This window comes from Alosa pseudoharengus, unplaced genomic scaffold (assembly GCF_046254945.1).
Source record: "Alosa pseudoharengus isolate Yale_2024_CS ecotype anadromous, Long Island Sound unplaced genomic scaffold, YU_APseudo_1.1 YU_APseudo_1.1_scf_2, whole genome shotgun sequence".
Taxonomy (NCBI): Eukaryota; Metazoa; Chordata; class Actinopteri; order Clupeiformes; family Clupeidae; genus Alosa; species Alosa pseudoharengus.
Window position 1 is genome coordinate 51010309 of NW_027468663.1, and position 143018 is coordinate 51153326.

Consider the following 143018-nt stretch of genomic DNA (forward strand, 5'->3'; position numbering starts at 1 on the left):
GGGATCTGGTTAGGAAACTTGCCCAGATTTGATATGTTTCCAAGAGAGCAATCTTACTTGCCCAGATTTGATATGTTTCCAAGAGAGCAAACACCTTGAGGCTACTGTGGGTGGTAAGCAGGTAAACAACTGACTGTGAAAAGGGGTGTGGCCTGCACCTATAAATGAAAAAGCATGTGTGGAATTTCATTTATACTTCCAGCCACACATATAGCGAGTCACACGTTGACTACTCTGCCATGCTCTGCTCAGTCGCCCAGTGGATTCTGTTATCTCTTGGAACCTTCGCTCTCTGTTTCGGCCTTGTTAGGTGCAGTGCTCACAGGCAGCATGGAGAGGCACACAGGACCCTCCAGCTAGACGCCCTGAAGGCCAGCATCCTGGGCTACCTGGGAATGGACCGGCCACCGGCGCTGAGAGCCAGAGAGTCAAGGCAGGAGCTGGACAGGATGTTTGAGCAGTACAGGCAGATGCAGCAGCTGTTCAGGGGGAACTCCACTCAAGAGGAGACACTCACGCAGCACACACACAGAGTCTCAACAACCATCCTCCCTGTCTCTGGTAAGCTTATATGCCTGTACGTTTCAATAGTATTGCCTCAGTTCTTATTGTGGCATACTAAAATGACTGCTGAAAAACTCATCTGAAATGTTATGAGGCAATTTGAGAACATATTACTCAGACTGGCTTGGCCACATTTTACTCAAGCATTACAGTTCTTTGTTTGACTGTATGAGTCTTTTGTGAGTTATTTGAATGGACATCCAGTGACATTTCATCTGACATGTTTCCTGAAGTAAACAATACACATCTATCAATCTGAAACAACTGATGACTGATAGCTTCAAAGTAAAAAACTGGAAAGACTGTCATGTATGATTTGCACAAGCGCTGAGCCTTCTGGTCAGCACTCATGACAACAACCATATCACAGTCACTTAAAACACACGGTTAAATAAACCGAACAACTTTCTGTTTCCTTCCAGTGGTGCCAGTAAGTGAGCAGAAGGGTGAACATCACATGCATCCCAAGACTGCCTGGTACAGAGCAGACTTCCACAGAATGTCCTCTATCAGAAATGAGCCGACACTGGTTCAGGCCAGGCTGAAACTTCACAAGGCTGACCCTGGCTGCTCACATAATAAACAGAAAATTCAGATTAAAATACATGAATACGAAGAAGAAAAAAAAACCCACCTCCACCACATGGAAAAATTTGTTATGAAAAGACGATTTTGCACCAGAAATGTGACGCTGGACATAAGAGCTGCCATTGAAAAATGGAGGGTGCGGTCTAGAAATAGCACTTTAACCATTGATATAGGTTTTACCATGGGATCAAGAACTGATCAGACTATACCTAAGATAGTCCTAGAGATGGACTTCATATTACATGGTGGAAAAGGCAAACCTAGGCAAGTCAGGTCCATAAAGGAAGAAGACTGCGAAGAGGAAAACAAGTGCTGCCGGAAGTCGTTGAATGTGTCTTTCAAAGACATAGGCTGGTCGGACTGGGTCGTGGCACCCAGCAGTTACAAAATGTACTTCTGTGATGGCTCCTGCCCCCACAACTACAAGCCAGCCAGCATGCACACGTTGGTGAAGTCACGCATGCATCACATGAGCAAAGGGGCCACGCCTCGACCATGCTGCGTTCCGGCAGCCTATGAGCCCATGATCCTCATGCACTATGACAGTCGAGGAAAGCTGAAGCTCACACCTTTCAATGATTTGATCGTTAGCAAATGCCACTGTGCCTGACAGACAGAGAGAAAAAAAAAAACATTTGTTATAGCAATTTCTTCCCCAAAATGGGTGGCTTTCTTTTGAACCATAAACAAAGGAAAAACAATGTAACCTGTTCTGTAATTTTTATTTCATTTTTATTTTGTGTTGTTATAGATAAAACAATGTCATTGCTAATATACTTGTTATTTACCATTGATGTCTATAAATATTTATTGTTAATTTATTGCTTAAACCTATTTCTTGTCATATTTGTTGCTTCAATTTGTTACAAAAGAAAATATGTGTTTTATATTTACAAGCCTTATGTTACCTAACGTATTTTGTTGTTCCTTCTCATTTCAAAATAACAACATGAGTCTACATGAATAAAACATATATTGTGCAATATTTCTGTATTGAAATGTGTGCTAAATTAGGACATAAATATGCCGGCTAATTCAAATAACAGCCAACAACAATCTCTTATGGAAACATTCTTATTTTATATGGTTAATTACACATGTATCTTGACATAATCTAGTCTGAGATGCATTTTACAATTCTTTACTGAAAATGTGACAATTTTTAAACTAATGAAGACATCATACTTTTACAGAGAACATTTGTAAATTAAATGTGGATGAATGAACTAAAAGACAGAATCCAGTTTAAATTCACACACACACACACACACACACACACACACACACACACACACACACACACACACACACACACACACACACACACACACACACACACACACACACACACACACACACACACACACACACACACACACACACACACACACACACACACACACACACACACACACACACACACACACACACACACAGTATCCGTGGCCTACTGGTTAGCACTTCGGACCTGAAACCGGAGGGGTTGCCGGTTCGAATCCTGACCATAGGCACGGCTGAAGTGCCCTTGAGCAAGGCACCTAACCCCTCACTGCTCCCCGAGCGCCGCTGTTGATGCAGGCAGCTCACTGCGCCGGGATTAGTGTGTGCTTCACCTCACTGTGTGTACACTGTGTGCTGTGTGTGTTTCACTAATTCATGGATTGGGATAAATGCAGAGACCAAATTTCCCTCACGGGATCAAAAGAGTATATATACTTATATACACACACAAAAATATAGATTCTACCTTTCATATTTCAAAACTGAACAAATATTCCAGGTTGAGTCAGTTTTGAGCAATGAACCTTATACTCTGATAAGGCATTTCAAGGTCAGGGTGCACTGCACTTCTTAAAGATATAATTAGCAGCCTTGAAACCATTCATACTCTGGCCTTGACTTACACTCATAAAAATGTCACTGTCCCGTTTGTTATTATCAATATTCTGCTTTGATATTTTCTGATTGATACTTATGGCTCTAGGTGAAACAGAAGTACAGTATTGTTGCTATAGAAGGCAGATATGATGAAAACATCTGCCCATCTGCCCTTTATTTTATGATACAATTCCGGTGACATGATTTTCTCCATGTAATGAGGTCAAGTAGAGCCATAAAAATATAAAATATCCTCAAACGCAGGGTTATAACTAGTTACTCAAACAAGTAAAGTTCACAATAAAGTTCACAGACAAAATTGAATATGAAAAAAAAAAAAACACATCATAGCTCTTGGCAGATACGGAAAAGGGTGTGACAAATTTTCCAGTATGGGAAAGTAAATGAAACAATCAATCATGTTGGCACATACTTCTGCACAATGCACAGGTCAGGACCTGATGAAGGTCTAAGACCGAAACATTGTGCAATTTCTAAATAATTGCTTGCGGAATGGTCAGTGTGCGGGACTCTTTCTAAGTTTCCTGATCTGCGGCCGTTGGTCATATCCTACGCACCTGCCCAACAAAAGAGGTGTGCAAAAAGCCTTACGGCACATACAAATAAGAAATTCAGTCATCCTCATGAAAGTAGAGCTGTATCCGGTACCTCCCTGACCTCTGTGATTATATACAAGTGTACATCCTCTGTGTTGCCAGACCATAGGGATGATGTAAATGTCCTTAATCTTCAACTTTGAAAGGACCCGTTGCCACCCAAAGTATACAACTGGATGTGAACGTGAAATCATAATACACTAGCCTATTAAACGGTTTTAAATAGTTCTCTTTGAGAGGGAGAGAGCAAACACAAAAGAGTTTGGTAAATTTCTGAGAATACTTCAATGAAAGCTGAATGATCACAACAATCCCTTCAAGGAAACACATTTGTCCCTTCAAATTAAATAAGGCTTTTAAAAAAAAAAGGGTCAAAGGTTTTTACTACCCACTTAAGATTCCTAGCCTGACGAGCCATATTTCTAGATTTCTAGACCTGCGTCTAGATTTATAGGCTATAAGATTGCCACATTTTGAGCAGATTTTGGTTTTGGTCAGCACATTTTAAAAGAAGCTAGCTGCAGTGGTAACTGTCTCTGTTAAGTTTCACAATGATGCCACAGAATATCCTCATTGTTTCAATGGCTTACAGGAAGAAGAAGTGAAATTAACCTTTTCAGCTATTTTTAACCACAAAAAACCTTCCTTCACTTAAAGACAGCTGTATTATGGTACAGTAGCGATAAGAATAGGAATCAAAACATGTTGACATCTCTTTGAAACATAACCTCTGAATAACCATTTTTCAAGCATCTGGCACAATGTAAACATCTTCCTCACAGTTGTCTGGCTGATTGCGATAGTTGAAGGTGGGATCGTTGCTATAAATTGCATCATGTTCTGAATCACACTGCACATACAGGTCACCTGGTTCAGTGGGGCTGTTGGGAAAAAAAGGGGAGTCATCATGAGGTTACTCAGAGTCTTTTCAGAACCCTTACAATGTCATAATGACAGGTCCATTAATCGGTTATCTAGTCATTCATCAAATACATGGCATACGGATGTGGGGAAAACTCAGATGAGCACACCGGACATTCCAGGTGATAACACAGTTACAACATAATTGAATAAACAATATCATTGTTACCTTACGGTAATAAAAGTGACTAGTTAACCAAGATTCCTTATCTGTGAAGTGATACAGCAACAAACATCAAAAGCTGTTTACCTGTCCATGTTACTGTAATGCCTTGTTGCAGTGATATCTGAAGGCCTCTCACGAAAGTTTTCATATACTGGGCTTTCTGAGGTCTGATGAGAGCTTCTATCAAAGCCTGTGTATTGGGAGTCTGCAGGTTTAGAGTGTCGATCCTCTATGGTTTTGGGTTTATTTGAATGTATGATATGTCTTGATGTCCTTCGCCGATAGTAGAAATATCCCATGCTTCCGATAATTACTGCCAATACCACAAAAAACAACGGTAAACCCACGGCAAGGCCACTAGATCCGTTGTGATACGGTAGTGTAGAATTATTTGTGTTAAAGGTGTAATTTGAGGCCATCATCTGTAAATGGGGGAAGGGTTAATAAACATTAATTTGAAATTGTTTTCTGTAGCTATGATCTAACATGAGTTTTTGAATGACACAGTTTATCACATTAAATATGTTTCAGACATGTTATGTCTCTCTGTAACATCCAATGAAACTACTCAACAACTGAGTGCTAAAAGTACTAAGTACTAAGTACTAAAAGTGAGCAAAAAAGGGTCTAACAATATGGCACTTACCATATCAGGTATGCATGTGGAATGCAAGATGTGTTCAGTGACTGTTAGACTTGACTTAGAACAGAGAGGAGGAAACGTTTGCAGAAATGTCCCTACTTATGCAAACCGTTCTCAAGTTCCCTTTTTAATACAAAAAAAGATGATGGAGATGTGGGTGGGGGTGAGGTGGCTTCCAGCCAAATCAGTGATACACTATATACTGATCACTGCACTGACATATATAATCACTGTGATCATCATGCCTCTACATTGTTGACAACTATTATGCAAGCATTTTGTTAATGATTTACTTATATAAAAGTTTATTCATGATGAAAGTAAAACCTGTACCCTGACATATTGGGTAACCCACAGAGGAAGTAGTGTGAAATTGTGATGGCCTCATCAAATCTATAAAATCTAATTTCTTAAAAAGAAACACAGTAAAAAAAGAAAGGAAAAACACTCATAGGAAAATCCTATAGTCAAGCTGTTACATTCCACTGTGTCACAACTGAGAAATCCTGTCTAGTCTCATGACGAGGGCTCTGAAACAGAACTGTTGAAACTATTCAGGCCATAGCCAACATTGATCATATACCTCCCCCTGCTGTTTTTCAGTCCTGAGAGTGAGATGATGGAGTTTTACATTCCAACAAATCTGAATGGTCTTTTTCTTCAAATTGGCAAGACAGCAATCGGATTTACGGCAGGCCACATTATAACTTGTTGTCTGTAACATTGATGCTGATATAACCTGCTGTATTAAGCTAGTCTGCATAATCGTGCCCATAAAAAGTATTCACCCCCCTTGGATATTTTCCCCTTTTTGCTTTTGTAAATGTAATCTTGGTTGGTTTAATAAAAATGTTTACAATAATTTACAAACTCTCTGTAATGTCAAAGTGAAAGAAGCAGATTTCTACAAAGTGATGTTAATTAATTAAAAATATATAATGTAGAATAAGTGGTTACCAAGTGACTGCCCCTAAATCAACAGCAGCCCAGCCTAGTCTGACAATTAGCGAAATGGAGATCGCCTGAGTGCAGTCAGTGGATGTATATAGTAATATAAAGACAGCTGTGTCTGGAAGCTCCAGTCACTGGGTACTCAGTAATCCTACAATTCCACCATGAAGACAAAACAACACTCAAAGCAACTCAGAGAAAATGTTATTGCATAAAGCATATGTGAGGGGATGGATGCAACAGAGTTTCAAAACTTTCAAGTCATCTCATGGAGTTCAATGAAATTCATCATTAATGAATATGGCAAATGTGTAAATCTGCCTAGAGCAGGCTGTCCCCACAAATTAAGTGAATAGTTCAAGAAGAATACTGGTGGGGGAGGCCACCAAAGTACCTCTGAAAGAGGCTGAGATGGGATATACTCTGCATACAACAACTATTGCCTGGGTTCTTCACCAGTCAAAGTTCTATGGTTGAGTGGCTAAGATCATATTCAATCTCAACTAAAGTTTGGCCAAAAACATGTGGGAGACTCCAAGGTCAAATGAAAAAAGGTTCTTTGGTCTGATGAGACCAAAATGGCCATCAGATTAAATGGTATATTGGCCAATTCTCTGATTCAGTCTACAAGAGAACTATTAGTCCGGCAGCTAAATGCCATAATTTAGGTGAACCTGGTTTTGGCGGTTAAAGTTTTTTTTTTTTTTTTTGCCGTTTCTTGTTGCCAAGGGGCTCAATAAGATTAGAGAGGGTGCCCGGTGATATCCCTTGGCCAATTCTCGATACTAAGCCTTTCTTGTCCAATATGTTGAATATAAGGCAAGGCACTAAGTGAATAGGGTAAAATAATTAACTTGCTGATATCACTATGAAATTTAATCCTGGCTTCATCCAATTTTGCATCCATCCAATTTTTTTTTTTAAGTTTATGCAATTGTTATCAATTTAATTAGATGATGCCTAATTTGCATATTTAAACATTAAATTACAGATAACTTGTAATACATTTTTTCTATATTAATGTAATTAATCAACTGGGGAAGTATATATCTGCTAGTTTTTTTTTTAAACCCTATTCACCTGTAGTGTCTCACCTTGTATTCAACACACTGAACAAGAAAGGGTTAATATACAAAATTGCCCAAGGGATATCACTGGGCACCCTCCTAAATCTTAAAGAGATACCCCTAGTCTACAAGATTCTGCAAAAAAACTTTAATGCTGCAGTTGGCAAGTCTGACAGATTGAGGGGACTTAGCCAAAATGTTGAATGTTTACAACTCTCATGCCCCTCCCCCACTACCACCGAGCACCCTCCATCGAGTTTGTGCTCGTCAGTGCACACCAGACTGCACCAGACTGTGATTGACATTCAGATCTCACACAGCCCTGCTCTGATTGGACCAGAAGAACCAGGAGCTGTGGATTTTTGCAAAACAAATAATAGGCTCTAGGTAGAAGTGCGGGTTTTTTCTAAAACTTTATGCTGTTCTGTCGGAGCATAGTGTCGGTTTCAGTGAATATGATCAAAAAGATCTTGCCAACTGCAGCTTTAACCGACAAAACCAGGTCTGACCCCATGGCTGCTGGACTTGGGAGAAGATTTACTTTCCAGCAAGACAATGACCCAAAGAATACAGTGAAAGCTACACAGAAATAGACAATTAGAATGTTCGTGTGTGGCCAAGACCTCAATCCAATAGAGAATTTGTGGCTGGACTTGAAAAGGGTTGTCAGCGGCTAATCCCTGTGCAACCTGACAAAGCTTGAGCAGTTTTGCAGAGTTAAATGGAGTAAAATTGCAGTATCCAGATATGCAAGCCTATAATTGAGACCTATCCACGCAGAAATTCACGCAGACAAGATGCATCTAAATGCTCACCTGAATGGGGTGAATATTTTTGCAATTGCTTATTTTGCGTTATATATTTTTAATTAATTAGCATTACTTTGTAGAAAATATGCTTTCACTTTGACATTAAAGAGTTTTTTTGTGTAAATTACTGTAAAAAGGGCAAATTAAATTGACCAAGATTCCATTTATAGAAGCAATGAAAGGGGAAATATGTAGGGGGGGGGGGGGGGGGGGTTGGGTAATTTTTATAGACAATTTAGCTAGCTCACTATTTGTTGCTTCAATTAGCTCAATATTTGCCAGTTGCTGCCAATTCAGCCTGACAAGCTTGACCATTACCAAGGTTGTTGGTCCAATTAATGGCCAAACTGAGGTGTCCAGTTTAATTTGGAAACGGAATTGTTGAAAAAAAAAAAGCTGACAGATAGATATCACATAGCCTACCTCCCACTGCTGTTTCTCTCTGCTCTGAGAGTGAGCTGATGAAACCACATTTGGAGCTTTAAAGCTGGATTCAAACAAATCTTTCCTTTTTTAGGAGTAGCCTAGATTGCAGTAGGCTAATTTTAGTGCTAAAACTCACCAATGCTTCCACATAACCTATAGCAACCGTAGTGCCATCTGTAGGCTAATAGGTCACACTATACAAGGAAACAACCTATTTCATTATTCTGTGATGACAACAGTGCATTATTTTAGACTGTTGGCTTGAGCTTTGTTTTATTGACTTACAATATTTATATATATCCACGTGGAAACGTCATGCATGGCACTCGGTTTGCCTTTAGAGTTACTGGCCAGACAACAAAATAGGCCCAGGCCGAGGTTGTAAGAGATCTCCATGGCAATTTTGACCACCCTGATTTTGGCAAGTTCAAATATCATGCATATAGGCCTATAGCCAGGCTACCTCTGGTATAAGATTGAAATAAAAGGTCACTGAAAAAATATGTTTAGCTTAATTCCAGATGCACCAAAAGTGTCAGGAGGACAAGCCACTAAGACTTGTCCCTTATTTTAACCTGAGGTGAAAGTGATGGGGAATGCGGACGCTCCAGATGTGCGTGTTAACTACGCCCACGCGCAAGGACGTGGGCACGCTGTGGTCATTGAAGGAAAGCTGAACAGAAGAGTGGAATATGGCGACCTCAAACAATCCGCGAAAATTCAGTGAGAAAATCGCTTTACACAACCAGAAGCAAGCGGAAGAAACAGCGGCATTCGAGGAGGTGATGAAAGATCTGAGTATTACGAGGGCAGCAAGGGTAAGGGCGCATAATTTCTTTCTTACGACTGACTGTTAGCCATGGCTAGCAAGCTGTCAACCGTGCAGTTAGGATACGATAGGCTGCTGCACCGCTGCTGCTGCTGAAGCTAGCCAGCCTGGCCGAGGGTAAACAATAACAAACGTCCGCCTATGATCTCGGGTGGGTGGGTGGGTGGTGCATTGGATGGGTGGGTAGTGTTGATAACATGTCGTTTACACAGAAAAATACGTTGCATTTAAATCGTCCTGGGTTAATAAGGGTTTTGGTCCCACAATGCATACGAAGTGATCTGGCAGCGAAGCCCAAAGCAGCATCGATGAGAATGGTGCAACGATGATTGACAGACGTCATTTGATTTGTCTTATTCTTCAAATACAGCAGTCGGATTTACGGCAGGCCACATAATCTGTTGTCTGCAACATGATGCTGGTAAAGCCTGGCTGTATTATGGCTATGCTAGTCTGCACAATTATAACATGATATGATATTTAGGACTGCCAATTCAACCTGACAAGTTTGTGACTGTTTTCAGACAGTCCAATTATTGGCCAAAGTTGGTAGGCCTATACTTCCTATAATTCCTATTTTCATGGAATTTTCACACACAACGCACAACGAAGGTCTGTCCAATTAGATTTTGTGATAGGCTATGTAATCCTCTTCAGCCACTCGAAGATTTTTTATAATAACCCCCCCCCCCCCCCACACACACACACACACAAACACAAACACATACACACACACACGTTTTCCCCAGTCTGGTGGGTTTTTGAACTTGCTGTTTAAAAGTGGCCTCGGAAGGTTTTCTGTTGGAACTAATTAATTCACTGTGTCATCACACATTACAAGTGAGCATGCATTAGGCCTATTTCGATAACTGTGTGAGCAATTGCAGTGGATTCATTTTGAGTTTAAATGTGTGTTGTGTTGCTACCCAGCAAAATAGGCTAGACCTAGTCACTTTTGAGAGATGATCACTTACAGTGTTTTTTTTATGGTCTGTGTTTGTTATTTGGATTGTAACACATGAATACCAAACATAGCTGCAAGTTTCTACCAAAATGTAGGCCCCTAACACAAAACGTGTATGCCCAGTTCTCATAAAATCATTACACTAAATGCTAATAGAAATGCTAACGTGATGTCATCCTCATTATTCATACTGTTATTTGGACTGGTAAACTGGTAAGTGTGTAAGTTATAAAAATGAGTCAAAGCCTTTTCTGTAACAAGGTTGTAAGTGGAGACTAGATTCCATCATCTGTCTAGTTTAGAACATGTTTCATTGACAAGGAGTTAAGTGTAGACATGAGATGATGTGATTCACTTTTTAGCAAACACAGCAGTAACAGTTTGCATTGCCCAGGCCATTGACACCTAGAAATTAAAAAGCCAATAGGCTTGCGTGACACATTCACAACGTCAGTAGTATGCATTGCTGTACAAGGCTATAAATGGTATGGATAGGCCTACTTTTTTGTTTGTGTGTTACAATTCAGCTTGTTTACATTTTGAATACAAGATTCTGAAACCAAATTTGTAGGCAAAATTTTGTTGATTGTTGGACTACGAAATATTGTAGGTTGTGCCATTTTGGAGCATTAAATGGTTCATTATTTTTGGTGTGTCACTATGTAATTTTTTGTGGATTCGCATGGAGCTGCTTTCCAGTGAAACCAGTGAAATGGCGGATGTTTAATTCAGACCACAACAGTATAAAAATGTTACCTCTGATGATCTGTACGTAGCATCGAGCAACCAGACTTTTTAGCAGCCAATTTTGCAACAGAATATCAGAATACATCTTTTGTAAATTAAGTACAATTTCCAATCCTTTAAAAACGTAACTTTATGTGACTTTGATACTTTGCCTTCAGATCTTCAGATCTGCCTCCTTTTTTACTGTTGAAGTGTAATCATATTTAAGTTTAAAAATGGTTGAAATTCCGAAGTGGATCTGCATCAGGACCTGGGTTTGAATCTGAATTAGACACGCTGTCACTTCCTGATTCCGCTCCATCTCTCCTATTTGTTTTCTGTCATTCTTCACTGTCCTGTCTGAATAAAATGGAAAAGCCCAAAGATCATTTTAAAAGTACATAAGCAACAGAGCACATATGCTCAGTGGCACTGTGAAATAGGCATGTGCTGACATTGTTGATTTACCTTCACTTTATTGCAGTTACAATTGCAGAAAACACAGTATTTGCAGCTTGGACAGAATCGAGGGCAATATTATGGAGGATCACTGCCAAATGTCAATCAAATTGGAAACAGCAGTGTTGATCTGCCATTTCAGGTGAGCTCACAGTTATAGAAAAAAGTTTTAGTCTTGCCATGTTTTTCGTTAGATGTCTGTCTGTCCCCTTTTGTGTAGTTACACATGTATAATGTATATCCTATAAATAACTTAGATACTCTGAAATGGTGCCATTTTTATAATATCTTTAATTGGCATTTATATTCTTTTTGTAATGTGAATGTTATCCCTCATGTCTTGTATAGTTAGAATGTTTTATTGGTCTTTACAGACACCATTCCCAAGTTCAGGAATGGATACGAGCCGGACTAACAGACACCATGGCCTTGTAGACCGGGTTTACCGAGACCGAAACCGAATCACCTCCCCACACCGCAGACCCCTCTCAGTTGACAAGCATGGCAGACAGATATCCTTTTTGAAAAGTTCAATGTAAAATTTAATGTAATGGTATAGGGTTATCATGATCTTCTTGAACTCTTTGTGGTGTTCTATGTTATGGTGTCTTTCTTTTCATTTATATTGAAACCTGTAAATCCATCCACCTTTTCTCTTCCCCTCAAAAAAGACAGTTGACCTATATATTTAGAATTGGGGAAGGAGTTGACAGGAGGTGACCTACTTTCATTATTGAGTTTAATGCAAGAACATCAGTGGTCAAATTAGATGTTTGATCCAGTGTTTTTCAGATCTTTGGTGTACCCTTAACTTGACCACTCACATTGGAAGCTGCCCCTACAGTTCTGTTTACTTGTCACCACCACCAGACACAAGCTGGAGAAGGTAACGTTAAGGGTAGAGTCTGCATACCAACAAATACACATAATCACATTACCTTTATTGACTAGACGAAAACTATATAACTCACTAATACATGAATTCCACATGTCTAACATGCAGCTGGATCCAGTGCTTTAATAGCTGTTCCTGATTACTATTTTTTTTATTGTGCTCTGTTCAACTTTTTAAATAATAATGAACATATTTACATTTGAATATGTTTTTTTAATATCTTGGGAAATTAATCTGTTTCTACATCATAACTGATCTCATCTATAATGAGCAATGCTTGAGTAGTGTGCCTGCAATGTTTTGGAACATGTGTAAAAAAGCAGTCTCTATGGTGCTCAGATATCAAAGCCAGGAGAAAGAAAGTTCAATCTGTCTAATTGGCATCTCACTACTCTGCTGACATTATTTTTTCTGTTGCAGGACAAACTCAGACTCAGCTTTGCACCAAAGCACTTTGAGCCCTGCTTCACAAGAACATTTTGTTGGAGGATCACAAGACTTACAGCCAAAGCAAGGTTCATAAAATATAGATGGATTTTTTAATATGATTCTGTTTTATATCTGGTGATTGTATGAACTTTGATGTCCTCTTTGCACAAACATGTATTCATCATACAAAGGTGATGGTCATAGTCATGTATTATTATTAAGACCCCCCCCCCGTCTTTTCTCTCCTAGTGCTCCTTCTGACTGTGCCAGGGACAGATATGACTGAAATTGAGATGGAGAAAGATGAACAGAACAATGTATGGGAGAGCAAAAAGGTAATATTGTGTACAAATATCACAACCTTTACTTTTCTTTTGAGATGTTTAATTTGTTCATTGTTCTTTAATGCTACCTAGAATGTTTCCTCGAGGCCGAAGCCCTGCAAAGTCCCTGGGATCAAGTAAGTCGATATTAATGGCCTTTCCAACTGCACCCCTACCCCTGCAGTATTTTTTGTTGCTTTAGCCAGATGTAATATATTTGGCACAGCACTCACTAAACTGTAAATCAGCTCATAGCAAAATAAACATGAAATCCTCTCAGTTGAGAGATAAGTTAAATGGGTAAAAAAAGCACTATGAATTTAACACAATCTTCTTGTGAACGGTGACAGAATGAGAAAGGCCGCACATGTGGCACTTTCATGCCGACAGCCTTGGTGTGCTCAGTTGCCCTTCCTGCTGGTGTTCACAGCACTGTGGCTGTGCAGGCTACGGAGCAGATCAAAGGCTCAGGGATCAGCAGCTGGGTCCTCCTCTAGACCAGAGCACTCTCAGGGGTCTCACATAGGGGCAGCACGGAGCTAGTATAAGTATATATACTCTTTTGATCCCGTGAGGGAAATTTGGTCTCTGCATTTATCCCAATCCGTGAATTAGTGAAACACACACAGCACACAGTGTACACACAGTGAGGTGAAGCACACACTAATCCCGGCGCAGTGAGCTGCCTGCATCAACAGCGGCGCTCGGGGAGCAGTGAGGGGTTAGGTGCCCTGCTCAAAGGCACTTCAGCTGTGCCTACTGGTCGGGGTTCGAACCGGCAACCCTCCGGTTACAGGTCCGAAGTGCTAACCAGTAGGCCACGGCTGCCCCCTGCTCATCGCATTGTATAAGGACACTGCCTAGTGATGCTATGAAAAATACTGTCTTCTCTTGTCCTCAGCATATTTCCATCTCCTGACCAAGAGATCAACACGTCTCTCATTCCCGCTACACACAACACTGGAGGGTCACTGCCTGACCTGACAAACATCAAGTTTCCCTCTCCCCTGCCGACGCCGCTGGACCCAGAGGACTCCGTGTCTGGCCTCAGCGTCTCCAGCAGCACGGGCAATCTGACCGTGGGCTCGCACGCTAATGTGGTTATTTCCTCCAGCAGCCCGGGTACACTGCACACACATCTTAACAGCATCTCTCTTCCTCTTTCTCACACTGTTTTACTTATCACAAATGCGGTTACCAAATGTGAAATTTCCACATTTCATCATGTAGGTTGTCAAAGTGGTTTTGGTCACACTCTCAAAATGCATTGGCTTTTTGCTACTAAATGTTTTGATTTTGGATGGGTTGTCAGTCAAAAATGTATCATGTTCCGACATTGTATTCCCTATATGTAAACAATTCAGCAAAGGTTCATAAATATTCTCAGAAAAATCCAAATAGGGGTTGTGTTGTCAAGTGTAAATTCATAGATCTTGAGTCATTATAACCATATATCCATACTCAAATTTCAAGTTCTCGGTAGATTTTTCTGACCATATTCTCGACATTGCGGCCACTTTTGGTTTGGGAAAAATGTGAAAACAAACGTATAAACTGAAATGAATTAAAAAATGACACTTAATATTCATCCATTTTAGTCAGGTCATTATGACTGCTGTGCTAGCGAAGCGGCCGTCATATAGGTTTAGCCAGATTTTTTCTCTTCCAGATTTATATATATATATATTTTTTTTTTGTTGTTGTTTTTTTTGGGGGCTTTTTATGCCTTTAATTTGATAGGACAGTGGCGAATGACAGGAAGTGAGTGGGAGAGAGAGTAGGGGTGGGATCCGGAAAGGACCACGGGGCGGGAATCAAACCCGGGTCGCCGGCGTACGGTGCAGGTGCCCCAGCCAGTTGCGCCACAGCTGGGGTCTAGATTTATATTTTTGTTTTCTTCAGAGAATTTCCGTCAGTGTTTGCCGGGACACTGAAAGACCGGGCTGCAAAAAACTTGGTGAGCATGTAGCCCCACAAGGATGACACGGAACCATTGTTTTTCGGTTTTCTTTGGATATCTCGAGAACCGTAGGGCCTAAGATGACCAACTTTTTTTTATATTGGTCTCAAGGGTTCATGTCAACCCATCCACTTATTTGAGGTATAGCGCCACCTAGTTAAAAATGAAAAAGCAAAAACGAGGCGTTGTAATCGCAGTTATCTTTGGCTGACATATTCAAAACTGCATGAAATTTGATGAGTAGGATCATTATTACACACTGTGAATGCATGCCAAGTTTTGTGTGTACATTTAGTGACTGTACAACAATCGGCCTGTAGATGGCTGTGAATATCTCGAGAATCATAGGGCCTAGGATGACTAAATTGTTTTTATATGTTGGTCTCCAGAGGCCACATACACAAAAGATAGATAGATAGATAAATACTTTATTGATCCCCAAGGGGAAATTCAGGGGATTCAAGTAGGGGATAGAATAGAAGATATCTCTAATATCTAGTTTTTCTGTGAGCCAGTTGGCAGTTTGTACGGGCACTCACTCAATCCAGCTGTCGTCAACTTCAGACTGTAACACTTTTGCCATTCTATCTAGCGCATCATAGTTTTTAATGAAGAAACACAACAACAAGGGTTTGTTTTCTCCGAGCGGAGCTCATAGACTGTGCTTTATGTCCAAAGAAAATAATGTTATTACTGCAATGTCGGGAATTTGACTTTAAAGATACATATATATATATATATGGATAGATAGATATTTTATATACTGTATATATATTTTAAGATATGTTAATATAATATGCTACTGTGCACCATAAGACCTAGAGCTGTACACATTTTGCCATTTTAGATCTATAGCTAACCAGGCTTCATTATATTATTAACTTGTTAGCCCTCAGAAAACTCACACACAGAAACACACACACTGTTGGATAATTTTCGTTGAGGAAACGCTGTGTTGGAAGGTGCACTCACATTTTTAGTTCTCTGTAGATCTCAGCTCAGCATCAGTAGGTTCTACTCTCATCAAGACAGTAGTATGATATGTTCACTCATCACAATCCAATTGCATGTAGCAGTAGCAGCAGCAGCAGCAGACTACCCCAGCGTGTATGGCGTGTTTGGCATTGGGTGTTGTTGTAACTCAGTGGTTGCATCTGTCTCCTGCCCGTCCCCAGGCATCACCTCGTCTCAGCATACGGTGTCGGTGACCGTCCAGGGCCAGCCAGCTGGCGTGGTGCCCCTCATCCTGAACGCAGACCTCCACCAGCAGCCCACTCTTCAGCAGCTCTCCCCAACACTGTCGCCGACATTCACTCAGGTAACGCACCTGCCTCGGCACGCTCCTCATTAACATGCTCTCTGTTTACATGGGTTCCACTTAATTTATGTTATCTTATCTTATTATGACGACCGTTATGCAGCTATGCGGAAGTCATATAGGTTTAGTCAGAGCTTTTAGTTTATAGGTCAGAGTTTTCATTCAGTAATTTTGTGTCAACAATTCCCGGGACATTGAAACATCCCGGGGTGCACGAAACTTGGTGGGCATGTAGCCCCACAAGGATGACATGGAACCATTGTGTTTCGTTTTGATCTGTCGCCCCGCCCCCCCCGCCGGACTGGACCCCCCGAAAGGAGGGTAGGGCGGACACAGTTTTCTGTGAAAATCTCGAGAACCGTAGGGCCTAGGATGACCACATTTTTTTTGCATGTTGGTCTTAAGGAGCCATGTCAACACATCCCATAACCACTCATTTAATGTATAGCGCTACCTATTTAAAAATAAAAAAGCAAAAATGAGGTGTTGTAATCGCAGGTATCTCTAGCTGACATGGTCAAAACTGCATGAAATTGCATGGAAGGTGTAGGATCATTATGACTCCCTCTGAATGCATGTCAAGTTTCGAGGAATTCCGTTAATGGGGGGCCATACAATAAATGAATATATGTGTACATTTAGTGACTACACCAACTGGCCTGTAGATGGCAGGACACAGTTTTCTGTGAATATCTCGAGAACTGTAGGGCCTAGGATGACCAAATTATTTTTGTATGTTGGTCTCCAGGGGCCATGTCAACACATCCCATATCCATTGATTTGAGACATAGCACCAGCTAGTTAAAAATGAAAAGGCAAAAACGAGACATTGTAATCGCAGGTATCTTTGGCTGACAGGTTCAAAACTGCACAGAATTTGAAGTGTAGGATCATTATGACACCCTCTGAATGCATGCCACGTTTCGTGGAATTCCGTTCATGTGGAGCCATATCAGCTACACGCACACACACACACATAAACACATGCACACCACGCATGTGCGTACACACACACACACACAGCAGACATGTACGCTCACGCATGCATACACATGCACACTCACAGACACGCATGCACTCACGCACGCACACACACACACACACACACACAAACACACCCGCACGAATTTACAAGCGTGATTTATTTTTGCGGAGAGAATGTGCAGGACTTGGCGGCGGTCATATTTTCTAGTCTTATTTATCTTATCTTATCTTATCTTATCTTATTTATCACATCATATTTGTCGGAGATACCTGAGGGTGTAGTTTGTTATAAGCACTGAAATGTACGGTGAATGTCACGTGTAGTGAATTGCAGTAACCCATGTGTTCCAATTTGTCTGATACTGATATGATATCTGCTACTTGTTTTTCCTACTTAATTGAAAGCCCCTGTGGCCAGATTAGTTGTCAGCTTGTGACTCTGTTGTCTGGCTTCCCTCCTGCCAGGCAATGACGATAGACGCTGTGATGCTGGAACAGCAGCTGGCTCAGTACACGTTCTTCACCCAGTCGCATGTGCAGACACAGGCCTTAGATGGGCAGCAGCAGCAGCAGCAGCAGAACGCTGGGCTAGCCAGGCTAGTGCAACTGCCGCCTCTCTCTGTGAACTGCACGCTGGCCCATCCCACCTTAGATTGCCAGACAGCGCCCTCTGTTGGTGTGGACATCAGTTCAGTGAGTTCATGAGTTTTATGTTTCAGTCTGTGACCTGTGATTAACTGCTTTTCTTCTAAGATGTTTTCTATTTCAGTGCCCCTCATAAGAATACTCATTTCTGAGGTGATTAAGAGTGTTTTGAGTGTGGTATTATCAAAGGATGTGTGTTAAATGTATGATTTTTTATGTGAGTATAATTTGTTTCAGAGTGCAGATGTGATTGTCTGACTGCCTTGACTTACCTCCCCTACCTAATGTAAACTTCAGATGTGATGCATCGAGCCATGCATGGAAATATTGTGTAAATATGCACGTTTCATTTTAGTAGAGATTAATTACCATTAATTGAAACCGCTACTGATCACAGATTTTTGTTCTTCAAATATCGAAGTTCAAACCTTTAGGCCTTATGAACAGTGAGAGTTCATAATATCAAGCAATGGTACAAAGCATCAGTTGTGAAGTATCGAGGCTGGATATCGATGTAGTGCAGGGTAGGCCAGTTTTTTGTAGCCCCACAGGTGTGTGTTTCTACCTGCATTTTTACTGTATCATCTTAAGGGTTAAATGAATTACCCAAGGAAGATGATGAGGCGGACAGCTGCACATGTCAGGTTGGAGGACATGCCACGTAGCCCTGCGTAACCTCACAGGCTCGGCCCCGTGGGGCCCCCGTCGGTCTAACTGTCATATTATCCCGTATAGGCCTCCACCCTCCATCAGTACCGCAGTAGGATGGGCTCCTCGGCCAATCAGTCTCCAACCTCCCCTATCTCCAATCAAGGCTTCTCACCGGGGGGCTCGCCACAAGTAAGGGCGGCGCCACCTCCACCCCCAGCCTCATTGTGGTCCGTTGTTTTGTGCCGAGCCGGGCTTGGCTACCCTCTGTCCAGCTGCTCTGTGTTACAGTTGCCATCCTGTCTCTGCGTCTGACTCTGACCGATCACCGACGCTTTCGCTGTCTGTGTCCCTGTGTGATGTCCTAGTTCTTGACAGTGTCCACCAGGACATCTGAGGTATTTTAATGAAGTAGATATATAAAAGTGATAAGAATAGATGCATTTTCTAATGTAGTAAACTCAGATCTGCTTAGTTTTTTTTTTTCTTTAAATCTGCTGCTTATTTATTGGCCTTTATTAACTTCAATAAAGTGACTTTCTTTAGACAGATTTTTTCAACATACTGGTGCTTTTAACCGTGAAATACAGTTTTCCGGCTGTACATTACAAGTTCAATGGCAGTGCTATTTTCTGCTTGTTGTGCTTGATGTTGATCCTGGTGAGTTTACTTAGGGAGTCCAACCAAACTCAGGAATTGCTATCTATATTCATTCGAGCAGTACTCCAGAGTAGCAGCAGAAAATAGGTTGTACTTACATGAAGTCATGTTCAGATTTTGGTTAAGGCACAAATATAACGGTATATACAGTATAACAAATTTAAGTGACTTAGATAGATAGATAGATAGATAGATAGATAGATAGATAGATTACATTACATTTAGCAGACACTTCTTGACCAAAGTGACTTACATATGTCAGCTATATTACAAGGGATCACATTGTCCCCGAAGCAACTTGGGGTTAAGTGCCTTGCTCAAGGGCACAACGGTGGAAGCCGGGAATTGAACCGACAACTTTCAGGCTACTGCACGCTAGCCCAGCTCCTTAACTACCACACTACCACTGCGCCGGTGATAGATAGATAGGTACTTTATTGATCCCCAAGGGGAAATTCAACTTTAGATGTATCTATATCTGCTGTTGTACTGTTGTTAAAGCCAAAGATATGGTGTGTGACAGTCAGATCATGAAGTGCCAATCAAATGTATGTGACATTCAATTGTGCTTACAATGCATACTTTTGATGCTGTGCAGAACTTGTGACTGAAATAATTTCACTTGTATCACTTGCTATCTGCCTAAAACTTTGAGACTTTTGTTTCTGTTATATGAATATATTCAGTAATCAAATTCTAGAGGAGACTGTAGCAGGTAGCACCATAGGAAATCTTCAGAAGTGTTCATTAGAACAATTAAATATATCATGTTTACTTTCATTATGTAACCACACCAAATTGACACCATTTGTCACCAAATGCATGCATACTTATTTAAGCCAAGGACATTTTCATTATAGAGTAATTTCTTGTGTATTGGCCACATCGTCTATAAACTGCATACAGTGTTTTATGCAAATTAAGACAAAACCATGTACTGACCGCCCCGTATATTAACCACAGTGCAGAATAGCCCAGTTGATCAGAATCAGATCAGCGCTTTAATCATATAGAAGAATGAAATAAAGAAATGCATTCTCATGTATTGCCCTCCCTTGTATATTAACCTCATAGCTGAAGAAACTTTGCTAAATCAATGTACAAGCATTAGCTAATAGGTGGGAAATTAGGTTGTATTGCTAGTTGTGTTATTGTCAAGAATCTATTACTCACCACAGTGCACTTTTCAGTTTGCCTTTCACAGTGCTCAAAATAACCAGCTTCACTGTTATTTGCCTAAATCAGCTGTTTGTACAGTGCATAACGCATAACGCAGTGCATTATTGGCACCTCTGCTAAAGTTGACTAAAGACTGGTATAAAAAAATAATGATTACAAAAATGATTTATTGTAATCTCACAATGAAGAACAATAGGAAAAATCCAACCTTGAAGGGAAGCAAATTTATTTTGAGTAAAAGGAAAATAACATAAAGAAATAAATATTTTTAACAAAAACACATCGCTCACAATTATTGGCACCCCTGCTTTTAATACCTTCTTAAGCCTCCCTTTGCCAATAAAACAGCTTGTAATATTCTCCTATGACACCCCATAAAGTTGGAGAATGCAAAGCAAGGGATTTAAGACGTTTTACAAAATCTCCCCAGATCTTCCAGATTCCTAGGGCCACACTTGTGCATTCTCCTCTTTGACTCATCCCACTGTTTTTCTATGGAGTTTAGATCAGGTAACTGAGATGGCAATGTCTGAAGCTTGATTTTGTCTTCAGCAAACCATATTTGTGTAGATCTGGACGTTTGTTTTGGTTCATTGACCTGATGAATGATCCAATCATGACCAACTGTGTCTTGGCAGAGATTGACAGATATCCTTTGAAAATGTTCAGGTTTTTCTTGGTGTTCATGATACCATGCAAGTTAATTAGGTTCCCAAGACCTTTGGGAATAAAAACAACCTCACAATAGCACAGCCCCTCCACCATAATTCTCATTAGGCATGGGGTTCTTTTCAGCATAGCCATTCTTCTATGTATGCCAAACACACCTAAAGTGTTTCTATCCAAATTTTCATTTAATCTTACAACAGATCACACTTCCAGACAAAGTCACTGTACCATTCAGTAACTTTTGTCATTTACATTGGTAATTAAATGACTGGACAGGCTTTTACCTGGCATGCCTTCTAAATAATCTATTAGCAGTGAGGTCACTTTTGAAGGCGGGGGCTTGTTGAATCCAAGATGATGCCTTTGTCTGTAACTCTCCAACAGTGGTTCTTTTGAAAAATTTTACCTATCTTACCATCCTTCATACTGTATGTGGGGGCAAGATAACCATGGGTCTTTGTCCAAGCATGTTTGTCATATTTCCAGATGATTAGAACCTTTTAATTACTGCTTTAACTGTAAATATAGGCATTTTCAACAAAGTAACTCGTTTTCATTGACATTCTCTGACTTACAAATGTCAACACACTTTCTTTTTATTTAAATTTAGTGTATTCTCTTGTCTTCCCGATGTTGAAAAATGACTAGAGGATTTAACCTCTGTGACTTTATTTTCATACCATAGTGAAAAAGAAAGTCATGAACTACTTCTGAAACTTCACAGACACTCTGATTAACTTAAATATATAAGATTTTTCAGAGGTGCCAATAACTGTGAGCAACGTGTTTTCGTTAAAAAATGTTATCATTGTGAGATTACAATAAATCACCAACAGATCATCTTTTATACCGGTTTTTAGACATCTTTAGCAGAGGTGCCAATAATTCTGGAGGGTACTGTAAATGTGCTACTTCTCTAAAAGGTGATTGTGTATGTTTGAGCTGTGGACCCTTGTGAGGCCTTGTCTTAACAAATATTTCTATGTTTGCCAGCAGTGAATCATTCTACAGTGAATTGGAAAGCAGTTGTCATCTCACCCCATGTTGTCCCTTTTGTAAATGGGGTTCCTTTTCATATCAGATTGAAAAGTGGCAAGTGCTGTGGCAAGTCGATAACGATCATGTTTTTGTTTTAGCACGCCATACTGGGAAATGTCTTTGGCACTTCCTTCTATGACCAGCAGATGGCCTCCCGTCAGACAAGTGCTCTCTCTCAGCAGGTCAGTTGCAGTGTTTCCCATACATTGACTAATCTGCCACGAAATCAGCCGCCACAGATTAATATTCTATGTTTAATTTAATTGAATTTAATTTAAATTAAATATAAGATCAAATCCTTGCATTGCCATTGAGCTGCGCTTTTTACGCACGCAGCCTTTCCTTGCACCGCCCCGCTCTCTCTCGTAGCCCGCTGCCACTCCTCTGCATGTGCATTTAACAAAATATTCACGATTGTTAAAGGATTGTTGTTGCCACATAGAAGCATTGCATAGAAGACGTCTGGCTAAATTGCTGTTAAATCCACTTAGCATTGTGACCATGCTGCGTAAATTTGTTCAAAACTCCCAGGAGTCCCACTGTGTGTGTATATGTGTGTGTGTGTGTGTGTGTGTGTGTATACAGTGAATAACATTCATATTTTGACAGGATCACCGTATACATAGTCTCATTTCAAAAGTACCATGGAAGAAAAGCAGGGGAATTCTTCCTCTGGCTGCATTACCCTGTTGGCCCTAAAGGCAGAGATCTTCGAGGATTTGTTGCAGTGGATACTCCTACAGTGTTGTGCAGTGATAACGTTCTGCGGCTCTCGCTTTATTCCCAGCTGGAGCAGTTCAACATGATTGACAGCTCACTGAGCTCCAGTGGTTTGTATGGACCAGGCTCCACGCTCAGCAGCTCCCAGGCCGCCCTCCTAGGCCTCTCAGGGAGCCATGGCAGCCTGCAGGACTCCCAGCAACTAGGCTATAGCAGCCATGGCAGCATCCCCAACATCATCCTCACAGGTACATTCCTCCCAGGCATTTCCCACAACGCACTGCAATGATGATGAAACAATGTTGAAATATTGACCATGATGGTGGTGGTGTTGCATAATGATGAAATATTGACAATGAAGATGGTTGGTGGTGATGCTTGTTTTGTTTTTGTAAGCCTTCCGGTTGCCAGATGTTTCTTACACCAGTGAATATTCCTATGTGTGTCTCCCCTGTTTACAGGTGACATCTCCATGTCTTCAGTGACGGGAGAGGCTCTGTCCAAAGAGCTGGCGAGCACCTTAGCGGGTGACGACAGCTTTGATGCAGACTCTCAGTTCCCCTTAGATGAACTCAAGATAGACCCTCTGACATTGGATGGCTTGCACATGCTCAACGACCCAGATATGGTACTCACTGATCCAGCCACCGAGGATGCTTTTCGGCTAGACAGGTTGTAGTGTCCTCTGTGTTATTAGATAGGACTTAAGGGTTGGTCAGGGGGCTAATTTGCACATGTGGTGCAGGAATTTCAACTCTTCTTAGCGTAGTAGACAGTCTACTGAAATGTGCTGAAGTCTGAAATGTGCTTTGGGAGTTTGTTGTCTCAGAGATGGTTAACCTGGGAATAGGTTTGTTGCAGAGGTAGTAGAAAAGATACATCTCTCCGCTGGATTTGAGATTTTGGTCTTTTCAACATTCACACTCCCCTAAATGAACAGTTTTATCTGTAACTTAAATGTGGAAAACACTATATGGGTAATGCCTCATTTTAGTTCTCCTTTTTTTTTTTATCACAAAAGAGATATATCATCCTGTTATGTTACAGTTATGTTAGTATAGTATCTTTTTTGCCTGGTCCTTTGTGTTTTATTTCACTATATGACTTTTTAATTGCAGAAATGTAAATTGTTGATTGTTTTTGTTTTAGCTTTTTACATTTTTATATTTCACCTTTGTATTATATTTAGTTTTTTATTATGATTTGGCAGCATCACTGCTTAATGAGTACTAACTCTCCCCATGTTTCTATTTGTGTGAAGGTGTATACTTTGAATAATTGAATGTCAGTATTTTTTTTATCTGTACTTGTTGCCAGAATGTCCATATAGTAATAGTGGAAGGATCCTTCATGCTCTGTTGGCAACAGTATAATGACTTGGCATTTCATTTGTTGTAGTCAATGTTTATTCTTAAGTGAAAACCTGGCCTCTCTGTGCTGTATGTGAAACATTCTAAGGTGTTTGTAGAAAGATGTAAATGCTTCATGCATCAGCTCATTTAGGAAAAGTGCTCCTAATTGACTATTAACATTCAATTTAGGATCTGATGAGGCATCAGGGGGAGGTTGCAACCATGCTCATGAAATTTCTTGTTCCACTCCACAAACATGTTTTGTCAGAACAAACTGTCATAACTGTCAATGGTAAGGCATAAGAAGCGCAACCCTTTAGCATTAAGGACAATTGAATGTTAGAATGACATGGAGTCCTACAACAAATTCAGAGAGAATAGCATATTCTCTTGATTGATGGAATTACACAAGGAAATCTATTTCACTTTGTCACTGTGATTACCATATTCTGCCTTATTTCAGCAAGATGCAGTTTTCCCGCTATATTTTGTGATATTGTGGAAGTCTCTGTTTGAAAGGTCTCCGATGTGTGTCACACATTTATATTTTTACAGAAATTATACTTCATGTTTACATATGCTTAAAGAGAGAAAATCTAATCTAATTCTAAAAAAAGTCTAATACTGAAAAAATTGCGGCTGTTGTAATTTGTATAGACAACAGAGTGATGGGGAGGGTTATTACTCTTGCAGGATAATCATATCCATATTTTTACATCTGTTGTGGGATATTAAATGTTGCATGTTGTTTTGTGGCATTTGGAGTAATTTGTTATGTTTTACATGGTTTAGGATATGTTATCAATTGGATCTTATTGGAGTATCTATGCAAAGTTTATCAAATCAGTGTAGATAAGCCTATTTGAAAGCTTAAGAAACAAAAAACAATACAGCTTAACAAAAAAGGTTTTCTAACAAACCAAAAAGTATCAGTTATTGCATGCAGTGTTCCCCAATGCCTTTTTTTTTCATAATTATAGAGAGAGACTTTTCTTTTCAACATGCCCAAAGTGTTTGGTTTAGGTGTCCATTGCAAATTCACAGCAAATTAAGATATTTTCACAACTATGCCTTTTATATATATATATATATATATATATATATATATATATACCCCCCCAAGGAAATCTGTGATAATGTTTCAAATGTAAATTAATATTAATTGTTATATATTCCTCCATAAATAGACCATAAAGACCATAAATACTATATTATTACTATATTATACTCTTTGTATATATAGATATAAACATAGGACCAAAACTGCTTTCATGTCATTGTATTTTGTTTGTTGGTTCACCAGTGTAAAAAAAATATGTTAACCAATTCTGCTAAATGTTACCGTGAACCGTTCTGCTTCAATATTGTTTGTATTATGTGTTGATTTTAATAAGAGTTCCACGCAATCCATTACATTCTGATTTTGCACTTAAATCATAAAATCATTACAACTTTATCGCACTACCCCCCCATGGTCTGCTTTGGATTTAGGATCCATAAACCACTTGTATTTGGTCAAATCTGCCTTGAGAAAAAAAAACATATTTTATTATATAAATATATCTTTATCTATATTTATTTATAAGTCTATACATTGTCTGACTTTTTTGTCTGACTGGTACTTTTTTAAACTCCCGAAAATCCAAATCTGTGGAAAATTATTGGCCCGACCATGTGTTGAATTAGCTAATAGTTGATTATCCCACCCAAACTTTAAGTGCATTCATCTGTAAAGACTAGACTAGAATAGATGCAGACAGATGAAAGGGTGCTAGCTGGTGATTTTCTATACCAGTCTAGATTTAGTCTTTCACTTTTCACTTTTTCAATAATCATGTCTCAATACGCTCAAACACTTTTTTTTATGTATAACTCACTGGTTTTAATTGCACCTAATTGTCCATTTATCTAACTGTATATTCAGAAAAGTATATGAAACCATTTGGCTATCACAATATGGTTTTGGAGCTAATGCTATATCAGTTTGGACAGCTGGTTGACATGGTATACATTTGTGGTTTTACATGTTCTTTCAGCGTTTTACTTAGTGAATACATGTGCATGTTGATAGATGTTTATTTATTTGAGTCAGTCCCAACACCAAAAAACAAAATAAGTAGTCTGAGCTTCATCCCCAGCCCATTTGTACCAGAAAATGATAAAAACAGTGCATGCATGTTTTTTTACACATGAAAATGTGTACACAATAGCTTTTAGGGAGCCACAATTTGCTCAGTTGTAAACATAATGCTGTTCCTATTGATGGGAGCCTTCTGTTTCTTATTTATCCCTAATGTAAATGTTTGTTTATTTGTTTGTATGTATGTGTAAGTGCTGTGGAATTTCCAACCCCATGCATGTTTATATTGCTTTTAGTAGGCCTATGCCATTGTCTTGTCTGTGGGGCATTTTTAAATCAGTTCAACTTACTGGATTTATATCCAAATAGAATCTGGCATGTCTTCTCCTTTTGGTTCAGAGCAATGGAATGCTTTCCATCCATGTAGAAACACAACTGACTTTCTGCACAAAGTTATGCAGGTTGGCTAGCATTAATTTGTTTATTTATTATTTTTTCCGTTGAATGTATACCCATTGTTCTTTTTGTTTGGTGTACATAAATATACATTTTTGTTTGTAAGGTTTTTGTGCTTTTCTGGTATGATGTAAAAGTGAAAAAGTTACATGCACTGAAAACCTACACACTGCAATGTATCATTGTGGTGAGGTGATGTGGGCTCTGATTAAGGGTTTGAAGTTCACTTCATTAATTGGCTCAACCTTAAAATTTGTAGGATGCATGCTCACATAAATTATGTTAAAAAAAATCCTATCAGCTATATTTTTCAGATGATTTTGTAACAAATTCTGAATATTTTATCTAAGAAAACCTATATCAACAGTCTAATGTGACTAAACCAACCACTACACAAACAGAAACCCTCTGTTGTCAAATAGAAAAAATCATGTATCAAGCAGAGCAAGTGGTCTGAATTTTCTGTTTGGTAATTTAAAGTTGAATGTATGATTAGTACTGTATCTGATAACAGGTTTTATTTGTATGTTTCAGAATGGAATTGAAGCCAAGTCTGTATTATGTTTAAGACATCTTACCCATAACTATTGAGGGAGGTGCAATGATTTTGTCACAACCATCTGTTCAAAGGGTATAAAGAATTATATTTACATAAAACATACAAGACTCAATAGTACAAGACCATAGTGGTTTTGAGTTTTTCCTCTCAAGGAGAAACATTATTGTAGGTGCTTTTTTCTACCTGCGATATTTTATCAATGGATGAGCCATTTGAAAACGCCAAAGTTGAAAATATGGTATCCCTTTCATTTTGAGTCAATGCTTTGGAAACACTTGTAATTTGTTATGTCTTTTGTTAGGGCAGTGTTTGTTAATGTTTGTGAATAATGGTTGAGATATTTGGCCACAGCTGGCTTGTTTATAGTTATTCTATATATGTTATGCTTTTATCTGACAACCAACAATGTGGTAAATTAAGTGTTTACTTTTAAAGATGAATATTTATCCATACATGTATATAGTTTCTGGTAAAACTTGCAATGTTGTGCTAAATATCAGAGGGGCATCTGCATGGTACCGAATTAAAGAACCCTCATACTCTAAAGCCTTTGTGTGACCTGTTCAGCTTTCAGTTTGTATCTAGCTGTACCAATACTTTAAACCTATTATTAAATCTAACAGGTGTCTTAAATGATTCAAAGGATTCTGACACTTAAGTTTTCCCTTTAATTAATATAGAAAATAATGAATAGGCTAGTGCTTGGCTGGGCATTTATTCAAATATAAATCAAAATGCTATTGATATAAATATTATAATATAAATATAATATAATAAAATATACAAACAAATATTGAGTCAAAATATAAATCTCATGTCACCAACAGTATGGGTATGGTAGTTTGTTATAGCAACGACAAATTTATATTGACATAAGCAGCTGATCATTTCATCACTCCATAATAAACCAACTGTAAACCTTCTGATACAGCATGTGCATTTAATGACGATGAACTGTTGTGATGGTTCACTTTCTCATTCTCTACAATGGCAGCTAATTTGTTATATGATATTTACTGTGGATGATGCACAGCAAGGTCTGACCATCACACTTCCTTTGTACAGTTACAGGACATGCATATGCTCACCAAATATGCAAGACAAGCATTCAGTAACACAGCTTTGCAATCCTGTCATTATGTTGTGATAACCCTTTAAAATGGACGAATCTGATTATTTTGTTTTGTTTTGTTTTTCTTTTTATACAAAATAAATAAGGTATTTGGGCTGTATATGTGTGCAATTTACTGAGAATTGCTTTCAGTTAAATGTTCTCTTATATCTCTCTTGTGTGGAGGCTTTTGTCTTTGTAACTTTGCATTACTATTTGTACATTATATTGAATAAAATCTTAAACATGTGACTCATTATTTTGTTGGCTAGTGATAGAATAAAATATCCTATTTCACTGAATATGTGATGGCATACGAGCACAAAAAATAATGTATGACCATCTTCCTTGAGCATATATTGAACCACAATTTGGCAGTGGAGCGATGACCTACACTATAACATTTCATATATTAAGCTTTGGGATTAAGGATATATTTATAAAGTATGTTTTAAAACAGCACTGACCATGGTCCATGTGCACAACCATATGTTTAGGTAGCAACATAAATTGGGGGGGGGGGGGCTTACCGTGGTGGTGGAATGTCCCTTCCAGCATTATGGTATAGACTATACCATTAACTTGATTTTTTATTTTTTTTAATAAAGCAATATTTCTCATTCTATGACATTTGTCATTATGACATCATCATCAACATTATTATTACTATTATTATCATTATTGTTGTTGTTAGTGTAAGTAGTAGTAGTCATTAGTTATAATTGTCAAGAAGGTGATGGTTGTTGTGGTAGGCCTAATAAGAAAAGAACAATTATAGTAGCTCACTCCTTGTTTCCATCTGATGTTTGTTATTGTTATAGGTCTGCACATTTAATTGTATAAACTGTCCATAATGCTTCATTCCTCAATCTTAATTCATTCAAATGTTTTATCGCCAAATGCTTTACCATTAAAGCTGAAATAATCCAACCCCCAAACCAAGTCTAATTCAGTAACTATATATTCATGAGATATTTAGCTTTTTAATGTGCAAAATATTGTCAAACTTTCAAATGATTCTTCTTATCTCCAATATATTCAGTGTTTCTGGTGGATGGCCCTAGGATTTTGTTCACTTGTACAGAACACAGTGACGTCGACGCAAACGTCTACGCACAAATTATGACGTCTATTTTTTCCCATAATGCTTTGAGGAAACAGTTCTGATCCAGTTTATTCCATGAAATCAGACTGGTGGTGAGCGCGATGAGGCAGTGAGATCACGTTGAATTTCGATTTTGTTGCCTTATACATTTACAAACCCACAATCGAGCAGACACACCAGAAACATGTGGTTCAGGTTTCGTTTTCATCTTCCGAAAGGTGTGTGACTTTGATCAAGCCTTTCACCCTTCAATTCGGAGGATTCCTCCCCGTCCGTCGATTCGTTTCGACCAGGCAATGACAACGGCCCCAGCAACCCCGCAGCAGATGAGAGACCGGCTGCTGCAGGCCATCGATAGCCAGAGCAATGTAAGAATTGTGAGAATGTGACCGTCATAAACCCCTTATTTTGAAAAGTAAATTGTTCAATTGCCAAATAGGCATACTTAACCAAGCGCCCACCAAGGGTGTTAACGTTGCTTTTACACGTCGAACCAACAAGCTAACATTAGCTCTCTCGAGTTAGCTGGCTTAGAACTTGGCTGCTAACTAGCCAATGGAAGCTAAGTGGTTCAGCATTGTCAAATATTCAGCGAGCAGTCTCTAGCCAGCTAGCTAACACACTTTCTCTCCTCGGGAACTCTTGTGTTAGCTAGACTTAATAAAGTACCATAGCTTGTCAGACTACTAGGACAATTGGCGTGAGACTCGCATTGGTTGAAGTCACTTTAACGTCAGCGTTTAATATGTAAACCTCCTCAGGTGTAGGTCGTAAAGTGACTGACAAGTGGACCATCACTTTTCTTGCAACGAACTCGCAAAGAAAAACACACCAACTAGGCTAATTGCTAATAGTAGTAGTAGTAGTAGTAGTAGTAGCAGCAGCAGCAGCTAGCTAACGTTGCGCTTTACGTTCCACCAAATCAACAATGTGGCTGATGTTAGTCAGCCAGGATCTTGTATCAGTTAGCAAATAACATCCTTTATCGTGCACTTAAAACTTAGTTAACGTTTGATAAAGTATCACACCTTCAAAAGAAGAACGCCAGTATAGATCCTTGGTTTGATTTTCTACCGAAGGCTAGCTCAATTTGACTGGTTAGCATTTCTTGCAACAGTAACATACATTGTTATGTATAGTCAGCTAACTAGCTTAGCTAAACACAAAACTTAACGGTACGTTATCGTTTGCCATCCATGCTGAGGGTAAACATCCTGTGGATATTGCGTTTGTGTACCCAAGGCAATGATGTAACTATATTTTAAATTACGCATGTTATATGGTCGATGGGTTTGAAAAAACACCTGCTGTCACGCTACTGAAATGTGGCCAGTGGCTTAACGTTAATAGTGAAAGTCCTGTCAAATAGTTCATGGGTAAGCGTACTTGCCTAGACAGTTCATAAGATTCCACCAGACCAGCACGTCTGGTCTGCTTAACTCATTCCTGAACATGCTATGTTCCTCAAGTTTTTTATTTCCTGATTCAGCAATGTGTTGCCCTTGATCTATGTACTTCTTAAGTTGAGATGTTAATATAGGATTTGTTTAAATTGCCCAGATATACGTCTTTGTTGTAAATTACTCTTCGAACAGCTATTATTGTAATGACATGGTGCCTGAAGTTTCTCAGTCGTACACTAGAACCAATCAGAAGTGAAGTTTTTGGCTTGGGTCCTCCATAAGAGATTATTTTTTCATGTGACACCAGGAAGTACATATAAATAGCCAGGCGGCAACTGAGTACTGCTAAGAGGGTTGACAATGGCAGTCGGCTCTTAACAGCAGCATTCGCCGCTGCTCACCAAAACCCTATCAGAATACTAAGAACCTGATGGACACATCATTTGTTCTAAGTTAGCTATGGTTAGATGTCTACCAAGCAGCCAGAATCTGTTTAACCTCTATCTTTTGCATCTCACAGAATGTCTTACATTATATGCCCTAGGTTAGTTATCAATGTTTGACCTGGATGCCCCTTGTGGCTTGGTCAACTGATTTCTTTAAATGAAAAATATTTGTACCCCTTGGTTTGCACCACTATTACATAGTGTGGTGACATGTCAACTATGAAAAACCCTGGCAGTAATCAGGCTTATTAGATGGAAACAGTAGGCTTACCTGCTGACCTGGATTAGAAAACAGTAATAATAGACCTGTAACATCATGCATTAGGCATTTAAAGCAATGGTTCGGAGTAATTTCACCCTAGGGTCCTTTGCACCATGACCCCCGAGCCAAACACCCTCCCAGAACCTGTTTTCCCTTGGTCGAACCCTGGTCGAGTAGCGCTGTCAGAAACTAATGAGTTTCTGCAGTCGTAATGGTACCAACTTTTATCTTGTAAATTACCCCACTAATAATGACCTGAATGGTACGAAACTTCTACAGTAGTACAACTATGTTCTTTATTCATAAAACAAGGCATTGAAAAGTTTGTAAATACACCAGGAGTTTATTTAAATAACACTTGCCTGATGGATGCTACTATACCGCTGCGTCGACGTTAGTTCCGTGATTTGGGAAAAGCCCGTAAAAGTCCTGGCAGGAAGCATGCATAAGGATGTAGATCCAGGAATGCAGTAATATTTTGTTCGTAGTACCAGTTTGCAACAATTATTAGTTAACACTGAGTTGTAAACACTTCGGGAAAAAAATATTAAAAACTGGATATACCAAAAAACGTTGATGTAATCGCTTCCTGCCAGGTTCTGGGAGGGTGTTTGGCTTGGGGTCATGGTGCAAAGGACCCTAGGGTGAAATTACTACGAACCATCGCTTTAACAGGTCTTTCTGAAGTGGTAGTTTAATTAGCCTTTTCCACTCAGTATCTGACACTTTCCTCTAACCATGGCATTTACTTCCTGATGTCACATGCCAACTAAAGATTTATCTTCTCTCCAGGTGTTCAGCAATGATGTCAAAAATGTATATGTATGTGAAGGGCTGGGGGAAAAAGAGGTAGAGGTTTAGAGGAATGGTGACATATTTCAATATTTGTTTTAAAATATATTGTAGATGTAATTTATAGACAATAGGGACTCTTATCTTTTGTCTTGCACCTGTCAGCTTGAGTTGTTTTAAAATGTAGGCTATGTTTTCAACCAGATAATTGTCAGTGAATGCTGATATTTCAGGTGTTCTGATGTATTCCACCTTGGGTTTGTTAATTAATTTAGTTTCAGTTCAAAGCTTGTTTGCTACACTGCGATTTCATAGACTGGTGTCTCTTGTTGAAGTTGTCAGGGTGCCTCAATGATTAGGAATGTTAGCTAAGTTGGCCTTTGGCCTTCTGATCGGTCTGCTTGTCTGCTGACTAACCCATGGTTACCGTTGCTAATATACTTGCGGTTGAAAAAAAGCGAGTTTTCACATAGATCTTTGCTTCTCGAGGTCAACAAGTACTGTCAGTACGAAAAAAAAAAAAAACAATTGATTTTACCTACCTTGAGTTTTTACAGCCAGCAGCTAATGCGGCCAGGCAGCTTAAGCGCTACACTCTGTGGGCATGTAAATGGGAGCTCACAGACATGCCTCCAGAGTGTAGCGCTGTAGCCTCCTGGCTGTAGCAACTTGAGCTAGGTAAAATTGACTGTTTTCGGGTTTTTTGTTTTGTACGAACAGTACTCAGTGACCTAAAGAAACGGAGATCTATGTGAAAACTCGCCGGATTTCTCCTTTAAGGCCAATTTATTGTCTAAGCGATGAGTGTTGCTTGACAAAAACAAATTGCTGCCGACAGATGTCGCTGGAGCTGTAAGCTTTCATAGTCCAGCATCAGTGTCAAATTGTCCGATAGAACGTCAACTAGTTTCTATAACTGTGAACATTAATGTTACATCACACCGCAAAACAAAAGTTAAGAGACACACCATGACCATGGCAACACGCAAAAGAACTCGAACTCCAGTAGGACTTTGAATTTATATCCAGAGTACCCAATAACGCCTGTGGTGTTTTCAAAAATTTTTTTTATGTATGCAACAAGCCCCAGCAGACAGAAATTGTTACTTTTACATTATATTTTGTTGAGTGACATTTGTTGCCTGAACTATAAATGGGATTATACATTTTTCATGTTTTTCAAGAATCAGAATTGCGAGTGAAAATGCCCACTAAGTCTACAGGTTTTCAATCTTTTTCTACGGGAATAGACCCTTTTCTTTGTCTAACCTAGCAACAGTAACATAGGAAGGCGTGACTTGACAAAGGGTCAATCCAGTTGTTAAGTCTAACATCATGAGTAATTTCCGGGCCCTTTACCGCTCTTTCTTCCAAATTAGAAGAAACATCCTGTTTTCACAAACTGTGAACCTTTCCACCATCACCTTTTCAGCGAGGCTAAAGAAAATATCTTTACTCTAAAAGAGTAAGCTAATTAGTGTACCTCTGTGTGTGTGCAGCCATCAAAGGTAAAGACCAGAGATTGAGGCAGATATGAGTAGTGGAATGACCATTTTTGTTACATGTTCGGCCTTTAGCAGTTTGAAGTAGACCTTTGTTTACTTCATTGCGTGTGATTTATTGCTTTAGCAGTTTGAAGTAGACCCTTGTTTACTTCATTGCTTGTGATTTATTGCTTTAGCAGTTTGAAGTAGACCCTTGTTTACTTCATTGCTTGTGATTTATTGCTTTAGCGGCACTGGCACATGTATCCCTCTCAGTCATCACCACCACCACTCAGCCATGATGGTTCGCCATCATGTTCACCATACCACACCTAATCATCGTTCACCATACCACACCTAATCATTTAGGAATATGCGTTAAAGATATTGATGGCTGACTAAATAGTATTGCATTTACACATGCATTTACTAAAATGTCTGTCAATCTAATGTCTGTCAATATATTACCAATCATTAATTATGCATTTGTTCTGGTATATTTTAAGCTAGACATTAGGGGTGTAACGGTACACAAAAATCACAATTCAAAGTCACGGTTCAGTTAATTATTGGTACAGTAAGCCTGTAAGTACTAGGCTACTAGCCTAACGTTCACTGACGATATTGCTGATGCTCAACACATAGTATTTTGAAAAGGTGTCAAATGTTTTTTGTTTGTTTGTGGGGAACTCGAATTTGAAATATGGCCTGCATGCAGAAAAGCCTACTGTTTATTACTTTAAAGACTTCATTCGGTACACATCTGTATTGAACTTAACGTCCTGTACCTAAACGGTTTGGTGTAAATATGTGAATAACTTTGCTGGCTAACTAGCCAGCTAGCTAGTTCAAATCTGGCTACAATGTGCAGTGTAACCAAGGGGTTGGTGTGGAAACATTGGTGCTATTGCGAGTTGTTGCACTGGTGTGAATCCCCAGGCTTTTAGAACATGTGTTGCAGCACGTTGCTAGTTGATCTGGTGCAGCTCGTTCGTGTGACTCTTTGGTGTAAATTGGTCTTTAGAATGCTATGATCGGAAACATGCACCAGTGGCGCGTTTCCAGATCCTTCTCAGAAAGTGACTGAGTTTGGGTAAAACAGGCTAGTAAACAGGCACTGGTGTAGGGGATTGATCAAGGATTAAAGTTCTCCGTCGTAGGACGGATTTCCGTCAATTTGATTTTAGAAATGACATATTTGAGATTGATGCAGATCCGATGAGAAAAAAATAGGAGAGGGGGTGGACTATCACCTTTGCTTTTCCTTTTTTAAGGCAACTACAAATATTAGGTCCGATGAATTAATGTGTGTGATGGTAAATGTTTAAAGACCTAATAGTGTTCTTGAGAACTTTCTGTGTCTCAATCAGTGACCGCTCAAGAAGATAGTCTACGTCACCCATGAGTTTCGCTTTGTTTATGTAGCTACACACACTTGTCTCGGGCGTTTGCTTAAAAAAAAAAAAGAACACGTATGGAGGACTATAACGGTCTAAAAGTTGGATTATAGTGACACATTAGAGACAGCTGATGAGGTTGGCCAATCCGTTTCACTTTTTTGGATATGATATTGTGAGCTCTACTGTATGTGCGAAAATCGGAGAAGAAGCGTAGGCTGTGTTCTTTCCGTGCATCAATGTCAGACAATTTCTTACTATCGCGAACTCTTGTCAGGGGAGGTCATTCATTTTGGGTGTCACCTATGACTTGAACAGATAGCCTGCTATGCCACCCGATGTAGGCTACTATTATTGTTACAGTTTTTAATCAATGCAACTAACATTATGTGTAAAGCGACGCAATATAAACCGTATGCAATGTATTATCCCGTCTGTTATGACATGTACAACAATGTTTTTCACAATTTGCGACGGAAGGATTTGACTGAGCGTGTTTGCATAAAAAAAAAAATATCACTGTCATCATCGCGAACTGTTGAGTAAGGGGGTCAGTCTGTTTGTGACGCACAGACAGCCTTGTAGCCTATTTTGCTTAGGCCTCACTTTTAACGACAGTAGGTTGTAAGTGTATGTTGACAAAATATAACCATACAATTAAAATAGTCAACTTAAAACTTTGCTATAAAATATTATTAGTTTATAGCACAAAACCATAACCAGTAGGCCTAGAACCTCGCATATTAGCGTCATGATTTGTGTGCGTCTATTTGGCAAGGCCACTAGCTGTCATGGATGCGTTGTTGCTAAAGGAAGGCAAGGCAGGTGTCAAAAGTTAAAAAATAAATGAAGATGGGCAGCTGTTGGAAACGGGGGAGAACTAACAAGCCATGGTGTAAAGAAATTAAAGTGCCAGGGGTTTGCTTTTGCGCGGTTCGCTGCAAGAAAATTGTTTATGGATGCAATAGGAAAACGTTTTAGCACGCCACCAATCAGAAGACCGCCATAAGGTTAACGTTCGTGCACTTCAGGACATCTTCCCTACCTGGTGCAACTAGCCACCACGACAGAGGTAGGCTACGTTTATCTATGGGTGACCGTTTTTACGTTTAGAAAGTAGGCTACGCATGTTCTTTCATAGCGCAACACGACCTGTCCCTCACCATATTGCAACCTCTTGTCAACCTTATACAATCTGTTGCTGAAGACAAAAGCACCGTCTCCAAATTGTCGTTATCAAATGCGCAGACCTCCTGCATGAGCACACACAGTATTGCTGCTCATTGGAAAACTGAGTTGTCTGTAAAACTCAAAATTACCATGTTTTCATTAAATGCGGATGAGGCAACAAATGGAAATATGAACAATATCTAGAATGTTCTGATTCGTTACTTTGATGAGGAAATGGGAAGTCTTGCAAACTTGATTTTATAGATTTTACTTGGTGTTGAATTGCATATTAACAAGAAAAAAATCTCCCCTTTAAACACTTTTGGCCTGAAGTAATTAAATAAGAGTATGTTAAAGCCTTTCTACAATATTGCTGCAGTAGAAAAGAACAGCAATGGCTAATCAGCAATGGTACTAAAATATATTTTTGTTCATCAGGAAAACTCAATCTCAATCAAGAACACTCAATTCGCCTTATTCACATGGCGGCCATTGGCGGCTAAAACGAGGCTACAGGGTACACAAACCATAGGATTGTTATGTTCTATTCATTCACCTGGAGGTGGCATTAATTATATAGTAAGTGTACCCTGTAGCCTCGTTTTGGTTTAAACAATGGCCGTGTGAATAAGGCGAATACTCCCTTTACTTTGCTGTTTGCATCTTTTTGTACATTAAAAACCAATAGGTCGCGACCGCAAAAGGGGTGCTATCTCTATAGGTAGATATGAACAACGTATGACTTATGGCCTGAAAAAAGTTCAGTCAAACGATTTTTTTTTCACTTTAATCCCTGGGATTGATTCACAAATGAAATTGAAAAGTAAGGTAAATTAAACAATTAAGAAGAGAGCAGGCAGGAGTTGTTATGGGACACTGCAAAGCAAATCGCTAGACATCCAGTCACCAACTGTAATAGGCAATTAGGTACTAACATTAGCTAGATTTGGGAATCACAAGTATTTTCACATCAACTACTTGGTTAGCTTAATGGTACGGCCAGAGCCTGTTTACGGAGAGCCGTTTCACTCCCTATGAACTCCACTGTACTTGCAATCTGTTCCGCTAGGGGTGATCACAAATAAGTGCAAAAACAATGGTTTTTGATTGTGGTTTCTGCAAGGTCAATATGGATTATAGCTCAAAAGTTGAATGAACGAGTACTTACGTCCTTTTGATTACTTACAGGTTGGGTCATTGTTGCCCACAGCACTTTAGCTTTCTGCTAATGAATGACGTCATTTACGCATTTGAAATACTTTTTATCTAGTTTGTCTAGATGTTTTTAAAAAAAAATATATATATATATATATATATATATATTTATCAACAACAGCTCCTTCGTCCGAAAAAAGTTTGCTAGTGTGGCCAACCTGTTTTCACAATCTGTAAACCTTGTCACTGTTACCTCTGTTTTAGTGAGGGGTAAAATAAAAAAAAAAAAAACGCTTGATTCTAACACAGTAATTGAGTGTAGCTGTACAGCCAGATGATATAATCAAGGATAATGTCCAGACCTCCGAAAAATGGAATTGTAGGTTGAGGCAGTGAATGAGCAGTGCAATGAGAATTGTATTGTAGGGTACCCTAAATAGTGGGGGGAAATTATTTTACTTTCTGTGGGAAAAAAATAGAGCCGCTTTGGGCCCAGTTGGAACCGGAAAAAGAATCATCGGCACCCTATTCATGACCTAGCAACCGGAAAAAGAATCATCGGCACCCTATTCATGACCTGACAACCGGATTGTACAAGGCTCAAAACTGTCCTGAAGCATGTTTTTTGTTTATGTTTGTTGACAGAAACTGTTACAAGCCAATTGGACATGACCTAAGTCAGGGATTCCCAAACTGTGGTACGCGTACCCCCGGTGGTACGCGAGCTGCCACTAGGGGGTACGTGAGATGAAAAGGGCAATGGCGGAAAGGAGTTAAAAATTATTAATTAATTAATTCTTTAATTAATTCATAAATAATACATAATTTCGAATCGGGTTATAATGATATGGAAACGTGAAATTAAAGGAAATCATTTGTAAACTCTATAACAGGGTATGTTTTCATTAAAAAATAAGCTACACACAATAGGCAACACGTGATTTTCTGCGGGCAGCCAGAATATTTGGCGCGTTAGTTTCGTTGAAGTATAGGCTAGGTAGAAGGCTGCGTAAACATGGAAAACTGGCTAAAAACAGGGACACTGTCCAAAAGGCCTAATTAAAGCGATCGAAGAGGAGAGAAACAGAGCAGGACACAGGTAACGATGGAATGGGATGGGGGGCAGAATGATGAAGGTGGAGATGGAGCGCAGGGGGATAAAAGAAAGGACGAGACAGAAAAGACTGCGCGAAGAAAACGAAAGTATGATGATATAGGCCTAGGCTTCACGTGGATTGGGAGACAGACTGCCCAAAGCCACAGTGCGTGGTCTGCAGTGAGATGCTACCTAACCATAATGTGGTTCTCCACACTGTTTTTTTTTATGTGAGAGCTCATAGAACAGTTGCACATTTTGATTGTCATCATGTAGGGCGGCTAATTAAACAACGATGCCTGGAATGCGTCAATATAATGAGTTACTTTTTTATGTATTGGATGGTGGGGGTACGCGAGCCGAGTCAGGATGTAGAAGGTGGTCCGCGGGGAAAAAAGTTTGGGAACCGCTGACCTAAGTGATTGCAAAAAGATAATAACTTTGTATACTGGTATTACGCAGCCTGCTGCTCATATTTGCTGTGCTGAGTGAGGACTACACAGGGCACTAGCAATAATGTCAGAGACTGTGTAGGACCGCAAGGTTTCTTTTTCTTTTTTGCTCGATATTTCAAGGCTCACACAAAGGACTTCAAAAGGTTTAATGCTTCCCCCTTGCCTACCAGGTGGTGGTAAACAAAGCGTTAATACATCACATGAAAAACCTTAATATGTAGCCTAAATATAGGTCTACCCTTAATATAGCCATTGTTTTTAAGTTACATTGTCTGTATGGTGAAGTTATAACCAAAAAGTGACTGCTTTTCAATCCGTAGCCACGTATGTCTTTTCTGGCTATGACTAGATAGTAGGGGTGTGAATCTCTCATGTAAAAGACGATATGATTCGCATCTAGATACATGGGCACGATTCGATACAAGAAAAGATACATGTTCATAAAAAACGATTCAGTATGATTCGATGCAATTTGATGTAGTTCAAGAATGGAAAGCATTCTGAAAGATTTTTTATCATTTGCTCAAGGTGCACATTCATTTTTTATTATCAGTTATCATGGTCTGAATTTCCCCTTTCCTGAATTTCCCCTTGGGGATCAATAAAGTATCTATCTATCTATCTATCTATCTATCTATCTGGTCATGGTTATCAAGTAGGCAAAAAAAAATGTGAATATGATTATCTAAACTGAGGTTTGTTTCATATACTGTACTGTATTGAAATGAAAACAGAATAGTCTACATTTCAGTCAAACACAGCAGCCAAATACAACATATTTTTTTAATAAACTTTATAGGTTTTATAGAGTTATATTTGATTGTTTTCATGGAGCTGTAGCCTTGTTGAGGTAATGCAATACCGAAATAAAATAAAACAGTGCTTAAGACACTCTTGACCTTTTCTCATATAGCCTACAAAAATAAAATAGGCCTACATATCAATGAACTCTGGGTTTATTTTGTTCCAACGGTAGACCTAATGCAGAAACCTATAATGCCACAAGTCTGAGTGAATATGAGCAAAATAATTGGCTAATAATTTGTGCATCGTTTTAGCAAGGGCCAAATTATTATTTAACATTAAGGAAATCCCTTCATCAAACGTAAGGCTATACTCTACAGACTATTGTTGCTGTTTAGTGATTAATTTCGTGCTGGATTTTGAAAAACAATAGAGTAAAAACTGTAAACTCGCACTCGGTCGTTTGTTTGTCACGTGCTTAAGTTGCAGTAGATGTATGAGGTCATTTGACAACTTTGAGCAATGAATGTAGCCAAAAATGAACTGCATTACCCACAATAGTGTAGAACGTGAAACGTATAGTTTTGAAACGTATAGTTTCAAAACCGGACGTGTGATGAACACGCTGCTTGGAACGTAAATGAGAGTCTGAGCGAGCAGAAAAGGTTGTGAACCGATTCGTAACAAGTAAATCGATATAACGACCGGTTCATTTCAGTTTTATTCCGATACGGGGCTTCACGTATCGATGTAGCCGTATCTTAGAATTAGAATCTTACACGTTAAAAACGGATACCGATACGTATCGGTTAATCTTTACACCCCTACTAGATAGCCTACAGAAGTGTGTCAAATTATATAAATAAAATATATATTAATTGGGCTGTTAAAATATGGTTGCCTATATGATTAGCCTACAGAGAAGGAGAAAAGCAAACAGGTGCAAAGGATACTTTTGTATCCCTTTTAAAGGGCCATCAAAAATATAAAAATGTAACTTGTTACTTGAGTAATTTATTAACATTTAATACCTTTATTATTAAGTACTTTTTTACTCTGACTTGAGTAGATTTTTCAGATGGGAATATTTACTTGAAGGGAGTAATTGTACTTTTCAGCACTCAGTACACATTTTCAGTACTCTACCCACCCCTGGTCAGCATCAACTCTAGTAAAGTGTAATCACACTTTTGAATGTTTAGTTTTCTCTGCCATCGTAAATAAGAGCAGAAGCTGTGTGTGTCTGAAAAAGGTACAACTGCAGTGTGTGCGTGAGAGCTGCTCCAATCTGCAACGTTGGAGTTTATCAACACTACGGTCTTTAATAATTTAGCGCCATGGCCTGTTACAGGGTACTGCTGGTTTGTACAGCAGAATGAAGTCTTGCTATCAATGCAGTTCCAAATTAGCCTAAGGTCATTCACGTTTTCTCTCTAAAAGTAACATGACATTGCGGGGCACTGTGGCACAACAGGCTACAGCGCTCATACCATATAAGCCCCAAAAATATACTTTACATTTTTTTTTTTAAAAGTAACATGATGCCATATATGCCATATTTAATCATAACCTTGCCGTTTTCTCCCAGTAGTTACAACTGTGTTATTGTCATAGTGCAACGTCCACTGGGAGTTTGGCGGTAGAGTGGCAATTTGATTATCACACGTATTCCACAGCAAGAACACAGGGCTCTCCACAGATGCCTGTCTTTTAATTTAATCATCTTAATATACTCAGGCAAAAATGCCATAAATCGGCCCGAATAGCTAGTCGAGCGATCGATAGGCGGACCTCTAACAGTGTTGTTCTTTTACCTTAAAACATTATTACAGTTATCTTTCAACATGTGTTTGGGTTGTATTTCAGTGATATTGATACATGGAGAAGTGGGCTAACTCATTCTCCTGTCTGCCAAGCAATGTTAACGTTTCTGAAATTTGTGATGGCTTATTCCAGTAGCATTAAGTAGATGTTTGATAGTCATTCTCCTAGGTTCATACGGTTTCCAATGAATATTCAAGTTCAGTGACGGTTTTATTGTTTCAGTGGTGAACACTTGTATTATTACTTCATACCATGGACTCATACCATAATGATGGACTTAAGCAGTTTAGAACACCCCTAAGTCGCTTCTCTGTTCCTCTAAAGTATACATTCTTCCTTGTTTTGGGATTTGGGATCTATCTTGTCCTGCCTGTCCTCTCTCTGCAATCTGTTCACCTGCTAATGGCTGCTGTAGCTGATTCGTTAGCTAGCTTGTTTGCACCTTTTATGAAGAATTGTCCCAATCCCAAGTACTCGGGTTTGGTTCTGTACCCTTATGATGCACTCATGTCTGATTTGTCCCACGTGTGCTGTGATTGGTCAAAACGTAGAAATCCAGCAGAAATCTTCAACTATGACATCGGCTGCTTATTTTGGTCATGATGCATCTTTTTAAAAAGGTAGCAGACATCATACAGACATATTCACAAGGTTAAAAACTTGATTTTCACCAGACGTGGTCTTAAACAACTTACTTACAATTGACCTCAAAAAAACAAAAAACAATCTCTTCTGCAAAGCTTTAAGAGTAAAACTGACGTCAAACTCTTGTGGATATTGCCCTCAGATCTGCAACATGGTGGCAGTATTGGATGTAATCACCAATTTGGAGAAATTTCCCATCACCAAAGAAGCACTTGAGGTATGATTCCCCAAATATTCCCCCACCCCCTTTTATATATTGTCTATATATGGTATATCATTTTTCTAATTTTTCTCATCATGTAGGAAACTCGCCTAGGAAAACTGATCAATGATTTAAGGAAAAAAACAAAAGATGAAGATTTAGCGAAACGTGCCAAGAAACTTTTGCGCAACTGGCAGAAACTTATTGAGCCAGGCCAGAATGACACACCTACACGGTCAGCTCCTGGAACCCCAGGGTCTGCTAATGGTGGTGCCCACCCATGCAGAACGGACATCACACCACTTACTGTACCACCACCAGGCAAGATTGGCCCTGAGGTCAAAAATCGAAATGACATCCACAACACCTACTCTCCCAAAGCAGAGAAGTCAGGTAGTCGCAAGCGCAAGGATGAGAACAGGGACAGTCTCCACCCACCTGCAAAAATGCCTAAAACCTCTGCATACGAGCAGATGTCTTCCTGCACCTCACCGTCAACCAATGGAATTGGAGGCAGCCCAGAGACTCCGTCAGAAAGGGAAACCCTCCAGCCTTCTGACAGAAACCGCACTGAGCACCTTGAGAATGACCGACACAGCAAGATTCCTGTCAACGCTGTTAGGCCTCACTCTAACGCCCCAGGGCTAACCAAACTACCTAGCACTTCGTCCCTGATCAAAACGGCAGTCCTACAGCAGCATGCCAGATTGGAAGGTGGCAGTGGAGGACCGCATCAGCCCAAAAGCCCTCGTTTCTCCTCCCACAGCCCCCGCAGCGCAGCGCAGGAGATGCTCTCCAAGAGGTCTTCAACTTACGCCCCTAAGGAGAGTCTCTCAAGCCCATCGCCTAGCTCTGCTCAAGTGCCCTCTCCCTCGCCCGTCTTGCAGTCGTCACTGTCCCCGGCCACAGAGTGCTTTGCTGTGGAACGCTCTCCTACACGACACGAACCCTCCCTGCACTTGCATGGTTCCACAGAGCCTGCCTACCACCCCCAACACAGCACTGTAACGCAAGAGTGTCCCCCGGGCTCTTTGCAAGACTCGCATATTCATAAAGCCCCTGACTCTCACAGACACGGCACCTCTGTGGAGGCCAGTGCGGGGGAATGTGAAGTTGTGACCTCATGCCCCGAGGGTAAAAGGAGTAAAAAGTACAGGTCTAGAGACTATGTGGTCAACCTTCAAGGGCAGCCTTTAGAGGACAAGACAAAGCCTGTGCGCTTAAAAGAGCGAAGGTTGACCTTTGACCCTGTGACTGGTCAGATAAAACCCCTCACCCCAAAAGAGTCCCACTTTGAGGAAGAAAGCCCAGTGCCGCAACCGCCGCCGCCGCCGCCGCTGCCGCCACCACCACCCCCTGCCGCTGAGCCCAATCAGCAAAAGCCCCCTGCGCCTCTCCCCAGCCCCTTCCAACAGACAAACTGGAAAGAGCTGTCCAGGAATGAAATTATCCAGTCATACCTTAACATTCAGAGCAATGTGCTCACCTCCTCTGGGGCGCAGGCCCACGGAGCACACTTTTTCATGACAGAATATTTAAAACGAGAGGAGCACGACACAAAGGAGACCAGAAAGACCCACGTGTTGGTGCCCAGCAAACCTGAATCAGACTTGCCTGGTGTGACCAGGGACGTGTCTGAGGACGACCTTAATAGAATACACACAAGTCACTGGCCAGGGGTCAATGGTTGTTGTGATACTGTGGGCACCTGGTATGATTGGACAGAGTGCATACCCTTGGACCCACATGGAGATGAGGGTAAATTGAACATCTTGCCATATGTCTGCCTAGACTGAGAGAACTGGGCCTCTCTTGTCTTTTTTTTTTTTTTTTTGTCTTCATGAAAAAGTGACATGTCCTTGATTGTACTAACTGTGATCTGGTAATGCCACAACCACAGTTGCCCCCTCTGGCCTCCCTTGTATTTGTCAATCAGAATGGTGAAATAGGATGCTGAGTGTGCAGAGGTGGCAGGTTGTGATTTTCCATGCATGGTTTTGCAAAGGCGCTCCATTACAAAGTGCTGCTAGAATTGCAGGCAAGAGGTCTAAAGAAATACAGAGATTGGGTGTAGTTGGCCAGTTATTGCACGGGTGTGTGGGAAAGCAGTCAAGGATTACGACAAGCACAGGTAAGACTGAAAGTGTCCAGCAAGTCAGAAAGAATTTAACTTGTTTGGAAGTTACAAGAAGCTTTATGTGACTTAAAAAAATAATAAATTATAATTTTTCTTATCATGTATGCATCTATTTATTTGACCTTTTTATTTAGAATTTTATTAGCTGTATGCAGCTCTCCATGAAGTTTTTATTTTTATTTTTCTGGCCTGCTTGAATCACATGCATCCTTACTGGTGATGCCAGTGAGTCATACCATGTAAACGTTGTGCACATTTACCCATATGAACACACCAACTGATGACTACATTCCATAGGTTTCCCTTTATGTGTGGATCTGTTTCAGGACCGGAACCTTTTGTTGGGATTAAACTGTGCTCCAGGAAAGCCATGCTTTTTTGAGGTTATTTGAGCATGCCCTTGTTATGTGGCTTTAGTATGGACTTGTGTCCTTTGGTTTAATGGGATGGGGGGAGAGGGTGCAACTGCATTTCATCCATTAGGCAGGAATAGCCGGAAAATAACAATATGCTGGAAATGTACTTGTTACCATTCCTTATATTGTTTGCCTTATGAGACATCACTCTTCATTGAGCTTCACTGAATGTACGGTGATCAGACAGCTGTCTTTTAGTTGGTACTCAAGGGAACATTTTATTTTTGTTCAAAACATTTCCCGTATTTGTTTTGAAGTGCAAACAGATTGCAGTTCTGGATTTTTGTACATACATTTTACTTTGTTAACTTGTTAATATCTCTCACAAGTCCTGAAATGCTTTTTAATCTGGAGAGAAATTTTGGTTTTCAGGGAATCGTCAATAATGAATTGAGCCATGATATCTGAGTCTAAGCCACCACTAAAAAACCCTTGAATCAAAGAATTAAAGTACAATTATACATTTAAAGTTTTCCACATGGAAACTTCATACAAACATACTTTACCCCATCCTTGTATTATTTTTCATGCCAGTTTTTCTTGTGGAAAACAATGTTTAAGTGGCTGAAATTTTATCTGCTGCCAATTTGCAAACACTGTGCTCCGCTACCTTCTTCCCTACCAATGTGCCTTTCGATGAAGAATTGCTTAGTTTGTTTCTATGTACTTGATTTGAGTAATATCCCCTTCCCTCCAGTGCTCCGTGTTAAGGCTGTCATTGAACTGGTCATTGTTTATAGTTGAAACACATGGAGAAATACAGCTTGCAATAAACAACAAGCCGGTAGTTTTTTTTTTTTTTTTCCTTCGTCTGATCATTTTCGGATCAGGGACTTTAAGTGTTTAACATCACTCATCTGTTTGAAAATAAAAATGGCATACAAACTTTGTATTGTTATTATTTAACATATATTTATACATGTGTGTGTGTGTGTGTGTGTGTGTGTGTGTATATATATATATATATATATATGGCCTGTATGTAAGGATAACAATATCCTCTTTTCTATGAATAATATATTTTTTTGTTGTGCAAATGGTGTTAATATTTGTAAGTTTGTTAGCGTTTTCTTTAGAAAAAATGGTTACTTTCCTATCTGTTTGAATGGTTGTGAAAAATGTTTGTAGTATTAATGAGACAATGCTGTTATACCACAGTTAAATCGTAACAAGCAAACGTATGATAAGTTTGTTTGTCAAGTCCAGTGATTACAATGGGTTGATTAGTTACGTTCCTTTGTGTCAGGTGTGTACCATCTTGCACATACAGCAATAGATTATAGGACATGTTTTTTTGCCAATTGTATTTGTGGGGACAGAATTCAACAATGCAATTGTGCCCCCTAGTTGTTACTTTGGGAACATGCACATTCATGTTTGGGAATGCATGTAAGAGCCGTCTAGTGGGTGCCAAAAAGGTTATCACCCAAACCTAGGCTACTCACTCTAAATTATGACAGTCTGTGGCACAAGGTTATGTATGGTAGCCCTATGACCAGCCGTTTTAACAGTAGGGCTGACGAAGAGCGAGTAGTTTTCATTAATGGGCTACGCCACTAGCCTGTAGTAGGCCAAATAATGTTCACAGCAGGTACATTGTCAGATTTAGGAATGGCTGCAGTGCCCTTGAGCAAGACCTGTGTGCTTCACCTCACTGTGTGTTAATTCACGGGATAAATGCCCTTGTATACGTAAGTATACTTGGCCTAGAAACCTGATTTACATTTACATACATGTCTAGCCTACTGCATCATGTAGGTTAGGCTACTTTGTTTTACTGGCACACTGCATGTGAATATTTTTGTCATCAGTGTCAATAACTTTTCAGCAGACTGGTGGGCTAATAGTGGAACATTCAATTTTGGTTACATCAGCACATCCTTTTTACCCCAAATGTGACTCAACATTCCTCGACTATACAGCACGTCTGGCACGAGGAATTCCACCAACAAAACGGAGGGATACTCCCTCTGTAGAGGAATTTGGGACTTCCATTCCATATATGGACTTTTTGATATCAATCACAGCCAAGAGAAAAGAGAGGAGGAGCCTCTATCGATTTACGCATAGATCAACTTTCCATACGAGACCTGTGATTGGAAGCCAGAAAGAGGAGGTACCTGAAGTTTAGACATTTGGGGTTGGATATATTGTTTCTAAAGCAATAGATTGGCTTACATCCGTTCTGTGGGCATATAGGCTACAGTGAGTGTTTTCGTTGCCTGTTGAACATTTCAGTGAGAAAATGACTAGCTCTCAGTTCAACAAAGGTCCAGCATATGGATTGTCCGCGGAAGTCAAGAGTAGGGTAAGTGGTATTGGGAATTTGAACCAGTGGTTTCTTGTGTTATCAGTAGTGGAGGTATGCAGCACTGGATAACATGACAAAGTAGGATTAGGCCTAATGAGAAAAAAATACGTTGCCTCATAAAAGTTTTAGGGTAGGCCTATTTTTTTTTTTTTTTGCATCTTCGAGGGTGATTTAAAGTAATGCAGTAGGCTAACTAACCGTCTACGTTTCCAGGTGAATAGGCTTCGATTTGCTCATATCCTTCTTCTGTTTTGTCATTGTAATATTACTTTGTACAGTTGTTTTATCAGTAACGAAAAAGCATGGGCGTTGGCTTTCATTAAGCTCAAAATTCCTATGGAACAGCACGAACCTTCAGATTCTTCGAGTAGGCCTTAAGAGCATCAGCTGGTTTAGGTTGTGGCAGTTTTGGACATCTCTGCATGCAGTTAAATACCCTGAATGCAAAGGTCATGCAATCAAAATATTAACTGGATCACAGTCCTGTTTGAGGTACTCAGACTAACACTGATTCGTTTGTCTAACTTCACAACTTGGAGGTTCGTCGTAGGCGATGTGTTAAACCCTGCGGCCTCAACTTAGGCTACTTCATAAATTGAAAGATGTCTTCATTGATGGGGTTTTTCAAATTGCACTGCAACATGACATAATATATTCAGTAGCCTAGTTATGGGCAAACTTGAATTTGTGTTGGATAGACGTTATGAATGTGCACAATCAATCTTTTTAAACGGAATGATATTTGTGGCTGTAGCATTTAAAAGCCCCTGTTATGCTCCTCCCCTTGGCTTCTTTTTTTTCAAGATTGCACAAAAGTATGACCCCCAGAGAGAAGAGGAGTTGCGGATTTGGATTGAGGATGTAACTGGAGAATCTATTGGGGAGGACTTTCAGAAGGGTTTAAAGAATGGCGTCATATTATGCGAGTGAGTAGGCCTATAGTCTATGAACATTTTGTTGAAAGCAAGCTGTCCTTGTTTGTCCTCAAAATTCTCAAAATGTTCTTGCAACTAGACTCATCAACAAGCTCCAGCCTGGATCTGTAAAAAAGGTCAACAATTCAACCCAGAATTGGCATCAGGTAAACCTAACATTTGCATCTATCAGTTTCAGGAGCCAATACCCTATATGTTAATTGGAATGTGCACTTAGGTAGACTGGGGGACATCAGACATCTGTTTTAAAATATTGACTTTATCATTGAAACTCAGATTTTTTTGTGTCTTACTAAAGCTCGAGAACTTGACCAACTTCATTAAAGCGATTACAGTGTATGGATTGAAGCCTCATGATATATTTGAAGCTAATGATCTGTTTGAGAGTGGAAACATGACCCAAGTTCAGACGACTCTCTTGGCCCTTGCTGGCATGGTAAAACCTCTTTAAACTTTTAACTTTAAACAGCTGGAATTGCTTATAAAGATTACACAATGTTTTAGTGTACATGTATATGCTGTTAGGCCAAGACTAAGGGAGTACAAACCTCTGTGGACATTGGGGTGAAGTATGCAGACAAACATGAGCGAGGATTCAATGAAGAAAAGATGAAGGCTGGTCATTGTGTCATCGGACTGCAGGTACTGTATGATGAGATCCATGAGCATTCTTATGAATTGATAAAACTGTTAACCATGTTGACCAAACTTATTTGGTCTGTGGTTACAGATGGGGACAAACAAGTGTGCTAGCCAAGCTGGTATGAATGCTTATGGCACCAGGAGGCATTTGTATGATCCAAAAGCTCATATTCTTCCACCTATGGACAATTCAACTATCAGCTTACAAATGGGAACCAACAAAGGGGCCAGCCAGGTTAGCCTTTCCCTTTCATTGCAGATATGGTAGAAACACTATATGTTGACTATTCGTGCAGAGTTTTCAGGTTATGTCAGCTTTTGTTCCTGTTGTGCCAAAATAACATCAGTTGATCTGTTTGCAGGCGGGAATGACCGCTCCAGGAACCCGGCGTGCCATCTATGACCAGAAGCTTGGCACTGACAAGTGTGATAACTCAACAATGTCTCTGCAGATGGGCTATGCCCAAGGAGCTAACCAAAGTGGACAAAACTTCGGATTAGGCCGACAGATCTATAATCCCAAATACTGCCCCAAAAGTGAGGACGACAAGGAGGAGAATGGGCAAGAAACTGATGGTTGTATTCAGGAATACCAAGATGAAGGATACCAAGGTTACCAAGAAGAAGGACAGAATTACTAGTGGAATGGTTTATTTTTTTGGATTTGCCTGCTCAGTTATTGAACTTAAGTGCTTTACTTAGTCATATATCAACCATCCATAAGATGTAGTAATGTGATTTAAATGTTTCATGTCAGAATGTGTGTAATTGCACAATTCAGACCAAAGAGCTGCTTAGTCAGATGCTATACCATACAGTAAGGCTGTGAAGTGCATGGAATTCTACATCATGGTGTTCTGAAGATTGTGTGTGTGTGTGTGTGTGTGTGTGTGTGTGTGTCAGAAATGGATGGCTTTTAATTGTCATCTATTAAAGGTTGTGTCAGCGATTGCAGGCCCAAACATAAATGATCACATTAATCTAATCTTTCCTCACGATCCGCTAGCTGCCCGCCCCATAAGCAGGCTGTCAAAAAAAAAATGTCTCTTTAGGCAGCCTAGGCTCGGAGATCTGTACACAAAAACAATAGACCGCAACAGTGCTACCACTACCAACCACTCAAAACCAAAATGAATAGTGTTCCAACCAGTCACCGACGAGATGCCCGTTTAGGAGAGTTTCAGTTGCACTGGAGGGAGTAGCGAGCTAGCTAGCTCTATTTTGTTTGAATGTCAACAGAAGTGACATTACCCTGCAATCGCTGATACAACCTTTAACTATTGAATTATTATGTGTAAGACGTTTTGTCCTAAAAACCTTTCCCAGTGTATCACGATTAATGTTACGTGTCTGCACAGGTCTTGTTTAGTGTCAGTATTTTAGGCATAAAGGAAGATTTAAGTTTCCCCAGTGTACACAAATAGCACTAAATGTACTTATAAAGGAAAAGTAAATGTAGGAAAGAGATTTTTAATGTAATTTGCATCTAGACATTCCAAGATTAGTTACTTGAAAAGGGATTTCTTTGGTAATGATTGATTTATTTTCACAGTGTTCAGGTACACCAGATGCCAGTGTGTATTATTATTATTATTATTATTATTATCATATTTTTTGGTAGCTGTTGTCACGCCCGTTGTTGTGAAATGAAAACGTATTTTTAATTGTTTGCAAAATATTACAATAGATGTCAATAGGCATATTCATTTATAAATTTCCATCATATGGGGTCAGTCTGTTTTATATTTTTCTTGATGTTGTGATATGGATAAGAAACACTAATTGTACATGGATTGTATCTTTTGCCAACAGACTTTTTACCTTTTGTGGTCTTTATCAGTGTTGAAGCAGTAAACTGCATGAAAATAAAGCAACAATTTGCCACTTTTATCAGACAACTTGGTATCCTCAAATGAATTTAGATGGTATATGGGAAGGACAAACATGTAGGCCCAAAGTCCTTTTAGGCGAGTCTCTCCACTCGGCGGCCATATTACGACGCTTTTTGGGCACTTATCGGGCATCTATTTCAGGTAGAATTGCGCGTGTGCAATACTTCACGAATCACAACACACCAACCTCACTCCAGCTGCGAGATCACAACACATGATTGCCACGATGTATTCACGATGTGGAAGGGGCGGAATATGTGTAGACGACTGCCATGTTTGCGTTACTAACTAACCCCATACATCTTTTATGGGAGATTCTTTGAGTGCTGCCTGCTCATTAGAAAGTCTCTGGTAGACACCAGTCACCCTATGATACGCACTGTGCAGTGTGTTGTAGGTAGGAAAATTAAAAAAAATGGTAAGACTACATTAAGGAGAATAGCAATATTAAACAACAATGTCAATTCAATCAATAGCCTAATGAAATAAATAAATACTGATATAGTATATACAGGCATGAAAACTCCTCACCTTTCGGCGAAATTCGCCGTTTTGAATCCAAAATAGGGGACTTACGTGGTTCGCGCAGATCCGATGAGAAAATATTGGGGGGGGGGTTACAACTGAGTTTACAAATCACGCTCAGACGCGAACGCATCTTGATGCGTTGTGAGACAAGAGCCCAATTAAAAACTTGTCTGATCCAGCAACGATTATGTGAATGCAGCCCCTATGCATTTAACCTATTAAACAGCGGAAGCTATTTTTTTTGCCGCGGATGCAACGCGAACAGAACGCTTGCGCTGGAATAGCCTCCCTGTTGTGTGTTGAATGTGAACCCGGCGAGGAGAAATGCTTATTGATGTCACAGGTGGGCTAGTTGAAACTTTCAACTTCTGTCAGAAAAAGACGTTGAGATTGGTGTAGCAACGTAGCATAGGCTGTTAAAGTTAGCGATGTTGGACAGAAATATAGACATAACGAGTTCATTTGATGAAGAATACGTGCAGTTTGAGCCATAAGGTGAAGCAAATTGGCATAGTCTACTTTATCAGTATAGCAAAGGCTAATGTGAATAACGAAATAGTTGAATTAAATGCTCCTAAACTGGGCTGGTGCGTTTTGTCGAGTTCAGAGACAAAAGCAGTGTTTGACAGGGTAATGCTGTCTTTTAAGAAACGTTCAGTGGCCTGATCAGTAGGCCTAGTCTGTGTCTACAGGGTTTAACATGTAATGTGAACACTGTTCACACAACTTTATTGGTTGGTTAAACACACTAGCACAATGTCACAATCTGTAAGTAGCCTATAGGCTGCAGGTTAAAACATTTCAAACCAATTTTACAAATTAAAGCCTAGTCTACCCTACCCAGTTTATTTATTACCTGGTTTGGTCCAAATATTCAGACTTATCTTATTCAGACTTATTCTAATAGTCTACTATGAATGTCCATTAGGCCTATTAAATCTTCAGAAATGTCTGATAACTTCAGGCACAAAGAAATAAATAAAGAAAGAAAACTCATGTAGATTACTGAGGAGGAGAGGAGGGCCAGGCTGAAGCATGTTGCCAAACAGCGCAAGTGGGCCCCTTCACACTTAGGCCCAAGCCAAAAAGAAGAAATAAAGGTATTTTTTTGTAAAAATTAGTCATTTTGTAGTTTGTTTTCTTTATAAAGAAAACAGGCAACTTACTCCATGGAAGCTATGCACTATTGGCAACAATGTCAATCGCGCTTGTTTTGCTATGAAACGGCCATTTCCCTCTTCGCGCGCCCTTCTCACCTTTTTCACCCCTGACCCGTTTTCATGCCTGTATATAATATAGGCTGCCTTTTATTTACACATTGCAATGAAGAGAGAGTGCAAAGAAGCAGAAATCAGTTGAGTAATTTGTAGGCCTAGCTTTGTTTTACATCTGGAGGAGCAAGACAGGTTGACTTCAAAAGAGAGTTTTTTTTTTCTTTATAAGTTTCATGGATGGGGTCAGAGGGTAGGCTAATAGGGAGGGAAAGTAATCTCATCGCCATCTAGTGGTTGCGTTCCTAGAGTTTAGCGGAGGGGATGGGATTTTTTTTTAGAACAAATATATCTCGGTGCACATTGGGATCTTAATTTAATGCCTTCCATATGTTAGGCACTGGGGTCACCTCTATTGCTTCAAGTGGTCATACCTTATTTTTAGGATCAGTTGAATTGTTTTGAGTTTTTGTCGTAACATGGTGATAACAAACTACAGTTGCATGTGACGTCACAGGTTTGGGCGCTTAAAGGGGTGGTTCAGGATTTTGGACATAGGACCTCATTTCCAAGCAAGCAAGTGTGATATTTATCAGTGGAGACCGTTTTCAACACGTTTCATTCAGTCCTTCTAATTGCAGAGTTCGCAGGTGCTAGGCTAGCGCAAGTCAACGGTATGTGCTAGCCTGCCACTAAAAACAGTCTTACCCACTCCAAAGTACACCCGAGGCAAATAAATTATAACGCCAGACTATCGATGTAAATGTCTGTATTGATAGTGTTATTTCTAACGTTATTCTATCCTTGCATTTCAACGATCGCATTACATTTTGAGGGACTAGTTTCTTAGCAGCGGCGGAATTATACTTCTCCGGTTAGTAGTACTGCGCTGAAAAGTAAACAATAAAGCGCACTCCAATGGGGATACCTAGTAGTAGCCTTGGTAATAGCAGTCCGCCGCTGAGTTGCAAAATGACTACTAACAACTTCAGGGACCAAATTATAACTATTGCGCGATGCAAGGGTAGTTGTATTTCTTACACTATTCTATCAACACAGACATTTACATCGATTGTCTGGAATTTGCCTCAGGTGTAGTTTAGAGTGGGTAAGACTGTCTTTAGTGGCAGGCTAGCACATACCGTTGACTTGCGCTAGCCTAGCACCTGCGAACTCTGCAATTAGAAGGACTGGATGAAACGTGTTGAAAACGGTCTCCACTGATAAATATCACACTTGCTTACTTGGAAATGAGGTCTTAGGTCCAAAATCCTGAACCACCCCTTTAATCTCTAACTGATCAATACGGCAATTTGCTTAACTGGCTTACATATTTTTGTAATAACGGAAGGTGATGTAAACCGCGTGGTGATAACCTTTATGTCTGGATAACTGGTGTCGTGCTTCTACTCACATGAAGAGCTGGCAGTAAGTGTTAAGTGGCAATGCTAACCAGGCTAATAAACAAACCATGCTACCGTGAGTAACGTCGAAGGGTAAAGTCACGTGGCTTTTTTGTAGTTCGTTTATGAAACAAAAGGAGCAATTTCGATTTTTTTTAAAATAAGGCAAAATAGGGTCTGACATTTTCACAGTTAGAAGATTATTACTGTATAGACACTGAAAAATATTTTTGGTGGATAAGATCGCTGATTTGGCTTCATAGTATTTTTTTTAAATAGGTCTATGGGACTTAACATTGGAGCTGCTCTTCGATAGAAACGCAACCACTTGGGGCGCTGGTTTTCACTTTCCCTCCCTATAGAAAATCCTCTGTATCAGCTGCCAGCTGGTTACTTCTCCAATGAGCAAGATTAGGGTGGGTAATTGCCTAGTTAACATACTGAGAGTGATACAAGTTAACAACTAACCAAATTAATAACGACATTAATTGACATGCAGTGTGTGGCCTATTGGTTAACCCATATGCTTTACTTTCACTGCCGCCTCCAAAGATGATCCGCTTCACCCCTCTCTCTGCCGCCTCTGTCTTGTTGAACATGCTCAGACTGTACAAGTTGCGTAAAACCGGATATTACGTACAGGTTTGAGCATAAAACCAACATGGAGGCGCTTGGTAAGAGGACATCAACAGTCTGTCTTGATTTGCACATTTTATCGTCATTGTAACAGTAACTTTATATATAAATGTCTGTATAGGAATCTGTTTTAAGCTATGTATGGTCAGTTAGTAACTAATGAACACATATCTTTGTTCAAGGTTGTTTTAAAGTGTGACCTTGTATCACGTATGCTAGTTTGCCAGGTAGCTAACGTTAGCGTTGCGGGTTGTGGCACTGTTAACCATCACCTTACATAACTTCAGCTTGAGTGTGGTGATTTTGTGTTGTTGGTGTAAATTCAATAGTAGCGTTGTCGTGGTCACACTTGGAACTATTTTTCTCTCAACTGACACGTAACGTTAAAGTATGGTAGACCAGTAACGTTAGCTCATAGCTAATTTAACTCTTGCATTACCAGTGTTGACTTATCATTACGTTCACTTCAAGTGCATCTTCTTTTGTTGTAGTTTTTCGTCTCTCCAGGTTGGGGACTTTCTCGAGGTAAGGCAAACTTCCCAAACATGCAATTGGAAACAAATGTCTTCTGGTACATAGGAGAAGCGTTTCCTAATGCGAATCATAACTCTTAACGTAACTTTATCTTCGCGCAGGTCTTCTAACCTTTCGGTATTCTGTGGGCACAAGAACCACATTTTACCCCAGAGCAGGTAAATAGCCATCTTCTGAATTGGCAGGTTGTAAAGATGAATTGCATTCCATTGCACAAATACACTCTTTATCTTTTCATGTTTAGCTTGGTTCCAGTGAGGGAGAAAAGCACAGCTTTGGCAGCCAAGCCAGCGTCTGCACCAAGCAATAAAGGGGAGTATGTTATCACCAAACTAGATGACTTGGTCAACTGGGCTCGTAGGGTGAGTATGCATAACGGTGATTATGATTTTGCACCATAATTCATTCTCACTCTCCCTCCCTCCCTCCCTCTCTGTATATAGGCTAGTGTATGAGTATGATGACAAGATGACAATGGAAATTAGACACATGGGACCCAGCTTAAGATGGTTGAACAACGCAAAGGTGTATGTATGTTTTACAGAGCTCTTTGTGGCCAATGACCTTTGGCCTGGCGTGCTGTGCAGTAGAGATGATGCACATGGCTGCTCCTCGGTATGACATGGATCGTTTTGGAGTGGTGTTCAGAGCCAGCCCCCGACAGGCTGATGTCATGATTGTTGCAGGGACTCTCACAAATAAAATGGCTCCTGCCCTGCGTAAGGTATTTAAGTTTTTTGCTTTTTTCAAATGAGTTTGGCCGAACTATTATAGCTGAGTTATAGATGTTCAAATACAACATTTGTCTAGAAGTTTCTTTCTCTTTAATGTCTAGGCCTAGTAGAAAGTAGTAAAAGATGTCAACTTTGCTTATAGCAGCAAACATGAGATTTTTCCCACTGATGGCTGAATTGAATGTCCGATTCATACCCCATTCCCTCTTGAAGTGAACATGTTTCTTATTTTGTTTAGGCAGTAAACTTTACTTTAGGCTTTGTATAAAACTGCTTCTTGATTGCTGTTTAGTTAAAGTTACTTGCTATGCTATAGTGGCTATTGTTCGAAATAATGCATTTGAAATCACTTAATTATAGGAGTTTAAACGGATATCAGTTAGTTAAGTTAGCTCTTAAACCTTAAGACAGCCTTAATTAGTTTGAAATGGCAGAGGTCCATTTGCATAAATTATCTAACTTTAGTTATCTTGCTGATATGATATATTCAATTCAACTTGTATCAGGAGAAGGGTAGAAACCTTCCGGGTGCTGCTTGGCCAGGTCATAAACACATGCTAGCAACTGCCACTGGTTAAGAAATCGTTCATAGCAAAGATGATAAACTTCAAATAGTCATAGCTAGGATAGTTCATAGTTAAGATTATAAACCTTGTGTGCTCACTCCTCTTTTGTGGTTCACACACCATGACACCTTTTTAATGCCCTAGGTACAGAGTCCCTAGTCCCATTACTTTATTGTTTCAGGAGAGTTTTCAAACAAACCTTTTTTGCTGGGACATAACAGGGCTCATGTGAGGATAAGATATGAGTCATTGTTGAACGTAATGATTGTGAAATTGTTTTTTTGTTTTGAAAATAGGTGTATGACCAGATGCCGGAGCCCCGATATGTGATTTCAATGGGGAGGTGAGACCATTTTCCTATTAATTTGCATTTAAACAGATGTATGACAAAATATGCTAAATATCTCTCTAAGAAATGTTCTTGTAACTTTTATGTTGTATGAGTGTTTTTAATTTCTGGCTGAAGCAAGAAAAAAAAGGGGTCTTGTTCTGCATAGGAATCCAGAGGTCCATGTTGTAATCGTATAGTAGTGGTGTCTGTCTCTCAGCGCTGTGCAGACTGTGTGAAAAACAACACAATTTTATGTCCAGTTGCTCAATTTATTCATTAAGCAGGAACTTGGACATAACGGTGCAGATAAAAAAATAAATAAAAAAAAATCATCCTTATGAAAAAGACTATAGACCTCTGAAGTTTGCCTACAAAAAAAAGAACCAAAACGGCCATCTTTGCCCATATAAGAAGATCCGGTTGTTAATTGAAGCTAACTACCTATGGCAAGTTAGCTCTGGGGTAGCAAAAATCTAAGTGTGCCGCCTTCACTTACCGGAGATCACAGTATCCACTCGAAGGCAGAGGACAAAAGTGTGTTCGGGAAAACGTCTGCATTTCAGACTTTTTCATCCCCGCGAGAGTTTAACAGGTGCGATAATTCAAAATCCCCATGTTATTTTCCCATAGGAAAAATCGCCAGATACCGGATGTCAAAGATGGCTGATTTTTAGAGGGGCGAACTTTTTTGTAGGCGAACTTCAGAGGTCTATTGGCGACCCAATGATATATTTACACCGCATTCAGAGAGGGAGAGACAAGGAAACATGAATGACATTCAGCGATTACAGGCAAAATAAGATGCAAGGCGTCTTGACAAAGCTAAAGTGATCTCCTCTTTGGAAGCGAGAAGTGTTGGGCAATGAATGAATTTCCAACTGTCTTTTTGCGACTTTAGACTTTGTTTATTTAATACTTCTGTGAATCCTTAATTAGAAATCACTAGCAATGGAACTTAAGATGGGTTGCTAGCTATTTAGGTAAAGGAGTAATTGTAAATTGTAAATTGCTTAAAAGAAAACCTTTGTTGTAGATGACATGATGTATCTGTTTTCAAGTACTGTGACTGAATGGTTGAGCTTCTCAACCAGGAGGCATGAGAAGCAGCAAAAAATATTCCCCTTTCACACCAAGGCCTCGATCAACCCTGGGTGATTCTGTCTAAAAGGGTTGACCCGGGTTGTCTGCCCCTGCTTAGCAACCCACCTCTCAACTTGGGTTGGACCAGGGTCCGATTAGGGTCAATTTTGATGTGAATGGCTTTTGCGACCTTGCTTTTGTGTGCTATCGTTTTGCAAATTGTTCTGTCCCTGGGAATAACTCTGGTTCACTGGCTTGTTTTGAATTGACAAAAGGTCTGACTCATGGTCATGGTCATTAGTACTTGTTAGACGCCCAAGCACACCATACGCCAAGGTACGTTTCAAACTATACAAGTGCTTTAATTAGCCTTAAAATTATTTTATCTCAACATCAATAAGATATTTGAATTTGAATAGATGATTGACGGTGATTCTGACATGAATTCTCAGGGATCTTTTATTTATAGATATGCATAATTCACAGTGCATTCAGTGCCTTATTGGAGAAGTTAACATCCTTTACCATTTTTGTGGTTGCAGGCTCATTGCTATTGGAATCGCGCACCATATTGGAGAGGTTTAGATCTGTTAAATGTTGTCTGTTACTGGTACCTTTAGCATTTCACACCCAGATAACGTCACCCGTGATACTCACTTGGGTTCTCAGCAATATACCCTAATATAGGTTATGCTAATATACTGTAGTTATGTTAATAAAAGTTAGCAGTACCTACAGGCATACTGTACCGAAAATTAACCGAACTGTGACTTTAACATTGATGATTGTGTACCGTTTTACCCCTGCCAGACAGACATGCATAGAGATTCCTTGGTGTTTTGTTAGATTCTTTGTGTTCCTCTGTCCTGTGTTTGCTTTCATTTGAATACAGGATGGGAGTCCAAACCAGAGTGTTTTTACTCTGTAGGACATTAAGTTTAATGTCAGTCTTAATGCTGGTGAAAGTTTGTTGATATTTGCAGCCTGTGAAATGGCACCCCTTCCCTTTTCGCTCCCGAAGTAACGTTTTGATTTTTTCTGGAATTTTTTTATGTCTCAGACTCTGAGCACAATTTTTGTTTTCCAACAGAATACAGAATTCTTTTTAAGCGCAGACACCGAAAAGACAGCTAGAGGACCTTGAGATATTTTCTGAATCTGACACAAACTGTATTCTATTAGAAGAATACACTTCACTTTTAACTGGATGAATTTTGTGTGTTCTTATTCTGAAGTCCACACAGTATTACTTCTCAATACACTCTGCATAAACTTAAACTATAAATATGCGCAGTTCTCAGAGAAATACGCCTTTTCAATCTTTAATAATCTTAATATTTTACTATGCATTGATGCAGTGATTTTTGAAGATCACAGTCATATTGTAAATATTTTTTTCCTTGTTGCCGTTAATTTAAAATATATTCTATTTATTTCAGCTGTGCTAATGGAGGAGGCTATTACCACTACTCCTACTCTGTTGTGAGGGGATGTGATCGCATTGTTCCAGTAGATATATACGTTCCAGGTAACAAATAAAATATGCATCCACTTTTTGTCTGCTTTGAATAAGATGCTCCATATTGCCTTGTCGATATTATTTTGTGTTGACTGGGGTTTTTAACTGTTCATTTCAGGCTGTCCACCTACTGCAGAGGCTCTTTTGTATGGCTGCTTGCAGCTGCAGCGGAAGATCAAGCGTGAGAAGAAAATTAAGATCTGGTACCGCAAATAAGAGCCAATGTGTAAATAATTTATTCCCCTATACCTGTGTTTTGGCAGTAGACCACACCAGTTGTACTATTTGCCTTCACCCTCCAGTATCTTCAATAAAACGTCTGAATATCCTTGTATTTTCCTACTAGCTTTTATCTTAAGCTGAAATTAGCTATTGAAGAAAATCATCTGTAGTTTCATCAACAGAGGGTTGGCTGTGTCTGTGACATCACTGTGGTGGTTCTGGATTAATTACAATAAACAAAACATTTCTTATGTTTACATAATTTTAGTTTTTTTATTTCAAGTGTTTTACATGAACGTTTTACAAAGGTAACATTACATTTATGAACCATAAAGCTTCAGTTGTACCCAAAGTCTTATTAATCATTTATAGTAGTAAAAGTATTGGATATATTTGTGCTGTGCCCTAACCTGCTGTATGGGATGGGATATCTATCTTCTGTATTTAAATTGTTAGGTTTTATCGAGGACTTCTCTCGTTTGATCTGTTGCCCTTAGATATACTCACTAATGCTCGACTGATTGGTGAATAGATAAAAAAAAAAAAAAAAAGTGAGTGTGCGGGGTGTGCTGTGGCACAACTGGCTGCAGCCTCCATACCACATTCAGGGCGAAGTGCTCGATAGTGTTTTATGCCCCCAACATCGTCTTCTAGGCAGCGCTGCCACCGCTGACTTAAAGGCACCTAATCCTAAACCTAACCCCAATCCTAACCCTAACCTTAACCCATCCCTAACCCTAGTGCCTTTCAGGCAACATTGGGGGCATAAAACACCAAGAAACTGGCGAAGCGCCTGTGGGGACCCGGCTCATTTCCCGATCCCACCCCACCTCTTCCACTTGCTTTCCGTCAGCCTCTTTACTGTCCTATTTGATAAAGGCAAAAATATACTTTTAAAAGAGGGCTGCACACCCATGTCTCTGTCTCATAGTATTGAAGTCAAACCAGATTCCAGATCTGGATCCATGTAGGTGGATCATGACCCTGGTGACATGATGGCCCTCTACCTGAAGACTGGGGCGGTAGTTTTGAAGTTATTTGAGTGGATACAGGGATGGATGGATAGACAGAAGGATGTAGATTGTTGGGGGCAAGGATAAAGTTTTGATGACTAGTTGAACTCAAAAAATCAAGGGTAATCTAACACTGAAATCCTGTTAGGCCTAAGACCTGCAGAGTGCCTTTCAGAACTAGTGTTGTTTGAATATAAAGTGCATCATTAGGGTTAGGGTTAATCATCGATTGCCATTGTCATTGCTCCATTTTGAATCAATGGTGGTAGTACCTCACTCTGAACTCGTGAGGTCGCTGTTGCCCACAGATGAATTTGCCATAGCCAAATGTGCTGTACAAATTCTTCCCCAAAGTTTATGTTTACTCCTAATACCTAACCTAAGCATAACAGTTCACTGCAAGTAGCCTGTATGTTGGGTTTGATCATATTTGACTGTAGCATATTACTATTTGTATTTCATACAAACCTGAGGTGTTTTCACAATGTCTCACTGTGGATGAATAGATTGCAGTACCTATCTTTCACACGACCAAAGCCCATCCTGTCTGCTGTCCTACAAGCCTGTCACACAGAGCTCCTTAATCTGATTCCCTTTTGCTCAAGAGTTCCTCACTCTCCCCTGGATACCTCCGTGTTTCCCTGCCTGCCCAGACTCGCTCCTTCACTCTTGTTGGAGCAGGTGACAGATAAATGCAGAGATGGTTTTAGGTCGATTGTCTTGAAATGTAATGTTCTTTTAGGAAAAGGGCCTTTTTAACATGCAATGCTTGTGGCAATTATATTTAGGCATATGCAAAATGTGCATATGCAATACATACATGCGTAAATATATAAATGTTTAATTACTTTGACATCTGGTTTGTAAGGTGGAAATGTATCTGAAACAAATCTGACATGTTCTCATGGAATATGTTTTAAGGATTGTAGCCTATATACTGCCATAACAACTTGCTCCAGAATACATAAATATTTTTTTGTATTTGTTAAAACATCATGTCATCAGTGATCTTTGTGGATTAGCTGTTTATTACACTATATTGACTGACTCCTAGCCTCATTTGCTTTACCTTCAGGCGACAGTTGCTGTGGTTGCAAAACATTTATTGTTATGATATTAACTAGAATGGCAAGTTCAGCTGCTTGATTGAGATTGCCCTTTTCATTGCCTTTAGTTCTTTAAAAAACATTTGAGCTAAAACAGGATTGAACTGTAATGGGTAGGTTAATGCTTCATTTCTTTATCTTTTTAAAGTGCTTTGAGTTTTCTTATGTCATTCATGAATTTTAGTTCCTGGCAGGAATAGCAGAATATTAAATTGGTCAAAAGACTATATCATCCTAATTTTAATTTATTTAATTCAATTTATAAGAGTTGAAATAGTTCTGGAGTGAGCTAGAGAAGTACCTATGGCTACTTCAGGCCCCAGGTCAAAGCTCAATCACATTTTACTCCATGTCCACTTAATACCATTGGAGGTTATCAAAAACACATTAGTGCTTGGCCTATAAAGAGATTTCCTCAAGGTGTGAGACATGCGGGTGATGGTACAAAGCTGCTGAACTGCAGTCCCTGTGAGTTCCATAAGCCGGTAATGCAAAGGCGGGAGACTCGCACGTGCTCTGACGCCATATGGCATTCTAAAGCCTCCCGGACACCGAAGGTCACCACAAAAACTTTAGGGTTCAGGGTCCCTCTTCGGGGCTAAATGCTTATTCTGTAATACAGGGAAATGAATATACAGCAGATATGCAAAATGTAATTGTTATATTGTGAAATTATGTTAGAATAAAAAAATCAAATGTTTTCAAGTTCTGTACTGCTCCTGAACATCATGAGGCATAACTGTGTATTCAATGCATATCTGATTTATTCGTTTCAGATAGATAGATAGATAGATAGATAGATACTTTATTGATCCTCAAGGGGAAATTCAAGCAAAGACACGGAGCTACCTCGACAGGCTGCCTCTCTCGAAAAAAGTCAGGCAAGCATAAGCAAGACAGGTATTTCGTTTATCACCTGCAAGCTAGTTTCCACCTGACAGAGATCACAGCTGCCCCGGCTGATTCTTACTGTGTGTCAAATTGAATACGAGGATGTGGCAGATACTTAAAGACACTATGAAAATGATCATGTGTTGTGTACAATATAAATGCTGACAGACAAAACATTTTTAAAATAATCTTTATTGGCCAACTGAATGGACATCTGACTTAAAGATCAGTTCTTCTCCGTTGTGTAAAAAAGAAAGAGAAAACCATATCAAAGGTCTTTCATACTTTTGGAAAATATATGAAATATAAATAATTAACAAAAAAGGTAAAAGTACACTGTGATTCTTTACAGAACTTAAATAGAAAAAATAAGAACATGACATTTTGTCAACATGAACTGAGAATATTACAACTGAGCACAACTAAATGTGTTTACATTTACAAGATTTTAAAGGTTCAGTCAACATAAACTCTGCTTGGTATTTACAAGAAGTGGAGAAAACCTTAGGAATAAAATAGTCAATATGACTGAAGGGGGAAAACTCCACTAAAATGAGATGGAGTTGTAGCTGAAATACAGATAAACAGTAGACTAGACAACAATTACAGCTGTATATTATTTAAGGACCAGAAAAGCCATGTGTGCACAATTTAACAACTAAAGCTATCTTACTCTTATATGCCTTTTGATAAGGTGTGATGCTGTATCGTTCTACATTGTCTTTTGATAATGCCATTACATAACTAATGCCTCCAACAGAGGTCACACAATCTCTATCTGATTGTGTTCATGTTTGGTCCATACAATTGGGTCCTTGAACGGCCCTTGTTCATATTCGCTCTCTGTAAATGGGTCGCCATCTATCAGTGCTAAGGGGCTTTCATAGCGCCCCTCATACCAGATCCGTCTTAACATGTGGAAAATGTTAAAAGATGCTTGCAATATGCAAACATGCCGGTACATGCTTAACTCAAGCACATCTACTCTGTAACCTGGATGGCTCTCTCCTGCTCAGAGACAGTGATTTGATACTGTATCAGCTTCAACACACCATGTTCTTGCTTTTAATACTTCAAATAAATGTCTATTGAAAAGTTTCACTGTGAAATGGTGTGGACACTTAACAGAAATCTCTGAATTTAGCACCTTTTTTCTTAAGAACCAAATTTTGGACTTAACTATTTGGATCACTGCAAAATGTGACTTATTTTAAACAATGTCTCAGTAGTGCATGACTCTTTTGTTCAACATCTCGCTTTAAGCCACTCCACACACTCTAAGATTTGTTCTCGATCTCAGAGGGTGCAATCATCATCGTTGTTGTTTTAAGAGGATAGTAGCGGCCGCGCCAAGTCTTCCAGAACACTCCCTGTTTCCTCTGGTGTCTCTGCTTGGGTGGTGGGGTAACGAAGTACCTGCCATTCAGGTTGGAGTGACCACAGTTGCTAAACCACCACCCGCCTGGAACAAAAACACAACCACACTCGTGTTAGGGCATGTGGATAGCTTTTTGAAAAACACAGTGAACTGGCACCAAAACAGTACACTGAACTCTTGACACATTGACAGCTTACCAGAAAGGTGCTTGGCACAGTTGATGTCGCTTTTCTGGTCATTATCTTTGTCGCGGGTGGAGAAGGGCAAGCCGGTAGGGTCATTAGCGAGCGCACTCTCCAGATTCTTGGAGGCATTGTCCAGGATGTGCAGCGAGTAGTGGCTATCTTCCCCGCTCAGACGGAAGGGGTACTTGATGGTCTCCAGCTCATCCCTCCAGTCGCTGAGCTGGACCTTGAGGATGTAGTTACCATCTTTTGACAATGAATGCATCTTCTCTAGGCCAAGCCAGAATTCACCTGAGAAAGACATAATAAAAATGTATCAAGGGTGTTAATGCAAAGCTGTTATACACTAACTTATTGGAGCTTTGAGCCAGATAAGGTTAATCCTTTAATTGAATTCAGGGAACAGGCGATTAAATCCTTCAATAACATTAGGCATAGGGATTTGGCAGCGATTTCTGCCAAGCCCACTCTACTGGGATTGGCCTGATCTTCATCTCTTAAAGCCTGATGTCTGAGATCCACAGCCTGTGTAGCCTGCCAGCAACTATTTCTTATTTAAACTTCACTGCTAAGAGCTTTCCAAACATGTACATCATGTATATGCCCTTAGCAGGGGAGGGACTTCTGGGTCACCTATTTCACTGTAGTTGTGGCGCTTCTAGCAATATTTTTTTTTGCCTGTTTGTTTTACAAATCCATATGTGACATTTACCATTGAGGTTTCCAAAGCCACTTTGGTAGGCCTGCCAGAGCTGATCAAAATCTACAGAGCCATCCTGCCGCCTCTGGATGACTGTCCACCCCCCATCTGCAGAACAGAAAAAAACAGGCAAAGGGATTAGTAAAGAATTAGTTTCAGTTCACTGTCATAGATGAGTTCAGTAAAAACATGCCCCCTATGGCATGCCTCCATATGGACCCTTTCAAGAGAGTTCCATTATCAGCATCATAGTTGGCCCTACAAGACTTCCTTTTTAACATTCCATATGTTATCTTAATGCAGAGGAAGTAGATTGGGGCCCAAATAGAACGTTTTGTTTTTATTGTTGAAACGGTAGTGAAATGAGTAGGCTACAGTTTGTATGAGGTCCTTGACGCACCTGCTGTCATTTCACAGAAAACATCAAAAGGTTCAGACTGCAAAGGCTTGATTGTGTAAACTCCAGTGCTTGTCTCCCCTCTCAGAAAAAGTTCGTGACAGTCAGAGGCCATATCTGTAAAACAGAAGAAACAAAAACATTTGTTAAAAAGTGCCGACTTCATTATCTAAACACACCATTGCTTGCTGTACTTTTGGGGCTTTTTAAAGGTTTAAAGATACAGCCAGAAGCTACTGCCACTGCATGGAAAAGAGTTGCCGGCTAACTTGTTTTCCCTTCCTTGGAAAAAGGAACACAGCATAAGATACTATTAGTTTAAATTAAAGTAGATTAAAACTTTTTTATCTTATCACTTTTGGTTGTTGTGTAAATACCACATAATCACCTCTCATGCCATGCCCAATTTAGATAAACAAAGATGTGTTTGGAGGAAACTGACAAGACCAAAGGGAAACTGATAACCTGTCCAGCCTGCCCTGTTTAGGCTTGGTGAGTCACTTAGGCCACTGAGAGCTTATTTTTTGCCTAATAAAGGAAAGATACCCTGAATTCTGTCCGTAAACATAACCTTTCTCCCAGTTCCCAAGATTTGTCTCAGCTGCTATTGATTACACAGGCCTCAGCAAACACCCTTCTGCCTCCTCTCTCCTCTGTCTCCCTGCCCCCACAAAAGACTCACGCCTGCTTCACGTGCACAGAATGCAGGCTCCAACGCTGGGGTGCATGGCCATCGCATGCTCACAGGCCACCCGAGCCGCACCACAGCCCTCAAGGGCAAATGGCTGCCTTGTGCCAAATGAATGTTTTGGGCACTCCAAGTGCCTCTGTATTAATAAATGAGGGTAACTCTAAGTGTGTTGAGAGAAGCTGAGACAGAGCACGTACTAATTGTCTCTCAGCTAAAAAAGTACTCTAGGCCTACTCTACAGAGAGCAATCTAATGATGTCTGTTGTTTTCAGACTATATTGACTTGTCTACTCACAAAAACTTGGGACATTTTGATGCCAAATGAGTTTGCTTTTTAAAACCAAAAAGGAGATTTTTATTTTTACTTTTTATCTGGGTGTTGACTTAAATGAACAAATGAAGAATTCTAAATTGTTTAGAATCTCGGCTAACCGGTTGTATAGGCCTGAGGGCCTGCGCTGCTCAAGTAGCACACTTTGGTCAATGAAGGAAAGAGGGAGGGGGGATGTATGAAGAGAGACAGAGCTGGGCGGAGGGACGTCTGCCTCTGACAGATCTAGGGTAAAGGTTGTGAGTTTTTTTAAGGAGGTGACCATGCTTTTCTTTGTGAAGTGATTACAGCTGTCTTTTAAACAGCAAAAAAAATGTCTGTACAGAGTTCACATTCCTGAAATAGGGTATTTTCTCCTCTAAGTGAGGTTAACTGGCTGTGAGCCAGAGTGGAAAACGCTATAGAACATAGCATTCTAGATTTGGTCCTTACTCCCTACCCCCATCCTTTCTGTCAGATTTACAACAAATCCTTCTGTTCTTTGGGTCTGTTTGTGACCCTGACTTAACACTCAAGACTTAATGAACTGTCACCCAGTTGGCTAGCGTCCAGGGAGACTGTTTCTCTTGCAACATTCTTTATACCCAGTGATGTCAAAACTTGCCAAGAGGGGCTAAACTGTGTTCTGTTGGATGACTGTTCAGTTTTCTCATTACAACTCAGTTTAGACAGGGTTACCTTTCACCCAGTTCTGACCAATTGCTTAGGCAATGACATTTTTTACGTTTCGGATTCAAACACGCCACATTGTGCAAACTGAATATAGGCTAATATAACTACATAATAGTTTATTTTTATAATAGTTTTTTTAAACATTGACTCATAATTTCATGTTCTACAAAAAAGTCAAAAAGACAAAATCAGTCTTATTTTTTCCCAGTTGAATTCAGGCCTACACTAAACCAACAACGCACACTCTGTGGCCTACACTCTGTAAGTAAACTCAGGGTAATCGTACAATTTACCACAGCAGTTTACTTGGAAGAAGTCCTATTTAGCAGTTCAGTGCAATAAGCCTACATTTAAGCTACAAGATAAAAAAAAAAAAAACAGCTGAGCATTAGGCTACTGCAAAAATTACATGATGACCATCTCCCCGTCAAACTCACCTTGTGGTGAATCGCGTTGTTCGATGCTGCCGTTTTGAGGGATGACATCGCCTTTCCGCTTCAGAAATGACTGCATGTTATTCTGTATCTGAAAAAGACGAAACGTTTTAGTGCCCTGAGAAAAACATAATTATGCCAGTCTAGCCGTGACAGTAATTTTGTAACGCTAATTGTATCGGTGTCGTTAGCTACCTGATTTTGAAGAGTTCGAATACGGATGTTCTGCTTGTCCAGTTTTTCCTGCTGTTGTTTTATTCTGTCTACGAGCTCATCTATCCGCCGGTTCTGAGCCTCCAACATCCACTGGAACAAACAGAGAGACATGTAAGGCAACGTACATTTGTGAGTCATTAAATAACTCTTACATAAATTCCCAATGGGCTTCTGCAAATTACATTCAGATAGCCTAGAATTCTATGCGTCCCTTTTTTCCAGACACTTTTTTTCAATACAGAAGAATGAATAGGTTACCCCAGGGCCCAGTTACATAACAGGGCCATATAAACTCAGTGTACCAGAACGACATAAGTAGTGCAGTCGCCCACTCTTTGTTCAAATTGAACTGAAACCTTTGCGAATGTGTATTAATATGGCGAAGGTCAGAGTTCAATGAAATAAGATAACTTGAATATCTTTCACATGTTTCACATTCGTTCCGTGCTTTGTCTAGCAGTGATGGCGTCCTTGCACGTACAGCACGCCTCTAGTAGCCTGCAATTGCAACACACCCACCATGCTTTTTATATGCTGCTATCTCCAGGCCAGTGTAACTTAACACCAAGGTAGACCTCTAAATCTTTAAAGCTTGTTTATATCTAATTATAAACAGGCAACTAATCTGAACAGATCTGTACACCATTTGATATAAAAACTGAAAAGCACTTTTAAAATGTGTTGCTACCACAGATGCAAACACTGTGTGAACATGACCAAGGAATCACAAAATTATAAACCACTAACCATGCCCAGAAACGTTTAGTTAGAGGAAAGCAGTCTCTTGAACTACCTGGATGGTCCGTGCATCAGTGGAGTTGCCACTGGCACCCTGCAACCCCTCTCCTTGAAGCACATCATTCACTTTCTCCTCCAGCTGGCTCATCCTCTCGTGGACCCTCTGTTTCTCTGTCAGCAGTTCATCAGCCTTCTCTCGCAGCTCTGACGAGACGTTAAGGACCTGGCTCTCTCTTTCCTCCAGACCTTCGGTCCTTGCTCTCAGCACCTTGTTGTCCTCCTGCAGCCGTAGGGTCAGCTTGCCCAGGTCAGTGACCGTGCCGTTGAAAGACTTCAGCTTGGCAGTGATGTCTCTCACCTGGAGCTTGGTCTTGTCCACATGCTCTTTGAGCCCCTGGCCCAGCTGCAGTAGCCCGTGCGCCAGCACGTTCACATCGTCCCACGCGGCATACTGGACCCTCTTCTCCTTTCCAGCTGACCCCTTCCTCTCGAATGGGAAGCCTGACCCAGTAGTTGCAAGGAGGGCAGTGCAGAGCAACAAGTTGGTGACTGTGACCTTCATCTTGTGTTCCTGCTAGTTGTCTTTGGGATGTAGGAAATGGTACCACAGAGGTCCACCTACTATGTGCAACAGATTCAAGAGAGTCAGCTTAGACAGTGAATGGCCACTCACCCAATATATAGGCTGGGATCTGCAGCTGGCTAATCTGATTGGTCCCCACCCAAAAAAGGGGTGTGTTAACCACTCAGGTTTCTCTTCCCTCTGGCCGTTGACTCTCTTTAGGCACCACGGAGCAGGGACAATGATGTAACAATGAGACCAGTTTTAATCTCTTCAATACTTTAATGATAAGAGTAGTGTTGATAATCCAATGTATTTTAGTAATGATATGACATCATATTTGAGTATATTAAGATTAGCTTTCAATAAATATAAAATCAGAGGTTTTGTGAAGGGTAAACGTAACATGTTAATTACTGTATAAGGTAGGGTTTTTACTACACTTTAATACACTTTTGGCTTATACACCTCTTTTCTTTAAGCACATATTATTACAGGGCTGTAACAGTGTGATTCAGTGTGATTCTTTTGTATCATCTGAGATTGAATTATTTTAGTTTTAAAATGCAAAGGTAGGCCGTAGTCATGCAGTAATTGTTGGAGGGGTCACTAAAAAAGAAGGCCTTGTCGTGAGTGACGGGGAGAACGTGACCTGGCTGAATGCATTGGCCTGAGGTGATCTGTTCTGCAGCACAGAGTGAGGAGCACTGTGAGAATTAGGGGAAAGTTCACACACAGAAAGGGCTGTGTTCTCTCTCTCTCAGCGGCACTTCCCAAATACCAGACTTAACAGACTTCTGAAGAGCACACACTGTGGTGGGTAAAGCACAACTTTCTCTTTGAAATCCTTCCATTTGAGTTCACATGATGGACAGGTCACCTTGAGCAACTTCCTTTTATAACATTTTACTCTAGTAGTCTGCTTTTTTTTTTAACCATTTTATCTAATCTAATGCCAAAATGGTTATTTTAAGGACATGGGAATCCCTGGGGAACTTGTTCCCCTTAGACTGTTTATTTCAAGAAGAAATGCTAAATAAAGTAATAATCAAACATTCATTAATGTGTGATCTGTAAAAAGATTAATTCTATTTGTCCCATCTCCAACGTTTCCACAGAGAAGAGATGTTTTACTATTATATGATAGTCTGGTTACAGAAGAAAAGGAATTTGGGGACCTTTGTTTCATGGATGGATGTTGAGTCGGCGTAGGGGACTTGGGGTTCAGAGGACAGGACATAGTGCTGTTGTGGGGGTGAAAGTGGTCCCTCTGTACCCCACCGCATCTGGGATGAACTTTATCTCCCCACAGGGATTAGTGCACTGATCATCCATGTCGGCCAGGGAGCCACATGTGAAATAGTTTAAAGCTGTCAGCAGAGAGGCATATTCTAAAAGCGTTTAGCCATAATGTTTGGAGTGAAGTGGTCCTGAAGTCTTGTCTAAACATGTGCTTACCAATTACCACTGGATTGCCGATTGGAACCTACACGTGAATGACTTCATCTGTACGCTATGGAGTTGTGCTTCCTTTAGTTTTCCACTGGAAGCTAGAGAGCTGACCAACACACTTATTTCTTTAGGAGTTGATTAAAAATTTTAACTTTAATGTGTACCTTAAACTATGAATTATATGTTTACATTTATTATTATTACATCTCTTGTATTTCTGTGTATGGATATGTTCTATCTTCAAAAATCACAAATTTGATAAAAGATTGAAATCTCAGTGGTCATTTAAAAAGGAGAGTAATTTGAACTATATTCATATTAATCATATTACCTATAAATCTGTCTTTTTTTACTGAATCTAGCAGTAGAAAGTCACATTTCTGTCTTCTTTCTGTAGTGGAGGAAAGCATATTTCCATTGACAACATTCCATTGGTTTCCTGGCAAGTTATGAATTCTTAGCTCTTTAGAATCCAAAAAACAGTTACATCCCGAGGAATGAAAATAGGGTATTTTTTGGTTTGTTTTACTGGGACCAAAGGAACAGCTGTATTCTCATCTTAGTCATGGACGTTTTCCCAGAAGAGTGACCTTTTACCTACATTCCCAATGCATTACATCTGAATCACACAGTATAGCCTTTAGTGATGCCGAAACAATGGCTGTAACTTCATAAGTATAGCCTGATATAGTTTCCTACCCATACACTATTCTCAATGGGCTTGTAATCCTTTTTAATGCCCCATTACTCCTCATTACTCAAAGACGTTTAATCTAAAACCAGTATGGAATGTTTGACTGGTGATTTTCTGGCATTCAGGTGATCTTAATGTCTTTTTTTCTTTTTTAATCCCTGTCTTTTTTTTAAAAGCAGCATAATGTAATGAAGAGGCCTTTGGGCAGTCAGATGAAGCCTCAGTGCCCAGGTTGTATGGGCTCATGTTCCGTAAAAGAGGACTGATTTGTCTCTGGATAATGTGGTTTCTGAAGCAGCAATGGGACTGTTGGGACTGGCTTTAACAGCTGAATGGACCAGGGGAATGGGCAGCTGATCAGAAGATCAGAAAACATTTTGATCTCTGGTGTGGACTGGGAACATGGAAAGCCTCATTACAAAACAAAAAAAAAAAGGTTCTCAAGGGCGTTACAGCTCATTTTGACACTTTACTGAATATTGTTTGTAAATGGTTTATTGGAGCATGTTGGTGTGCCAAATTTGCCACTGGAATTTTAGCTCTTTATTGAGGGCAAGAACCACTGTGATTTCGTAAAGTAAAGAAAATGTACAGATATTAATCACTCCTTGTCAATCCAATTAGCACATCTATCACATACAGACCCTACAGATGGGGATGTGACTGGCCTCTACTGCCACCCTGTGGCCATGACAAGAATGTTGTGTTGCAGTGTATTTCAGTGCGGTCCCCTGAAGGCTCATCAGTGTACATCCCTCTGCATTAGCCTAGGTCCACAATCCCAGGAACTGGACCTAACTGTTCACATGTCTCCACAGAGCAGCCAGAGGTTTGCAGGGCAGGGTTTCCTGTTGAGAGCAACTTAAGTGCAACACTGGTGGAAATGTCCTGGATTCCTTTACGTAGTGGATGGCTCCTGAGAGAGTTGTCCTCAGGAACAACTTGATTTTTAATGATGCTATTGTCCTGTGTTTCCTTTCTGCGTGTGTGTTTCTAAACACTCACCCACTTTCTCTTCTTCCAGTGCTTCTGCCTTCACGTGCGTCAGTGAAACATAAATAACTGTAGAGAGACCTTGCAAGAATTTAACTACAGACAAGTGGTCTTTCTACAGGGACATGTTTTTTAAACATCATTTGCTGTATGGGAATTCTGCAGTTCATAGAAAGGATGTAAATGGAGTCCATTACTCATATGGCAAAAATGTGTTTACTGCTGGTACCTCCATCTCACACTAGACACTGGACTGGTAAAAGTAACCCATTTTTGTCAGAATGGCCCATAAGTGGTTTGGGGGAAAAACTCAATTTATGGGTTAAATTTAGCAACCTAGTGTATAAAGTTACTTTAACCCAACCCGAGGTTGGTCCAATAGTGACCCGCCACCTGGGCTATAGTGTTGACCCAATTTAGGTTGTTTCCAACACAGCATTTTGAGTGAACCAACTGCCAACACTAAGCTTGTGTGAACTTTCCCTGCTAATGCTTAATGTGATTTTAGTCTTTCAGCCTGACACTCTGATTGATAAAGACACTCAAGGTCTCAGGATGTTGGCAACCAAAGAGTAATTTTAGGCATGTAGAGCAACAGCTGGCCCTCCACTTTTTGTTGTCGGAGGTTCAGGTTTCAAGATTCAAGGTGCTGTTAAACAAATCGTACATGTTTTTTTTTTGTCTCGATAAGAGAGCAGATGACAGATTGTAACTCATGCAACACACGTGAGCATGAACCATAGGCCTACATATCAACTCAGAGCAGAGCATGTTTTGACTGATAGATAATGAATGCATGCTTAAAAACTATTTTTACTGTATTCTCTTTATTCTCATGAGCACTCTTAACATTAGCTATGGAAAATAGAAATCATGTCAACAGCATGCTTGCAAATAACAACTAACAACATTTTCCACTCAGTGATCAACCCATGGGACAAAATCTACAGTTTGTCCATCTGTTGGGCTCATTTACAGAGAATCCCTGTAAATTAACCTCTTATCTGCATGTCTGGGAAATTCACCAGCAGCACACAGACTATGTCCATCTTATGTTGGTGCATGTTTAACTTGAGAGGTCATGTCAGCTAAGAATGTAGCTGGGACAGGCATCCACTTCAGAATTCCACCCAGAGCCTATACCTGTGATGCCACTGCTGTGGAGACCAGCAGCCACATTCCTCTTTCTGAACATGTTTTTGCAGATCCATGCTCACGTAGCACACGGAATGGTTGTAGGCAGGGAGCGTATTTCCTCTGCACATGTGCCTGAGAGTATGGAAACCACAGCTGTACACACAAGCAAACTGAAGGTCATGCACATGGAGTTCAATCTCCTTAGATGAAACGAGTCCATCAGTTACTTCCTATTCTTACATGTTTTGCAGTAGTCAGCAGGACTAGAAATCTTTAGAAGTTTACAGTCATAACCAGACGCATATGTTTGAAGAACATTAGCCATCATGTACACATTATTGTGTGCATTTGAATCCTGTGATATGTGATGTAGCTCACAGGTCCTTTGTCCTCATTGATGTTTCCAAAGCATTCTGTCTGCTAATACATACTCTTATTTACTTTTTTATTTATCTATTCAATATGGTAGTTGGTTAGCACCAAGTTCTTATTTCATTCTCCTCATGTTCCCATGTTGTGTGATAGTACTGTATCTATCTATCTATCTATCTATCTATCTATCTATCTATCTATCTATCTATCTTATCACTAGTTCAAAGTAACCATGAGTTTGGGTTTCTACAGTTTATCACTAAATGTATTCCCTATTAATGTATTCCCTATTATTCCCACTAAATAATTCCCTATTATCTGATTTACTCGTTGTAGTGGGTACATAGGAAGTTGACTACACAAAGTGTATAATAATAGTGTATGACTGGGTCCGAGCCGCTTGAAGAGCCAAGTGTATGGACGCCATGAGACTTTATGAGCGTGCAGACAGCAGACAGGACTGTGATTAACAACAGAGATGGCAACAGATCATAATCACTGTAGTGGGCTGTACCTTCAATCCTGTACTTTCATTGCTTAACCAAAGTGTTTATTGGTGAAATATGTTTTTTCAGCTTTATATAAAATAAATTATGTCACCCTACACCCTACCTCATTTGGCCTGGGCGAACTCAGACAAATTTGTTAGCAAATTTGAATTTGCTCTGCAGATCTCTCTGGAGACCTCAACATTGAAGTGGATTTCTAAATCACCAAGAACCCAAGAACCAATCACAACCACTTATCCGGCATTGGATGGCCTTTCCACCTTACACTGTACACTGTACAGAATAATGCAGTTAGCAGCGCTTTTCAACTCCTGTTGGCTGTGCTGATGGCACCAGTGTTAAATGACATGGATGTGTATTTTGAGTATTGAGTAAACAACTGCATTTGAAACCTTCCTTCAGATGTGTTTGATGTTCTTCCAAAAAGATTAGGTAAGAGTTTAATGTACCAATTTAGGTTTATTTTCACTGTAATGCCCCTTGGAAATCGAATGTGAATGAAAGGTCCCCAGACCCAGGTTTTAAGGACTCGTGACTTGACTTGGACTTGGGGCAACGATGACTCGGACTTGGACTTGTGCACTGCATTCGGACTCGTGAATGAATTGTTTTTTTTCCCCCCTCATCACTAGTGTCACTAGCTTTTCCCTAAATATTCCTGTGAAAAGCGCGGATCTTACATGTAACATGTAATCACTCATAGCATTTACACTAGTCATATCCCAGAATACATTACTCTGACCAGCGGTGTTTCATTTTTTTTGAGTGTGTTGGACTAGACTTGGACTCGACTCGGGATCAGTAAGGACCCAACTCGGACATGACTTTGATTTTTAAAAAATGACTTGGACTTGTCTTGGACTCAAACAGCATAGGGACTCAAGACTGGACTCAAGGTTTAGTGACTCGACTACACTGCCCAGACCCATTCTCGATCTCAATTTAGATTTGAAAATCAGTCTGATGTTAGCCAGGCTACATCTCACTGGACCAGGACTGGCACATTTACAGAAATGTCATCTAATATATGCTGTCCTTTTAGGTAAAAATGAAATGAAATGAAGATACTCTTCAAGCAAAGAGTGAAGAAAGGAAATAGGTATCTGTAGGCCTACTCACAGCAGCAGGTGGCAAGGGAGGATTCACTTTGGAGGAGTATCGTTACAACAGACACACAAAGTGTTCTAAAAACAGCCACACATTATCACTTTCACATCCTTTAAGAACACAAATACGGTCAGATACAAAATGTTCATGTTTCATATATTTCCTGTCTGGTGAAAATCACTTTGTCTCCTGCAGCAACTCAATGGAGAAATAATTGCAGAAAAAAAGTTAACTCCAAAGAAGAAAAGAAAACAACAGCAGCATTGACCAATGATAGGAATGTGAGCAGAGTGGGCAGAAAGAAAACAGGTCTTTGACCCAGATATGCTTAAACGTTTCTGTTTTACCCATGATGCCTCTTCTCTGCTGTCCTCGTTGGCATCCAAACAGAACTCAACACCACAGTCAGCAGACATGCCAAGGTATTGTGGTGATTTTATCTAGACATAATAATAATACTTGTGTGTGTGTGTGCTGGTTTATTGGAAAACATTCCATTTACTATAAAGGTGTTGCTTGTGCAACTGTTATGCAACATTTACTGGAAGTCATGAGACTGAGCTGTCAAAGGCTAGGAGTGAAAGTAAAAACAGGGCCTGGGAAAGAAAGGTGCTTACCAGAAGGGCATAAATAGAAGGGGCTAGCAGAAGAGGAGATGCAGGGACCTTCCGGGGAAGGGAAGTGAAACCAAAATTGGGATGACACATAGAACCAAATCAAAACATACCCTGCCTGGCAACAGATTACACATAGAACTTGATCACATGCATTCTGCCTAGCAACACACATTTTTTAATGTTTATATGAGAAGGAGTTTCCACCAATATCTCAAGTCCCAAAACGTTCTGATTGGCTAGAAGGGGCCTGGTGACGCTCCTGATGATAGGAACGCCTCTCAGGCCCCTGAGAGCATAAAAGAGAGAGCTCAGGCACATTCAGATCAGATCTCATCGGGGTAGCAGCTGCAACTCATCACTCTACTGCCTGACGGTTCAGTCCTGACATTGTTTGGATTGTATCATCACTGCAATACGGTGAATAAAGGATCAACAGTCTTCAGCATTTCTCGTCTTGGTGTTCTCCTTCGGGTCTTTGACATCAGAGTGCTAGTTGGATTGGAGGTTTCGGGAAGTGGATAATTTCCACGACAGATCTGGAGGTTCCTACCGAGATTTGAAAGGATTCAACAGGGGAAGCAGTTCCGTCCCGGGTGAAGCAGACTTCTCCAGTGCAGCTCTCAGGGCCCAAAACAAGGTAAGCGTTTTGCTTATTATTAGGAGAGCTGTACTGTGGGAGTCGGTGGGTAGGCCGGGAAGGGGTGTTTTACCAGAATCCTCAAAAGAATAGTGGAGACACAAGACAGAGATTGGGTTGTACTGTTGATCTTAAAAGCGTTTTGTGATTGTGAAAACCGGTGAAAATAGTTTTCAAGGAGAAAACTGAGTTAAATGGCCACGTAATGATTTCCAAGGAGGAAATCTAGTTTTCAAGGAGAAAACTGAAATAGTGTTTTAATTTCCAAGGAGGAAATCTAGTTTTCAAGGAGAAAACTAAAATAGTATTTTGTGTAAAGGGAGCACGGGCTGCCCTAAAATATATGTGTGTCTCAGAGAAAAAGAACGGGTTAATAGGTAAACTGCAATATTAGCTGTGAGTTAAAATGTGTAAAAAACCGTCCTGAACAAAAAGGGTGATGAACAAAACATATTTTATCATAATTTGTTGTTGTTTCTGTAAAAGCTGAGTGTGCGCCGTTGTGTTTTGTTTTGTTGCCTGGGCATGGGCCCACAATAGATGCAAGACAAGTACACATACACATTTGAGGTAGAGGAGCTCGGCGAGGGAAGGAGGATCGTCACACTGACAGACGGGCGTCAGACTCACATAATCGAAGCGGCTGCGGGCATTTTCATAAGAAGGTTGCACAACAACCATAGTCTGAACATAAGAAGATTGTTGCAGCTGTTGGAGGTTTTTGCAGATGCCCCCCCCGAGCCCCGTGCTAGAGCAACGGTGCCTAAACTTAGGATTGTGAGAGACCATAGGCCAGAGACCCTAGGAGAAATCCTTTACCGCCTTGAGGTTTCCGACGATTCAGGTGAGGGAGAGCCCGACACAGACTCCTCAGAGGAGTTCACTCCAAACAGTAGTGTGGGAGAGATAGAGGTAGACATTGGACAGAGGGAGGCCAGTGCCCCACCAGAGACAGGCTACAGCAGCTTAGGGTCAGAAGAAGAGGGGCGCCAGGAGCCAGACCAGGGGGGTCCAGTGAGAGCTCCAACTCCCTATCCAGGTAACACCGTATCCCACCAGTTGATCCACAGCCCATTCCGTATGGTCAATAGCCCAGCCACTCCCCGATATAACCCACCACCCTCTGTAAGCTACAGCCCAACCAATCCCCAGTATAGCCCAAGCCAAAGCCCCACTGTGTCTCAGCCTGAGCAGGAGCCAGAGCAAGAGAGAGCGCAGGGAGAGGTTCACGGCCCGGCTGAGCCCCAGTCAGTGCAGGATATAGAGCGGGAGGTGAGGGAGATAGTTGGCCGAGACAGAGGTAGGCTGGCCAGTTTTATGAGAGGGTCTTTGTCAGTGTCAATATTCTGGAACAAGGAAGGAAACAGCAGGGACAAGTATTCAGTTCACATTGACCAGTTTGACAAATACGGAGGAACCCACTCCAGGCTGGGCACCCGCGTAGCACCATTGGCCCTGCAGACAGTGATAGAGCAGGTAGGAAAGTTTGTGGGGGTAAACACAAGGCCAGTGGTTGACCAGCTCTTTGCCCCACCTGAGGGCAGAAAGCGCAAGTTTGAGAGAGATTCTCCAGCTACAAGGAGGAGAAGGACAAATAACTAGGGAAGAGTAAGAAGGGGGAGGTACTGCTGCAAGACCTCTATAACGACTGCTTAGCTGAATAAAATTCCATAATGGCTGCTTAATAAAAACTTGTAATCTGCTGATTTTTGCTTAAAAGTGAAAGGTTTTGTACTTGCTTCAATAAATAAAAGAGGAAATAAAGCCAATAAATGTACTTTGTGAAAAAATAAAATAAAAGGTTAAAAGGATAATTTTGAGTGAAGAAATATTATTGGAAGGAAAGGTAAGGGCTTAAAGTCCCCACTGATGAAATAGCGGTGGTAAAATAAAGAGGATAGTTATAATAATAGATAAAAGTAAGAATTTAGAGAGAATAGGCAGAGTGACGCCCACAAATAGCGAATGAACTTAGAAAGTAAGTGGCATATCACTTTCATTCGACAGCGGGACAATAAGTGGTGCATATTCACAAGAAACCGAGAGGGCCTTGTGAGCGGTGCATATCGGTGCCATAGTTACACAGAGCTACTAGAGAAAGTAGAACATCTGATAGGGAAAGCTTACCCATTAGAATTAGGAACGCCTATGGACACAAGGAGTGACGATAGCGATACATCAGATTAAGCAAAGCTCAGAAACTCAGCGGCTAGGTCCAGGAAAGACTTTGAGAGTGTATGGAACATCAGCAACAAAACGTAATCTGGACCATAGATATCACTGAGTACGGCGAACACGACTGGAAAATAAGCATCCGAGACCGAGAGGATCAAGAACAAGTGGGGTACGTAGGGCGGTTCCCCTTTGGGTGCAGATTCCCTTTCAGGTGCAGATACCGGGACGAAATAGACGAGAAGGCAGCACTTCCCCTGGTGTATGAGCTAACCCCTTTTACCCTGCCGCAGGAAGAACCGGAGGAAGCACAGCCCCAAGCAGCCGGGAGTGAGGAAGGGGCCACATCTGGCGGCTCGGAAATAAAAGAGACGTGGACAATAAGGGTCGCGGAAAGCGGAGATAGAGGGTGGAGCGTGAGCGCCATAAACAATAGAGGGGAGGTACTCGAGGGAGGAAGAGCTGAACTAAATACGGTCCTTGAAGATTGGGGAGAAGTAAGGGACACCATATTGTATACGGTAAGCGACCTCCGACTGGACTGGGAGGAAAAGGACCAGAACAGGTGCCAGAGGGAGAGAGAGAGGCAAGACAGAGAGGACTCCCTCAAGTTCAGCAATAGGGAAGAAGAAGACAGGGAGTTTGAAGAAGACTACTTCAAGTCTATGTGGGGCAATAAGGTCTACCATTTCACCAAAGACGCTGACATCTAAGAGGAAAGTGACACATCAGACTAACAGAGACTCAAGAGCTCCGTGGACAAGGATAGAAAGGATTCTAAGAGGTGTATGGAACAGGGACAGCAGAACGTGCTCTGGGCCATAGATATCGTTGAATACGACGAACACGACTGGGAGATAAGCGTCAGAGACGGAAAGGGCCAAGAATACGTAGGATACGTGGGTAAAGTCCCCTTTGAGTGCAAATTCCCGTATAGGTGCAAGTATCGAGGCGACATAGACCTAAAAGCAACACTTTCTTTGTTGGGGGAATTAACCCCTAATAGCCTGCCAGTGAGGAAGCAGGAGGAGCCACAGCCCCAAGCAGCCGGAAGTAAAGGAGGAGCTACATCAGGTGATCTGAAAATAAAAGAAAGGTGGACGATAAGGATCTCCGAGCACGGGAGTAACGGGTGGAGCCTGAGCGCAGTGAACGATAAAGGAAGGACATTTGAAGAAAGAAGAGGCAAACTAAATACTGTCTTCAAGGAGTGGGACGACGTGCGGAATTCTATACTATACTTAGTGAGCGACCTACGGCTGGATTGGGAAGAAAAAGACCAGAATAGGTGCAAGAGAGAAAGGGAAAGACAGTACAAGAAGGACCATCTTCTGTTCTGCACGGACCGGGAGGACATAGCAGAACAGGAAAGGAGAGACTACGGTTTGGACCTCTAAGAAGAATGGCGACCAGAGTAATGACACCCCTGGAGGAAGTAGTAAAGGAAAATGCCATTGCTGAGAAGGATGTAAAGAGCATCAACCATAAATGGTTCCTAAGATACAAAGGGGACCACACAGCATGGCCAAAGGAAGGGTCACTCAACCCGACAATAATTGCGCAGATGAGGGAAAAAATTATGAACTACAAAGGCTATGACAAGAGCACACGGAGGCAGGAAAAGAGAGAGAAGGAGTTGAACACTCTGGAGGCCTTCGCAAAAATATCGGAAAGGAAGAGGAGGCAGAGGGCTGACCAGAGTGACACGCCGCCCGACACTCCGCCCACAACGCCCATCACAGAAAAATGCCCCCAACTACAGCCCACGAGAAGGGAACTGGATGCTTTGACTCAAACATCAGAACCAGGGGCTCCACCCATGGAGGAGCCACGTCCTCCCCCATACAGGGAAAAGGACAAACTATACCCGGATGTGCCACGAGAGGAAGATAACGCGCGGGAGATATTCCGACGCCTGGAGGAAAGAAACCCGCGGGCCCTGGCGATACAAGCACCAGGGTATGGACCACAGGCCCCAACGGTGCACCTGGCAGTGCAGGCCCCGCTAGTAGTGAAAGGAATCACACTGGAAGGATCCTGCGCGGAGGTTCTGAAGGAAATAAAGAGGATAAGAAGAGAGCAGGCTCATCCCCAGTCAAGACCATCAACACCCCAGCCGGCGTCTGCACGACCATCTCCACCATCATCCCCCACCGGGACGACCATCCCAGAATACCTCCTGGAGGGCACAGTGCCGGATGGAAGGAGGGAATGGACAGGAGGAGAAGAAGCTACGGAAGAGCAGGTGGTGAGTGACTTCCACGCAAGCACAAAAGGACATTGGGAGACAAATGGATCTCCGGTAACCAGCCCCCAAAAGCCCTACTGGGAGAGCCAGAAGACGGGTGCGGGTGACCCGGAAGCTGAAAGGAGCGAACCCCCACGCCTCCCAGACCAAAGGAGGGAGCAGGCCCCTGGGGGGAGAGAAGAAAGACAGAAACAGTGGTTTGAAGAGCTGTGGGACCACCTGGAGGCAGTCATGAAAAAATGGATAAAGGCCACAGGGGAGGAGGAGAAAGAGGCCCGAGATGGAGAGGCCCTGGAAACCCTGGCCTGGGTGAGGTTGCAGGTGGACAAGGAACCTGTGATGGAGGGGTGCAAGGAGCTATGGCGGAGGCTCAAGGAATACATCCAGGCATGCTGGAAGGAAGTGGAAGAGGCCGTTAGGCAAGCAGAAGACAGACACCGAAGAAAAAGAAGAGAGGAACAAGGGAGTGAAGAACGGTATGAGAGAAAAATGATGAGAATGGAAGAAGGTCTGAAGGAGTTGAAAGCCGCTAAAAGAGTCGGATCAAAAGAAGGAAAGCTGGCCGAGGAGATCATGAAGGAAATAATAGAGGTGGAAAGGTGGGGAGAAGGAGGGGCAGGCCCAGGGAGCACGCCAGAGCATGCCAAGTATAAGAAGGCCTGCAGGGAATGCTGCGAGAGCCTAAATAGAGAAATGACAGAAGTCCTGAAAAGAATGAAGACCATGGTAGCGCAAGAAGAAAGGGAAGGAAAGCTCAGAGAGGAAGAGATGAAAAAGAGTGAGGAACTGAGAAGAAACCGTCAAGGACTCGGACGGGAGTCCTCCGAGAAAAAGGGGGCCCGCCGACTTACCTTCAAATTATCCTGCAGTCCAAGTACGATAGCGGAAGACGAAGAGGAAGACATGGACGGAGCAGACAGCCAGGTTGGCTCAGGAGAAGACTATGAGTCGGCGGAAGATGAAGAAGAAGGACTGGGTATCATGGAACAGTTCCTTGTAGAGCAAGTTCAGAGAGAACTGCCACAGGTCCCGAAAGAAGCGGACCCCGCAGTGTGTCTCGGCTGCGGAAGAACGTTTAGAGGAGAAAAGGGTGTGAAGACCCACCAGCGACAAGTAGAGGCATGCAGAGGAAAGGCCGGAATGCTCCCAATGATGATCCCGCCAAGTGTACTCGCCACAGGACTGTTCGGAATCAGCAGGATGAAAAAAGGAGTGGAGAAAGGCCTGGACGAGATCAGAAAAGGGGTACGGAAGGGACTCAACGAAATTGAAGGGGGAGTGAAAAAAGGCCTGAAAGAAAACAAGAAGGAGCTGGAAAAATTGGAAAAGGAGGGAAAAAAGGAGAGAGAAAGAACCAGAAGAGAAAAGGAAAGGAGGGAAGCCATCCCAGAAGAATCGGATGAAGAAGAGACAGTGGTGATGGCACCATTGATAACAAAAAATCAAACGGCCCACTACCAGCCGTGGACCCACTCAGATGTGAATGGCCTCATTTCGCGACTCCCTGTCCTGCATGAGGGTGCGGGCCGATGGATAAGTCGGCTGGAATCAGAAACTCAAGGCCGAAATCTGGCCGTGGGAGACATAAAGTATCTACTCGGCCTGATATTGGGAAAGGCGGACACAGAGGCTGTACTGGAAAGAGAGAACCTAGGGCGGTTGATGAATGCCAACAGGGATGCCCTGTGTTTCGACAGTGTCCGAAATGATGTATGGAAAGCCTTGAGGGCAGCATACCCCAACCAGTACAGCCCCTCAGCCGTCTGGATAGAGAAGCTCAAAGATAGTGATAATCCCGCAGCCTTCGTGGAAAAGGCAGCGCAGGAATGGACGATAAGGATGGAACAAAGGCCAGAAGATTCAGGACCTCTCACCATGCAATTCAGGAGAGCGGTCATGGACGCCCTGCCAAAGGAAGTGAGAACACAGTTGGAAAATGACTGGCGCGTGGCAGCCATGCCCAAAGAGGAATTCAGGCTGGCAGTAGTGCACCATGTAACTCTGTACAGACAAGGGAAAGACAGGGAGGAGCAACAAGAAAAGGAGACCATAAGGAAGCTGACCCATGTACAGCTCCAGGAGGCAAAGGGGGCAAAGAAGGCAGCCACCCAAGCTCCAGTGATGCCCACTACAGCCCCTGCCCCACAGCCACAACAACCAGCGGCACAACAACCAGTGGTACAACAACCCATGATGCAGCAGCCAGTAATGATGCAACCACAGCCTGTGCAGCCCATGATGCAGACATGGCAGCAAGCGCCATATGGACCCCCACAACAACAGCAACAGGGACAACAATGGTACCAGCCAAGAGGCAGAGGAGGATCCCGCCAGGGAAGAGGAGGGCAAGGCAGAGGAGGCTATGGAAGAGGACAATACCAAGGCCCGCAAAACCAAGGGAACAACATTGAATGTTGGATATGCGGAGGAATAGGCCACATCTCCAGGAATTGCCCAACAAAAGCCAGAGGCCAGAACAACCAAGGAGGACAGGCAAACCAAGGACAAATGCAAGGGGGAAATTATGCTCCCCAACAAGGGAGAGCTCCACAGCAGATGCAGGCACCCTCTGGTCCAGTCTCCCCTTACGGGGGAAGCTGGAATTGACGAGGCCCAGAAAACCCAGGGGAGGGTCAGTTCCCCGCCCTGACAAGGGGAGCTGACGCAGAACCAATGCTGCAGGTTCTAATCGAGGGCATGGAGGTAGAATGTTTAGTGGATACAGGGGCAACGTATACTTGTCTTCACCCAAAAGATGCCCAACACCTCCCCAGGTCTTCAGGAAAGTTTATGAAGACAGTGGGTTTTTCGGGGAAAACGCAGCTAATTCCAATGACAGCCCCAGTATCAATCCAAATAGAAGACAAGGAAATCAGGATACCAGTCTTAATAGCAGAACACACGCCCGTCAACCTATTGGGACGAGACGCGCTGTGCAACCTAAGACTCCAAATTGAGTGTTCCCCAACAGGAGTACAGATAACAGGACTGGCAACACAAATGGCCCTAAGAATAAGTGCCCCATCTCAAACTGAAACTCACCAGGTCTACTGGATTGGACGATTGGAACCAAACATAGAGCGAGTGGTCTACAACGAGCATGCCTTTCAAATAAACAGCCTTCATGCTCAGTTGAGGACGCCAAGATGCCCTTTTCACTGCACGATAAAATTCGACCAAACGCCAAACAAAGAGAGAGAAGAAAAATGGAATAGGGAAGTGGGTAAGTGGGGACGCATCCCACTTGACATACGCGCACTAGTGGTGGCCAAAGAAGGAGTGGCCGCTGAGGTGAAATTCGTGGAAGGATGGGATCTAGGCGTAATCTTCAACATGCCCGGAACAATGCCACACATCACCCTGAGAGTGGCCAGAGGTCACAGAGCAAGAGAAATGGGCCTAGTAATGCTCGAGGCCAAGTGCATCAAATGGAAAGATACAGGGAATGACCAACTACAAACGGCCATAAGCTGTGAAGGAGAACCAATGTTCAGGATAAAGTTGGACAGACCAGTCACCGTGTGGGGAGTCCCACAAGTGATCGAGATCATGGACACAGAACCGCAGGAGAAAGAGGAGATACCCTATGCTAAAGGGTGTCCATACGGGAATCAGTTCTGTCTCTACCGCCTATTCCCAGGAGCGGGGCGCCGCTGCTGGGACAAAACGAGACATGTGCCATTCAGCAAAGAAGATGCGGAGTGGAGCACATACATGCGACAGCTGTCATGGTGCCCCAAGAAAAGGGCAGCACAACCAGCAACACACTCCCAGGGAGGCCATCAGGGCGGACAAATGGCCTCGGAGGAGGTTCATGACATACCCTACGTTAAGGGATGCCCCTATGGCAACCCATACTGCATGTATGGTCTACTGGGAGGAGCAGGATATCGATGCTGGGATAAGGAGAACCATGTGCCCATCAACAAATCTGACCCAGAATGGGAGGAATACAAGAAGTACTACATAGACAATGAGACGGATAAAAAGGCAGGGAGGCCGGGACCGACCCCCTGGAAGATGATGATGCTACAAGAAGCGACAGAGACAGGCACCGAACGAACAGAGAGAATATTGAGAAAAGTGCCGCCTGTGGTATGGTCACAAGGAGATGGTGACATAGGATTGGTCAAGTCAGCAAGCCCTATGGAGTTCAGACTGAAACCAGGAGCGACGCTGCCTTTCCAACCACAGTACCCCATTTCAGCAGAAGCAGCTGAAGGAATAAGAGGAACAATTGAAGATCTCCTGGGAGCAGGAGTCTTAGAGGAAGTCCCAAGTGCGAGGTGCAACACACCCATATTTCCTGTGCTGAAGGCAGACGGAGTGCGATGGAGAATGGTCCAGGACCTCAGACCTGTTAATGAACGCATTGAGGACTATCCAGCGGACGTTCCACATGCTAACGTACTGATGACCAACATCCCGGCGAGTGCAACAACGTTCTCCGCCATTGATCTGGTTCAAGCATTTTTTACGATACGAGTGGCACCCGCGAGCAGGGAGTTCTTTGCGTTCAAATATCAAGGCAAGACGTTCCAGTACACAAGGCTCCCACAAGGGTTCAAGCACTCACCGCACATTTTCAACCAGGCGCTCAAGGAGGACTTAAAACACATCGTGTGCCGGAGCACGATTCTGCAGTATGTTGACGATGTCTTGGTATGCTCCCCGGACCAGGAAACGTGTGAGAAGGATACAGTCCATGTGCTGACCGTTCTGGCCGAAGGGGGGTACAAAGCATCGAGGAAGAAGCTACAGTTTGCACAGCCCCAGGTGATCTACTTAGGTCGCCGAATTTCGCATGGACACAAGGGCATCGCCCCAGAACACATTGAAGCAATTACCAAAGCACCGAAGCCAAACACAGTGAAGCAAATGATGTCGTTCATTGGACTCATAGGTTTCAGCAGCGACTGGGTGGAATGCTATGAACAAAAAATAGCCCCACTACGAGCCATGATCATGCAAGCTGGAACCAGCCACCTGAGGAACCGTCTCACATGGACAATAGATGGAAATGAAGCGTTTGAACGCATCAAAGGAGAATTACAGCAAGCACCTGCGCTTGCACTGCCGGATTACGGAAGACCCTTCTATCTGTACGTGTCGGTCAGGAAGGAAGCAGGAAAAGACGCGTACATGACCGCGATCGTGGCACAGACACAGTGTCATGGACGCGGCAAACAGGCAATCGCCTACTACAGCTCAAAGCTGGACGCGGTGGCCCAAGGCTACCCACCATGCTTCCAGGGTCTTGAAGCAGTATATTCGGCATACGTCAAAGCTTCCAACATTACCATGGGATGGCCAGTGGTGATACACACCAGCCACGCAATAGCGCAGTTAGTGGAACAAGGGAAGTTCTGCGTGACGCCTCAGAGGCAGTTGAGGTACTACAATCTGTCACTCTGCCCAGATGTCACTATAAAGGCATGCGACACGGCAGGAAACCCGGCGGATCTCATCCCGCTTGATTATGAGGGCGAGCCACATGACTGTGTGGCGGACTCAATCGCCTTCTCCAAGCTGAGGGAAGACCTGCAGAGTGAGCCGTTAGGACAAGGAATCACCTACTTTGTGGATGGTTCTAGCCATAACTATGACAACAAGACGCATGCAGGGTTTAGCGTAGTACAGATGAAAGGTCCAGAAACCTTTGTGACAGTTATGAGCGAACCGTGCACACAACCATGTTCAGCGCAGCTAGCTGAATTAAAGGCGCTGACAGCAGCATGCTCTTTAGCAGAAGGGCAGGATGCAACCGTACACACAGATAGCGCCTATGCTCACAATGTTTGCCATGTGCATGGCGCCCAGTGGAAACAGAGAGGGTTCAAGAAATCGGATGGGAGCCCGATTCAGCATCTAGAGCAAATTCAGTTGTTGTTAGCAGCCATGATGCGTCCAAAAACACTCGCAATATGCAAATGCAAAGCGCACTGTAAGGGACAGGACTACATTACCCTAGGGAATGCACAGGCAGATGAGGCAGCAAAGGAAGCGGCGTTAGAGGCTAGGAAGTTGAATACAGCCCCTAAATCCCCACAGGATAATGAGCCGCACAAAATACTGCTTAACAGGGCAATGCACAGTATGCCTTGCCCTACAAAATGCCCCTACCCCTACAATACGTGTATGTGGTGCTCCCAATGGTGTGATGACGACCATGAGCACCAGGTAGATCCCGCCTGTTGCGCGCTATGCCAGAGGGCCAGCTGCCCTGAGTGCTGCGACAAGCCTTGTGAAGCTAGATACTCACCGAGCGTAATTGATCGCTATTTCACAGCAACCGACACAGTGATACAAGCCCCAGTGGGCCGAACCTTGCCTGACGGACGAACCTTTAGAATTGTGGATCCTTTACTCACGCTTAGCGCTATTAAAGACGCACAGAATGCAGCTCCGCAGGCCGAAACATTGTTATGGGAGGAGAGAGGTGCGTCGAAAGGCAGGAATGGCGTGTGGAGGAGTCATGACGGAAGGGTGGTGGCCCCAAGTGGACTCCTTGATCTCCTCATTCATGATGCGCATGATGTGGATCATTGCGCAAGGGGGGAGGTCAAGCGGCAGATACTTGACAAAGGGTTCTGGGCCCCATACCTTCAAGATCGCATCAATTACGTGTTAAGAAATTGCCACACTTGTGCCACACACAATTACAGAAACAACATAACAATAGGCATAGGACCACGGCCCCTGGGACACGTGCCACTCCCAGAGGGACCGTTCAAACACCTGGTAATGGACTACATCGACATGGGTCGAACGGTGAACACGTACAAACACGTACTGGTAATAATATGCCGCTACTCACGATGGGTAGAAGCCTGTCCAAGCCGAGGACAGGACGAGAAAACGGTGATTCGATTCCTAGCGAGGGAGGTGATACCCAGGTTTGGGATCCCAGAAATAATCAGCAGCGACAATGGCCGAGCGTTTACGGCCAACACATGGAAAAAGATTGCACAGGCGCTGTGCATCAAGACTCGGTTTGGTTGTGTTTACCACCCGCAGTCTCAGGGGATGGTCGAAAGAGCGAATGGAACGCTGAAGAATAAAGTAGCGAAGATCGTCCGAAGCGCGCACGACGATCCAAACCTGCCAAACCTAAATTGGGTTGACGCACTACCAATCGCGCTGATGAAAATGCGTTGTGAAAAAAATCGAACCACGCATCTGACCCCGCACGAAATGGTGACGGGGCGGGCAATGCCCACGCCACGGTTCAGAGGGGATCAGAGGCCCCCGCTGGAAATTCTAGAACAAGAGGTGAGCAGTTATATTAAACAGCTTTCTCAAGTTCACAGGGCAGTTTTCAACGAGCAGAAGAGAAGAGAAAGAGCGCGGGAGCGGAGGACTGAGCCAGGACCGATCCAAGTGGGAGACTGGGTGTACCTGAGGGTGTTTAAGAGGTCGTGTCTCGACCCCAGGGCAGAAGGGCCCTACAGAGTGACCCAGGCTACCCCCCGGGCGGTAAGAGTGCAAGGATCAGATTTGTGGTATCACCTTAACTCTTGTTACAGGGCGGTGCCACCAGAAGGAGCAAGAGGTCCAGAGGAGTCGGAGGACGATGACGGGGACCAGAGCCCGCCAGGACCCCCACCAGACTCCCCTGGGGAGGATGATGGTGGTGGGGAACAAAGGGGAGGACCGAGTACGCGTAGGAGTACGAGGCGGAGGATACTGCCGGCTCCTGCTGATGGCTCTGGGCGCAATGTACCTGGGGTGCCTGCTGTTCTCCCTCCCCTATCTGTGCCTACAGGTGCTGGCGATGCTGGGGCCGAGCCAGGCTCGAGGAGGAGAAGGCGACATCCACCTGAGATGGGAGCCGCTCCCGAATCCCAAGTACCCAGACCTGCCACAGCCTCAACCAGCGGTGATCCACCAGCCGACCCTGCAGCCCGCTCTCACGCCACGGACACACCCGACCTCACAGGAAGCGACGCCGAAGAAGCGCCGAGGCCGGAAGAAGAAGCACCGCCATCGCCACCATCACACCAGCAAGGGAACGACACCATCGACTTTGGGGACTTCTACGGCGACTGGGATTACCCATACCCAACCGACGCCCCTGCCAACGACCAGAGTGGAGCACAACAAGCTGCCGCAGAAATGGCCAAGGCCCTCGACGCACTCAGACTACCCACTGTCCTTACGCCTCCCCCCCGGACACCTCCTCAGCAAGGCTCGCGGCTTCCTGCGGAGCCTGTGGTGGAGAGGCCGACGGACTCAGGGCACGACACGGGCGGCCCCCACTCCGGGGATGACCGCCCAGGAACCAGCCAGGAAACAAAACGAATTCTCCAGAGGACCAACTGGGGCAGTTCCCCCGGTACCCATTGGACTGGAGGCTTCGACGAGGCCCTTGACTGGCCCCTCCCGGGCTCCCCAGAAGACGATGAGAGCGACGAAGGGGGTGCAGACTGCCACCCCCAATGACTCTCTGCGAGGAGATGAAGAGGAGCTGCTCAAAGACAGTGCCCTAGACACGGACAATATGTTGTACATAGAAGGATCAGGAGATGAGACACACACACCAGAACCAGAAGCATCGGGAAGTAACGAATACATCCCGGTGCTGGACAATGCAGTGACTGAAAGCAAAAATGAGAGTAAGAATGTAAATAGTACAAGCATGCTTCCCAAGGTCCTGGAAAAGGAACAGGTTAATGGGACTCAAACCAAGAACAGAAGGAAAAGATCCACGGGCGCTCTGGGCGCCTGGGAGAATAATTCATGGATGCAATGGGCCAAATACACAGCAAAGACAGTAAAACCAGAAGGAGGGTGTTATGTGTGTTCGGCGGTGAAACCAAAGCTGACAGTGCTGCCAGCACCAGGAACTGGAGAAGAAGATATAGTGCACCAAGAGTCAGGGAAGCAGTACACAGAAGACAAGTTCTCCCCGTTTGGATGTCTCGTGCGACTGGGAAGCGAGGAGCTACGGAAGATATGGACTAAGATAGGCCCATTATCCGGAAAACAGACAGGGAAAGCGCACAAGCTCCAGCAGAACGAGGCGAGGTGCAGGAAGGACTACCCAGGCATGGGGACCAGGGTGATAAAGAAAACCCATCATCTCTACGAGATTCCAGGGGATGTAGAGTTCGAGTGTTTTGAAGTACACCCCACGGCAAACACAGTCAAGGAAGGTGTGGAGGATGTAGGAGCATTCGAAGGGCGCTGTGCAGCCAAGTGGGTCCACGAACTTAACAACTTCTACTTCCGCCTAATGGAGAATAGCGACAATGGGAAGGAGATTGGAGTCGAAGTAAACACCACGATGCTGAGCGTGAATTGGATGTACGAACAGGATATTCCGCTGGCAGACTTATGGTGGGCCTGTGGAAGACGATGGGGACTGCGAAACACCCTTCCAAAATACTGGAGAGGAAAGTGTGCCAGGGTCATCCTGGCACAGCAGACATACGTAGTCCCCTGGTCAGAACGCAACTCAACATTGAACTCAACCAGCCCAGGGGCCAACCAGCAAACGCCGATAAAAGGGAACCTGAGGAGAAGCCGAAGAGACGCTGATGATGGAGTGTACATGGACATGTTCGGGCAACCCCACAACGTCCCGAGACAGTTCAAGGCACGGGACGAGGTACTCGCCGGATTTGAAGCCGCCCTCCCCTTCTACGGAGCATCCGTAGGCATCGCCAAGAATGTTCAATGGATCAACTACATCCACTACAACGCCCTGCGGTTCATGAATGCCACTATAGACGCGTTCAACGCGTTTGACAGGAGGTTGAACGCCACCACAAAAATGGCAATGGAAACCAGGATAGCAGTGGACTGGATACTAGCAAAGGAAGGTGGAGTGTGCGCGATCGTTGGAACAGACTCGTGCTGTACGTACGTCCCAGGTGAAGGCGAGAACATGGACGACTTCACAAACGCAATGAAAAGACTCAAGGCTGTAAACAAGGAAGCCCACGAGAACTCTGGATTTGATGGAATCCCGGATATCTCAGGAATCTTTGCCCCTGTAACCCGGTGGCTGACGGACACCTTTGGGTCATGGGGGGGTAAGATTGTAGCATTTCTGGGGAAGCTATTGCTAGGAGCAGCCTTAGTGGTAGGAATGTTTTGCTGTATTACTCAATGTTGTGGAAAAGTTTGCTCAAAGGTGGTTGCTAGACAGCTCTTGGTCCAGAATGTAATGACACCATGGGGTGAGGAGGATGAAAGTGAGAGGATTCTTTTAGTGCAAACTAGTGTGGGACGAATAATGGAAGACGAGTTCAACGAGGGTCATGTAATGGAGAGCGACTTCCTCGCTCGAATGCTGGAACAGGAGCGGGAGCAGGAACAGGAGTTTCCTCCCCCGGAGTTTCCTCTCCCGGTCATGTACGAGTAGAGGTGGGGTCCTGCGAGTCACCCATCTCTACACACGCACACTGACTCACGCTCACATACACAACACTGACAGGTAATTCACAAGACAACATGCCTGCACGCCCAGGTGACAGAGTAAAAAAGTAGGGTTATGGGCTGTGACCTGACACGAATAAGTCGCATTAAGTAATCTTGATTCAATTTTATATGAGGTTTTAGCCCTCAACTGCAAGGCCATCCAAACCCGGCCAGGTATAACCAAGGCTTGCTACTAGAAGCGCTCACCTCACCCCAACTTACCGTACGTCGGGCCTGGCCCACCTAGTGGTGTGGCAGGTGTGTGGCGCGGTCAGTGCTCAAGGACGGGTACGACCCCAATGGCCAGCAGGGGCAACCTAAGGCAGAGCATGGCGGCCCGTCCCCTCGGTGTGGCGCGCCTGCGGCCGGCGCGCTCACCCGTTCTCACGCTAGTGTGAATGCCCGGAGGAATCCGGAGGAGTAAGGGGATGACGTTGCGAGTAACAAAGGGGGGTGGTGCGTAAAGGCCAGACAAGGGCCATATATACACCATTTACATATTCTATATAAGAATTTACTTAAGGAGCCATATACCTGGGAGAAGGATGGGTGAGTGACGAGTGGGAGCATGAAGTTGTTATGTAACTCCGATTTGGCACCAATGGCCGTTGCATGAAAATTCTTTTATGCTCAAAGTGACTAGCACATTAGCCGCTTTGGGGACAAATCCGTCTCGGGTCCTAGCCATATGTTCATAACAAGGAATTGGTCGTTCTGTCACCTGCTCTGGGCGTCCAGGGCTCTTGATTTATCATTTACTCTTATATATAAGGTTTGCGGAATAACCTTGCGCCCGTAGGGTATAGATGAGTGACGGATTAGGCTGCGCCAATGCCTGATACCATGCCTAGTGCATTGAGTGCCATGAAGCATGGGGTTTTACTTAACCTCGTGTGCAAAAGGTGACTGGTTGAAATATATGAGGTTTCAGGTCACTTTGGGGACGTATCCGTTTCGGGTCCCAGCCATTTGTTTCAGTCAATAAATGGGGAGATTTCACAACTCGTTCTTAACGAGCAATTGGCCTTTCTGTCACTTGATCTGGGCGTTCGGGGTTTGCTTACCAATGTTATTACTTACTCACATAAGGGCGGTGATGCCGACACATTCTTATTAGTTCTTACATAAGGTTTAAGGTTTCATGTTCAACATTAGGTTTTTAATAATAGACACTATTCCCCTGTAACTTGCTCATGTGCATCTAGCCTGAGGTGTCGCGACGATATATAAGGGGTCATGACACGCTCCTGTGTTTAAATACTGCTTATGCTGCATAGTGAGGCTGATTTAGCCTCAAAGGGGGGAATATGTGGTGATTTTATCTAGACATAATAATAATACTTGTGTGTGTGTGTGCTGGTTTATTGGAAAACATTCCATTTACTATAAAGGTGTTGCTTGTGCAACTGTTATGCAACATTTACTGGAAGTCATGAGACTGAGCTGTCAAAGGCTAGGAGTGAAAGTAAAAACAGGGCCTGGGAAAGAAAGGTGCTTACCAGAAGGGCATAAATAGAAGGGGCTAGCAGAAGAGGAGATGCAGGGACCTTCCGGGGAAGGGAAGTGAAACCAAAATTGGGATGACACATAGAACCAAATCAAAACATACCCTGCCTGGCAACAGATTACACATAGAACTTGATCACATGCATTCTGCCTAGCAACACACATTTTTTAATGTTTATATGAGAAGGAGTTTCCACCAATATCTCAAGTCCCAAAACGTTCTGATTGGCTAGAAGGGGCCTGGTGACGCTCCTGATGATAGGAACGCCTCTCAGGCCCCTGAGAGCATAAAAGAGAGAGCTCAGGCACATTCAGATCAGATCTCATCGGGGTAGCAGCTGCAACTCATCACTCTACTGCCTGACGGTTCAGTCCTGACATTGTTTGGATTGTATCATCACTGCAATACGGTGAATAAAGGATCAACAGTCTTCAGCATTTCTCGTCTTGGTGTTCTCCTTCGGGTCTTTGACATCAGAGTGCTAGTTGGATTGGAGGTTTCGGGAAGTGGATAATTTCCACGACAGTATGTTGTTTGTATGAGACAGAGGTCATATATCAGGGACAGCCTTGGGATCTCTGCCATTTCAAATACTCTTCCAGTCTCACATAAACAAGCTGCTTCTCTTTCCCCCACACACAGCCTGTTCTCACACCTGCAACTGAGTGGCACTGTTTTAGGCAAACACACCCCTGCCAAACAGTTCATACAGCCCTCAATAGTTTTTGCATTCCATTGACATAGTAAGTTTAAATAATTGAGTGAGTGAGTCAAATGTGAATACCTAAATGTAATGACAAATGTCCAAAAGGTTTTACTGAACAGTAGATGCAAATTGCATGAAACTATGAAACTGTGACTTGCAACTAACTGAAGCACATCCTGACATTGCTGGAGTTGAACTTATAAGATATCTGTAACTCATTTACAAAGCTAATTTTTTTTAGTCCACTGTCTGGATTAGACCGGGAAATCGCACACAAACAGAAAACCCATGGAAACAGGCATTTACTTTAAAGTGACTTGGTGAAAGTCCGATAATAACCCCTACATGTGTTTATGTGAATGTAAATGGCTCCCTAATGATTTGTGCACATCTTTACCCAGAGGTCCATCACAAGGTCACAGTCAGTAAATCAGCATCCCCTCTTTCACTGCTCTCCCACTGAAACATATCCCCTACAGAGGAACAGGAAACCTAAGAAAAGCCAAAATCCTGAGGGGGTTCAAAGGGCCTTTTGTATACGTTGCAAAGTACTGCCCCAGTAGAACAGTGCTCTAATTGAGCGGATGCCCCAGTAGAACAGTGCTCTAATTGAGCGGATGTGTTCTGTAGCTGGCAGGCAGAATTAGATAATATGGAGGACAAGGGTCATTTTGCAGATAACACTTGATTTCAAAAATAAAATGCCAATTTAAACACCTAGGCCTATAGTGTGTATAATAAGTGTAAGTGTGACTCTAATTAAATCTGAAAGACTGCCGTACTTAGTTATTACACTGCCATTATCAAAGTTTGGTATTTTACCGTATAACAGATTCAGGTACAGGATTAGGCGAATAATAGACATGGCAAAGAATCATTCAGGTTCAGTCATCATCTTCAGCCATGATGATCCCTTTCAGATCACATATACATCACTAGACAGTATCATTGGGCATCGTGATGTCCAGTCATATTCATTCATCAGAAGGTATGATGTATATGATATTTAAATGTTCCAGATTAAAAATGCCATTCCCGATGGCAACTATGTGGTAATGGTAACTGGGAGCTAAAACAAGAGCTTTTAAGAAACCTAACCTGTAAACCTAAATGCAGAGACAACTTGAATGATTGTTTACAAACTCAAACTGTCAAAGTCAAAATGTCACTTTGTGCCATTGACTTGTTGAAATGATGCAGAATTGCCAACTCAAAGCCCACTCTGAACACAATACAACATCTAGAAATGTGTGTGTGTGTGTGTCTGTGTCTACACTAAGCATGTAGGCCTATACATGGATTAGCAACTGTATTATTGTACAATGTGGCAAAGCGTGGAGTTAGGTCTAATATAACCTCATACATTTAATTTACACCAGTTAATGTGTTGCCTGGCAGTAAAAGCTCTTGAATTGGCTCAAATTTGCCCTTTGATTATTCTTCCAATTGTATGACTGCTGATACCATCTCAATCTGAAATCTTCTTGATTTACCTTTCAGCATGGGCAGTGTTATGCCTCTGATTTTCTGGATGACTGCTGCCATATGCATAGATAGACCTACCCATGGCCTCTAGATGTTTCTTTAAGCTTCCTGTCTCAGTAAATGAGCATTAATATCACAGCAACAGTGCTTTCTTTTACATACTAATCTCTTGAAATCTCAGCCTGTGACTTTCCTCATTGATGCAGAATAACTATGCTGTTGTCTTCTACACGGAAAATAAATGGGTATGAAAGATAAAGGGTCCACGGCTCACTATCCTTAAGGGACATATACTCCTACTTGTGGGTAAGTGAAGGACTTCAACAGAATAGGCAGAAAAGAGTTTAGCTGTGCAATCGTTTGACTTATGCAAATGGAAGACAAATATTATTGGGAGTTTGGGACAGCATGATGAAGATGAAGAGGTTCATATGTTAATATACACAGTGCAATATGTTCAACCAAAAAAACTAAATTACATAGTATAACATGCATTCTGAATTGTGTAATTACAATATGCAAATTGTAAAGGCACTAGAGTTTACATGTTCAAACTCAACTCAACTACACTACATTTGGCATTGCCACAAGCTCAACACATTTGTTTCTCCCACTCCCAGACCCTGCATTGACAAGTCACCAAAGCATTGCTCATTCTCACTCAATTTGATGTGTGATGTTATGATTAAGATCCTACAGTCCTACACTTTTAAACATCAGCCAGAGATGAGAGGAAAAGTGCCATCAAAAGGTGGCAGAGATGTACTTGCATACAGCTGCTACATGAAGTAACCAGAGGCGGACAGAGTACACGGCTTCATTACTTGAGTAAAAGTACAGATACCCCTTGCTAAATTTTACTCAAGTAAAAGTACAACAGTCAGATGTCTACTTAAGTAAAAGTACTGAAGTAGTTGTTTTTAAAAGTACTTGAGTATCAAGAGTAGCCTACATTTTCTAAATATTGCATTACTACTGCCACAGTGCTTACATTTATGTACAGAAACCTTCTACATGGAGTTATGAAAAATGTTAATGTTAATACCTTGGAGAATGTAAAAGGAATTAAAAGTGAAATCAAGTCATTTTCATCTTTTTACCATGTTGCAAGGGATAGGCAGTATTTCTAATACATGTAGGCTATTTAAAATACGTATTTCAAATACAAAATACTATTTTGTAATTGAAACACTTGAAGCAAAAACTATCATTAACTTGTTCAGAAAATTGAAATAGTCTGGCGAGGTGGGGCCACGGGTTGGCACATTCCCGGGATGGACCTGTTGCGTCTTCATCCATTGTTTCGTCCATGGTTTCGACTCTTATCTAAATCTGACCATGGAGTTGACTTTGGCGAAAATTTGAAGGTGATTGCTGATAGGCTGTCCCAATCAGTGGTGCCTGCTCAATCCAATCACGTTTGAGAGGGAAACAACAAATTTAGGGTTTCCAAGATTTTTTTTTTTTTTTTTAGAAGAAGTAGGCGGGTACTCACAGTTATGGATAGAAATGTAGTGGAGTAAAGACAATATTTGCCTCTCAAATGAACTTGAGTAAAGTCATGAGTACTCCCCAAAAATGATACTCGAGTAAAGTAGCCTACAGATCCCTCAAAATTGTACTCAAGTACTCAAGTAAATGTACTCCGTTACTGTCCGGCTCTGGGAGTAACAGCACGTTTGCTCTCTGCACCAACACGAGTCTCTAAGGCATTGGTTCCCAAAGACTGGGTCGCGACCCACAGGTGGGTCGTAGGAGATTTTATTTGGGTCGCCAGCATAGCCTAGTGACAATTTATGTTGTGTAATACCTCTAGCTTATACCTTATATAGCTTAGGAAAGCTAACAGCTTTCTATTAGGATCTAGTTTGTTAACTACCACAGTCACGAGTTGGGTCGAGATAGTCTGTCATTTTTAAAAAGTGGGTCCCCAGAAAAAAAGTTTGGGAAACACTGCTCTAAGGTGTAAATATGTGTATGGTTAATGTTGATGTAGAAAAACTAAGCAGCTATCGCGCCCAAGTGCATTGCCCATGCAGCACATCCTTGTAGATAGTTTCATGGATTGTTTCTTTCCCCTGGCTCCTCTAATGTACTGTACGGACACTGTGCAACTAAAGTTCGCTTGCAAGTTGTGCAGCACGCATATTTGCACACATTAAGCATTTACAGCGGGGAAAATAAGTATTGGACACGTCAACATTTTTTTCAGTAAGTATACTTCCAATGGGGCTATTTGCATGAAATTTTCACCAGACTTTAGTATTAACTCAGATAATCCACTCATATAAAAAAATCCAAACATTAAAGCCCATAGGTAGAGTTATGTGTAATAAAGTGGAATGACACAGGAAAAAAGTATTGAACACGCCTACTGAAATTTCTTAAATACTTTCTGGAAAAGTCTTTATTTCGTAATGACAGCTTCAAGGCATTTCCTGTATGACGAAACTAATCAGTCACAGTATTCTGGTGTGAGTTTGGCCCATTCTTTTAAACAAATAGTCCTTTAATATTGAAGATTTCAGAGGTCCCTCTTGTGAATCCTGGGGCCTCATTTATAAAGCGTTCTTACGCACAGATTTGATCTTAGACCGTGCGTACGCTCAAATCCATGCCAACGCTCAGATTTATAAAAACCGTCTTTGACGTGGAAAAGTGCTTATCTCCACGTCAGGTTCAAACTTGACGTACGACCATTTCCTTGTGGTAATGCTGGGGTACTGCAAGTAATCTGAGGTCTAAGTGCGATGCATTTTCAAAATTCCAAGACCAACGATATCATGTCTTTCTTTGCCATATGCATGATCAATATCAGAAGATTTTTAAAGACGTTTTTGGACGCAGCTTAATGTTTCATGGTTTGGCATAAAACTGCTAATGAGAACTATAGCCCACTTAAGAAAGTGAAAAGACGTATAGCTTACGTATTTCACAATTATCTAAAAAAAAAAAAACCCACCAAGACCTACGATAGAATAATTGAAACATTCTTACAGGTGATCTAGTATATTTAGTGTTCTCACCAATCTAATATTGACCATCAAATGTCCAATTGCCCTCGTTTAGGAGAGGAAGGCATTCAAAAAGGCATTCGAACAGTTTGATAATGTTGGAGGTTATTGTGCAGTATTAGGAATATAGGATAGTATTTGATCATACAGTTTTGAATGTTAAAAGTGAATAAACTTTTTTGAGAGGTGGATAAACTCTAATAAGAGGTGGGTAGCCCTAAACTCTATTTCTGAAATTTCAGAGGTGGATAAACTGCGTTTACTCGCGTTTAGCCTCCACTACATCCTAATTTGCGCTCATAGGCATTCCCAGCTTCGTAACAGAAAGGTAATATTTGACTGTAAGCTATACAATGTAGGCTATAGATATTTTATATCATATATAGCCTACACAACCAAGGGACGGAAGTTATCCTCTGAAAGCAGGGCATCTTCATATTTAGTGTTGCGTCGGAGTTGCGTAAAGAGGTGCAGAGCGCGCACCTGTTTGTTTTTTTGACTGGCAGTGCCTAAGATCAGATGACAATACGTGAGTTGAATAATGTAGTCTAAAATATAAAGGTAGGCCTAAAGCAACAATAAAGGACAATGTTTAAACCATTGGACATTATTGAAAGAAAACGATAGCAAAGATATGCAGAATGAATGAAAAATGACCGGCGAACTAGGCTACTTTTTCAGCAAAAACATAGCCTACCCTAAAAGAAACGTTAAGCCTACATGACATATCACGCTTATAATTTAGTCCTCTGTTTTGTAGGCTAAATCAGCATATTACCCTGGGTCATATTGGAAACGTACAGTAGCCTACTGTACCATAACGTACAGGATTATATAGGCCTAGAGGTCTTTCCTTCATAAGCTAGGCCTACCCATTTTTTTTTCTACAAAGTAGGCCTAAACATACGAAATGTTGATTATTCACATTACTGCAAGCAAAAGGAATGAAAGCGAGCAGAGGACAATGGACATGGATGCATACGATCTCTTTCCAGAAAGCTTTGCTGGAAAAAACATAATTAGGTAAGCTATTCGAACTGACGCATATAGGCTAGTTAACATCAGATGGCATAGGCTAGGCCTACAATGTTTTCAATATATAATTTTACATAAGCTACAGCTTTTAGGCCATTGATTTCATTAAAACATATGCTAATGATATTGATGAGGGGGTGTTTACAAGGCGGAGACCTAAAACCATCCGGCTGCGCACAAGTTGACGTTCATTTGTGATTTATAATGGGCACATCTGGAAGTGTGGCGTACGCACGTTTTTTTGTGCGTACGTTCGTTTTCTCTGAATCACACGTACGATCATTTCAGAAATGATCTAAGATCAAATGAAGGATGGTTTCTACGCAACCCGTTTATAAATGAGGCCCCTGATCTTTAGTTAACTTCCGAAACTGTTCAATTGAATTGAAGTCAGGTCCTTGATTTCCTTTCTCTGAAACCAATTGAGAGCTTCCTTTGCTGAATGGTTTGTATCATTGTCCTGCTGGAAGGTCTAGCCATGTCTCATCCTCATCATCCAGTGGATGTAAAGATTCTCCCAGAACAAAATGACTCCATTCATTACATTACATTACATTACATTACATTACATTTGGCTGACTTATTTTAAGCCAAAGCGACTAACAACATGGTAAACAGTTTAAGTTTTAGAGCAATTCTCAACAATTTTAGGACAATTTAAAAAACATCAGAGTACAGTAAGAATAAGTGCATCAGTTAGTGCTGTTTTTAACAGTTACGTGTCAGTTTAAGACGGCTGGTGAGTGCTAGGATCAGCCAGACTTGTTGTAAGTGTTGCTATGAGAGGAGTTTTTTGAAAATGGAGAGGGATGTCTCTGCCCTTGTAGGAACTGGCAGTGTGTTCCACCAACGAGGAACAACAGATGAGAAACGTTTGGATTGACCTGAGCGTACCGGTGGTAGAGCTAGACGTCGTTCGTCTGAGGAGCGCAGCGGTCTGGAGGTAGCGTATGTCTGTATGAGGGCATTCAAGTAGGTGGGAGCATAACTGGAGACTACTTTATAGACAAGCGTTAGAGCCTTGAATTTGATGCGGGCCGCCATAGGTAGCCAGTGTAGCTGGATGAGCAGCGGGGTAACATGTGCCCTTTTGGGTTGGTTGTAGACCAGGCGCGCCGCTGCGTTTTGGATCATCTGAAGGGGGTTCACTGCGCAGGCTGGGAGACCTGTCAGGAGGGCGTTGCAGTAGTCGAGTCATGAGATGACTATTGCCTGAACCAGAAGTTGGGTAGCATCTTGAGTCAAGTAAGTCCTGATTTTCCGTATGTTAGTGCGAAACGGCATGACCGGGCGACTGAGGCAACATGATCTGAGAAGTTTAGTTGGTTGTCGAGAACAACTCCTAGATTTCTTGCAGTCCTGGTAGGTGAAACAGACAGGGAGTCAAATTTGATGTTGATGTCGTGGTGTATGGTAGGTTTAGCTGGGAGGACCAGCAGTTCAGTCTTTGAGAGGTTCAGCTGGAGGTGGTGTGCCTTCATCCATGTAGCTATGTCTGAGAGGCAATCCGAGATCCGTGCTGAAACCAAGGGGTCATCAGGTGGAAAGGACAGATAGAGCTGTGTGTCGTCTGCATAGCAGTGGTATGAGAAGCCATGCGAACGGATAATCTGTCCCAAGGAGGTGGTGTAGATAGCAAAGAGAAGGGGGCCCAGCACTGAGCCCTGGGGGACCCCTGTGGTGAGATCATTCCTTCAATTGTATGAAGTCTGCTAGTACCAAGGCCGTAGCCATGATGTCAACATTGGGGGGGACCAAATCTGTGGTGCGGTGTGAATTTCAATAACAGAATTTCAATACATTTCCTCCCATGCAAAAATATTATTAAAATCACAAACAAGTCATTAGTTAAGTCAGTCAATTAGGATATACCAAACTTTTGACGGACATAGGCACGGATGGATTATGAACCCCTGGGCATAGATGCAAAAAACCCTCCCCTGTTAAGATAGGGGGGCCCGGGGGCATACTTCCCCTGAAGACTTGACAAAAAAAATGACCCTTTATATTATGACGACTTGTGGATTTGTGGAAATAGAAGAGAAGGGCGGAGAAGCAACTTCACACCTTAGGCTTCAGGGCCCCCTAAGCTTTTGGGCGCATGCAGTAGGTCCATTCAATAATCCATCCCTATAGACCTGTGGTATGACTCCATTTGTCTCCAAAATGTATATTTTAAAAGAAAATACAAACTAGAGTATCTTTGATAACCTCTATATTACACTGAATGCTTACTCATAGGTTTGGACCTATAGCCCAATCATATTTTGTATTTTGATTTTATTATTCTGGCGGCTAATCACACAATTTTAAGGTAGTTTGAAAGGGATGGGATTCAAGATAGGCTACTAAGACAGGTCCCTCTTCTGTCTGACTCACCTCAAGTTACCCTATGCATTATAGGCTGGTTTCTGACAGAAATTACGTTTTGTGTTAACATGTAGAAACACATCCTTTATTTGGTGAATGGAGGAGGAAATTCCTTTCTTTGGTTATTGTCCGCGATTCACATTAACTGTAGGCTATCATCGCCATTGTAAAGGTTTTTTCAACTTTTGTGCCGTCGCCACAATTGAATGCTACGTTTTGCCTGCATGGATGCTCGATTGAGTGCGCATCTAAATGTAACTAAGAAGTAAACGGTAAAAGTTTCTAAGAGGCTTATAAACCGGTTCATTTCTGACATTACTACTAGCATATGAATGCATTATTTATGTTGTAAGACATGTGAAAGAAATGAATGACACAGGCACGCACAAATTCAAATAAAAGGACACTATGTTTCACTTTCGCTATAATTGCGAGAAAATAGGCTACATTATGGAAAATGCTTCAAAGTTCCCTTTGAGTCTGATCAGCTTCAAAAATGAATGGGGTTTCCTTAGACAGTGCTACACCTTTTCAACAAGTTTTGTGAGAATTGTACCGGTATCTTTTGCGATATTGTTGACAGCCCGCACTGCAGTAGGGTGCAGGAAGCTTTTGATAGCGCACGCCTCAAACGATAAACGCAAAACCTCCAGGACAAACCACTCACAGTGTAGGCTACTCTCTCTGAAACCATCAATAGGTCACTAATTTGTGCGTTATTTACGTTTGATTGCATTTCAGATGTGACTTGTTGGTTTCCTGTAGTAGCCTATAGCGTTTTTTTCTTTATTTATTTTTCTATGTCCGAATATTGGGGGGGACATTTTGGTCACATCTGACTATTGGGTGGGACACGTCCCCCCCCCAAAGTCTATGGTGACTACGTCCCTTGCTAGTACCATGAGATGCAAAACAGCCCACACCATGATGCCACCACCTCCAAACCTCACTGTTGGTAGGGTATTTTTAGGGTGATGCACAGTGCCATTTCTCCTCCAAATATGATGTGTAGTATGACATCCGAAAAGTTCAATTTTGCTCTTGCCTGACCAGAATACATTCTCTCAGTATTTCATAGGATTGTTCAAATGTTGTGTAGCAAACTTTCAACAAGCTTTGACATGTTTTTCTTCAGCAATAGAGTCATGTGGGATGAGCGTGCATAGAGGCCATGGCGGTGGAGTGCATTACCTGTAACAATTGTACCTGCTGCCTCCAAATCTTTCTGGAGCTTTCTCAGAATGGTCCTTGGCTCTTCTGACTATCCTTCTGACTTCCTGGTCAGAAATCTTGCAAGGAGATCCTGTGCTTGGCCAGTTGATGATGCAGTGATGTTTCTTCCACTTGCAGATAATGGCTCCAATACTGCTTGCTGGATGATTCTGAAGTTTTGAAGTGCATCTGTAACCAGTTCCATTGATGTTTTGCAACAATACGGTTGCAAAGGTCTTGGGAGAGCTCTTTGCCTTTACCCATCATGAAATGTTTCTTGTGTGACACCTTGGTAACAAAAAACCTTTTTATAGCCCACCAGTATGTACTAACCCAGCTTATATAAATTTGCACAGATAGGAGGGATAATATAGATTCCAGTTTGTTCCTTGTCATTCCCTGCCTTTGTGTACTGCTTTTTCTTAGCGTGTTCAATACTTTTTTACTCATAAGACTACTTTTAGACATTAATGTTTGGATTTTTATATATGTGTGGATTACCTAAGTTAATACTAATGTCCGGTGAAAATTTCATGCGAATAGCCTCACTGAAAGTATACTTACTGAAAAAAATGTTGACGTTCCCCCCGCTGTATGGATAGTCGTAATGAGTTGTTTAAGGAACTGTACACACATTAGGGGGGGGGGGGGCAACCTGTGAAGGCATTTATCAAAGCAAGGGGGTAAACAAAGTTTAAGGTTTAAGAGATCTGCACTATTGTTTTTCATGAGTGCTTTGTGAAGCCTGTAAGATTATGTCCTATAGTGACCCCAGCTTGTTTTTCCAGAAATCTAATCTAGGAAGAGAAGCTGGGCCTGAAGAAAAAAAACTAAACATCAGGAGCAAAACTAGTTTGGGCTAGCCACAGCTGTTGGGATAAACATCATGTATGACTCCCATCATCTGTCTGCAGTTGGTGGGAACAGATATAAATCCAACTCCATCCGGGAATTCCAATTGGGTAACTACGTGTGGCACAAATGTTGTTTTGCTCAAACTGATATTTTGAAGCATGATGGCATTTGGCTTCAGTGCCATACTTCGCACACCAAAATCTTTCCCAAACATGTACATGTTACACAGTAGATTACAGCGGGTTACAAAATGAAACATGACTTGTAAAGCTAGCATCATTATGAAATACTAAAGCTGCAAGGTAGACAATCTTTATATTGTTGCATTGAATGAGTAGCAGTGACAAAGAAACTGTCTCCTTAAAGAAAGTCACTGAAAGAACAGGGCGAATCCAGAAGGCACCTTTCCAATTGCCATTTGTGGAATCGATACGCCCTCTTGTGGACAACAAGGGATTTGCTATACTAGAACTGGGACAGAACTGACACAAAAATATGGGCATGCAGTTTCTTCATGCCATTATGGCTTTTTATATAAACATTCAGCCCCAATCGCAGCACTGCAATTTTTATTTTTTCTGAACACATTGCTTGTTATTTAATTATCTCTGGTAATGTGTGTGCTGTACTGGGGACATAAGACATGCCTGTTGTCCTTTGTGAATGCACACAAATAAAACTAGACCAATGTCTAGACCAACAAAAAAACATGGATGTCTGGAGTCTCTTGCTTGCTCTCTCGCCCACACACAGAGCATAATAACAAAACTAACTGAATGGCTGCACAGAAATGACGGTTTAAAAAAACACCATTGCACCAAGCAAATGTCAAAAATCCAATTTTATTTGTACAAATTTCCTAAACACAACCACAGCAGAAGGTGCTTCTCCAGAACACATACTGGGTCCAATCTCAAGAGACATCTGCAAGAGAATAAATTGCTGCCATGAATCAAAGGATAAATACAGTTGGATATACAAATTATATGAAAGCACCATTTTTCAAATCAACCGAAATGGTCCATCTGTGTTCAAAAGCTTTCATTAACATCTTGAGTGCTAATATTAGTGAATCTGTAAAGAGAATAGCATTTCTGCTGGGTTACAATGTAGAATGTAGAATGCTAGAATGTAGAATGCTTGACTGTTTGCTGATACTCACCCTCTGCCTATCGCAGCCTCCTGGCTTCCCTCTCAGACTCCAATAGAGTGAGAACATCACCCTCACGCACTGGACCCTTCACATTCCTGATGATGGAGCGATTGCTGTCATCCATAAACTCAACACGCACCTGCAACCCAAACACGTCACAATGTGACCCGTCATAATAATACATGGTTCCACAGGCAGCAGGGCAGAGTCCCATCACATTCCTGGGCACAGTCATTCAGCAGGTTTTCAGATGGAATAGACACTGTGCTGCAGTTATGAAGGCGGCCCAGCAGGGCATGCATTTCCTCCAACAACTCAACAGGTTTACAGTTTAGGTTGCCTCAAACACTGCAGGCTCAGTTCTACACTACTATAACAGAATTCATCATTACATCCTTCATCTGCGTCTGGTTCAGCACACCAAACTTTAACTGCAGCGAACAGTGCGATCTGTCGAGGAAATAATCGGCTGTCGGCTCCCCACCCTTGAGGGCCTTTACTCATCTGAGGAGGGCGAGTAAATTCATGACAGACTTCCATCCTGGCCACTCTCTCCACCAGCAGGTTTTATCTCAGTGGAGACCTACAGTGAGAGCCCTAAAGAACCAGGCTAATGGCTAACTTGATAGCTGCTCCTCCTTCCCTTGGTCCATAACCCTCCTGAGCATAGAACGTTCTGCCATTCCTGTAAACTACTGGTCGTCATGTTTAGTGTTGTTAGAGCACATGCGCACTTCCAGTTTGTTTGAGTATGATATAATCCCTCCTATTCTCCCCTAAAGATTTCAAAGCAATGTCTCATATGTGCTGGCTGACAAAAAGTGTGACCACCACACACACACAAATAGTAGCTATTTGTAGAATGCAAGTTCTCTGAACTTCTGTGTGCTTGTTTCATAGTGAACAGCAACTTATGTTACAAACAACTTTTTGTTTCTCCATGCTTTTAAATATCTTAGGCAGAATCTGACATGCTTACATACTTTTTTGTATATTTTGACTGAATTTTGTCACCTACAGTTTTGGCAACACTACAGAATATATGTGGTATGAATGTCCAGTCCCTACACATTTATTCATAATAAGTAACTGAAAGGCAGGTATGAGTCGAGTTTCTGATGCCTCCTAATTATTAAATGTTACGGAGGGACCCCTAACGCTCTCCAAAGGAAAAAGCTAACTTGCCCAAACCATGTTGGCTGAAAGGGACTTCAATCCGACTGAACACTTACCTGGGTGCACTGTCCCTGGGAGCCGGTTCTTCCGAGCACCTTGGTGACCTAATGACAATAATAAACACACAGATAAAGTGTTGAGTCTTACAACCTGAAAACATAACTGAGGCTAACTTAACAAGTGACTATCTACGTTAGCCGGCTAACGCCTACGACACGTTTAGCCAACAGACAAGGCCCAATCGTCTGTTAAAAGCCAGATACATAAAGTTCCAACGCAAAACTGGGTTAAATCTCAACTGTGACAGACAAGCATTTAAAATAATCATATTATGTGGGAATCCACTCAATATAATAACAGTTTCATACTCTGGCAAGCTTGATAGGCTGTACACGACTGGCGTCCATGCTAGCTGCTTGAATTCGAAGAGGAAGTCACGTGACGTGAGGCATGGTTATATTAAAATCCGACTAGCTTGGTTAAAGGCCACAACATTGGTAAGTAGACTGTATTATGGGGGCATTGTGTGACGCTTGTAACTAACAAAGTAGATTACATTGTCTAAATTATTAATAAATATGTGGGTTATGGAGAGAGAATATCTAAAATGCGGTTACACTGGCTGGACCTGGCCATGCTCGATAGAGTTTAGTGCCTCTGAATAACCTGGTGCACAAAGAATAGTTGACAAAAGTAAATAACCTAGATGTATTAATTTGAGGAAGACTGCAGACTTTGTGTAATATGGAACTTAAATCCCTCTTTAAGCCACTAATTTATACAAATGTCCTTACTAAATGTGTGCACCAAGCATCCAGATATAGGCTATGATAGATAGATAGATACTTTATTCATCCCCAGGGAAATTTTAGGCATTTAGCAGCTAATACAACCACAACACAACACAATACACACATATATCTCACATACATTAAAAAAATCACTCACATAGATGTAAAAAGTAAATAGTAAAGAGCATTTGAAGTCAATACAAAGGTCTGTGATCTTAACAAACATCCGCCTCCCTGCCACCTGAAGCTGCCATCCATCAGGCTTGCTTGGCATGATCTTCCTGTACTACATACTTTGCCGCTTGTCTGGATTTTGCTTGCCTCCAGCTTGCTGTCATGATGCAGTCTAGGCCCAAACTCCCCTGGTTCACCGCCCTTACGATGTCGGCATGCTGAAGTCGCTCCTCTTCCTCTCTTATTGCACTGCCCACTCTCCACGTGCTCCAGTTCTCATCCTCATCCTCACTCCCTCAGCATCATGGCCAACCACACTCTTGCCGTCTCATATTCCTCCACGACTGATGTCAATGGCAGCTGCACATTGCTCCCTGAACTGCTGATGGAACACACGCTTTTGGGGACAGACAACCACCTCCTTGAAAAGTTGTTGATATTCCTTTCCAAAGCCTCAACTGTTGACAAGGGAACTTCACACACAGGTATTGGCCACAGGAGTCTTGCTAGCCCCAGGCCTTCCACTTCCTGAGAAGTCCACTCTTGTCAAACCTCTGCTTGGCTGAGCATCTTGTTCACACATGTCTTGTCATTCAGCTCAGCTCTGTACCATCTCCTATGCTCTTTACAGGCTTCTCAGTGACAGTTTGAATGATGCTTCACCTATCTTAAACCAGAAGTGGTCCTGAACCCTTTTTTTTATTTTTTTTATGCCTTTTAATGACAGGACAGTGGAGAATGACAGAAAGCAAGCGGGAGAGAGAGTCGAGGTGGGATCCAGAAAGGACCACGGGGCGGGAATCGAACCCTTCAGTGTGGCTTCGATCAGCTTGTGTGGTACTATCCAATAGGCATGAGTTAGGTCCAGCCAGAGGACTGTCAGGTCAGATTCCTCTTTGCATCCTCAATGATTTTGGAGATGACACTATTGTGCTCAATGCAACCTCGGACATCTGGGACTCTGCCTTTCTGTACAGAGGTGTCAATGTGTCATCCTCTTAGATTCCAAAGACCTCATTCAACAGCAAGATTTAAAATCAGTAATGCCATGTGGTGATTTAAAAAAAAATGTTCAGGTTAAGATGTTCAGGAAGACAGAATTTGTGACACACATTCTAGGGCACAGCTGTGAATGACCCATAAAGCTCAAAGACTGAAAGTAAATATAGCCAAGAAATGCAGTTACATTATAAATCAATGGGGCCTGCTTCTACCTACAACAACAACATTACATAGCACAATATCAGGTGATCAGTGCATGCATCTGCAATGTCAGAAACGGCATTCTCTTTATTGTAGTTTCTCCTTATTGTAGTTTTGAAGCCAATATTGTAGGGTAAAAGATCAACGTTGTGTTGCTGTGAACTTTTGCACCATGAGAAATCGAATATCAGTGTGAGATAATAGGCTAGCAGTTTAATGATTTGGATATAATCATATCAAATAAATGAGATAAGCTGGACTCAGACAGTGCTTAGAGATTAAATTATCTCTGTTGTGTGCTTCCTTTTCAAGAGGGATACTGCCAAATATGACACAGACATGAGGAAACAATAAGCCCAAGTTAAAAGGAGTACGATAACGTGATATTGCATTAATTCAACTGCATGTCCTTGCAGATGAACATAAATTATATTGTTATTTTGAGGTTTCTCTTGAGAGAATAGTGTCAAGAAGACCCTAATGCTATATCAGCTACTAACCTGCATTGCAGTACATTGGTGTACATTACAGTGCAATAAAGACACATTTGTCTTTTATTTGTCTACAATGTAAGAATCTCAGCAATATTTTCATTCAGGTCAATTACCAGGTGTTGTGGTGACCAACAAAACTGTCTGGCTTACATGCAATAATCACATTTAAGCACAGAGTTTTATTTTTCTGTACAACAACTGGAGAAGTGATTAATTATGATATTATATTCATTCAATTTAATTCCCAGGCACTGACCGACAAACAAAAACCAGGTCAACTAAAAGCAGACAGAGGGGTAAGGACACACCATGGGCCACATGTTCCCCACTGTCTCTATACTTCACCTGAAAGTAGACACAGCTGATGTATAATGCATTTTTTATGCTGTTTAGTTTTTTCCATAAACCTTCTGTAAGGGATGTAAGTTTATTTGGGCTGAACTGTGTGAACCTATTTTCTCAGATAATCGGTTGGGGGTGCCCAAGGTTACCCAGAGGTAATTCTATAGGGCATTAAGGTGTTTACTGAACTGCAGCCAGGTTTCCACTCAATAAGAATTTAAAAGGTAGACAATAGGCTTGACAGACTTGATTGTTTACTATATATGTTAAACTGGGTGAATAATCCTTTTCCAATGTCAGGTTTTGATGTTTTTTTCAACATGAACTTTGAGCTTATTCTTCAAGTAGTTGGTGAGGCGAAGAGTTTGTTTATTGCACATTATGGATGGATGTGGGTCACATTAGACAGGCTGTGGATAGCCTGCTCTTCAAGCTTGTATAGGCATTTAGTCAATTGGTCTGCCATACTTCACACGGAACTATAATATTACTAGTGTATTACAGACCTGTATCATCTGTGTATTCAATTTATCCATGCAGTTATTCTATAACAAAGGTCTCCCTCTAATAAGCTTATGAATAACTGAGTGCAAAACAGCAAGTGGTGTGTTCGCTATATGTCTTTGCTGCTTCGAGTTCAAGCCTTAAATCACGACACTAATCCTTTGACTGTATTTTTAACTGTGGGTTAGACAGTAAAAGCAGCAATTGGATTAGTGCATCAGAGAGGTGGGGGGAAATCCCTAGTGCATACTCTTGATCTTCTGGCTTGCTGAAACACACACTGTGGAAAGTCCTTCAGCACCAGCTACATGGTAGAGGGCATATTTTCACTTGGAGAGTCCTTATAACTTTTTGATCACAAAAATGAGGGGAATAAACTATGTAAACCCTCAACATTTTTAATTGTGCTTCTTGGTGGAGTTTTTTCCCCTTCATCTCAACAACTACTTCTTGGGATATCGTTTTAAGTGGTCGAGCGAAAAAATGGATGCCCCACGAATGCACCTGAAAAAGCTGAAGAAGAGGCGCTCGAGCCTGTTCGCCAGCGTGAAACTCAACACGAGCTTCTCTTTGAGTGGGGAGGAGGAAGTAAGTGCCTTTCCTTTCTCTCAGGACAGCTCTGTCAAAGCATGGACGTCTATGGATAATTTGGACAGTCCCGCAACAAAACCAGAGAAACAGAAGACCAAAGACTTAGGGAAGAAACTGGCTGAAAAAGCTCCAAAGCAACCTGTCAGACAAACATACACAATCAACGTCAATGTTGGGGGAAAGGTCTTTCACATTCCTAAGCATCTTGCTGTGCGATACCCCAAAACCAGAATTGGTGCCTTAGCTTTGTGTACAGACCCAGTGAAGCAGTTAACTTTTTGTGATGATTACTCTGTCGCCAGGAATGAGTTCTTTTTCGACCGGGACCCCACTTTTTTCCATTACATTTTCCACTTCTACTGCAGCAATATGCTGTGGATTATGGAGAGTTTATGTCCCATTAACTTTGAGGAAGAGATGGAGTTTTGGGGCTTGCGCTTGAAAGACACCCCGCGCTGCTGCCGCATCCTGTATGAAGAAAAAGTGGATGACATCCGTGAACAGTTAAAAGTCAATAAAGAGCTAATGGCAGAGATCCAAGCGCCCCATCACGAGGAGAACTTTGACGACATGTGCTGTGGTTTCATCAGAAAAGCACTGTGGGACCTGATGGAGAACCCCTACTCCTCTTTGTCAGCCAAATCCTTTGCTGTGTTCTCAAGTCTCTTTGTTATCACCTCTATTGGAGCGATGACCCTCAACACTGTTGGTGAACTCAAAAAGTACAAAGTCTATGGCAGGACCTATATGGAGCATGTGGAGGTCCTGTCCATTCTCTTCTTCACCTTTGAGTACTTCCTTCGCCTGCTTACCACCCCTAACATCAAACAGTTTGTAAAGAGTGCCCTTAACTTTGTGGACCTTGTGGCAGTCATGCCTTACTTCCTCCAGCTGGTGTTCGAGACTTTTACAAATGCCGAGGACCTCAGCCGCCAGGATGACCTCAAAACCATGGCCAGAGTCAGCAAGGTCAGCAAGGTGCTGAAGGTGGTCAAGCTCATGCGCATCTTCCGCATCCTCAAACTGGCAAGGCACTCCACAGGAATGCGGGCGTTTGGGTTCACCATCAAACAGTGTTTTGAGCAGTGCTGCTGCCTCTTCCTGTTTATAGCCATGGGCATTTTCACGTTCTCCGCCCTGATGCACTCTGTGGAGACTGATGTGGCAGGGACTCCTTTCAGCAGTATACCCGATGCATGGTGGTGGGCTGCGGTAAGTGAGCGATGCTCAGCAGCCATGCTGTTTGTCGCCATAAGTAGTGGTAGTGTTGTGGGTGGTGGTAGCGTAGTGGTTAACCCTTAAAGGTGTAGGTACATTCTAGGAACATTCTAAGTTCCGCAACAATTGAAGGTTCTAAAATTCTATGTTGAATTCAATGAACCCAGATATTCTTTAGAACGTTCATTTCCCAACATTCCCGTCACACCAGTGTGACAGTACTCCTAGGCTAGCGTGCAGTAGCCTGAAAATTGTGGGTTCAATTCCCGGCTTTCACCGGTGTGCCCTTTAGGAAGGCACTTAACCCCAAGTTGCTCCGGGGACAATGTAATCCCTTGTTACTTGTTATATAGTTGACATAAGTCAATGTACTGTATATACTGTAAGTCAAAAGAGATATTCTCTAAAATGCAAGTGTACATGTGAGGAAGATCAGTTGTGTTGGCACATGTTGATATGATCACCTTCTCAGTTTACTCTGCTCCGGGTTACTGCTACTACACTATATTAGGTGCAAGAAAATGGTGATCAAATTATTTCTATCATATGGTAAAAACAAGTGTCCAAACATATTATTTCTAAATGTGTGTAAAGACATGATCAACTTGGCCTCATTTTGAAGTCTTGTATGTTTAGCTCAGGCTTCAGGTGCTTGGAATGTACTCATTAGTTCTTGGAAGTAGTTTCAGTCTGTGCATCCAAGAAATCCCATTCTGTCTTTATCTTCTTAAACAACTTGATGGGATTAGAAATACATTTCAGGATGAAACTAGGATGTACCCCATATTTTCATGAAAGAAACCTCAGAGAAATCCATGATGTATTAATGATTTTGTAATAAACGGCTTACTATTTTAATTATTATTATTATGCTGATAATAAATGCCTAAATAAAATACCTATTGGAAAAGGTACTATATTTCCTCAGTAACTAATGTCCTGGAGAGTAAAACACTGTTTTTGTCCTTACAGGTCAGTATATCCACTGTGGGGTATGGAGATGTGGTCCCCATCTCCTATTTGGGGCGGATAGTGGCATTTGGCTGCATCTCCTTTGGCATCATACTGAATGGCATGCCCATCTCCATTCTCTTCAACAAGTTCTCAGACTACTATGCCAAGCTGAAAGCGCAAGAGTGCACCTACGTCAATGTGCAGCGTGGCCTGCAGCTGAAGGCTCGCCTACGTCGCCGGTTTCACAACTGCTGTGAGCCTGACGAATCAGACGATGATGCCACACGCAGTGCTCGAAACCATCAGCACTGAGGAGCCATCATCATCGTCATCATCTTCATCCTCATCTTAACCTTCATACTTCCCCATGCCTTTACCAACTTTTATGGACTCCTTGCAGGTCCCTCAGGGACGCTATGTTCTGATAGGGTAGCTCCAATTTGTTCTCCACCAGGATGGGGGAAGGCCCAGTAAGCCAGAAGCTTTGGCTCAAAAATAACTTGCGGCAGATCATCCCTCCTTAAGTTGGGAGCTGCCCTGTGAAGACTGCCTCTAAATATAGATTCTGTGGACTTCTACAAAGCAGTGTAGTGTGGCTGTGATGCCCAGGAAGCATAGTTTGAATTATGGGGTTTTTTGGGGGTGTCTGACCCCTCTGATTAGAACCTGGAGATAAAAACAGCAGTCTGGGGGGATTGCACTATTCAATATATTCTCATGTCATGTAAATTACATTTCTGTCCCTCCCAAACTGTGTTAAAATGGTGTGTTTAGCAGCCAGAATTTCTGCTAATATGCACATGTATTGTATGAATTTTGTCAGTAAAAATGCCTACTGTAGGCTACTTTTTCTTAACAATCATGCTTACCTGAGTGTGTGTTTATGCAGCCTACCTTACTAGACCTGTGGTGTCTGCTACATTTAATACACAAAAGTGTATTACACTATTGATATTTTAGTTGGAAAGAAAAAACTGCCTTTTAATACGGGGTCCCCCGATTGTCGTAGTGTAATTTGAACTCTGCCAGGACGTACCAGATTCAATGGATGGTATGTGAATTTGATGACATATGGGACTGTATTTCATTATGTGCATTTAAAGAATCAATCATATGATTATTGATTTAATTGAAACAAATTGTTTAAAAATCAATGTCCTGTTCTCAGAGCACATTGGGTGTAAAGTTACTGTCAATTATAACTGAGGAAGTAACAAGGAATGCTGTTATTCTGACAATTTGATAAAAACTAAAACCCGAAAAGGACCGTCAAAATATCCGTGTTAATGTCTTCCAGTTGGCTTATTTGCACAAAAACAGACGGACAAATTCCTATTAGACTATTATATATGTTTATATAATAAACGTTTCATGTAATCACCTTAACTTGAACAAATGTAGGATCAAATGGTTGGGAATTCAATAAAACCAATGAAAGAAAAAGTTTTTTTACATGTATTATTTTCTGACTGATTCTTTGTGTATTGTGTAGCTTGGAGTCCACTAATGTGTTTAACAAACCATGATCCATTCACAAAATCTTGCATCCCCATATCTTTCCATTTCAGCTGTAAGGGCAGCTGGTTGACAGGCCTGGACATGATGGAAGAGATGTTTTGTCTATATTGCCATCTCATGTCAGCCTGGAATACAGTAGGACACAGAGGGACTGATGTGCAAAATTTGGTTGTATCCGAAAATTAACTTAGATTAAACTTCTGTGTGGGTACCTACAACATAGTTTTCTACTGATGTCATTTGTTTGTTCAGATAACCATTTTACACATTTTGCCATGTCTGTCAGTGTTAGGGTTAGGAGGTTTGAGTTTAATTGTTATATCGTGGCAGCTCAGCTGTGATCTCCCAATCAACAGTGTTTCTGGTTAATGTGAACTATTGCAAGAAAAAAAAAAACACTTTGTTTTGAGTTACTGTTTATTCAATTGAAAAACATGTTGAACATGCAATTTCAAATATGATATCCTCCCAAAGTGTGTTTGTTTGTGCTCTTAATAACTTTAACCCCACTTACTGCTTTTGTTCAGCTTATAGCATAATTTATGTTGGCAGAGAGCCTCTTTCAGAAAGTTCAGTCTTGTTAAGAAAGCCATGACCTCTTGGGTTTCCTGTGAGATCTTTTGTGCATTATCAAAATACACAGGAATTCATGTCTTACTTCACTGAAACAAAACCATAGTCAAGCTGTTGTTTTATTTCTTAAAAGCACAAGGCCTATATATGTGTATCATAATTGGTCTACTCTGTCATTGAGCATAGTCTGCATTGTTTTAAATTCTCAAAATGTTTGAAATCAGCTTTGAAGATGTATATTAATCCCCAGGCTTTTCATAAGATAATACTGGTTGGATGTTATGCTATGATATGTTGAATTGTACTATGTTTCAACATGTAATTTATTTCCAGATATAATGACTTAATAAAATACTTTTTATCTAATCAAGCTAGTGTACATACATCTCCATTTTTTATTTAGTTATAAACTAAACAGATTAGACATACACATGGTCTGCACAATCTAAGCGGTTACATTACATAGTATACAGAAAGAGCACCCATACATACTATGAGGTTAAAGCCCTTCATACTATATTTACTGTAATAGGATTGAAGGGTATAAAGATGTGGCTCGCTACTCACGCTCAGAATGGCATGTTCAGCATCAGTTTATGACAAGTCAGCCGGAGTAAGTCTGACACTGGCATGTTGGTGGATTTGGGCAGATGAGGGAGAGCAGTGTATCATAAAAAATGATGGAAAGCTTTACAGATCAAAACGTTCACGCCTACACACATCTGCTGACGCAAAATACTGTCAGAGATGAGTACACTCTGAACAGTTTAGCATCGCAGGACATACTTTTGAGCTTCTTTTATGAAATGCTGCCAGGTCAATGTCTAACACATGCACACACACACACACACACACACACACACACACACACACACACACACACACACACACACACACACACACTTTCATCACGTGTAGGCAGTTGCATTTTCTTGGTCAGGGAACCAAACATTGCTTTTCTGATATAACTGAGAAACATAAATCTTTTTGTTAGAATGTGTTTCCGTATGCTGAAATACTTACCCATGACCCCGTGTCTAATATTTAAACTTCAGTCATGTGCCAAGATAAAGCTATGACACAACAAATGGTGTGTCAAAAACAGCAATTGTGCAAAAATATTTGGAGACACACATAAACAAAGTACCACAATATAGATTAATTATTATTAATATTATTAATATTAGTTTTTTTTTCTTCTGAGAGCAAAGTTCTACTGACTATTGCTACATGAGTTCTTATGTCTATATATCATCCCCTTTAGTGTAAAATCATATTTGATGATGACACTGTTCCCCACCAATCCATCACTAGCAGACAATTCTTTATCACTAGAGAGTTCCAACCTTCACAATGATTCCTGAGACCAGAACATTTTTTTCTACGGTCAAGGTCTCCAAAAAGGGTCACCAGAAGAAATAGTGCCAACACTGGGGTCCTGCATCAGCTGATGGACCGAGATGGTAGAATATATAAACACTTAGCTGACTCTTGGAGTTTACTCACAGCAAGACACTGGTGTGGTGTGCATGCAGAGGGGCAATCTACCATTCCTAAACGAACCTAAGGCACCTTTTATCTTTCTTGGATCTTTCCACCATGAGCGCAAAAGTGTTCCTCCCTCTCCTGGTCTGTGTTCTCATGGGAGGCCTCGGGGCACTGGCTCAGGATGGCAGGATCAAACTCTGTGGCCGCGAGTTTGTCCGCATGGTCATTTCATCATGTGGAAGCTCGCGACTAAGGCGCCACGCTCCCGAAATTGACCAGCCCCACTGGGACTTCTACAGTGGGTGCCATTTTGAAATCAAGCTCTGGCCCTCCCGCCCCAGCTAGACATTGACAGGTGCAACCACCCTCCTGACTTCAACATTGTTTGTTTGTTTATTTTCCAGGCGACCTCCTAGACCGAATGAGCAGTGACCAGCTCCCCACCTCTAGCAATGAGGAGGTTCAGCAGCAGCAGCAGCAGGAGGGGACGCTCGGGCTGACAGCTCATGGCTCACCAGTACGGGACCCTGGGTCTCCAGAGGGCCATAGTGCATCCCATCGCATCCGCCGCGACACGGGGCCTGCGAGACTGTGCTGCCGCTCTGGCTGCACCATCAGTGAGCTAGTGCAGTTCTGTTAACATCCTCTGATCTGCATTACAGTGTGTGTACACTCAGTCTGAGTGTTATATTTAATTCTGCTATTCTTAATTTAAGTATTTATTGCTGGCTTGAACATTATGTATTATTTCCTACCTAAGATCTCAACACTGTAGCTTGAATGTTATTTCTATTTTTTGTAAGTCCCTTTGGATAAAGGTGCCTGCTAAATAAATGAATATAAATGTAAATTATGTAATGTTTCTGACATATTTTTCACTGTTATATGTTTTCTTCCATCTGAATTGAAACCAGTGTGTCACTGAGTAGTTCCTGTTCAGAGGATCACTGTGAACAGTAATTTATTCATATATTTACAGTTTGGGGTTTCTTTGCGCAAACATCTTGCTGTATTAATTTAATGTCATGGTGAAATAAAGCATGTGTCAAAAACATGGATGCATGGATCATATATGTGTGTGTGTGTGTGTGTGTGTGTGTGTGTGTGTGTGTGTGTGTGTGTGTGTGTGTGTTGCCTTTCTATTTTCCATTGTGTTCCATAACGATTTGTGAATTGCCACATTCAGATGCTTTGTGTACCAACCTTCCAAATTTACCAGTCTGATTAATAGCCACTAGAGGGCGATATACTTCAAGTAGTTGTAAAGGCCCTTCGCAACACACAGCTGCTATTCAAAATGATCCAGTAATGGTTTAAAATGGATGAAGTTCCTTGAAAACAAATTTCGGAAATTGTGATTACTTCTAATCAAAATAATAATTACAAAACCTTAAGATCTGAAACCTTAATGATTGGTTACCGTTTAGGGGCCCTCTCCTCTTTAGCCCAGATGAGTCCATGATTTCCAAAAAAGAATTGCACATTTTGATTGGTCTAACCACAGGACCTTTTTCCACTTTACCTCCATTAAATGTAAAGTCCATTTTAAACAAGCTCAGGCTCAAATATGATGGTCGTATTTCTGCATCATGTCTAAATACAATTTTGGCTGTTGCATGCTAAAGTTTACACTAGCATTTCTGAATTGAGTATCAAACTGTGCTCATAGACAATGGTTATGGTTATCAGACGTTTTCCTGAGTCCATACAATGACTTTCTTACAGCAAAACAGGTCTGGTTTTAATGCAGTGCCATCTGAGGTCCAAAAGACCATGGCCATCCAATATTGTTTTTCAGCTCTATCCCTTGTTTGCAAATATTTCTCTGGATTCACTGAATATTTTAATGATATTATATACAGCAGTGTTCCTCAAACTTTTTCAGACCAAGGACCACTTAATCAATAAATAAAAAAATACGGACCACCTAGCTTAAAAAAAAGAGTAGACCCATTTCAACAGTATATTACACAATAGGCTTACTCGATGAGCCACCTTGCTTATTGCCTTTGCACCTTGCTTATTGTGTCAGAGGATTAATATAATTAATAAAGTGGCATAGTTTACACGGGCAGTGTTGCAGAACTGTTTGGATTTACATACAAGTTGGTTTAATACTGCAAACAACTCATCTATATCATATTTTACCATGTCTGCTCACGGACCACTTGGGATAGCTTGCGGACCACCAGTGGTCCCCGGACCACACTTTGAGAAACACTGATATACAGTACTGTAGATGATGACCACACTTTGAGAAACACTGATATACAGTACTGTAGATGATGACCACACTTTGAGAAACACTGATATACAGTACTGTAGATGATGACCTTCCCAAATACTTCATAATTTCATGTTAAAAAGCATTGTTTATATTGTTTACATTGTTTCATTTGTCCACACAGGTTTACACAGAGTGATGAATACCCCTTCATCTTTACTTCTACTAATTAGTTGTGAAATATTTCTCCTTTTGCTTTCTTTATCTTTCAACTTCTCCAGCATTTTGTTGCCCCCTCCCAACTTTTTTTTAAACGTGTTGCTGGTATCAAATTCAAAATGAACGTATATTTTCCATGAAATAGTAAAATTTATCATTTTCAACATGATATGTTGTCTGTGTCCTTTTGGCAACTAAATATGAGTTTACGAGATTTTCAGATTATTACGTTGTGTTTTTATTTGCATTTTACACAACTTTTTTCTGATTTGGGGTTGTACAAATGTCTGCTATTTTTTTCCCCTTAATTAAATGGCTAATGTCATGTTGGACAAAATGCACTATACTGGTTCCCTGCTGAATGGTTCTACCGCATAAAACAAATCGGCCTTATTTCATCACTTGTGTCATTACATGCAAATGTGTTGAACTAACTACTTGTCATAGTCCGTCTAGCATACCTGACCTGACAGACAGGAACGTCCGAATGTATAGAAAGATGTACAGTAGTGCACAGCTCTGACCAAGGGGTGCTTTACTGTATATTTTATTTGCACAATGCTGTAAAAGCCTTTGTTTTCTTAATACTGTCACAATGTCTGTCAACAGAAAAAACGTTGAAACATATCCAATGTTTTGCAATCAACCCCCTCCACACACAATAATGTATGACTTTGTAGTTTTGAAATAGAAAATAGTGCTGCCTTGCGCATTGTTTATTAGAAAATACTTACAGATTAAACTGTCATATTGACAACAAGACAACAGTTTAACTATCTTGACATAAACAATGGCATCTTGACTTGTCATTTTGATTGCACTGACCATTTCAATGGCATAAAGGCTTCCTGATGTCTGGAAATGTATGCATTGGAAATGTATATATACATATTATATATATATATATATATATATATATATATATATATATATATATATATATATATATCATCATTCTCCAAACATTTGGCCTCTTAGTTTTGTGGTGGACATGTGGATACTGGATCAAGATGATACCCGTGTGGTGGTGTGGAGGAAGAAGGGACGCTCTGCTCCTCTGGCTGGTGGTGGCAGGGTGTGCCCGTGAGGCGCCAGCAGTCTGTTGAGGCTGATTGGAGTGGGCACAATAGTCTCAGCTGCACCAGAGTCTGGCTACTACCATGTAGTTCAAAGGAAATGTCTCCTTTCTTTATCCCTATCTGTCTGTCTGTCTGTCTCTCTCTCCTCCTCCTCCTCCTCTTCTCTGTCTGTCAATCTGTCCCCCCTGTCTGTCTCTGTCCTGTCTGCCCCTCCTCCTATGACCTGCCAGAGGATCCTCCGAGCGTTAAATGAGACGAGGACTCCAGCCACGGACGCACGGCCAGACCAGCTGCTGAGACACAGCTGCTCCCGCCCTGATGACACGTTTGAACCTCCAGCCCCCGCTCTGCCTCTATATGCTGAGATGTGATGTGATCTGTCCCTCAAATGGGGCAGAAGTAATCGCTGGTGGGAGGCACATCCTATACAGATGGCTGCTTTCCTAGAGTACTTGTACTGCTACCAGACTCTCTGCCGACATTTGACTCCAGATTTGACACACACTAGTTAGAATGACTTCAGATGTACAGCCAAAGTACCTACTTACAATATAAATTACATATTATGATAGCCTTGGTGAACATTGATTCAGGTTTTTACATATTTCATTGCTAGTCCATAACAACATGTAAAGTGTGTAGCAACAGTGTAGACACATGAGTGACACATTAATATTCATTTCACAGACATCCCAGTGCTAATGAATTCTTTCAGTGGACTTTCCTCTGAACATGGTATTCTGTGAAGGTCAGGCAGAAGGCAACACAATGGCGAGCGAAATAATTGATTGATAAGGACAGGCTTGTATTGTGCTCTGTGCTATGGGGAGCATAGATTACTTGTGTTTTGTGCCCGTCTATTTCAGCGTGCAGGTCATTAATGCCCAGGTCTTTCTGTGATTTAAAAGGACCTTTGAGATCAGGTAAGGACAAATTTCAATACACAATATTATGATTATATATGATAATATTATTCTTGAATTTCCCCTTGGGGATCAATAAAGTATCTATCTATCTATCTATCTATCTATCTATCTATCTTTCTATCTATCTTATCCCTGAGAGCACATGCATTTTTGGTGAAATCTCTGTTTACATTAATGAACTGAACAAGGCTAATGATACAGTGTGCATATCATAGCAGATGTATAGTGGTTTAAGATTCGGACAGCCAGCAATCACCTTCAGCTTTCCGCCAAAGTCAACTCCATGGTCAGATTTAGATAAGAGATGAAACCATGAACGAAACAATGTATGAAGACGCAGCAGGTCCATCCCGGGAATGTGCCAACCTGTGGCCCCACCTCGCCAGACTATTTCAATTTTCTGAACAAGTTAATGATAGTTTTCGCTTCAAGTGTTTCAATTACAAAATAGTATTTTGTATTTGAAATACGTATTTTAAATACATGTATTAGAAATACTGCCCATCCCTGGCAACATGGTAAAAAGATGAAAATGACTTGATTTTACTTCCAATTCATTTTACATTCTCCAAGGTAATATTAAAATGTTTCATAACTCCATGTAGGACGTTTCTGTACATAAATGTAAGCACTGTGGCAGTAGTAATGCAATATTTAGAAAATGTAGGCTACTCTTGTACTCTTGATACTCAAGTACTTTTAAAGTACTTCAGTACTTTCACTTAAAGGAAAATTCCGGTATTTAGCACTTTGTGTCCCTTTTCTGGTTTGTTTTGGATGAACTAGAGTGGTGGACACCGAAATTTTGACGATTGGTCCTGTCTCGACTACTCAGAGTGGCTGCCAACAGGCATACTGTAGGCTACTCAAACATGTCCTAAAACAACCCTTAACGTTCGTTTTCAAAACTGTGCAACTCACCGAGTGGTTAGTGGTGTTCGTTGATTATTAAAAGCAAATATATCGGCGCAATGTATGATTTCCAGCCATCTTATTTGCTATTGTGGAACTATTTATTTAGACACCTCACAACCGCTCAATATTTGAACATGAAGCATAGACGGTGGCGCAATATCAACGTGCAATGAGTCTTCCAACAGAAATCAATGGGATTTTACAAAATGGCAAATAAAACACGACAGAAACTGTATTTCGCTACGCTACTTGTTTTGGAACATCAACGAACATCACTAACCACTCTGTGAGTTGCACAGTTTTGAAAACAAACGTTAACTCATTGAGTGCCAAAAACGTAATATTACGTTTTCCTTCCCATGCGTTGAGTGCCAGCTTTTTTTTTAAATTACGAAACTAGACACTCTAACACACCTTATATGTGATTTTGGGAACTCTGTGATGAATGGAAATTAAATATATGACGATCGAAAACTCATGAAAACGCACAATCTGGACATTTTATCTGGACATTTTATCATAACTCGGTTGCCGCTTTGAGTCGAATCAGTGACGCATGCACGTCATCTCAAAACCAGGGCATTTTCGTGGGTCTATCACTAGGTGGCAGTCTCGCCAGGTCTCGCTGATCACTTCCCGGAAAGTTTACAGGCAACACTTAATATTTCATGAAAGACGTTATATCTCCGTTTCTAGAAAAAAACAGCGATTTTGATGAAAACTAGCCACTGTTTAGCTTGGGATTTCTCAGGAACAGAGGCATGTAGAAATACACGGTTTGCCGCCACTGAGAGCTTAAAGTCTCACCTTTTAAATGAGCCATTGTATGTGTTCATAGCTATGACACAGAATATGCTGTGGCTGTACAAAAATCATCAACAATGGTCTAGATTGCTGGCACTCTAGGACAAAGCTTCCGAAAACATCTTGGCATTCAATGAGTTAAGGGTTGTTTTAGGACATGTTTGAGTAGCCTACAGTATGCCTGTTGGCAGCCACTCTGAGTAGTCAAAGGCGATTCAAAACGAGTCAGAAAAGTCGAGACAGGACCAATCGTCAACATTTCGGTGTCCACCCCTCTAGTTCATCCAAAACAAACCAGAAAAGGGACTCAAAGTGCTAAATACTGGAATTTTCCAAGTAATGAAGCTGTGTACTCTGTCCGCCTCTGCTTATTGCGATACATAATTCAAACAGATGCAAAGGTGCTTTACAGCATGCATGAGACCTGCAGGAGAGATGACATTGCGTCATCCCGATTCCTGTTTGCTTCATTTCAAGTCAGACTGTTCAACTCAGTCGAGAACTCTATGACAAAACCTCAGAATTCTTAGAAATTGTGAAAAGACAGTTAAACGACAGAAATGATTGTCAGCTTTAAAAAAAAAAAAAAAAAAAACGGCTATTGAAGTCGTTTATGAAATTTAAATGAGAATTTGAGAAAGCTAGGTGGATTTCTGTCCCCATGCAAGGTGCCATTCCCTGCATGTTAACAGCATGCACCGAGCCACAAATGCTCTCATGGGAGATCTCTCAAAGCACAAAAGCACTGTTCAGATATGATCACATGAAGGCTAAAGCTAATTAGCACAGACTGGATTATCAGATACATTATATGCAATGACACGTTCAGAATGTATCTGGAATTCTATACCAACCTGACCCTTTTGACATACACTATATGCACACCATCCATCCTCTCCGCCATTCTACACATGTCAGTGTATGGAAGACTCCTTTCTCACTGACTAGTCCTGCATAAATAATTCAAAGAAATATAAAAGTAGGCTTTGTTACACGTTTCCAAATGGCTCCTACTTATCATGGATGGGAGTAAAAACATGCATGGCAGAACAATTCATTGGTTCCTGTAACTTCTGTTTTTTTTTTTTTTGCAACGTGTTTCAAACACCTGTGAGAAAGACAAACAATTCCCTTGAACTGATTTGCAGCATCCACACTGCTGTTTGACTGGCAAAGAAGACAGACCATCAGTGAAATGCTGCTGTCCTGTACATGTGTAAGTCACTGGCTAAAGGGATAAGCTAAATTAGGACAGATCAGAAGACACAAACACACACACACACACACACACACACACATACTCACACTTTACTTTTTTCACACACACCCATGCAAATGTTGATAAATACATATGCACACATCAAATCCATTACAAACTCTGTTATATGCTGTCAAATGGCATGCTCAAAAGTCCCATGTGCAATTGCAGTTAGTGGTTTTAGCTGCAACAAAATGCTTCTGAGCCAACTGAAAGACAATAACTGACAGCTGTTCTGATGTTTACAGTTTGAGACGTTTGTAACACATTTATTGAAAATTAGATGACCCAGACATGTAACCAAAAAGGACCAAAACAGAATGCAAAGTACTGGATTTCATTATTTATTTGTCATCCCTTCAGAGTTACATTTTCATTATATTAATTATATTAATTTTTTCTTGTTATGAAATTCTTCAGTCCAAAATTGCAAAGACTACACAATGATAAGTTATGATTAATATTGTGGCAATATATAGCTATAATAGGGAAGGCATTGTCTTTTTCCCTAACACAATATGTATAAAATAAAACAATACAAATGTGTTATATAATATTTTTGATAACTCTCTAAGGGTCTGTTTCTGATCATAGCTGAACTGAACACCTACCATTACAGATCAGAGTAAGTCTGTATTTGTGTGTGTGTGTGTGTGTGTTTGTGTCTTCTGATCTGTCCTAATTTAGCTTATCCCTTTAGCCAGTGACTTACACATGTACAGGACAGTGTGTGTGTGTGTGTGTGTGTGTGTGTGTGTGTGTGTGTGCCTTTAGAAAGACAGCAATGCCACTCAACCAATCACCTTACCCTCTATAGGCCGCACTAGACGAATATGTTAATTAACAGACACAGCATTCTAGGAGTGTATGCATGGCAGAGATAGCAGTATAACATAGAACATAGGCTGTACTCACACTGTCCCCTACGTGTTTCGTCTCTAACATGCTGCCTGATGCAATCTGATGCACACAGCCTGTCAGCCTGGGTCTAACCCTTCATGTCTATCCCCCAGTTGTCCCTGTCTGTATCCAGAACAGGAATCATCGTGGGGTTCATGAACAAAAATAATGTCAATAGTTTCTATATTGATATGCCCGAAGGTGGTCTAGAGGATTTAAGTCCTTGAGTCTTCTTTAAAGAAATACATAAAATCTGTGTAAAAGATTGTGGTAGAGAAATGCTGTGGTTTAGATTGAACTCTCTATAAAAATTTCAATAAAATCCATGCACTTACCACCTTTGAAATTCTACATCATGAATGTTGTTTAAGAAAATCTGACAGTGCCTTGCATATGCCCGTAGCCAGTTCATTCAGAGCTCCATCCTCTGAGTGACTCAGTGGTCTCATCTCCTGTGTCCACAGTCGTGATATTTTGCAATGTGGTGTCTGTCTTCAGTGAGATATACGTTGCTAGAGGGTTGTGTACAATATTCTCAGAGGACAGTGTTTTGCTCAGCCCTACATGTTGTTTATATATGATATGAGATGATCATGATCAGATGAATGATAAAATAATATCCTTGCATATCAACAACCACAACATGTATTTTTCTTAAGGATTTGTGTTATTGTGTATTAATGTCTAAATATCCTCCTGTGATATCCCAATAAATGTTAAAGCTAATGTTACAAAATAAGTATTTGACTCTGCTGCAAACGCCTAGGTTTAAAAAAAAACATATGTGCACACTAAAATAGGCGACCACAATAGGTAGGGTAGTCTACGCTTGGTCGTGACTCAGACTACGTTATCAATATTGCAATGGTAGTGTGGATACAGGGTGGGAATATGCCAAAAAATCCCAACAACAGCTTGAATTTTTGACGTTTGTTTGGGACACTATGATTGTAGAAATTCCAATTTGAGAATATTTTTCCTTTAGCCTAATTCCGAAGTGTCCGTAGATCAGTGTAAGCTCTCCGTTTTTCTGTCTGTGTAAATGTGTGCAAGAGGGTTTTTTTCTCCCCCTCGCTGCAGTTGGAGGCTGAGTGGGAACCCCCGCGCCCCCACCTTTTCTCTCCACCCCCGCCTGTCTCTCGACAACCAAAGCGCTAAAAATAGACCAGGGATCCCCCCCATCAATTTACAACACGTCACAAGGTCATCTACGCCGCCTCTCTCGATTCACGATCATTTCTCAGAACATTAGTCTTGTGTCTTAGTCTAAGGACATCACTTTTTAATTCACAGCTACTATTCTTTCCGTGCCTCAAATGGCATAGTTACCTATGCGATGCGGTGCTTGAAATTTGATTTGCCATTTCAATAAGCTGGATAATAATTATTTTTCCCCGTCCACATGTGAGACGAAGCAGTTTGCACATCAGGATGTTACAAGCTCCGCAAACTGGAAGCCTCCTGCAGTACCGGGTTGTCAAGCATGCCATGTGAATGGGAAACGTGTACGACTAAAGGAAATCCCTGTGGTTTCCTGTGATTGCCAGTATCCCGTATCTTGTCGGCATTTATGAGACTGATGTCCTGGATGCCGAGGAAATCTTCCAGCTTTATAGGGTAAGCAAAACCTGACCTTTTTGTAGGCAACCTTTATGCCATAAAAGCCACTCCTTACGGCCAGATAGTATGCTAATTAATTGTACAGTTACAATAGACACTATATTTTAAAACCTTGATGTCTTCTCAAAATCTCACATTCAGTATGGAAATAAACATGGAAACCTTTATTAGTTTATTCTGAAGATTATTTCGGTTGATTCTAAAATAAACAGTTCCATCGAGTTCTGGTTTCCAGAACATTTATTGTAATGCATGGTTGGCCATTTCTATAGCTATTTGTTAAGGCAACTAGGCTACCTAAAGTATTTATGAATGGGTACCAACTGATGTAAGCCAAATGGCATGCCTGCCTTTTCCTCTGCCACAGCACCACACAGACACACACACACAGCGAGAGAGAGAGAGAGAGAAAGAGAGCAAACTCCATACACTCCTACACAGAGATATACATAGCTACAGACAAAAGCAACACTCCTTTGTGGAGAGTGAATAAGAACATCTCGGTTTTGACAAGCCACAAGTAATGAAACATTCTCACTACAGAAACGAGGTAAATGTTCCTTATGACAAATGCCTCCAAGGAATCAATGGGACAGTATTCTCTCTCAGTCTGTCTATATAACAGGCCTGGGCCATGCATGATAGACTATAGGCATGATCAAGAAGGCCGAATTGTTTCAGCTTTTCTTTGGTGTGTTAAGGAATCGCATCGGGTGCAAGACGACAGTGTGCAGCATATTGAGTATATCTCGTGTTGGTTATGCGTGTGCTGGTACTGTTATTTTTAGAAGAATAAATTGATCTGAACAATATTGATAGGCTTAAATTTGTGCTATGCAGAAATCCACTACACTGAGCAGCTGTTTTCATCTCGAATTGCTTGTGTGTGTTTTGTCATTTTGTGGCACGGGCACACTATGATTGGACTTGATATTGCGCTACACACACCACTGACATGCAACTGTTGTGACAATGGTTATGCAAATAATAAACTACAATAATTTCAAAAATGACTATCAGAAAACCATGCTTTGTTACATTACCGCGCAGCATGTTATCGGTCCTCTCCAAAAAATACGACCTTTCCTCCCCTGCACCTCTATAATCAATGCTGAAATTAGTCATAGTGCCAGTGCATTTTGTCACGTGTTTTATAGGCCGCATTGCTGATATAGGTGCAGCTTGATGATCAAGACTGTTGGCCACGACTGTTCTGTCCGTATTCACATAGATCAGTATGATTACGCAAAACAACGGCGAGCAGACAAACATACACTCTTACAGACAGAGACATTATTTCATGCATGTACTTTCTGGTGGATTCCGTTTGATTTTCGTTTATTGAAAGTAACTGAAGTAAGCCTATTGGATAACAGTTGCCAGAGTCTTGCTTATTCTTTGACTTTGATTCAACAATTAATGTAACATTGCAATCCAAATAGCAAATAAAAACGTAACGGTTCTCACTTGGGCACCATCATACATGGTGGGTAATTACATGATGAAAATTATCAAGTTTCTGCAGCAAAGGGGCTCAGTGACCGACTTCTATGTCAATGAGCTAATATAATTCTGGTCATGATGGCAAACGCTTGAGATCAAAGTAGTGTAGACCTTGCCTATACTTATTTTCGTTAAAGAATACCGCAAAGTGCTACATATGTAATGATTTAGTTATTCTTGCAGTTATCCAGTGAGCCTCTCCTCTGTATTTACGTCCATGTCTAACCTAATATGACTGCGTATAAACCCTGTGGAGACATAGGCCTACATGTCCCCTTCAAACTGAATACTCATTCAAGATTCATAAGGGATACTCCTGCCAAAAACGTTCCCCTGTCAATGTAGTGTAGTTTTCTTGGATGGCTAATATGAGGATATTTGATTGTTTCATCATGGGCCTATGGTCTTGAACACACACATCTACACTCGCGCGCGCGCGCGCGCGCTCACACACACACACACACACACACACACACACCGATTCCATCATCTCCAATAACCACAGCATCAATAGCAGTAACAGCTATTTTACAACTGTAATGATATACAGCTATTTTACAACCATGATACTCTTAGCACCATGGAGAGTTCTCCATTACGCATGAGAGTTATGCAGTGTTAGTCGATGTCGCTTTGACCAGAAGTTCCAGAAATAAGCTGTTCCACCTCTATCTAGACCTGAAAAAGTGTTCGAATATCAAGAGGATCTTCATGCGTCCGTTTCCATGTTGTATCTGTAACACAAAACCTCTCAATGTGATTAAATATTTAAGTCGTACAAGTACCTTTGTAGTCTAATAAACACACCTGATGACTAGATAACTCCCTACAAGCACTGTAGTAGACCTTAAAAATATTCGAACTTCAGAGGTCCTTCAGACACTGTGGCATTTGTTTCGTGGGGTCCAAACAAATGTGTTCTCCACTTTAGTGTTCAGCATCAGCATCGTTAGAGTAATTACAAGAAGTGTAATTACAAGACACTTAGACATTACCTGCAGCATATAGCATTCTGCAAATATATGTGATAGTCAAGAGCTAAAATAGGGAAATTGGTCATAATAGTCAGATAAAACTTTAAACCTATCATTCAGTCTGTCTGTGCTTGTATGTTATTATTATTAATGTACTAAAAATGTAATACATTCTCTGGCGCGTTGATGCGTACATGTTTTAAGTTAAATGTAAGGCAAATTTACGAAGGTAAGGAGCAATAGGCGGTGTTTTAGCCAGGGAGTGACGTTATGAGGCAGGTCTTGGTGAAATCTACCAATGAAATAAGCCGGTTCGATTCATGTGGGGTTGATCGCTATGAACGGGTGTCGGAGGTTTACAAGGCAAAGGAGCGACCACAACAAGACGCGGCTATTGAGGGGATGCGGCATCGATACGCGGGAGCTGTCCAGCAGCACCAATTCCCCGACGCAGAACAACGCAACGCTCAGAGCAATCCAGCGATTTCTCAAAAAGGAAATTCGAGTTCAGTCGCACCCCTTTTCAGTTTGCCACCCCCTCCTCCATCGCAGAGAGAACGATCAACCACCTCCTATCATCAAAACCACCATGACCTGCCTTGCCAGAATCAGTCAGCTACGCAGGCTGTCCACGTCCGTCAGTTGCAGTACGGCAAGCCCCCGTATTTGACAAGTCAGGAGATTGTTCCACAACCTGCACGCCAAGGATGCCCATTTGAAACCAACCTTTCGCGGCCGCAGGAGACCTCTGAAGCCTCGGTGGCTTCAACGCAGACGAAGGTGTTCCTTATCGAGAGCCGCCACTGCAGTTTTTCTACGGAGGCGAACCATACTCATCAGCGTGAAACCCACATATGCCCGCAGCCCTCCCCTTCTCACCTGCCGCCGCCTCTGTTTTCGCAGAATTCTAGTACGACGAAGAATTTTCAGTATAGCGCTAATTACCAGCGCGGAGACATTGCGCAACAGAAAGCGGGGGTTTTTGAGCAGCGAGACCAAAAGCAATTGTTGCAGCAACAGCAGTGCAGCGCTACAGGGCTTCAACAAAATAACACATCCTCACACTCAGTCACACAAAACTCATGTCAAGGACAGATTAATGTGTTTGAGCCAACGGTGACGAATCAGCGATATTTTGAATCTCCGGCTCGCGACCTGCAGCAGCAACAGCCTCAATTGCGCGCTCAACGACAATTACTAGTAGGGAGCAGCCTGCCTATCAACTATTGCACCAAAGGCGCGGGAGAGCGGTGCAGAAATAACCAAGCACCGCCACTGCAACAACATTGGCAAGAGGACGTACGCGGACTGCATATCCACCCGCTCCCACAAAATCCGCAATCCAGTGGCCATGAGACTGATGAACTAGACGAGAAAGTCAGCAAACGACAGCGGCAACAGTACCAGATACCTAAACATGAACGTCGACTGGTGAGAAACTCGTCTGAAACCAGTAGCAGCAACAGCAGCCCACCATACGGATCTAGCAACCAATTGTGGCCAGAGAGTCGTTACCAAGAAGAGCGAAGGAGTCGATCAGACAAACAAAAGGTAGGTATAGGCTACCCACATCACCCGAATTAGGTCTGTGTTGGTATTGTAACCGTACAAACTGATTTAACTCGTAGCCACGCCTATCACATGGGCTAGCTCAACAGCCAGGACACTTACGTGTATATCGGGGAATTAACAATCAAAGTTAATTAAGACATTTAAAAAAAAAACAACTAAACGTAGCTCAAATGCCCATTCCCTGAGAAATCTCTCTCTCTCTCTCTCTCTCTCTCTCTCTCTCTCTCTCACACACACACACACACACACACACCCCAAAATAATTAAAACATTTAGATTGGTTCTTTTCTGATCTGTTATCCCAAATAGAGACAAGGCAGTAACACCTTGTTGATTTTTTGGCATAGTTGAGGTTAGCAGTAGGCTTATTTTTGGGGCCTGGAGGTTTGTCTGGAGTTATTTTGCATGAGCCATTTTAATTGGCATTTCTTTTTGGTTCTTCATTGTTTTAATATAAGTTAGCTCCATCTTAACTTCTCACATGCTCCCTCCTTGAAATTACTGTTAAGTATACAGTTAAAATGGGTCAAAATAGGGCTCCATTCCCTTTCCCTTAGGCATAAAGTTTCTTCATTTCCAAAGGGGCTTTTACAAATATATAGCCCATTACTAAGTTAGACTTGTGTAAATGGTCTAGTCATGCACACATTTATTCACACATCTCTTAGTGAGTTTCAGCATGGCAGGTGCAGTACCAGTATTGAGGACTGCGCTGAACTTGTTTATAACCTGACCATTTGCTGCCAGACCCTGCTGGAGGTTGATGTCTTGCAATTGAGCAGGTGGAAAGCTGCTCCCCTGCCGTCTGAATGACAGGCAGGGTTTACGAGGCCGGGTGCAGTTGGCCTGCTCTAGGTACTGAAGGAGCGTTATCACTATGCGGCCCATGACATTTAATGGCCTGGAATATCAGAATGGGAATAAGCAACAGGTCAGAGGTGAAGTGTGTTGAATGGCGTTGAATACTGTAGGTGTTGGGGGTGATACTCATAACATTAGGTACAGTTTTTTAGGCAATGTTGGCCATACTATATGATGACTGCGTTTACTCATTATCATAGTGACTGAGGCTAAGACTGACATGACAAACCAATTGTGATAGCGCAATACAAATGAAATGTATACCCTCACAGGATCCTGTGACACAGAGTGCAACCCAATAGCCTACAGTATTGTGGACTGTGTGATAATGTGCCTGGGTGGAGTGACACTGTGATGTGAAAGGTACATTGCTGTTGCCATTGTGATTCATATGTAAGTACTCTTTAATGCGCATTGCAGTTTGCAAGAGGTTCTTTAATGGGAACTCCAGTGTCATTCTGTATGTGTCTTTCTGGGGCGAATGTTTGTGTGGAAACTAACAGTAAAACTGTAGAATAACAAGTGGATCAAATAATGCTTAATATAAATGGGCAAAGTAAAAGTGATGTATGTGCAAGAACTCATTAATATTACCCGGGAAATCCAGAGTTCTCGCTAGAGCACAATTTGGATTTGCTCAGCGAGTCACTCTGGCAATCAGTAATGATGCTCATTACCCATTCTGTTGGAGCCGAGCTGCACCAATCACATCGGTGTATCTGATATAGGCGGGCCAGAGGCGAGCTAAACAGACGACAGCGCTGCTACGTCCGGAATCAGTCAGTAAACATTGGTCGTATGTGTTATCCAATTGCGTGCAGTGATATGTTCAAGTGCATGCGTGGTGCCGCCCCTCGAGTTGGGCCATTTTCATTACTCATAGCCAGATCCTAAATCTTTCTAGATTTGGGTCTGGATTTCCAGGCTACATTTATATATGGACCTGTCAAAGATTCAGTGAATTCAACAGATTGTGTAAACCTGTACTTTACGCTGAATATGCTACATAATGTTTTCTACGTTCATCAGCTTTTACGCAAGGAAACTTCATTCTCAATGAATTTGTCAAGAAGTGGCTTGGGTTTGAAATGCGGACTGCAGTTATATGGAATAAACACATGATATGTTACAGGCTGTTGTACACCCTCTGCACCATTGGAATTATAATTAGGTATTTTACAGGGCAATGTGTTGGATAGCTGATGTACAATTTACAGTAATGTTTCTGTAAGCTGGAACATAGAAACAACAGACTTTTTCTAAGTGAAACTGAACACCAAGTCAAATTGTTCACAAAGAAGAGCAGGCAAACTTGTAGATTGTATCAAGCTTAAATGTCTCTGGTGAACACCTTTGATGCCTGTCTGAATGTGTGCTTTGCCCTTCTGGAATGTAGAGTAGACTCTAAACCTTTACTATGATTCAGTGCAGACAGCCTGACTCTCACCTTTGAAAACGTGCCACCCTTCTTCTAGTCATATGGAATAGTCTTCAGAAATGTGTGAGGCTCAGTTGATGAGTTTTGTTAACTCCTTGATCACGCTGATGCACCAAGTCAACGTTTTTTCTTTAGTTCTATGTTTATATAATTCTGCAATCTGTCATCTACAACCCACAAAGGCTGATGTGGATGGTTTCGAGGCTGCCATGTACAACAGAAATGAGTTAGACGGGGCTGTACAGCCTGCTTTGAAACTTCTCAGAGATCAGTTGGCAGTGCAGCGTGTCGGTAGGACCCAGGCAGAGATTTGGGTGGTGTGCCAGAAGCTTCGGGCTGTGGTTTCATCCAGGGTGTAATTTAATGCTGAAACATTTTGAATTTTTGCTATTTAGTTCTAACTCTTTCAAATGTTGTTTGTCCTTTGCAAATAGTGTCAAACTAAATCCTCTACAGTATTGTCGTTATCTCAGCTGCGTTTGAAGTCATTATCACTCCCAGGAACTAATGCTACTATTAAGGTGATTAGATGTAGTTTGTGTGTCTAATTGAGGATGTATATAATAGGGATTATATTCCCCAAATATTGACCAGCCCCAGTGAGCCTTTCAGTCCCCAAAAATGTGCAAAGATCATTTGAAGTGAGCACAGTAAGGCAGTGTTTTTGCTCTGTGCCATGGTCCCTTTGAAAGTAGAATGGTAAAACCTCAGGGCCTGCACCTGCACCTCCAATCGCTTGCTTTTGATTTACCCGAGAGCTTTCTAGTAAGGGGGCCATGTATCTCCAGAGAACACAGTGTTTTAGGAGTAGACAAATGACTGCATCTTACTGAAAGGAGCTTCCCTACTCTCTAAATCTTTTTATGTTTGTTTTTTTCCCCCGAAATACACTTTTTTTTTAGCTTTTTTTGCTGAATCACATCATAAAAGCATGACCACACTACGTCACCTGAATATCATATCACCCTGAACATATCCAGTGATCACCAGGGGCCAACAACCTCCCTGTTTCCAATAGTAACCCCCTTTCTGATTATATAATGAAAGGAGACTGCAGGGGCCCAGCTGCGATCAAAGGGCATTGTGGCCTTTAACCCTTTACAGCGCTTTCAGATGGCGCTGTGCCATTCACATTTACATGCAATATTCTGTGAAGCACTCTCAGAGGACAGGGAAACACAGATTTGAAGTATATATGAATAATCATTACAAATTCTGCCCATGCAATTCGTAATGCATACTACATGCTTTAATATGGGGCGGTGGTAGTGTAGTGGTTAAGGAGCTGGGCTAGCGTGCAGTAGCGTGAAAGTTGTCGGTTCAATTCCCGGCTTCCACCGTTGTGCCCTTGAGCAAGGCACTTAACCCCAAGTTGCTCCAGGGACAATGTGATCCCTTGTAATATAGCTGACATATGTAAGTCACTTTGGTCATGAAGTGTCTGCTAAATGTAATGTAATGTAAAATCTTTATAAAAAAAATCTGCTGTTTGAGGTTCTTAATCTATTTCATATGGCAATCTTGAAAATCAGATCTAGTAATTAGATTCCCTTTGGAGGTGTTGTTCAGTCACAATATGCTACAGTAAATGGACTTACAGTGTATTGCTCTTGGGTAGACATGGACTACTTTTTGTTTTGTTTGTTGATTTACGGATATAAAGTAATGTATATGATGTTGGAATAATTGTGTATTTTACTACACAATTTCATACTATTTAACATTTTTGGTATTTTACCTCTCTGAATCTATGATATAGACAAATGAGAAGGCAGTGACAATGGTCCACTCTGTTATATACATCTGCATTTGTTATGAATCCCTGGTTGCTATCTTTTTGAAATACATGTCAAGGGCAAGTAGTATCAATTAACCTTTACTGTAATTTTGGATGAACCCTAAGGTAATTGAATTTTGGCTAGACATGCTGGTTCTTGAAATCTTCTGTAGGCTTTCCAGTAGTACAGCTGGTAGCATAGCATTGCATACTAAGATGTTTACTAAGATGTTTAAATCCCTGCTATTCGATACATGTTGAGCCTCTGGAGGGAGGGGGGTAGATGGCGGGAAACATAGACCTACCTATGTAAGAATAGGTTTGTGTACAATAGTCTTCATCAATGCTTAACCTTTAGATGCATTCTTATAAAACGAGACAGTGTCAGATGATAGCTTCCAATGGCTTTACAAGTTTCCATTGTGTTGCAACTTAGAAGAAGGGAAAGAGGAGCAGGAAGGGGTTCTTCTGGATAGTTTGTGGCTATTGTAAGGGGGTCTTAAATGTTGTCCAGTAGCCTCTGACCCGCTCTCCTCTGTCTTCTCCTGTGGACAGGTCAATGCTGAGAGAACGACGCTGAGCCATGCTGGATCCAAGCCCTCAGTCTCCGCGAGCAGCCACTCGTTGCCTAAGATAGCCATGAACAGCTGCAAGTACAATGGGGGCGTGGTGAGACCACTGGGCAGCCTGGCGTCGTCACGACGCAACCTGGAGGAACACGACTCGGAGACCCAGCCGCTGCAGACGCTGCACAGCTCTGGCCTGGAGGTGGTGGTCTCCAAGGGCAATGGCGAGGACCGCAGCAAGGCGTCCAACGAGAGCCTGGTCAGAGAGGGCGGCGGGAACGCGCCGCAAAAGAAAAACAAGGACATTGGCTACAAGCTTGGCCACCGCAGGGCCCTGTTTGAGAAGCGCAAGCGACTCAGTGACTACGCCTTGATATTTGGCATGTTTGGGATTGTTGTCATGGTCACAGAGACTGAACTATCTTGGGGGGTTTATACTAAGGTAAGTGATGAACAATTATTTAAAACATTTGATGTAAATAGGAACATTTGATGTATCTATAGGTGTTCTGAGGATAACACGTGGTGATATCAATTTTCTAAATACATTTTAAGTTATCCAACTTACTTCCAACTTACACTTAAGTCTGCGATACATGATGAAATAACCTTGCACACATGCCATCATGCTCTGTGAACACATGCATACAGTATTACAGACAAGAGCTTTGAGTGTAATAGAGCTAATATGCTTAGTGTTTGAGTCTTAATTAGCTCTGGGCTGATGAGTTGAACATCCACAGGGTCTTTCAAACTGGCACTGCAGAACAGCACATAAGGGAGATGCCACAAGCATCATTTGACCTTTCAGTGGTTTGGGGCTGACATATATAACATGGTATCTGCTGGCGGGTCAGACTGGTAGCTTGTATCAAAACCGATTCACAACCGGGTTTTTTATATCAATTTATTTTTCTTCCCACTTGACATTGGCAGATTGTTATGAAATGGTGTGTTTCTATAACAGAGGGATTTAGTTATGAGAGACGGTGCCTGTTACCCTGGCTCAATAGTAATGACAGGGCCTGTTACCCTGGCTCAATAGTAATGACAGTGCCTGTTACCCTGGCTCAATAGTAATGACAGGGCCTGTTACCCTGGCTCAATAGTAATGACAGGGCCTGTTACCCTGGCTCAATAGTAATGACAGGGCCTGTTACCATGGCTCAATAGTAATGACAGTGCCTGTTACCCTGGCTCAATAGTAATGACAGGGCCTGTTACCCTGGCTCAATAGTAATGACAGTGCCTGTTACCCTGGCTCAATAGTAATGACAGTGCCTGTTACCCTGGCTCAATAGTAATGGCAGGGCCTGTTACCCTGGCTCAATAGTAATGACAGGGCCTGTTACCCTGGCTCAATAGTAATGACAGGGTACTTTGCATGTTCTCACACCCTTGGGTAGGATATACATTTTAAAAAAGGGAGCTTTAGGATGGCAGTCTTCAGACTAATGACAGGTGAATTAATTAGTTTATTCAATGTTATGTCACAAGGGAGTCTCAAAACAATTTCCCACATAATTGTGTCCTGAAAGGCACAGGGGACCAGAGGTGAGGTGTGGGGAGATCAGGGGAGCAGTCTAGTTTCATTGTTAAAAATAAGCTCCCTAATTGGTAGGCTTTCTGGTAATGACAAACGAGAGTCACTCGCTCTAAAAGCACCACTTGCATTTTCAAAAGAGGATTTCCTGGAATTGCATTGAATCATAAAACTGTTCCAAACCACCTCTCCCTCTGCATATATTATTAATATATATTCAGGAAAGCCTGGTGTTTCTATCCAACATATTTCCATTGGCTGTCTTGAAGTCTGGCTACAATACGATTCATTTTGGGCATTATTTTTTTTCAAAGCCAATATGGTCTCATTTGCTCAAAGCAAACTAACTAAACCAAAAGCATTAGTAGAAGAGACAGGACACCTCCTTTCAGCATGGCCACTCAGAATTTAGCAAATATTCACAAGATCATCATAAACTTCAGATACTACATAGATAGATGGATAGATAGATACTTTATTGATCCCCAAGGGGAAATTCAAGGTCTCAGTAGCATACAGACATCACACACAACATGCACTTACAACAGAAATGGTAAATATAAGTATAAACATATAACCAAACTCCACTGTACAATAGAGACAGTAGAAGATAAGAAAAACTAACAAAACTAAATGCTAAATATACTATATAAATTAAAAAAACTAGTTAGTAGATGTATATAAGTAGTATATACTGTAAGTAGATGCTCTACTTGAAAGTCTGCTGTAGAAATGGTTCTGATTTATTCACACAACCAATTAGTACTAGTAAGGGGGAATCCAGCTCCGCATTGTACCAGTGTCATTTTATTGGTGAAATTAAGTGAAATCATTATTGATTCCAATGCATAAATAAACCCATCTATGTTAAACTAACAACAATATACATTCTTCATATTTGGTTTGAATATCAATGTATGTGTAACTGGGATTAATAGCTAGATAGCAGTGTTTTCCACAGAATTGAATTGTATTTGAGGTGGTAGGTTTGCAGAATTAACTTGAATGCAACAGTTTTTAACACATTAGCTCAGCGTGGTTATGATGCTAACCAGATTTAAGCACCATTTAGTAGAACCTGTAAAAATCATTGTGTGGTGGTCAATGTTGATATTGTGGTGGGCCGCCACTAATAAGTCAATGTATGGGAAACGCTGGATAGGGATCCTACAAGAGAAATCACAATGTGTTTTTACGCTCACTCTCTGTTTGCTTCCCTAGTGCTACGTGACTCACTGCAACCCCTAAACATTTGCAGTAAACTGTTACAACGTGCAATACTAAATCCATACTAACTAATACACAATATTAACTGGCCAAAAGGACTAAAGGCTAATCCATAAAATAAAATCTAAAACTCAAACCGGCGCCGTGGAGTCTGGGGAACAGCCTCTCACTCAGCTCACTTCTGCTATGATGTATGGGCCACACACAGCTGTGCAGCACTAGCATATAAACCATCCAATTTATCACCTCCCCCAGCAGCCGTGATGTATTCCTGCTCATGGAGAGCAGTGCACCAGTGGGGGACAGCGATAGTGGTGGGGAGGGGGGTAAATGTTTGCAAGCCACAAGCAGACTCCACATTTTACAGTTCACTCCTCATTGTACACGGCCATATTTCAACCGGCCGTTTGACTGAGCCTGGACACTTTCCAGGGAATCACGGTGCAGGGAGGCCATGATTCTGTCTTGTGTTCTGTCCGTGCGTACAGCGCAGTCCATTACAGATATATCTGTGGAGTAATGGCCTTTAGATTTTCATTATATATGGCATTCGTCTAATAAAGTGCCACAGAGGGTTAGTGTGGCAAGTTGGAGTGCTTCTCTGCATCAGGGAACAGCCCCCCTTGGAGTAAGCCATCACTGGCGCAGATGGTTTAGACAGCATGCCTTAATGGAGGGAAATTACTGTATGTCATTTAACAACTACCTATGTAGCATGACGTATATGTACCCACAATATCCATATTAATTAGTGAAGTATGAATGAATTATGTCATCTCTTTGTTTGAGGCTCTTACCTTGCTCTCATTTTGTGTGTTTGTATCTCTCTCTCTGCAGGAATCCTCATATTCATTTGCACTGAAATGCCTTATCAGCCTCTCCACTGTTATTTTGCTTGGTCTTATTATAATGTACCATGCCCGGGAAATCCAGGTGAGACCAAAAAGACCGAAGGACACTGAGGATACTCTGTCTTTGAAATATGTTGCTCACAGTAATACTGTTATGGTGTGTGGAATGAAATATGAATAGAGTACCAGTTTTATGTCACAGTGCTACTTCTAAATTTATGTGAATGAGAAAAAATATTATATGGAGAAAACCAGGGTGAAATTGTGCCTTAAAACTATTCCATTTACTCCACCACCCTCCCCCACACCCTTCTATGTCCTCCTCTCAGCTCTTCATGGTGGACAACGGTGCAGACGACTGGCGGATCGCCATGACGTACGAGCGCATCTTCTTCATCGTGCTGGAGCTGCTAGTCTGCGCCATCCACCCCATCCCGGGCCAGTACGTCTTCACGTGGACGGCGCGCCTGGCCTTCACCTACGTGCCCTCGGTGGCTGACGCCGACGTGGACATCATCCTGTCCATCCCCATGTTCCTGCGCCTCTACCTGATCGGCCGCGTCATGCTGCTGCACAGCAAGCTGTTCACGGACGCCTCGTCGCGCAGCATCGGCGCGCTCAACAAGATCAACTTCAACACGCGCTTCGTCATGAAGACGCTCATGACCATCTGCCCCGGCACCGTGCTGCTGGTCTTCAGCATCTCCTCCTGGATCATCGCCGCCTGGACGGTGCGCGTCTGCGAGAGGTACAGTGCCAATGTACTATTCCGCTCTCCGCCGTGATCTGACCGGCTACCATTGCCACCACCACCACCATCACCACGCACAGAGCCGCCAACCACCCCTCCATCTCTCCACCCTTCTCCTCTCCTCCTCTCGGCTCTCTCGTTCACCCACCCCCCTCCACCTCCACCTCTACCTCTCACGCACTCATTTCTGCCCCTTCAGGAACATGAAAAGCTACCGCCTCCAGAAGGGGAAGTGAAGGGGGAGGAGGTGGTGGTGGTGGTGTGATGGGTGGATGTTTGTAGTTGTGTCTCATCCAGCCGTTGATTGCATTTTTAAAAAAAAAAGTCCTCTCCTGTGTTGTATGCTGTATTAGCAGTCTATCAATAATTCATGAGTGTCTAACTGTTTGTTTGCTGAATGGTTTGTTTTGGTAATGCTGAACAGCCCCAAGGATGCCCATCTCTTCATCATGTTTCATCTCAAGGGGCATGGTGCAGATTTGAAACTGATCTCTGCTCAGCCAGCAGAGGCGTTGAAGAGCAGCGTTCATTTAAATAATCTTTTTGCGTTGTTTAAACAAGAGGTCACCTGTAAAAGATTTCGCATCATGTGACTCACCTGAAATAGATTCATTTCAGCTGTTATGGGCAGACACACGCGTGTGTGTAGGTGAAGTATGAAATGGCGAATGTTCTTTCTTTTTTTCCTTCAATTTTTCAGTATGTCTTTCTGCGCTTCCTTTTTCCATCCTCCCACCCAGCTGCCAGTCACTACTTCACCTTACCACTTAGCAGTCTTCACCATGCGTCACCAGAGGCCAGAGAGATGCCTGTTTCTAGCCACTCCATAGTTGAGGTGTCACAGGATATGACCTCCATGCACTGCCCCCCCCCTTCCCTACCCTGCCCCTGGTGCCATCTGCAGAAGTGCACGCTAAATGGCCAGCCTGCTTTCATTTTTAAAAAAAATGTGTGTGAAACAAAGTAAAGTGTGAGTATATGTGTGTGTGTGTGTGTGTGTGTGTGTGTGTGTGTGTGTGTGTGTGTGTGTGTGTGAGAGAGAAAGAGTGAGAAAGTGAGATAGAGAGAGAGAGAGTGTGTGTGTGTGTGTGTGTGTGTGTGTGTATGTACACATATGCGGATTTGTGTACAATAAGTGTGTGTGTGTGTGTGTGCGTGCGTGCGTGTGTGTGGGTGTGGGTGTGTGTGTTGTGTGTGTTTAATTCACTGTTGTACTTTCTATTTCCCCTCTATGCTGCTCCATAGGGATACCATGTGAGTCCTCGCTCTCTAGCCGTGGAAAAAAACCCTACCATTGTTCATTGAGCTGGTGCCACTGATACTCTGAAAGTTGAAGGGGGAGGGCGCGGGATACCAGAAATCGCAAAAACGACAGATAAACTTTAAAAGAAACCATGTGCAAATGTGGCACCATCCTCAAAAAAAGGAGAAAGATGGACATACATGGAAAATGTATTTATGCTCTTGGTCACTTTCGATGTAGGGAAACCTATTATTTGAGCAGCACTGTAAATCAAGTGTCTCGTTTTCAACGGCTCTCTGACATAAAGGAGGAGGCGGGAGCTCGTGCTAAAATGGAGCAGCTCCTTCAAATCACCTTCACAAACAGGCCGCAGGGTATCTTGCTATTATTGTTGTTCCTAAACCAATTATTAGAGACAAGTAATGTGTTCACACCTCAGAGACCTATTTGAAGAATAAGATGTTAATCAAAAGCTTCATGGTTTTGGTATAGTTTTGTCTTAACTGCTTTTAACACCACTACACTCTCAACATTCTCATAATGTAAAATGTGTGGCAGATCCATGTCTCTGTCAGAATTATATCAACTTTTCAACATTTCCATCACACACACACACACACACACACACGCACATTCACATAGATATGAATATATTATATGGTTCATGCCATTTCATCATGTGAGCGAATGGTGAGGGTGATGCTGTCCATTTTAGAACAAACTCTCAGGCAGACTGAAAAGGACTGCAGTGAACAGTGTTATGTAAAAGCTCTCCTTTCTCCATTCTCTGCTTCATACATGGTTTGAAAATAGGCTGGGTGCTCACCTGCGGTAAACAATGAAACAGCATGATGGTCTTCATGTTTACTTTTTGCACATGATTGTAAAGAGGCGATACTTTAAGTGCTGCAGAGCTGGGGGTGGTGGGGGGGGGGACGTCATACTTGCTACTGCTCTCCGTATCTACGACTGTAAGCGCACAGGCCAGCCTCAGGGCAGAGCGAAGTGAGGCTGGACCAGCACGGAGTCCGTCTGGAATGCGTCTAGAGGGTGGGGAAATGGAAACACTTTGTTTAGGGGTCTTGCAGAGACACTGTGTGCCCCAAATGGCTGTGCTAGTTATGTCCATTACCTCTCACCTCATTAGCTGACAGGAGCTAAAATGGGCCTGAGACTACTGGATAAATGCCACCAAACAGTGTTTTCCTCTTGTCTGTTGTTTTGTTCCTTGATAACGTCTTCACATTTTCTCTCTTACACATTTGACAGAAGGAATAAACGCTATCAGACATCTGGTGGACATGTAAGGCTAGCTGTCCAGGATTTTCTCTGATTTTGGATGGCCTACATTGCTACGGACAGTTCACTGCGAGAACATATGTGTGATTGTAATTTGGTCTTAAGTTATCAATTCACAGATAATAACAAACGGCTCTCTAATTACTTTAACAGCAGCACCCACGAATTAGTCACATACGTAAATTGTAGTTGTCCAAGTCATTTGGCAATCTTAATGAGAGGAGGTACATCATCTTTGATGGTACCCTATGAAGTCTGCAAGAGACCAAGCTAACAACTCTCTACCTCATCCACTTACTTCCTGGTTTCAGTCGCTCATCAAAGAGCTAACCAATGAACAGCACTCCATTAGCATGGTCCATCTGAAATGTCACAGCTTGTCTGTCATCCAGGTGTGTCATCAATAAATGTCCATGAATTTATCATGTGAGTATGTGTGAGTGTTTGCCTGTGGGTGTCTCTGTATGTGTGGTTGTGTAGGGTGAGCTGATCTGTGTGTCTGTGTGAGTGTGTGTATGTATGTGAATGTTGTGAGAATCTGTGGATCCTAAAATACCCTTGGAGTATTGGTATATGATAAATATAGCATCATAGACTAAAAAGCTTTACTCTTTCAGTGCTAACAAGCTTTAGCCATGGTGACGTGACTATCTGATAGAAGGTGATGCAAACTCCCTCCCCGAGGACGTTTACAAACAGTTGCAGTTGTGTGCCTGGCCCGAAACCATGCTAATCATGGAAGTCAGAATTTCATGGCAGTCAGAATGTCACATGATTGCATCTGCCAGTCATCTGCTGGGCCTCTGAACTGATCTCTCATCCCATATAAATACATGAGAGGGAGTGATCTTTAAAAAAACAGTCTACCTCCTACATATTTTCACTTTTATACGATTGCGTTAAATTCAGGTGATCTAGTGTCATGAACACCTGACTGTGCAAGAAAGGGGCACACTAGTCCACACTTGAGCTTTTTCTGTTGTGCTTTCCCCTCTATCTCTTACCTTGCGGCGTCTATCTCTTATTGGTTTCTGTAATATTCTGCATTTGCCCAAAACATATCTTTTTTTCACAAGCTAACGAATCACACGTGGTTTTCAGGGAAATTCTGTAAAGTGGACCGTCTTTGCTTACAATTCTGATCTAAGTTGAAGGTGGTGCCAGCTCTTCTCCATTTTATGCCAGAACTGCATACAGTATATTGAGAGCTTTGAATGTTAACCCTGTGACCTTACCCCTCAGCCTGCGATGAGGCCATGAGTTAGTTAGTAACCCCTTCAGTAAAAGTTAGCTTCCAGTGGATCTTTCAAATAGATGAAAAGAGTAAACTGTAATTGATTTGTTTGTTTTTTAGTTAATGCCTGTACGTGGTTTCAGTTTGGACAAATGTGACCATTTTCAAAAAGACAAGTAAAGGACAAAACCTCATGTTTTGCTCTGTGAGCAGGCATCCTATAATGTCTACAGTTCCAGGCCGGTGGCAGTTTACATCGTCATACAGCTGACGTCATATGCCA

At 41.7% G+C, this 143018-nt stretch overlaps 11 protein-coding genes across 15 annotated transcripts in view; 9 read left to right on the plus strand and 2 right to left on the minus strand.

The window, feature by feature from the left end:
- The first annotated feature begins 211 nt into the window (after window positions 1–211).
- On the plus strand, window positions 212–1974 carry gdf15 (Growth differentiation factor-15). Its single transcript, XM_076295443.1, has 2 exons — window positions 212–561; window positions 987–1974. The coding sequence occupies exons 1-2, from the start codon at window positions 240–242 to the stop codon at window positions 1760–1762; spliced, it is 1098 nt and encodes a 365-aa protein (XP_076151558.1). The 5' UTR covers window positions 212–239; the 3' UTR covers window positions 1763–1974.
- A 7326-nt stretch (window positions 1975–9300) lies between these two features.
- crtc1a (CREB regulated transcription coactivator 1a) lies at window positions 9301–29058 on the plus strand. Of its 4 annotated transcripts, none has more exons than XM_076295446.1 (14): window positions 9301–9448; window positions 11634–11750; window positions 11983–12120; window positions 12433–12494; window positions 12924–13018; window positions 13182–13267; window positions 13349–13392; window positions 14157–14377; window positions 16391–16533; window positions 17983–18210; window positions 18898–19002; window positions 22455–22538; window positions 23144–23324; window positions 23538–29058. In XM_076295446.1, exons 1-14 carry the CDS (start codon window positions 9323–9325, stop codon window positions 23753–23755), a joined length of 1848 nt encoding a protein of 615 aa, XP_076151561.1. In that variant the 5' UTR covers window positions 9301–9322; the 3' UTR covers window positions 23756–29058. The 4 variants fall into 4 exon arrangements, 3 of the variants coding, with proteins under 3 accessions (XP_076151561.1, XP_076151562.1, XP_076151563.1); XM_076295447.1 differs by having other exon boundaries at window positions 13182–13249; XM_076295448.1 differs by lacking the exon at window positions 18898–19002.
- Window positions 29059–29827: 769 nt separating this feature from the next.
- On the plus strand, window positions 29828–46246 carry crsp7 (cofactor required for Sp1 transcriptional activation, subunit 7). Of its 2 annotated transcripts, none has more exons than XM_076295449.1 (3): window positions 29828–30107; window positions 42755–42829; window positions 42916–46246. In XM_076295449.1, exons 1-3 carry the CDS (start codon window positions 30036–30038, stop codon window positions 44608–44610), a joined length of 1842 nt encoding a protein of 613 aa, XP_076151564.1. In that variant the 5' UTR covers window positions 29828–30035; the 3' UTR covers window positions 44611–46246. The 2 variants fall into 2 exon arrangements, with proteins under 2 accessions (XP_076151564.1, XP_076151565.1); XM_076295450.1 differs by lacking the exon at window positions 29828–30107 and adding an exon at window positions 41700–42587.
- Window positions 46247–47516: 1270 nt separating this feature from the next.
- cnn2 (calponin 2) lies at window positions 47517–51153 on the plus strand. Its single transcript, XM_076295451.1, has 7 exons — window positions 47517–47675; window positions 48483–48604; window positions 48693–48759; window positions 48912–49049; window positions 49139–49255; window positions 49344–49490; window positions 49618–51153. Exons 1-7 carry the CDS (start codon window positions 47613–47615, stop codon window positions 49894–49896), a joined length of 933 nt encoding a protein of 310 aa, XP_076151566.1. The 5' UTR covers window positions 47517–47612; the 3' UTR covers window positions 49897–51153.
- Window positions 51154–54901: 3748 nt separating this feature from the next.
- Window positions 54902–60017, plus strand: LOC143134801 (NADH-quinone oxidoreductase subunit B 2-like). The gene is made up of 8 exons (XM_076295457.1): window positions 54902–54963; window positions 55417–55450; window positions 55561–55617; window positions 55704–55821; window positions 56004–56183; window positions 57056–57102; window positions 59610–59698; window positions 59808–60017. Exons 1-8 carry the CDS (start codon window positions 54951–54953, stop codon window positions 59903–59905), a joined length of 636 nt encoding a protein of 211 aa, XP_076151572.1. The 5' UTR covers window positions 54902–54950; the 3' UTR covers window positions 59906–60017.
- A 3078-nt stretch (window positions 60018–63095) lies between these two features.
- angptl4 (angiopoietin-like 4) lies at window positions 63096–69324 on the minus strand. The gene is made up of 7 exons (XM_076295452.1): window positions 68719–69324; window positions 67905–68015; window positions 67713–67800; window positions 65585–65698; window positions 65197–65292; window positions 64497–64775; window positions 63096–64383 (listed from the first exon to the last, which is right to left on the minus strand). The coding sequence occupies exons 1-7, from the start codon at window positions 69223–69225 to the stop codon at window positions 64199–64201; spliced, it is 1380 nt and encodes a 459-aa protein (XP_076151567.1). The 5' UTR covers window positions 69226–69324; the 3' UTR covers window positions 63096–64198.
- Window positions 69325–75929: 6605 nt separating this feature from the next.
- Window positions 75930–78493, plus strand: LOC143135381 (uncharacterized). Its single transcript, XM_076296068.1, has 2 exons — window positions 75930–76743; window positions 77284–78493. Exon 2 carries the CDS (start codon window positions 77284–77286, stop codon window positions 78343–78345), a length of 1062 nt encoding a protein of 353 aa, XP_076152183.1. The 5' UTR covers window positions 75930–76743; the 3' UTR covers window positions 78346–78493.
- Window positions 78494–104595: 26102 nt separating this feature from the next.
- Window positions 104596–106538, minus strand: rps28 (ribosomal protein S28). The gene is made up of 4 exons (XM_076296069.1): window positions 106470–106538; window positions 106158–106205; window positions 104935–105064; window positions 104596–104696 (listed from the first exon to the last, which is right to left on the minus strand). Exons 1-3 carry the CDS (start codon window positions 106506–106508, stop codon window positions 104942–104944), a joined length of 210 nt encoding a protein of 69 aa, XP_076152184.1. The 5' UTR covers window positions 106509–106538; the 3' UTR covers window positions 104596–104696; window positions 104935–104941.
- Window positions 106539–110092: 3554 nt separating this feature from the next.
- On the plus strand, window positions 110093–112735 carry LOC143135384 (potassium voltage-gated channel subfamily V member 2). The gene is made up of 2 exons (XM_076296070.1): window positions 110093–111412; window positions 112391–112735. The coding sequence occupies exons 1-2, from the start codon at window positions 110093–110095 to the stop codon at window positions 112682–112684; spliced, it is 1614 nt and encodes a 537-aa protein (XP_076152185.1). The 3' UTR covers window positions 112685–112735.
- A 3327-nt stretch (window positions 112736–116062) lies between these two features.
- Window positions 116063–116591, plus strand: insl3 (insulin-like 3 (Leydig cell)). The gene is made up of 2 exons (XM_076293324.1): window positions 116063–116249; window positions 116356–116591. The coding sequence occupies exons 1-2, from the start codon at window positions 116063–116065 to the stop codon at window positions 116589–116591; spliced, it is 423 nt and encodes a 140-aa protein (XP_076149439.1).
- Window positions 116592–128775: 12184 nt separating this feature from the next.
- The window catches only part of kcnn1a (potassium intermediate/small conductance calcium-activated channel, subfamily N, member 1a), a 22332-nt gene continuing 8089 nt past the window's right edge, over window positions 128776–143018 (plus strand). Inside the window, exons 1-7 of the mRNA XM_076296071.1 lie at window positions 128776–129904; window positions 131205–131236; window positions 134589–135033; window positions 137268–137272; window positions 138195–138290; window positions 138538–138956; window positions 140205–140213. Coding sequence (XP_076152186.1) covers window positions 128776–129904; window positions 131205–131236; window positions 134589–135033; window positions 137268–137272; window positions 138195–138290; window positions 138538–138956; window positions 140205–140213 — 2135 coding nt within the window. The remainder of the gene's footprint in view (window positions 129905–131204; window positions 131237–134588; window positions 135034–137267; window positions 137273–138194; window positions 138291–138537; window positions 138957–140204; window positions 140214–143018) is intronic.

What these genes read in the sequence shown, in the direction of transcription:
- crtc1a (XM_076295446.1), top strand. Translation starts at nt 9,323, where the DNA reads ATGGCGACCTCAAACAATCCGCGAAAATTCAGTGAGAAAATCGCTTTA. An exon ending in CCAGACACAAGCTGGAGAAG is followed by an intron (nt 12,495 to 12,923) that starts GTAACGTTAAGG and finishes TTTCTGTTGCAG; the next exon opens with GACAAACTCAGACTCAGCTT. An exon ending in ATGTATGGGAGAGCAAAAAG is followed by an intron (nt 13,268 to 13,348) that starts GTAATATTGTGT and finishes AATGCTACCTAG; the next exon opens with AATGTTTCCTCGAGGCCGAA.
- cnn2 (XM_076295451.1), top strand. Translation starts at nt 47,613, where the DNA reads ATGACTAGCTCTCAGTTCAACAAAGGTCCAGCATATGGATTGTCCGCG. An exon ending in CCGCGGAAGTCAAGAGTAGG is followed by an intron (nt 47,676 to 48,482) that starts GTAAGTGGTATT and finishes TTTTTTTTCAAG; the next exon opens with ATTGCACAAAAGTATGACCC. An exon ending in CAACCCAGAATTGGCATCAG is followed by an intron (nt 48,760 to 48,911) that starts GTAAACCTAACA and finishes GTCTTACTAAAG; the next exon opens with CTCGAGAACTTGACCAACTT.
- crsp7 (XM_076295449.1), top strand. Translation starts at nt 30,036, where the DNA reads ATGACAACGGCCCCAGCAACCCCGCAGCAGATGAGAGACCGGCTGCTG. An exon ending in CCATCGATAGCCAGAGCAAT is followed by an intron (nt 30,108 to 42,754) that starts GTAAGAATTGTG and finishes TATTGCCCTCAG; the next exon opens with ATCTGCAACATGGTGGCAGT. An exon ending in TCACCAAAGAAGCACTTGAG is followed by an intron (nt 42,830 to 42,915) that starts GTATGATTCCCC and finishes CTCATCATGTAG; the next exon opens with GAAACTCGCCTAGGAAAACT.
- LOC143135381 (XM_076296068.1), top strand. Translation starts at nt 77,284, where the DNA reads ATGCAAGACAAGTACACATACACATTTGAGGTAGAGGAGCTCGGCGAG.
- LOC143135384 (XM_076296070.1), top strand. Translation starts at nt 110,093, where the DNA reads ATGGATGCCCCACGAATGCACCTGAAAAAGCTGAAGAAGAGGCGCTCG. An exon ending in ATGCATGGTGGTGGGCTGCG is followed by an intron (nt 111,413 to 112,390) that starts GTAAGTGAGCGA and finishes TTGTCCTTACAG; the next exon opens with GTCAGTATATCCACTGTGGG.
- angptl4 (XM_076295452.1), bottom strand. Translation starts at nt 69,225, where the DNA reads ATGAAGGTCACAGTCACCAACTTGTTGCTCTGCACTGCCCTCCTTGCA. An exon ending in CTGATGCACGGACCATCCAG is followed by an intron (nt 68,016 to 68,718) that starts GTAGTTCAAGAG and finishes TGTTTGTTCCAG; the next exon opens with TGGATGTTGGAGGCTCAGAA. An exon ending in ACAACGCGATTCACCACAAG is followed by an intron (nt 65,699 to 67,712) that starts GTGAGTTTGACG and finishes TCTGTTTTACAG; the next exon opens with ATATGGCCTCTGACTGTCAC.
- rps28 (XM_076296069.1), bottom strand. Translation starts at nt 106,508, where the DNA reads ATGGACGCCAGTCGTGTACAGCCTATCAAGCTTGCCAGA. An exon ending in AGCCTATCAAGCTTGCCAGA is followed by an intron (nt 106,206 to 106,469) that starts GTATGAAACTGT and finishes TATTGTCATTAG; the next exon opens with GTCACCAAGGTGCTCGGAAG. An exon ending in CCCAGGGACAGTGCACCCAG is followed by an intron (nt 105,065 to 106,157) that starts GTAAGTGTTCAG and finishes TTTGGGTTGCAG; the next exon opens with GTGCGTGTTGAGTTTATGGA.
- insl3 (XM_076293324.1), top strand. Translation starts at nt 116,063, where the DNA reads ATGAGCGCAAAAGTGTTCCTCCCTCTCCTGGTCTGTGTTCTCATGGGA. An exon ending in GCCCCACTGGGACTTCTACA is followed by an intron (nt 116,250 to 116,355) that starts GTGGGTGCCATT and finishes TTTATTTTCCAG; the next exon opens with GCGACCTCCTAGACCGAATG.
- LOC143134801 (XM_076295457.1), top strand. An exon ending in AGGTTGGGGACTTTCTCGAG is followed by an intron (nt 55,451 to 55,560) that starts GTAAGGCAAACT and finishes ATCTTCGCGCAG; the next exon opens with GTCTTCTAACCTTTCGGTAT. An exon ending in TATGTGATTTCAATGGGGAG is followed by an intron (nt 57,103 to 59,609) that starts GTGAGACCATTT and finishes TATTTATTTCAG; the next exon opens with CTGTGCTAATGGAGGAGGCT.
- gdf15 (XM_076295443.1), top strand. Translation starts at nt 240, where the DNA reads ATGCTCTGCTCAGTCGCCCAGTGGATTCTGTTATCTCTTGGAACCTTC. An exon ending in AACCATCCTCCCTGTCTCTG is followed by an intron (nt 562 to 986) that starts GTAAGCTTATAT and finishes GTTTCCTTCCAG; the next exon opens with TGGTGCCAGTAAGTGAGCAG.